The 144,179-nt window shown below is 37.5% G+C and overlaps 3 protein-coding genes across 4 annotated transcripts in view; 1 reads left to right on the top strand and 2 right to left on the bottom strand.

Annotated features, from left to right (window-relative positions):
* The window catches only part of LOC106872413 (pancreatic triacylglycerol lipase), a 75,770-nt gene extending 71,965 nt beyond the window's left edge, over positions 1-3,805 (bottom strand). The window contains exon 1 of the mRNA XM_014919409.3: positions 3,596-3,805. Within this exon, the coding sequence (XP_014774895.2) occupies positions 3,596-3,680 (85 nt within the window). The 5' untranslated portion in view covers positions 3,681-3,805. The remainder of the gene's footprint in view (positions 1-3,595) is intronic.
* Positions 3,806-38,241: 34,436 nt separating this feature from the next.
* Positions 38,242-100,947, bottom strand: LOC106872411 (coiled-coil and C2 domain-containing protein 1-like). The gene is made up of 29 exons (XM_014919407.3): positions 100,382-100,947; positions 94,276-94,423; positions 93,477-93,577; positions 89,609-89,839; positions 86,980-87,136; positions 85,937-86,218; positions 82,653-82,768; positions 80,740-80,824; positions 79,464-79,595; positions 78,636-78,784; positions 78,461-78,533; positions 75,814-75,993; positions 74,970-75,112; positions 72,532-72,588; positions 71,890-72,024; positions 70,292-70,350; positions 69,215-69,331; positions 67,776-67,849; positions 66,975-67,030; positions 65,389-65,440; positions 64,209-64,308; positions 63,256-63,346; positions 57,418-57,546; positions 56,336-56,362; positions 53,326-53,348; positions 50,263-50,320; positions 44,286-44,415; positions 40,249-40,373; positions 38,242-38,326 (listed from the first exon to the last, which is right to left on the bottom strand). Exons 1-29 carry the CDS (start codon positions 100,439-100,441, stop codon positions 38,291-38,293), a joined length of 3,126 nt encoding a protein of 1,041 aa, XP_014774893.1. The 5' UTR covers positions 100,442-100,947; the 3' UTR covers positions 38,242-38,290.
* Positions 100,948-110,526: 9,579 nt separating this feature from the next.
* LOC106872398 (uncharacterized) lies at positions 110,527-144,114 on the top strand. Of its 2 annotated transcripts, none has more exons than XM_089356755.1 (10): positions 110,527-110,687; positions 121,085-121,217; positions 123,653-123,724; positions 124,864-124,977; positions 130,756-130,851; positions 133,849-134,290; positions 135,596-135,657; positions 137,829-138,110; positions 140,963-141,106; positions 143,041-144,114. In XM_089356755.1, the coding sequence occupies exons 2-10, from the start codon at positions 121,092-121,094 to the stop codon at positions 143,146-143,148; spliced, it is 1,446 nt and encodes a 481-aa protein (XP_089212881.1). In that variant the 5' UTR covers positions 110,527-110,687; positions 121,085-121,091; the 3' UTR covers positions 143,149-144,114. The 2 variants fall into 2 exon arrangements, with proteins under 2 accessions (XP_089212881.1, XP_089212882.1); XM_089356756.1 differs by lacking the exon at positions 110,527-110,687 and adding an exon at positions 110,928-111,003.
* Positions 144,115-144,179: the final 65 nt, after the last annotated feature.

The raw sequence follows: 144,179 nt of genomic DNA, 5'->3' as shown, positions 1-144,179 counted from the left end.
CTGCACTGTATAACACATTAATTAAAACATATTAAAAGAAAATACGTAGTGTACCATAGATGAGTAAACAAAGAATCACACATACTGTATGGAAAACAAAACTCTGGAGGTGAATGTGTGGTGCGTGGTGCTGCTTTGCATTTGTGAATAAAATTGTGAATTTATTTCAAGCCCTACAATGTCACCCAAATGTTCTGCACCTTATAAGGCTTCTGGCAGTGAACCCAAGTGCCAGAGGAAGACACTTACCATAACAAAGAAGGTGAGACTCCTCGACATGCTTAAGGAAGGGAGAAGGATGTAGGCCGCCATTATTGCATCATTGAATCTACTGTTTGCTACATCAAGAAAGACAAAAAGATAAAGGAGACAGCAAAAGTAACGTTTATCAAGACAGCAAAAAGGGTGGTAACTTCCTGCAATAAGGCCATCGTAAGGATGGAGTCTGCATTAACCCTTTGGATCAGTGACTGCGGGAAGAACATTGCACTGGATATTAACACCATCCATGAGAAGGCCAGGCAGCTGTACAAGTTTACCGATGGTGATGACGACAACCTAGATGACCCTGAACCAGGACCATCTATGGTATCTCCTACCAAACCAACTGAATTTAATGCCAGCAGGGGCTGGTTTGATAAATTTCAAAGGAGGTTCAGCCTTAAGAGAACCTGCATGGAGAACCTGCCTCTGCTGACAAACCCGTCACTGAGGAGTACATGAATGAGACGTTCAAGACCATCGTTGAGGAAGGGTGATATTCACATAAACAAGTTTTCAATATGGATGAGACTGGCCTCTTTAGGAAACAGATACCATCACAGACTTTCATTACAAAGGAGGAGGCCAGAGACCCTAAATTTAAGGCGTACAAAGATCGCATCACAATTCTAATATGTGGAAATGCTGCGGGTTTTATGATAAAGCCAGGGCTTATCTATAAGTTCCAAAACCCAAGGGCCCTCAAAAACAAAAATAAGAACCTGCTGCCAGTGCATTAGATGCACATTCATAAGGCATGGATAACAAAACCACTGACATCTGATTGGTTGCACCAGCGCTTCATCTCCGAAGTCAAGCTTTATCTTGTCAAAAAAGGACTAGAATTCAATGTGCTTCTCCTAATGGACAATGCTAGAGGTCACGCGCTTGACTTGTAGTATGAGGGCATGCAAATCGAATTCTTACTGCAGAACATCACATCATTGATCCAGCCCATGGACCAAGGCATTGTTTGTGCTTTTAAGGCGCTCTATATGTGAAACTCCCTGCAACACCTGGTCGAGGCTATGGACCCATATGATAACTTCTTGCTGAAGGAGTACTGGCATGGGTACACCATTGCAATGTGTCTCCAAAATATTCAGAAGCCCATAAAGGAGATGAAGAATGAAACTTTGAATGCCAGCTGGAAGAAATTGTGGCCAGAAGTAGTCCATGGCTACAAAGGATTCTCTCCTGGTGAAATGCACCACTCTGCAGTAGATAAGGTGATAGTTGAGGGATTACTGAATATGTATTTTATGTATGTATATATATATATATATATATATATATATATATATATATATTTATATATATATATATATATATATATATATACACACACATATATATATATACATATATATATACATATATATATATATATATACATATATATATATATATATATATATATATATATATATATATATATATATATATATATGCGAGTAAAAATAAATACAAAAAAGGTGGGTTTTTTTGTATGATTGTGTATAGAGGAATATATTATTTTGCTTAAAAGAGTTCCAACACTGTCTGTTTTTTATGTTTTATTTATATTCCTGCAGAACTAATGTGGGGTATAGAATATGGAATATACAATATATAATATGATATACAATATACAATATAAAATAAAATAAAATAAAAATGGATGGCACCATGAAAGAAAGTATTGAATGTAGATGAAATATTGAGTGTTCAATAGAAAGGATCAAATATATAAATATATAAATATAAATATATATATATAAAGGCGACTCGAGTTTCAGGGCTATTTCCCTTCGTCATGGCCGGTATGACAGACTTTAACAGACTGTCATATATATATATATATATACATGAAGAGCGTAGCTCGAAACGTTAAAGGCTTTCCGTATTCCCGAGCGTCATACTAATACATCCTTTTGTTGTTTACACCACCTGTCCTTGTCTGTTGTTGTTTTTTTCGTACATTCTCCCATATATATATATATATATATATATATATATATATATATATATATATATATATATATATATATATATATATATATATGTGTGTGTGCATATATAAGTATATGTATTTATGCGCTCACACACACACACATGCATTCATGTTTGTGTGTATGTTTTTATACTGACTATAATGACTCTTACAGGAGATTATTATAGATATTATTATCTTCTGAATGTGATCTGTTGCCATTGTTAGAATTACTTGTATTTGGGAAAAAATGAATGGTAACATTCATAACTTATAATTATTTTATTTCTGGTGATTCATGGTTGAGAAGATATCACTAGAAAGAGGCAATCAGCTGTAATAATTATTAAGCTGGAACCTGAACATGATCAAAAAAGCTGTTAGAAATAGCAACCAGGATTCATGCCTTGAAAATGAGAAGGATAAATTAAATAATAGAGTCTAAGACATTCCCCCAAGTGTTGCAATCATTGTAGGTTAAATACTGCTGATCATAGGTCTGCTTGATCAGTTTTACCAAGGGCTAAATAACAATTGCTTACAAGGGAGCCTCTACATTTTGCTGGGTCTGCTAGAAATAACAGCCAAATAACCCTCAAATCATACTTTTCCATTTTTAAAAGAACATTGTGTAAGATGCACTATGCTTAAAAATAAAAAAAAATATGGGGTGGTCATTCATGGAATGTTTTTGACCAAAGACCTGACCCATTAGAACTAACTTGGAGTTAAACAACAAGAATAACAATTGCATTAACCCTTTTGGTACCATATTTTTGTTAAAATGACCAACCTTTGTTTCAATTAATTTTGAAATTAATAAAGAATTTAGTAAAATAATTGCATTGTTATTAAGCAGGTATAGGCAGCAAAGTGGCAGAATTGTTCACACATAAGACAAAGTATTTTGTAGCATTTTTCCATCTTTATGTTTTGAGTTCAAATTCTGTCAAGTTTGACTTTGCTTTTCATCCTATTGGGATTGATGAAATAAATATCAGCTGAGCGCTGGGTTTGATGTAATTGACTATCACCTTCCCACAAAGTTTCAGGCCTTGTGCCTACAGTGTAAAGGATTATTAAGCAGGTGTTTGGGACATAAATAAACCTGAAATTTTGAAGGCAGGCTTTAACTGAAATCACTTTAAAATAGAAAATTTATATCATAAACCCAGATGTGGTGTTGGGTGTATAGGTCTCAAAAGGGTTAACAATGTACTGAAAAAAGCAAAAATCTCTGTGAAAAAGTTTCAATCCATTCTGATCCAGTCAATTTAATCCCAATTTATGCAAAAATGGAATAGAAAAAAAAAATAAATATAAAGAATTGAAAAAAATTGACAGTTGGAAAAGCTTACTTACGTTTTGAAATAATTGTTGCTGAAGCCAATATGCCAAAGAGCAAAATTATTGCAATAAATTTAAACATTTCCTTTAGAAATTGCATTTGGAATGATAAACAAAAGGGAAAGGAAATTCTCTATATATGTATGTGTGTATATATAAGTATATATATAACGCGTAGAAGAATAAAGATAACTAAAGTCGATGTATACTTATAGTTGCTCTGATAAAATTGCAGTTGATGGTAGTTATTTATATAAGTTATGAACTACTTAGCCAGTACTTAAAGTTATAAGCTGATATCTGGTGTATAAATGAAAGACATTTCAGAGGGCGTGACAATTCTTATGTAATAACAGATGTTGTTATTGTTTCCCCGAATGACAGTAACAACAGCAACAATTGAATATTACCATCCCCTCAACACCCACCCACTCTTTGCATTGATGTCTGTGCCTGTGTGATGATAAGGACCTTCACTTGATCAGCCATGCATAATATCACAGCCACAGCTCCCACCACCACCACCACCACCAGCACAAACACCACTGCTGTTGCCGCCACCATCACTGTAGCTGCCACCACAACCACCACCATCACCACCATATATATATATATATAAATATATATATTATTGTGTCTGGAGAGAGTCATTCTCTTTTAGTGCCTTATTACTTAACACTACGGTTCGATTGCCACTCATTTACTTATTTATTTTTTCTAAAATTTCTGCTGCAACTTGCAACCTCTTCAATAGTTGTTGACTCTGTCCATTATCAGAGCTGCGTTCTTTCAGTTTGTTTGTTTGCTTGTTTGTGTGTATGTGTGTACGTTAGTGTGCATGTGTATACACATGTATGTATGTATGTATGTATGTATGTATGTGTGTATGCATGTATGTGTGTGTGTATGTTTGTACGTATGTATTCTGCATATTCATGTGTTTGTGTGTTCATGTTTGTGTGTTCATGTTTGTGTGTGTGTGTGTGTGTGTGTGTGTATTTGTGTGAGTACCTCTGTCTCCTTGTGTGTGCATGTTTGAGTGTGTTTATGTGTATGAGTTTGTGTGACTATGTAGGTGCATCTGTTATGTGTGGATATGTGTTTTCAAATGTGTCCTTGTGTGTGTGAAGTGTGTATATGGTCATGTGTTTAAGTCTTCATTTGTGTGTGTATGTGTGTGTATGTGCTTAACTGTCCATATTAATTAAGTACTTATGGATAGATATTATCCACCTGTTTACTTACATATCCACTTACCTACATATATATATATACAAGGGTTGGATAAAATAATGGAAACACCAAGCATCATAGCATCATAATTTTGAAATATCTATAAAACCCGTCAAAAGTTTGTTTATTTTTATGCTTTTTGATTTATTTTTAGTGTTGCTTAATATGTTTTGCTAAAATTGCTGTTTCTTTTCAGATATCATAAGGAAAAAGTAATTAAAATTCATTAAAATGACGGATCTATCGGACTTTCAAAGAGGTCAAATTGTTGGTGCTCGTATGGCAGGCATTAGCATAAAAAAAAACAGCCGAAATGTTTGGTGTATCAAGAAGTACTGTCTCAAAAGTAATGACAGCCTTTGAGAAAGTGGGAAAAACCTCTTTGTTGAAACAAAACTCTGGAAGAAAACACAAACTTTCAGATAGGGAACATCGGACTCTTACGTGAATTGTTAGAAAGGATCACAAAAGTACAGCTCCCAAAATTACTACAGAGCTTAATGACTACTGCGAGAACCCAGTTTCCACAAAAACTGCTTGCTGGGAGTTGCACAAAGCCAGATTTCAGGGGACGGCTGCAATCAGAAAACCACTACTTTCAAAAATAAATGTTGCAAAGCATTTAGAGTGGAGTAAAAACTTACAGATTTGGTCCCTAGAGTAGTGGAAGAATGTTATTTACTCAGATGAGTCATCCTTTATCTTATATCTGACCACTGGCCAAGTATACATGTGGAGACAGCCCAAAGAAGCATTTGACCCAGACTGCCTTCTTCCAACTGTTAAACATGGAGGAGGATCTATGATGAACTGGGGGGGCTATATCTTGGAAATCCGTGAGCCCAATGGTTTCCCGTCGTGGCAGAATGTAAGCATTTTATCTGATCAAATTCATCCTATGGTTGCAGAACTGTTTCCATAGGGAAACACAATCTTTCAGGATGATAATGCACCAACTCATACGGCTAAATGTGTGACTGAATGGCACGAGGAACATTCTAGTGCAGTTGAATATCTTATCTGGCCACCACAGTCCCCAGATCTCAATATTATTGAACATTTGTGGTACATTTTAGAAAAACAAGTAAGGAGTTGATATCCTCCACCATCATCACTACAAGAACTGGAGACTGTTTTAGCTGATGAATGGACAAAAATTCCTTTGGAAACAATTTAAACCTTGTATGAGTCCATACCTCATAGAATTCAAGCTTTAATTACTGCCAAAGGTGGTCCTACCCCATATTAAAATAAATTTGTTTGAAATTTTATGGTATTTCCATTATTTTGTCCAACCCCTGTATATATATATGTGTGTGTGTATATATATATATATATATATATATATATATATATATATATATATATATATATATATATATATATATATATATATATATATATATATATATATATATGTACGTCTACATAACACCCTACTAATGTATATATGTGGAGGCACATGGTCTAGAGTAGCAGACTTGTGGTCGAGGGATCGTGGGTTCAAATCTCACATCGGGTGATGTGTGTGTTTATGAGTGAAACATCTAAGTTCCATGCAGCTCCGGCAGAAGGTAATGACAAGCTTCTGCTGACTCTTTCACCACAATTTCCTCTCACTTTTTCCTCCTGCATCTAGCAGCTCACCAGTGATGGACTAGTGTCCTGTCCAGGTGGGGAAGCTATATGCCAATGAGACCAAGAAACCAGCCTTTATGAGCCAGGCATGACTCGAGAAGGAACAACAACAATGTATATATAAACAGACATTAAATAATGATGATGATTATTAAGGTGGTGAGCTGGCAAAATCATTAGCATACTGGGCAGAATAATTAGTGAGATTTTGTCTGTCATTATGTTCTGGGTTCAAATTCCACTGAGGTCAACTTTGCCTTTATTCCTTTCAGAGTTGATAAAATAAGCACCAGTCGATCACTGGGGTCGATTTAAATGATTTAGCCCTTCCCCCAAAATTACTGGCCTTGTGCCAAAATTTGAAACCATTATTGTTGTTGTTGCTTTTTGTATCACTAAGACAACCCTTCAAATTGCTCATAAGTTTTACTTGTTCTGTTTCAAAAATCTATCATTTAAAAATTCTTGTTCCGTGTTTTTAACAAGCTCACTGGCTAACTGTGACACCAGTGCCTGTTGTGGCACTGCTATCTCTAGTAGTTAAGTGTCCATCATTGATAAAACCATAATCAAAATCATGTGATCTAAGGGTCTCATTGCTGGAGGTGGCAGGGAATTTATTTCCTTGCTAGTGATATAAGCCGTTAGAGTGCGACACTTCTTCACATAGTTATCCTTGTCCATACATATCACATGACTATACCAGCACAGTCGTCTCTCTTACACACCACACCTGATGCCTCTTATGCTCAACTTTTTACACAAGATGCTTACACTCTGTCATGCATGCATACTAATAATAATAATTGTTTCTAATAAGGCACAAAGTCATTAATTTTTTTAGGGAAAGAGTCAGTTGATACCAAGAATCCCAGGACTTGACTGGCACCTTATTTCATGGACCCTGGAGGAGTGAAAAGCAAAGCTCCCCTTGGTAATATTTAAACTCAGAGGATCAAAGAAATATTGCCAGTAATTTTATCTGACTCTCCAACAACTCTGCCAATCAACCATTCATAATGATGATGATGATGATGATGATGATGATGATGATGATGATGATGATCATGATTATGATCATGATGATGACAATCATCAGCATATTTACCACCACCACCACCACCACCACCACCACTACTGCCACCACTGCCACCACTGCCATCTACTTACCATGCCAGTGTAGATTGGACAGGTTGATTTGGTTTAAGTTAGTTTTTATTGGTAGCCATTTCCCTCATAGACTAGCTCTGGCTAATGACTCATTATTCATATCTTTTACCAGGTAAATGTGAGCAATTCATGTCATTAGAGAGTCACTATTGTAGTATGAATCTTACCATGACACTGTCTGAAGTTAACCCCAGCATATACAGAAGACTGTGGAGGCGCAATGGCCCAGTGGTTAGGGCAGCGGACTCGCGGTCATAGGATCGCGGTTTCGATTCCCAGACCGGGCATTGTGAGTGTTTATTGAGCGAAAATACCTAAAGCTCCACGAGGCTCCAGCAGGGGATGGTAGCGAACCCTGCTGTACTCTTTCACCACAACTTTCTCTCACTCTTACTTCCTGTTTCTGTTGTGCCTGTAATTCAAAGGGCCAGCCTTGTCACACTGTGTCACGCTGAATATCTCCAAGAACTACGATAAGGGTACACGTGTCTGTGGAGAGCTCAGCCACTTGCACGTTAATTTCACGAGCAGGCTGTTCCGTTGATCGGATCAACTGGAACCCTCAACGTCGTAAGTGACGGAGTGCCAACAATACAGAAGACTGTATGCTACGCTCTTCAGTGACAGTATGCATGCAATGGACAGCAAGACAGCGAGTAAGAGACAGCTGACAATCACTGTACTGCAAATAGAGAAAGAAGAGGAGAGAGATCTAACAAAGATCTCTGGTGTTTGGAGATCTATGATGCAAAGGGAGGAGGTAGGTGGTTGAAAGTAGAGGGGTGAGAGTGTGAGAGATAATGACAGAGAAAGAGGTAACAAGTGTATTGTATGGTTCAACAAACTGTACAGTACTGAGAGAGAAAGAAAAAGGAGGGAATGGAAACTAAAACAAGGTAGAGTAATAAGAGTTGACTCTCCTCCTTCTCCTCTACCTCTGACTTACAACAGTTAAGGTTATTGACTGAAGATGTCTGCATTTGTTTATTTATTTAGGCTGTGTTAATAAACATATTGTGCCTGTTATGGCAGTTTATCTTTACAGTCTCGAGAAGGAAAGAGACAACGTTAACAGACACAGATTATCATTTACCTTGCAGGTGATTGACCACTCAGATTTTCTGACAATCAATCTTCTTCTAAGACAGCGAATGAGCCAATGAGGAAACATCTGCACAGCTTGCCTCTCCACCCCCACCTACTAGAAAATAACAACCAAATCTCCTTTGGATCACATTCTACAAAATGGCAACAAAGCCGAAAGACTGGATAATGACAGTGACACCCACCACAATTGCTACCCCCACCACTAGCACCACCACTATCACAGGTCCATTAATAATTGACTGATATGCTGGACATGATTGTCATATCCAATCTATGCTAACCTCTATATTTTTGGTCAGTTGCTGTATCTTTTGTTTTATTCAAGCCCCAGGTGACTGTGTTCCACATTTTAAAACATGCTACAATGTTTCATATTTAATGCAAGTCATACTGGCCACATACTGTTAGGTCAAAATTCTATTTTGTAATGTTTTAGGAATAATTATTCTCATACAATTTCCATGAAAATCTATAGACAATTTCCATCATGGTAAATCTTGAAAATTTCCATGATGTTCTTTGTTAATGTATTGTGTATAATGTATATGCTTTTAGTTAATGTACTGTGTCACACTTTTGTCATTATTCTCTTATATTTTTTTTGTCTTCAATATTTAGTTTTTCTGCCTATCCCTTTTTTAGTAGTAACCAGTATTCCATCAAGATGTTTAATTATTTGATGTATTTCAAATCCAGATAAGATATACTTTTCATGACTTGTGTCAAAATCATAACTAGGTTTGATTAGTAGTCTTGATAAGGCATCAGCCTTATTGTATTACTTCAAATCCTTATTTCATATTGTATGCTTGCAAGATGCCAATAACATAGTCCTGAACTGCAGTCATTGATACTTTAGCCTTTTAGCATTCAGATTAATCTGTCAAATATAATACTTATTTATTCACATTATTTTGAATTACTTCATTATCTCATAGCTTTGAGATTTCAATGATGTGACTGTTTATTTTTAGAATGATATTGTAGGATAAGTGTGAGAGGCTGGATCTGGTCAGTTTGAACATTAAATAGATAGACTATTTGAGATATTTATGGCTGGATTAAATGTTAAAATGGTATATTTTTATTTATTTAATGTGAGTATGTGTATTAGTGGCTTCTGATTGGTGAATAATTCAAAATGTCATCCATACAGGAATTAATTGAATATATGAAAACCAAATATGATTAATAATCTCTCTTTATCTATTTGCATGTATCACTACTGATAAACATTCAATGTTTTTGATGCATGAACCAACAGATGTTCTACTCTATTTTCATGATGTCATTGAATCATTCCAACACCAACTGGAGACACGTCTGCTGCCAAAATTAGTGACAAATTTTCATTGTAAAGAGTAAGTTCGGGGCCTCAATAACTTAACACAAATCAAGGAAATTTCATTGACAATCATTTGACCATTCAAATGCTACTCCATTTTTGGTTAAATTATACAAAGGTAACATGAGATTTGCCATATTTTTAATGAATATGCAATATCTGACTTTCAAAACAAATGCTAATAGCTCATTTACATTTTTGGGAATTGGGTATGTTTTTTTTAATAACGTTAGTATTCTTCCCAGAAAACCTTTTATAAGTTGCACAAATGATATTGCTAAGATATTTCTTTCACTGCTTTCACGGATTCCCATGACTTTCTGTCATCATCCAGTTCCATTATTATGAATTTGAATTTGGAACTTGAGTCATAGTTAATCTTTCATCAGCTGATTATACAACCACGCACACTACCTCTATGGATATATTACAGTTACTCTCTTAATAGAGCTTGGTGATCCTGGCCGTTGATCTTCTAGGATTCCACTGCTCAGCATCAATGTAAGAAGCACTAATGGCTCAGATGAACACTTCCACTACCTCTTCACAATCTGCCATGCTACAGTCCCATGACTTCACCATATCCTTGGCAGGGTGGCTGAATAGGGGCTGTGCCTGGCCAAAGGGCAGCCTGTAACTATGCTGGGCACATTTGTCACTCCATGAGGTATTTTCAAAATACTTGCATATCCATTGTTAAGACACTAATTAATATCAATTCCAGATAATTTGAATGTCCTTCAGCTGTTGTCCTGATGATTATATTGTTTATATATGCCAAAAATTGCTTTATTCCAGATAGCATCTGATCAAGAAGACACTGAAATAAAGCAGGTATATCAGAAATCCCAAACAACATTCATTTGTATTTGCATACAAATACAAAAGGCATATTTGTCATGAGTGATTCTTTTGTGATTCTTCTGTAAATTTGATTTGTAAATATGCATCTATTAAATCAGATATGCAAATATTGATCCCACCCTTCAATTTATAGAATATTTCATCATAGTTTCAAAATATTTGTTATGGTGACTTTAAAATTGCCACAGATTGAACTTTACAAGTTTCCAAATGGTAATAACAGGTGCAGCCCAGACTTTGTAATTGATTCATTCAAAGGATCCATTTGGTAGTTTATATTCTACTCCTTCTTTTACCAATTTAACCTCTGAAAACAGTAATGGTCTGGTCTTGTAAAAAATTGGGTTTGTACTGGTGTTTAACTAAACTGTGGTTTTCATTTTTGTGTAACTCCTCAACCAAGATGAAAATACTTCAGAATTCCTAGCATAGTCAGTATTATTATTATTCAACTCAGTTGATTGATGGACATTATTAACATCAGTGATTTTATTAAGCATAGGTGGTTAAGAAATTTGCTTCTTAACCCTATGTGTTTCAGCTCAATCCCTCTGTGAGGCAACTTAGGTATTTCCTATCACAGTTCTGGGATGACTAAAGCCTTGTGAGTGGCTTTGGTAGATGGTAACTGAAAGAAGCCTATCTAACACACACACACACACACACACACACACACACACACACACACACACACACACACACACAAACACACACACACATTCCCAGATTAATACTTATTGTTATTGGAGCAACAGGATAAATACCAACCCATCTGGAGCAAAGTATGGCGGAACCTGGGTTCTTGGAGAGAGAATGCAAATCCTTTATTCATAAGCTGCAAATGATCACAATATCGAGGACTATAAGAATCTGCAAGATTTTAAGATTCAAAGGATGATGAACAAACAAGATGCTTTCCATCACAACCTTGATACCAAGCTGATGACTGCTCAAAATTTATTCTAAAGGTGAAAGACGACAACATACATACATACATACGTACATACATACATACATACATACATACATACATACATGCATACATACATGCATACATACGTACGTACGTACGTACATACATACGTATGAAAACAAGGAGGAAGAGGCTTAACATCGATCCAAAATGCCTTTGAATGTCATATCATATCCCTTCGGCAACATCTTTTAACCACCAAGTGTCAAAGTGCATCCCTTGACCAAATTTGCATACATGAGGTTGATAACATCTTAAGACTTGGAAGGCAGCTCCTTGAGCAACACTCTTTGTCTGATAACCTAGAATATATGCCCAAAGAAGTTGCACAAATCTACTGCGATGTATCATCAGATGAAAAGATGACATTGTATGAGCAGAAGACTATGCATGGGTATGTTATTAGAAAGCTCTGTGATGATAGTTACATTGATCATCAAAGAGTTTATCATGGGCCAATAGCTGGATTACTACCTCCCACTTTGAAAGATATGTGTTTGCAATCCAGGAACAGGAAATATCAACCAAGTACCTGATGCACAAAAGGGATAGAGATGCAGGTAAAGACATAAAGTTTAAGCGTAAAGTGCAGACTTTGTCGAGTTCACACTGAAGATATCACCCACATCATAAACAGTTGTCTGAAAATGTCATCATGGTATTATCTACTGATGAGACATGATGTAGCTAGGACACTCTGTAATGAAATCTGTTGGAAGGATAATCCTGAGGACAAAGAAATAAGAACCCACAATATGGTAGAAGCCATAACCACTCATAATAAAAAGGAATATTGGTGGAATGTACCAGTGAAGACCTCAATAAAATGTAAGCACAACAGACCTGATATTATGATTTGGGATAGAAAAGAGGAACTGTGCACAGTTGTGGAAATTAGATGCCCAACGGATGTTAACATGAAGCTGAGGATTAGGGAAAAAGAGAACACCTATGCTGAACTATTGAGAAATTTGCAATTACTCTATCCAGATTACAAGTTCAGGTTTATACCTGTAATTATTGGGGCCTTGGGATATGTAACACACTGCCTAAATACCAATCTTCAGAGATTAGGCTTCTCAAAACCAGAAAAGAGAAAGCTAATTTGAAGACTACAGATCCAATCCATCACTGGAACTGTAAAAATCTTTAAAACTTTCCAGAAGTTTATCATTTAAATCTATATGAGCATGTCTAGGTATGCAACTATATGTATGAGAATACATACATAAAATGTACAAATCTGCACATACATATATACATACATACATACAAACAAAAATGCCGTTGTTGATGTTGAAATTCCAATGATGGAGCCTTGAATCTAGGTTAGAAACCGACTCTTTCTCTATTGGCAAGAAATCTTGAAATAAACTGAATAATGACATACATACATACATACATACATACATACATACATACATGCATGCATACATACATACATACATACATACATACATACATACATACATACATACATACATGCATATGTACTAAATACCTGATAAACAAGAGGGACAAAGATACCACCAAATCTTCACATTGTAATAAAAATTGTTGGTTCTGCTATACCAACAGCAGCTTCCCCAAAATGTCTTTGAGATACTTTCTGCTCCTGAGGCATGATATAGTTGGAAAGATGATTTACAATGTTATCTATAGGAAGGACTACCATGATGTATACATCAAAGGCATGTCAGAACCAGCAAGTATTTACACCTTTAAAAACAAGGAATACTGGTGGAATGCCCCAATAAAGACATCAGTTCAGTGCAAACATAACAGACCTGATGTTGTTCTGTGGGACACAGAACAAAAGTCATGCACTGTTGTAGAAGTCAGCTCCCCAGCGGACATGAATGTACAATTAAAAGTCCAGGAAAAAGAGAACATTTTATAGCAAATTAATGCAGAACTTACAGCTCTTGTACCCTGACTATGAATTCTTATTTGTGCTTATCATCATAGATGCATTAGGTTATGTACCAAGCAATTTGCACAAAAACCTGGAAATACTCAGTTTCGTGGAAAAAGAGCAAAAGAAACTGACACAGACTCTCCAAATCCAATCTATTAGTGGCATAATGAAGAGTTGTAAGACATTCCCAAAATTCTCCATCTGAGATATTAATAGGAATGCACTTGCTTGGGTGTTTGCATTGACAGTTCAACCATCACACCAACTCAGCCACATATTCACAAACACCAGGAATTTTCTTAACTCAATAAATCTTGTCGCTTTGTTAGTGACTGGCTTGAACTCTCTCAAGGAGAACTTAGATTAAACTCAAAGAAAAATCATATATACATACACACACACACACACATGTACACACACACATACATACATACATGCATGCATGCTTACAGGATGTATGGAGTATTTCAGCACATCTAACTATCAATGTATTACTCTCTTGAAACCAATTAAATGGTTTTATTATTTTCAAATCCTCCATGCCAGATAAAAAGCTAATACAAGAAATGAAAAGACATGTAGCTATTGTTGCTATATGTGTGAAACACAGCAATTTAGAAATTGCTAATTTTCTAAATGTTGCAAGATCTTTTGCACACAAAGCTTGGGTGAAAGTGGAAGCCTCTCGTGGAAATGTTTTGACTGTATCAAAGAAAAATAAGCATTCTAAACATTCAGACTCTTTAAGGACATCACAATTCATCCAATGGATTCACAACATAATTTATGATAATCCCAGTATATCAATGAAGGCCATCATCAAAGAACTCCAAGTGTCATAGGAAATTATCAGAACTGTGATACACATGGACTTTCAATACAAGTTGTATGTGCTGAGGAGAAACCATTCCATGCCTGCAGAGACACAGGAAAGCCATTTGATCTATACCAAGTAGTTATTTAACAAGGTTAGAAACCCTAAAGACTACAGGTTGCTTTGGTTCTTCTCTGAGTAGAAAAACTCTGACCGAGACCAAAAGTTTAACAGGAGAAATTACAGATGGTTATGTGCAGATCCCTCAGATGTTCCCAAAGTGATGCACACTAAAATTCCATTAATGATTATAGGAGTGATGAGTAATGAAGGTCACGTCATTCCATCCCACATCTTTCCACAGAATAAAGGCAACTGGATACATTGAGATGTTGGAGACAATTGTTAAGTCCTGGATGGATAAAGTACACAGAGAAAAGCTATACATGTTTCAAGAAGACTCATCACCTTCTCAAGAAGCCCACATGGTTCACAAATGGATATCAAACAACCTTTACAATCATGTAACATCCTCCAAGTCTGCTGGATTTAAATCCCAAGGATTACTATATTTAGTGCATTGTTGAAAGAGAGACTAATGGGCATCCTTGCATTACCACAACTTCCTTAAGGCCACCATCATTCAAGTGATGTCAAAAATTAATAAGAACCATTTAGTACAGGCATGTCATTAATTCCAGTCCTGCATTGCAGCAGTCATCAAAGCTGAAAGTTAATGAGAATATGTGCACAAATTTTTATCAAAATATATTTGGTTTATTAAATTATCAAATATGACTTCAAATACCTCTCACAATCTGTATGCTCTCTCTCTCTCTCTCTCTCTCTCTCTCTCTCTCTCTCTCTCTCTCTCTCTCTCTCCACCTCTCATACACACACAATATGTATAATATATAAACTATCATCTTTATTTTAATATATATATATATATATATATATATATATATATATATATATATATATATATCAGGTTGAGTAAAAAGTAAGCAACGTTTTGAACCATGAAGAATTTGTACAAGACTTTTGCAGAGTTCTGAAATATTTGAAACATTTTTTTAAAAATTGTCTGATAATACAGGCATAGACTTGCCCAAATGAATCAATAAATTAACATTGATATTTTTTTCACCATTGTCACAATCATTTGAAATGGAACAGTCAAAGTGCGCTATTTGAGCAATTTTGCTACTAAACTTCAAAAAAAGGATGTAAAGCAGCTGAAACTGCTTGTGATACCAACAAAACGTTTGGTGAGGAAATGACCAGTGAGTGATCAGCTTGAAAATGGTTTAAACGATTTTGCAGTGGAGACCTGAACCTTGAAGTTCGTGAGCATAGTGGAAGCCCATTTGTCATTGATGACAGTCAATTAAAGACTGTCATTGAGAAAGTTCATGTAAAACCCACTCAAGAACTGACAAAAGAACTTCAAGTTAGCTAGAAAACTGCCTGCAACCATTTGCATGTGATCGGAATATCAAAAATGCTCAGCAAATGGGTACTACACAATTTGAATGAAAATCAGAAAATGGGTAGATATGAAACTTGCTCATCACCTCTTCTCTGTAACCAGACCAATCCATTTCTCAACCACATTGTAACTTGCAATGAAAAGTAGGTTCTGTGCAACAATAAAAAACGTTCTTCACAGTGGTTGTACCAAAATGAAGCACTGAAAACCTTCCCTAAACCTAAGTTCTTCAAAAAAGAAGGTTATGGTGACTGTTGGACTGTGTACTACTGGACTCGTCCACTGTAACTTCTTAAAACCCGAAAGAACTATTACTGCAGGAACATATTACCAAAATGAACAAAAAACTGCTTCTCCTTCATCCCAGACTGGTCAACAGAAGAGGGTCAATCATTTTTCATGACAATTCTCAACCACACATTTCACTAATGATGCTCCAGAAGTTGAGGGAACTTGGCTACGAAGTTCTTCCCCATCCAACTTATTCCCCCAGAACTTTCTCCTACTGATTACCACTTTTTCAAGTACATTGATAGTTTCTTGCAAGAGAAGGAGTTAAAAAAATCAAACCGATGCTGAAAGTGCATTCAAAGAGTTCATCAGCTCCAGAACTCCAGATTTTTATGTTACCAGAATAAACAGACATGTAACTCATTGGCAAAAATGTGTTGATTGTAATGGTACTTACTTTGATGAATAAAATTTCGACATTCTTGAAATTTATTGTGATGAATTTTATGTTTCAAAACGTTGCTTAATTTTTAACTCAGCCTGATATACATATATATATATATTAATTACTGGTGAAGGCTGGTTTACAGGGTTACCCTGGTTTTCTTGCCATAAGGAGCACCTTTATGGCATACCTTCAGACCCTAAGACCTGATGGCCTATGGCCACTTTAAAATATGGAGGGGGGGAAATGATAGATATAAACAATGGCGATTATCTCCCTTTGGTGCTGGTCAGTGGTTTCTGGCTGTGTAGTCCTCCTTTAGTCACACCACCTGTCGACTATGAGGGTAAAAGGTAGGGGGTTATCCCCTACTCTCATCAGCAATCAATTTCCAGCTGTGGTGTAATTATCACTAATACCACTATTATCACTATTATGCAGTTCCCAAAATGCTAACAGAAGTCTCCTGAAATGCAAGCAGGGCCCGAAAATCTCCGTTCTGGAGTTCAGTATGGTCCCTGGTATGTGTGAATTGTTCAAGATTTCCATGCGTTCAACTATGCATAGCTTGCAGCGTTTCATTCCATTTATGTACAAACCTGAACGGTGGAGGATTTTTCATGATACCGCGTAGGGAATTCCATCTTCCTTCAATTGCCAAATATGGCCGCCCAGCGATGTTATATATCTCCTTTCGGGGACCCTGAAGGAGGATCTATGGTTGGAAAGTTGTTTAACGTCCGCTTTCCATGCTAGCATGGGTTGGACGATTTGACTGAGGACTGGTGAAACCGGATGGCAACACCAGGCTTCAATCTGATTTGGCAGAGTTTCTACAGCTGGATGCCCTTCCTAACGCCAACCACTCAGAGAGTGTAGTGGGTGCTTTTACGTGTCACCCTCACGAAGGCCAGTCAGGCGGTACTGGCAACGGCCATGCTCAAAATGGTGCATTTTATGTGCCACCTGCACAAGAGCCAATCCAGGGGCACTGGCAACAATCTCGCTCGAAAATCTTACGAAGTCCAAAATGGAGCTAAACACAGGTGTTATTCAAATCTTTATACTTCCAACATATGTTTCGAAGAAAACATTGGTATTCTTCCAGAAGGAATAAAATAATGTAAAACAATGCAATCATCTCATCAGGGAAAAAAAGAGGGAGTTCCTGCACATCTAATGTATTTCCTTGGATGTGTGGAGTCAGTGTTGTGCCTACTATTGCTGTTGTTGGTACTGCTGATGGTGTTGATTCTGGTGGTGTTGGAGCTGGGGCTGTTGGTGGTGGTTGCATTGATAGTGTTACTAGTGGTGTGTTGCCAGTGGTGTTGCCAGTGGTGCATGTGTTAGTGTTATTAAACTAGCCAATGTTGATGTTGCTGCTGTTGTTGCTGCTGCTGATGTCGCTGCTGCTGTTGCCACTGTTGACAATGTTGCTGCTGCTGTGGTTGTTGTTACTGGTGCTGTCGATGATGATGCTGCTGGGGGTCGATGGATCTGCTGCTGCTGTTGTTCTTGCTGGTGTTGTCATAGACAATGATGTTGCTGGAGCTGTTGGCGTTGGTGTTGGTGAAGGTGGGGGTGGGGGTGGCATTGGTAATGTTATTGCCAGATGTGGAGGGAGCACTGTCGATGTTACTACTGTAGCCAAAGGTGTTACAATATGTTATTATTGCTATTATTGTTATCTTCCCCGGTGGTGGGGATCCCCTACCTTTTACCCTCATAGCTGACAGGTGGCATGACCGAAGGAGGATGACTCAGCTGGAAACCGATGACCAGCACCAAAGGGAAATAGTCCCCATTGCTTATATCTGTATCATTTCCCCCTCCATATTTTAAAGAGGCCATAGGCCATCAGGTCTTAGGGTCTGAATATAAGCCATAAAGGCATAGAGATGCAAGTAAAGACATAAAGTTTAAGCGTAAAGTGCAGACTTTGTCGAGTTCACACTGAAGATATCACCCACATCATAAGCAGTTGTCTGAAAATGTCATCATGGTATTATCTACTGATGAGACATGATGTAGCTAGGACACTCTGTAATGAAATCTGTTCTGAAATATTTTATGGTGAGAAACCCAGGGTAACCGTATAAACCAACCTTCACCAGTAATTAATATAGACTGCTTTACTTCTTAGAACGTGCTTCTTCTCCAGATTTTCTTAAAATACGATATATATATATATATATATAAACCATCATCCTCACTGTAATGTCCATTTTTGAATGAGTGCATAGATTGAATGGAATTTAGTGAAACAGATCTTCTATGGCCAGTCACCAACACTTACTAGTTTTCAAGAAGCAAGGTCATATTTCCCTATGGCCACAAATGTTTTCACAGAATATTAGAAATGAACGACATTGCTTTTTATTTACAACTATCACAATGTATCCAGACAAAGACACATACATACCTTTACACACACATGCACAAAGTGCGCACACACACACACACACACACACACACACACACACACACACACACACACACACACATACACACAAATACAAGTGGTTGACATTAGGAAGAGCATCCAGCCTTAGCAATCATGCCAAAATAGACAGTTGAGCTTGGCACAATCTTCTGACTTTCCAGCTCCTCTCAAACTGTCCAACCCATGAGATTAAATAATGATGATGATGATGATGATGATGATGATTATGGTGATAATGATGATAACGATGGGCTTCTTTCAATTTCCATCAACCAAATCCACTCACAAGGTTTTGGCTGGCACAGGGCTTTAATGGAAGACAAGTGTCACACATGGTTGGGAAGCAGACTTCTTAACCACACAGCCATATCTGCACCTATATGCACACACACACACGCACATGTGTGTATGTGTGTGTGTGTGCATGCGTGCATGTGTGTGCGTTTGCTTGTCCCCTTGTCTTGACATTACATGATAGTTGTAAACAAGTGTCACCATCATACACGTGGTGTATTTCATTTCCAATTTTTCTTGGGAAAATGTCTAGCTAAGGGGAAATATTATCTTGCTTGGAAACATGTAGTGAAAGTTGGCAGCAGGAAGGTATATGGACATAGAAAACCTACCTCACCGAATTCTGTCTTACTCAAATAAAAGGATGTTAAAATGATGATGATAGTGATGTTAATAATAGTAGAAATGTTAATGATGATGATAATGTTGATAACAGTGCCAGCAATGGCATCAACAAAATGAATATGGTAACAATGATAATATAATGATAACATAAAATGCCTAACCCAATTCATTGAAACTAGATTTAACCCCTTTCAGAATTGATTTCAATAGCTTTAAACTTTGTGTTTTCGTATCCATTTCAATACCCTGTGGGAATTAGTTATCAACATTGTTGAATTTTCTCAGCTATGTGAAATTGAAGCTGCTAAAAGAGATATTTTTGGAATGATAAATGTGGGAATATATACGAGATAAATGTGGGAATATATACGAGATAAATGTGGGAATATATACGAGATGCATTCAAAAAGCATCTGACTTTATTTTTTCCTGTCAAAACTAATGCTGAATGGACAAAATTCTTGTGAAAATCTTCATGGCAGTAGGCCGCATCAGTTCAGAGTTCTTATATCTAGAGTACAGGTATGTAGTGCATGCTATATATATATATATATATATATATACATATATATATATATATAGAAGGTTGAAAAGTAACACATGAGTTGATATGTATTTTCCTTATATATATATATATATATATATATATATATATATATATATATATATCATCATCATCACCATCATCATCATTTAACGTCCACTTTCCATGCTGGTTGGACGGTTTGACTGAGGACTTGCGACTGAGGACTGAGGATGGCTGCACCAGGCTCCAATCTGATCTGGCAGAGTTTCTACAGCTGGATGCCCTTCCTAACGCCAACCACTCCGAGAGTGTAGTGGGTGTTTTTACATGCCACCAGCACGAGGGCTAGTCAGGCGGTACTGGCAACGGGCATGCTCAAATGGTGTTTTTTACATGCTACCTGCACAGGATCCAGTCCAGCGGCACTGCCAACGACCTCACTCAAATGTTGTTTTTCATGTGCCACCAGCACAAGTGGCAGTAAGGTAATGCTGGTAAGGATCACACTTAAATGGTGCTTTTTACGTGCCACTGGCACGGGAGCCAGTCAGTGGCCCTGGCAACGATCATACTCAGATGGTGCTCTTAACGTTCCACTAGCACAGATGCCAGTCAGGCGGTGCTGTCATCGGCCACGCCAGCAAATTTGATTTCGATTTTACTTCCCTCAACAGGTTTTTCCAAGCAGAGTTTAGTGTCCAATGAAGGGAAGGTATGCATAAGTGGGCTGGTTACACCACTGGCATAGGTCACAGGTTATGATCTCATTTGGCTTGCTGGGTCTTCTCAAGCACAGCATATTTCCAAAGGTCTTGGTCACTAGTCATTGCCTCAGTGAGGCCTAATGTTCAAAGAGTGTGCTTCACCACCTCATCCCAGGTCTTCCTGGGTCTACCTCTTGCACAGGTTCCCTCAACTGCTAGGGTGTGACACTATATATATATATATATATATATATATATATATATATATATATCAAGGACTCACCATTTCAGAGACTTTCGGAGCTAACACTCATACATAACTACAAACACATTTATATAGTAGATATACATATATAATTAAACACATTAAAAAAAAAAAAATTAAAAAATAAAAAAAAATTTAAAAAAACACACACACACACACACACACATGAACATATAAATAAATAAAAACTAATACAAACAAACACGTATTAACAGAGAATATAGGTGATACAGACACTCTCCATACACACGTGCACTTACAAAAGACACAGACACATTGAAGGACACGCATGCGTAGACACATACAATAGGAATACAAAATACAAAATGGCTGATAGTTAGCAAGGTGAGACACACATAAGAAAGAAGGAAACAAAGGACCACTGATGAGGTCACAGAAGTGTGATGAAAGAACTCTGGCCGAAATAAGATTAAGATTAAGATTAATGTAATATAAAGCTGAAAAAAAAAAAAAAAAAAAAAAAAAAATTAACACCAAATATACAGTACGTGTGTTTTTATTGGCTAAACTGGCAATATTACCATCCCCAAGTACAACAATATATATATATATATATAGTTTTTGTATAGATATTTCACTGTGAACCAATTAAACATTGATGTATAAAACAAGGCCAAAATCCTTTTCTATTTCTTTTTTTTTTTATCAGAGTGAAAACTTACAGCTGTTCATGTGTAGAGGACAATCTTCACTAATATTCAAATATATTTTTTGATAAGATTAAAGACAAAATCAATAGTAGCTAAGCAGAGCTTCTACATATTGTGTGAAATTATCTAGTTAAATTGTTATTAATTATAGACAGTGAAGGAAATATTTTTTCTTTTGTGTTGGTAAATCATCTGCGGGCAGGAGGTGGTGACTACTGGAAGATGAAGTTCTTGGCATGACTGGGCTAAAAGAACCTTTTATCTTCATTTTTCCTCTACTTGCTAACCAATCACTCTAGGAAGTGCAGTAGAGGAGGAAGCCTTTTCTTGTAGTGCTAGCGCAGAGTGGGCAAAGTTATTTCATGAGCATAGAGAGTAGTACAACCCTAAATACGTATTTTTTACAGAGGGTAGTCTTACAAAAGAGAGATATAAGAGGCAGAAGAATGAAAGAAGAAAGGCTTGAATGGGTTGTTAAAAGGAGTTGAAGAGTATGGCTGTAGATATGGAGTAACTGGGGTGAAGATAGTGGTAGAGTGACAAGCGACAGCAGAGGTGGATAAGGGCAAGGGTAAGTGAACTAAGGTGTGTTATTTTTTACTGCCCACAAGGGGCTACACACAGAGGGGACAAACAAGGACAGACAAACGGATTAAGTCGATTATATCGACCCCAGTACATAACTGGTACTTATTTAATCGACCCCGAAAGGATGAAAGGCAAAATCGACCTTGGCGGAATTTGAACTCAGAACGTAGCGGCAGACGAAATACTGCTAAGCATTTCGCCCGGTGTGCTAACGTTTCTGCCAGCTCGCCACCTTAAGTGAACTAAGGTGTGCAAGAGCATGTATGTATGTGAGAACGGTGTGTGTGAGTGTGTATGTGTGAATGGGGGCAAGTGTGTGAGTACATATGTGTGGGCGAGTGTGTGTGCTTATAGAATGTGTACATGTGTATGGATGTGTGTATATGTGTGAGGCTAATGTGTGTGTGTGTAGCAGTTGTGTGCTTGTTCAGGTGGTGTGTGCACGTGTGTATGTGTGTGTTTGTGACCAAATAGTGTGCATGTGTATAGTGTATGTTTGTGGGTGAAAGTTATCTGTGTTTATGCATGTATGTGTGTGTGTTGTGTGTAGCAGTTGTTGTGTGCTTGTTTGGGTGGTGTGTACACGTGTGTATGTGTGTGTTTGTGACCAAATAGTGTGCATGTGTATAGTGTATGTTTGTGGGTGAAAGCTATTTGTGTCTCTGCGTGTTGCATGTGTTTATGCGTGTTGCATATGCATGTATATATTGTCTGTATTCAGGTATTATGTGCTTGTGTGGGTGTGGGAATGTGTATGATGGTGTGTGGTGTGTGTACTGAGTTAAGCAGTGTGTGGAGCTGCTCATATAATGGTATGTGTGGTGATGCTATTGAATATTGTGTGTAGGTGTGTGGATAATGGTGTGTGTTGTGGGTGCTGAGAAATATTTCGTGCTAGTATGTGTGGAGTGGGAAGGTGTTTGTGAGTGTGTGTGTGTGTAATAGTGTGTGAAATGAGCAATGAGTTGAACAGTGTGTATGGATGTTTGTATAGTGGTGTGTGTGTGGTGACGGTACCAAGGTAGGCAATATGCAGGTGTGTAGGTGGAGGCGGGGCAGTTGAATGTGGGAGGTGTGTGGAATCCATGTGGGGTTGGTGTCAGATGAAGAGAGGTAGTGAGTTGAGCCCATATGGCACAAAGGAACGAAGAGAGAAAATTAATTCCTGTTCATGGTAAAGGCAAGAGTCCAGGTGGCCCCTGTGCAGAGACAGTCTGAACACAGACAGATGTTGTAGCAAATGACCGGTAGAATAGAAGCGGTGTGAGACCAGGGTGTCATTGCCTAGTGTGATGTCTCAGAGGTGCTCCGCGAACCAGTCAGCCAAGCAGTGTTCTGTTTGACTGATCTATATATCATCATCATCATCATCATCATCGTTTAACGTCCGCTTTCCATGCTAGCATGGGTTGGACGATTTGACTGAGGACTGATGCAACCGGATGGCTACACCAGGCTCCAATCTAATTTGGCAGAGTTTCTACAGCTGGATGCCCTTCCTAACGCCAACCACTCAGAGAGTGTAGTGGGTGCTTTTACGTGTCACCCGCACGAAAACGGCTACGCTCGAAATGGTGTCTTTTATGTGCCACCCGCACAAGAGCCAGTCCAGGGGCACTGGCAACGATCTCGCTCGAAAACCCTACAAGGCCAGTCAGGCGGTACTGGCAACGGTCACGCTCAGGATGGTACATCTTATGTGCCACCCGCACAAGAGCCAGTCCAGGGGCACTGGCAACGATCTCACTTGGCTTGCCGGGTCTTCTCACGCACAGCACATTTCCAAAGGTATATGTAAATATATAAAAACAAAAAGATAAAGAGAGCAAAGGTAAGGTTGAAGAAGTATTTTATGGATAGAGTCTTACAGCTGTTTCTGGGAAGATCCAGTACTTCCCTTCATCGGAGACAGAAAAAATAAAGTAATCTATTATTATATCCATAGGCGGATATTTTTAGTATGAAGTGGTAAAGAGTGTGATGTGCTGAAAAAAGAGAGAACAGTACTTGAAGTGTAGTTTCATTCCTCCTCAACATTATATATATATATATATACATACACACATATATTACCAGGCTTTGCAAAAGTCCTGTTACACTTGGTTTTGATCTTTTGAGAGGTTTATGTGTGTGATAAAAAAAAGTGCCAGCAAACATACTTAAAATTCTACTTTTCCAGCACATGTCATTAAAACGTCTTTTCCATTGTGTGCAAGTGTATCAAGATGGAAGCAAAAAGAATCGAGGTCTCTGCTCTCTTGTGCATGGGTCACAAGTCCAACATTGCCAAGTGGATAACTGTCAACAGAGTCATGGAGAGACACAAGAATGGGAAAAACCTCAAAGATCAACCACAATCAGGCAGACTTTAAGTTGTCAGTCATTTGGCAGTGAGAAAGGCCTTCGAAAGTGAGAAAGATCACGATGAAGGTGGACTACATCTCTCAGCTGGACAGTACCCCAGCCCACATAGCTAAGGCCATGCAAGAGTGGTTGGGGTTGGACATAAACTGGGTGAAGGACTTTCGGCCACTGCAATCTGCCAGCCTCAACCCCATTGACTACAGCATATGAATGCATGTCGAGGGCAAGGCCTGCAAGGTCTGCCACACCAACGTCAACAAACTATAGTTCTTAATCAACCGCATCTGGGCTAGCATAAGGAAGGACTTCATCTGCAACGTGTGCACAGCCTTCAGGTCTCACCTGGAGTACATACTCATCACCGAGAGCAGCCACATTGATTGATATTAATACTGAACACATATTTATATGTTAAAGCAATAAAAACATATCTAACTGCATCAAAACTATCATTGTGTCCTTTGTTGGGAGTGTTGTAACAAGTGTAACAGAACTTTTGCAAAGCCCAGTGTATATGTTTGTGTGTATATATATATAAAAACAAAATTTAAAAGGGGGTGGTATACTCAGATTACATATACTCCATCTCCACCCATACTTATTCATTTTCTAAGCTTCCTAAATTCATGCCACTTATATATTCTATTCACCTAGGTTTCATTGCTCTTTTAAAAATTACGATTTATGTATTGTTGTCTCTCAAATATTTAAAATCTACGATTAAGAGGCCTATCTCCTGGCTGATGGTACACACGCCCTCCCACCCCCTCCACCGGAAGTGCGTTCCTCTGTCATCCTGTCATGCTGTCATCCTGTTATCCTCGGCTGTCTCCCGGAACCCATCTAGTGGCCTTGGCCATCCTCTCCCCTACCTTTGGGTAGCTCATTAAGTTTGAGTAATGTTTGCAGGTTGTAGGTACTGTTTTGCTTATGAATTCTTCCAATTGCAAGTTTTCTTTTCAAGTACATGACACTGCTTTCCCCCTTCCCAGGTTACAGGCCCACACCTCCAACACCCATACTGTTAGGATTGGCACTCTCAACGTCGGCACGCTGAAAGGTAGATCTGGTGAAATTGTTGAGATGCTTGAACGGAGACGCATAGATATGTGCTGCATCTAGAAAGTAAGATGGAGAGGAGGTTCTGCGAGGTTCCTTACAGGCAAAGAACACAGGTACAAGATTTTCTGGGCAGGGAACACTGACGGGGTCGGGGGCGTAGGAATACTTCTAGCGGAGAAATGGGTGGATAAGGTAATCGAGGTCGTTAGAGTAAGTGACAGAGTACTTAAGATTAGACTAGTGCTTCATCATAGATTAGCTACTGTCATCTCAGCCTATGCACCTCAACCGGGGCTACCAGATGGTCTGAAAGACCAATTCTACGACACCCTCTTGCAAACTACCTCATCGACGAGTGACAGGGACCTTCTCTTTGTGGCTGGAGACTTCAACGGTCATGTCGGACGTCGTGCTGGAGGCTTCCATGGCATACATGGAGGCTATGGCTTCGGTTCCCGCAACGAGGAGGGAACCAGACTGCTGGAGTTCTGTGATGCAACCGATCTTATGGTCTGCAATACCAACTTCAGGAAACCTGCCAGTCACCTAGTCACCTACCGCTCCGGCAGACACTCTAGCCAAATCGACTACATCCTCGCCAGAAATAGGGAAAGAGGGCGGCTTATAAATGCCAAAACCTACCCTGGCGAAGAATGTACCCCACAACATAGATTAGTAGTTAGCGACTTTGGGATCAAGGCAAAATGGGTGCCCAGAATTAGACCGGCTTGGAGGAGAAGGGTGTGGAAGCTTAAAGACCCTGCAAATGGACAGAGACTTAGAGACAAGTTACTTGAAGCATTTAACGAAATAGAAGGGGATATAGCATCATACAACATGAAAGACAATTGGAGATTTCTGCGGGACAACCTGTTGAAAGCCACCGACCAGATTTGTGGGTGGTGTAAGGTCCCCTCCCGACCCAGAGTAACGTGGTGGTGGAACAAGGAGCTAGACAGGGCTATTAGACAAAAGAAACAGGCTTGGAAGGACTGGAAGAACGGTGGTAGCAGGGAAGGGCATCCAGCTGTAGAGAATGAATGAGAAGAAGAGAGCCTGCTGTATGTCGACCCAATAGAGGGACCAGCTATCCGAGTTGATAGTACCAGGGTAGATAAAGCAATTAAGAGTATGAAGACCGGGAAAGCCCCTGGCCCATCAGGAATCACTGCAGAGATGCTCAAAATATCTGGCAGTGTTGGCTATAGCCTAGTCACCCGTATTACGAACCAGGTGATACACGAAGGAGTCATACCCAATGACTGGTGTAGCAGCATCATAGTCAACTGCTACAAAGGTAAAGGTGACGCTTTAGATACAAATAATTACAGAGGCATCAAGCTGTTAGATCAGGTTATGAAAGTTACAGAGAGGGTCATAGCCCAACTAATTAGGGAGCGAATCAATTTAGATGAGATGCAGTTTGGGTTCGTGCCAGGTAAAAGCACTACTGATGCCTTATTTCTAGTGAGACAGCTGCAGGAGAAATACCTAGCTAAGGATAAACCTCTGTACCTGGCTTTCGTTGACATGGAGAAAGCCTTTGACAGGGTCCCCCGATCCCTTATCTGGTGGTCAATGAGGAAACTTGGGATAGAAGAATGGTTAGTGAGAGCTGTGCGAGCCATGTACAGAGATGCTGCCAGTAAGGTGAGGGTTGGAAATGAGTACAGCAATGAATTCCGGGTAGAGGTAGGGGTCCACCAAGGTTCCGTCCTCAGCCCCCTCTTATTTATCATAGTCCTCCAGGCAATCACAGAGGAGTTCAAGACAGGTTGCCCCTGGGAGCTCCTCTATGCTGATGACCTTGCCCTAATTGCGGAGTCACTATCAGAACTAGAGGAGAAGTTTCAGGTGTGGAAGCAAGGTCTAGAATTGAAGGGCCTTAGAGTCAACCTAGCTAAAACCAAAATTCTAATAAGTAGGAAGGTAGATAAAACACAAACCCCTTCAGGTAGATGGCCCTGCTCAGTATGTAGAAAAGGAGTAGGTAGTAACTCTATAAGATGTACCCGGTGCAAGCTATGGACACATAAGAGGTGCAGCAACATCAAAGGCAGGTTAACTAGCAAGTTAGTTTTTGTTTGTGGCAGATGTTCAGGTGCAATAAAGACTGTAAACAAACAGGAAACAACTTCTATCTCATTCCAGGGTGAAAAACTAGAGGTAGTCGATAGCTTCCGCTATCTGGGCGACCAAGTTAGTAGTGGGGGTGGGTGCGCTGAAAGTGTAGCTGCTAGAATAAGAATAGCCTGGGCAAAGTTTAGAGAGCTCTTACCCCTGCTGGCGACAAAGGGACTCTCACTCAGAGTAAAAGGCAGACTGTATGATGCATGCGTATGAACAGCCATGCTACATGGCAGTGAAACATGGGCTGTAACTGCTGAGGACATACGTAAGCTCGCAAGGAATGAAGCCAGTATGCTCCGTTGGATGTGTAATGTCAATGTGAATACCCATCAGAGTGTAAGTATCTTGAGAGAAAAGCTGAACATTAGAAGCATCAGTTGTGGTGTGCAAGAGAGACGATTGCGCTGGTATGGACATGTGGTGAGAATGGATGAGGATAGCTGCGTGAAAAAGTGCCACACCCTAACAGTTGAGGGAACCCGTGGAAGAGGTAGGCCCAGGAAGACCTGGGCTGAGGTGGTGAGGCAAGACCTTCGTACATTGGGCCTCACCGAGGCGATGACTACTGACCGAGACCTTTGGAAATGTGCTGTGCGTGAGAAGACCCGGCAAGCCAAGTAAGATCGTTGCCAGTGCCCCTGGACTGACTCTTGTGCGGGTGGCACATGAGAAGCATCATTTTGAGCGTGGCTGTTGCCAGTACCGCCTGACTGGCTCCCGTAGGATTTTCGAGCGAGATCGTTGCCAGTGCATCCAGCTGTAGAAACTCTGCCAAATTAGATTGGAGCCTGGTGTTGCCATCCGGTTTCACCAGTCCTCAGTCAAATCGTCCAACCCATGCTAGCATGGAAAGCGGACGTTAAACGATGATGATGATGATGATGATGATGATATATATATATATATATATATATATATATACATATATATACATATATATATATATGGGAGAATATACAAATAATAACAACAGACGAGGACAGGTGGTGTAAATAACAAAAGTATATATTAGTATGACGCTCGGGAATACGGAAAGTCTTTGACGTTTCGAGCTACGCTCTTCAACAGAAAGAATACGGAGACATATATATATATATATATACATATATATATATATACATATATATATATACATATATATATATATATATATATATATATATATAAGGTGTTCCATAAAGAGTGCTGAATTTGAATTGGGCAACACTTTTGTGTTTTGAAGTTTGAAGGCATGCTTTTATCATGTTTGCTATCTCTCTTCACTCCGATTAATAGTGTTTTGTTTGTTTTTCAGAATAGTGTGCAGTGTGTCATGGAGTAGTTTACAACTGAGAATGCGTTCAAATCATGAAGACAAAACAGAGAAAGTACGACACAAACAGCTTGAGCACTTTGTACCATTTTGGGGAGAAATGAAGCACCCAATGAGTCTATGGTATGCAAACTAATGACAAAGTTTAAAATAACTAGGTCAGTTGCACCAGCCAAATCACCTGGGCAGAATTGTTCTCATCAGACAGAGCAACAAATTGCTGTTGTACAAGAGTGTCATTCTGTTTTTGGGAAAATCAATTTGCCGACATTTTGTTGCAGTTGGGCATCCTGAATACTTCATTACATCGAATTCTGCATTAAGATCTCCATATGCATGTGTACAAAATTCAACTTACACACCATCTTTAGCCACCTGACCACAGGAGGCAGAGGAAATTTGCTGACTAGGTTGTGGAGACTTGCAGCTGATGAAAATTTTGCAAAAAAAAAAAAATCATCTTCAGTGACAAGGCCCAACTAGTGTAGCTAGAGTGTGTGCTGCCCGGAGTGGCTCTTACGCTTGCCACCCCAGACACCACAAAAAACACATATTACCTACAGCAGACCCAAAAGTAGTGCCCCTTTAAAAGTGCCACCCAGGGCAGACCACCCCGACCTGACCCCTAGCTATGTTAGTGTGAGGCCCACTTCCACTTGAGTGAATTTGCCAATAAACAGAACTGCTGGATTTAGGGAAATGAAAATCCTCAAATAATGCAAGAGCATGAAATGCATCCACTGAAAGTGACTGTGTGGATTGTTTTTGGGCAGGTGGAGTGCTTGGACTGTTCTTCTTTGAAAATGATGAGGGGAATGCAGTTACCATTAATGGAGAACATTATCGAGACATGATATCCACTCAGCCGCAGCTGAACTTGGAAGATATGGGGATTAACAACCTCTGGTTGGAGCGACCTGTCACACTTCGTGCCAAACACTTGCATCATTCCACAAAAAGTTTCCACAATGAATGATGTCCTTGCAAGGTGACCAGCAATGGCCATCAAGATCCTGCGATCTTACCCCTTGTGATTTCTTCTAATGGAGATATGTGAAGCCACAGGTATACGTCAAGAAACTACACACAATTCCTGAACTCAAAGCTGAAATCAGGCTTGTGAGTGGAGGCATTGGGCCACACATCTGTGAGAGAGTTATCGGAAATTTCGAGGAGTGCATAAATGTATGCAGACTCAGTGCAGGTGGACATATGACCGACATTGTGTTCCATACCTAAACAGGAGACATAACTCATTAGAAATATGCAGAATATATCCATGTTTATAAGAATTTATTTTAACTATTCACCTTTCAACTTCAGCACCCTTTACAGAACACCGTGTATATATATATATATATATATATATATATATATATATATATATATATATATGCTTTTTTTATTTTCTCTCTGTTTATTTCTTCATGTTCCTTTCTGTTGAAGAGCAGAGGCTCGAAACATAAAAAACTTTCTCTCCTTTCTGAGCATTAAACTAATACACCTGTTTGTTGTTTATACACTTGTCTTTGTCTTTTGTTTTTTTGTAAATTCCAACTACACATATATACATATATATATATATATATATACACACACACACCAAATCCACTCACAAGGTTTTAGTTGGCCTGGGGCTATAGTAGAAAACACTTGCTCAAGGTGCCATGCAGTGAGACTGAACCCAGAACCATACCTATATATATGAATATATAGGTATATATTTTGAAGGTCAACTTGAATGGAACTTCAAAATTTGACTCTACTCTCAGTATAAAGTCACACTTGCAGTAAATGCTCAGTTGCAACTTTTGAAAGTGCTTTGAAATAATAGTATTATTTTAACATTCAAGTTTGTATGTGTGCATACATACACAATCCTGTATTTTAGCTTTTATAACTCTATCTACTCTTCCAACTCTACTTCATCTTCCATCTGCTGAAACCTTGGCCCCAGCAATATGTTATCGTGTATGTCATAAGTCAATTTCCCCTGTATGTCATAAGTCTTTATAACCCTCCCACTTATAACCATCAACTTGAACCTCTCTTAACCTATGACTGACCAAGAGTATCTATTTTTTGTTTTAGTCTTCCTTTTCCAGATTGTCTTTTGCCTTTGATTCTATCTGGCTTTTACTCTGAAGTCACTAATCACTTACCTATGTTAGGTAGTACATTCCTTACCAAGGAAAAAACTTAGCATTCACAACCGTCTCTCTATCATATCTCCTGGTAAGAATAAAGAGTATCTGGCTTGTGTGTTCACCTGACAGATGACAAGGGCATGAGGTGATGGGTGACAGGAAAGAGTGATGGCTGGCAGTACAGTAAAGGTGAAGTTAGACTGAACTAGGTCCAAATGGCTTGGTACACTCTCTTATACATAGATGTAGCAATGAGTGAAAAAAATTAGTGTGATGAGGATGGTCCATTACAGTCTATGTATGCAGCCCAGTGATGGACAAGAGATGCAGAAGATGAGTAACAAATAAATGGAGGTGGAGAGAGGAGATCAAAGAATGCAAAAAAATGTAGGCTTGGTAGGATATATTTATTCATATAAAGAGGACAGCTTATAAAAGCAGTCCTCTTCCTTTGTCAGCCCTATTTGTGGTATATATATGAAGATAATTGTCAATGTTGTTTTGTCTATGATTGGCCCAATCTTAACTTATTCAAGTAACTAAGGTTGAATATACATTCAACCCCAGTTACTTTAACAATCCCACTCTCTAATAACACATGAACTCCATTCATCCCAACACTGCTAGCCATCTAGAATTTATATCTTTGTTCTTTGCTTGTGAGGAGTTTGGATGAAGCTCCCCTCCATTTTACTCATCAGTACAGCACACAGCCACTTACCTTCAGTTCAGCAATCTCTCCTAACCTACCTTTGACTGCGCTGATATCTATGGTGGCAGTCCTAACATTATGAACCTGAAAGGAAGAAAGGGCTATCATGCAACTTTGTCCTTTGTACAAAAATATCATACACTTTGCCATTCACTTGCAGAGAAAATCACTTTGTTGCTTATAGAGGTGACAACTCCATCTCATTCTTATTCTGGACACTATGCTTTCAGCACACCCTCCTCCACTAGTAATTTGGTTCACTTAGGAAACAGAAGCTGTTATTTCTATGAGCCTCTTGAGTAGTTGATGTATATTTTACAGGTACTCTTATTGCAAACTGCTCTGTTTGTTTCTAGATATTTATGTATGGAGTGGTAGCTGTGCATGTTATCATTGAGTATTGTTTGTGTTTAGATATGTAGTTGTAGTGGTGGCTCTGTGTTGGTGTTGTTTATCAGGGATAATATAAGGACAGAAAGTACTCAGCAGAGAACTATGATGATAATGTCTTGATGTTTTGACTGGGCAGATGATTGGAACAGTAGTGGTGGTTATTTGTGTTGCTTGCAATTCCACCATCCCAAGTTTTGGTAGTCTTTCATCTTAAATATTTTGGTTAACCCTACATTTGGAAAATGTGTGTTTGTGTGACTTAGAGAGAGTGAGTATCTGTTCAGTGAGACTTGAACTCATATCCTTGGGGAATAAAACTAAAGATTATAATGATTTTCTGGACAATTAACATAATCTTTAGAGATAAAAATATTTTCAATATTTATTTTGAAACCAGGTATGGAAGTGTTTGCTCTCTGAATGAAACAGCATATATATAAATACCGAAAAGGCTTTCATATCAAAATATGAAGTTAATTAATAGCTATTATAATTATAGGCTACTTAATATCTCATCTCAGACATTTAAATATTTAACCAAAATTTGTGACACATTTAAACATTTTGATAAATTCCTGTTTTTGTTTCCTTGCCACAAAACAAAATTAAAATTAAATTTATTTCTCATTAGTAGCCATTTATGTTTTTGTTTCAATAAAGTTTTAGATCCCAAATATGGAATGTCAATGTTTGTCTTGTTCAACATTGAATAACTGGCAGTTTCTATCCTTAGATTAAACATTAGATGCTGGCAAATGGTCAAAGACAACAGTGATGAAGCAGCAAAGTTTGAATACTTTACACAATGAAAATCTTTAGAAGAATCTACTGCAAGTGAACATTGAATAAAATCCTACTCACTCCCACCACCACATACATATGTTAAAGTTTTGCAATATTTTGGTGACTTACTTGCTTTATTTGTTAAGTTACAACAAAAGCAGCCTAATATACAAAGTACAGCATCGGCATGGGATCAAAGAACTGGCAGAAAGATGGCTTCAGACGGTGCAACATAATGACCTCTACTTTGAATGCTAGCTCTTTTTTTGTTGTACACGACAAATAAAGCAAATAATTACCAAAATATAGCAAAAAGTTTCACTCAACATAATATATACATACATGAGTGTGTGTGTCTGTATGTGTATGTATATATATATATATATATATATATATATACACACATACACATGTGTATGTATATGTGCGTGTGTGTGTATATACATATATATATACATACGCACACATGACAGGCTTCTTTCAGTTAAACTCACCCACAAGGCTTTGGTTGGACTGGGGCTGTAGTAAAAGACACTTTCCCAAGGTGCCATGCAGTGAAATTGAACCCAAAACCACATAGTTGAGAAACAAACTCCTTAACCACACAACCATGCCTATACCTATGTTTCATTTGTTTACTGTGATCAAAACTGAACATGAACACTGGCAACATTGATCCATGTGATTTTTTTTTTAAATGACTAAAAAGGTTAAGAAGTATCCTGATGTGGATTAAAACTGGATTATTAAAAAACATTAATGCAGACAGACCAACACAGACAGACAAATTAGACAAATTAAAACAGATTAAGCAACAAATTATCTTTTAATCACAATTAACAAGCTCAGTGAAATTATTACAATCTTGTGTTTTCTTTCAAGTTAAAAAAGTATTTTTTTACTTTGCATTAGCATTTTAAGATTATGTTAATTAAAATCTTTGACTTTAGCACAAGGCCACAAACTTTAGAAAACGGAAGTTGGCTAAATTGACGCACAACCTTGACTTGTTTTGGACTCAAAGTATAAAGGAACATAACTAAATATAATAAGGCATTTAGTCCTACTCTCTACCATTTCTGCCAATTCACAGCTACCTTGGTTTCTGAAGGCAGAAGGACCAAGAACAGTTGAGAGAATCAACACCATGTGATAGTTACTTATTTTATTGATTCCTCAGAAAGATAAATGGTGAAGTCAACCTCAGCATGAGAATAAATGCTGAATGTAAAATAAATACAAGGCAATCCCAGTTGTTGCTCTACTCAATCCTGCACCTACTGTCTTTGTTAACTGGAAGGATGAAAGGTAAAGTGGTACCCCATCCCAGCAAGATTTGAATTCAAAATGTAAAAGAGATGCAACTAAATGCTGTGAAAGACAATTTATTGAATGCTCTACTGAGTTTACCATTCTCCACAATAATAAAATAATAAAAATAATTATCATAATAATAGTTTCAAGTTTTGACACAAAGGCCAGCAATTTTAATCAGTGGGGTTAATCAGTTACATCGACCTTAGTATTTGACTAATGCTTAATTTTATCAACCCCAAAGGGATGGAAAGCAAAGTTGACCTCAGTGGAATTTGAACTCAGAACATTAATTAGCCTGAAAAAATACAAGGCATTTCATACAACACTCTGATAATTCTGTCAATCCATCACCTTAATAATGATAATAATAATAGTTTCTTGTACAGGCACAAAACTAGAAATTTTGTATGACTATATTGTATACAGTACCTAACTGATAATTACAGACTCCAAAAGGATGAAAAGTGAAGTTGGCCATAGCAGGATTTGAACTCAAAACAAAGAGCTGGATAAAATATCACCTGGCATTATTCTGCATCTACTGCACTAACAATGATAATTTTTAATTTAGGCATAAGATTTGTAATTAAGGAAATACCATTGATGACAGGTGGTGCTTTATTTTGTTGACCCCAGGGGAATGAAAAGAAGAACTTAGATGGGGTTTGAGCTCATAAAATGAGCCAAGAACACTGATATAATAATTCTTTCCACTATAGGCACAAGGCCTGATATTTTAGTGGGAAGGGGGCTAGTTTATTAAATCGCCCCCAATACTCAACTGGTACTTTTTTTATTAACCCCAGAAAGAAGAAAGACAAAGTTGACCTTGGCAGAATTTGAACTTAAACCATGAAGACAGACAAATAATGCTGCCAAGCATTTTGCCTGGCTCGTTAGCGATTCTACCCATTTCTCCACCTTCTTAATAATAATAATAATAATAATAATAATAATAATAATAATTTTGGCAACTTTAAAGGAAGAGTAGAGGGTTAGTTGAATACATCAACCCCAGCACTTAACTAGTACTTTATTTTAGTGACTCTGTGAAAAAAAAAATTAATAATAATAATAATAATAATAATAATAATAATAACTCTTTCTAATTTTGGCACAAAGTCAGTCATTTTAAAAGTAGGGAGAAGTCAATTACATTGAACACTCCACCACCACCTAACTGGTATTTATTTTATTGACCCTGAAAATAATAATAGTTTCTGATATAGGCATCAAGGCTAGCAGTTTTTAAGAAAGTGCTTAATCAATGCCATTGACCCCAGGAGCTAGTACTTGACTGACACTTTATTTTAACAATCTCAAAAAGTTAAAAGGTTAAATTGACCATGGTGCAATTTGAAACCAGTATGTCTAAGATCTGGAAGAAATACTATATGGCATTTTGTCCAAGGCTGTAATGATTCTTCCAAAGCAGTATGGAAGGAGGCAACTCAAGCATCTGAAAGTAATTCATAACTTACTTTCTCTTGCCATGAGACAAGCAATTGTGCAGAAAAAAACAAAAGAAAGAAATTAATAATAATAATGATTTCAAATTTTGGTAAATGGTCAACAATTCTGGGAGAGGGGATAAATTGATTACATAGACTCCGTACTCAACTAGTACTTATTTTATCGACCCCGAAAGGATGAAAGGTAAAGTCAACCTTAGCGGAATTAGAACTCAGAACATAATGACAGATGAAATGCCGCTAAGCATTTTGCCCACCATGCTAACAATTCTGCTTTCTTGCCACCTTGTTATTAATAATAATAATGATAATAAAACAATAATAAAAATTATAATAATAATGGTTTTACTATTTGGCACAAGGCCAACAATTTTAGTGGGAGGTGGACAATTGATATCAGTGACCCAGTACTTGACGGGTGCTCTATTTTATCAACCCTGAAAGGATTTAAGGCAAAGTTGACACCAGCATGATTTAACTCAGAATGTAAAGAGTCAGAAGAAATGTTGCTAAGCATTTTCTCTGACACACTAATGATTCTGTGAGCTAGCTACCTTAATAATATTAATATTGGCTTCAATTTTTGGAACAAGGCCAGCAGCTTTGTGGAGGAGCTAAGTCAATTAAATTGACCCCAGTGTTCAACTGGTACTTATTTTATCAAACCCGGCAGAATTTGAACTCAGAGTGTGAAGATGGATGAACTGCAATAGGTTAAGTCTGACATGCTAATGAGTCTGCCACCTTGCCATCTTAATAATAATAGTAATAATAATCCTTTCTACTATAGGCATAAAGCTTGAAGTTTTGGGTGGGAGACGGGGTTGTTGATTTCATGAACCTCATGTTCAACTGGTACTTATTTTACTGACCTTGAAAAGATGAAAGGCAAAGTTGACCTCAGAGGTTATTTGAACTCAGAACATAAAGCCAGAATAAATGCCACTAAGCATTTTGTTCAGTATGCTAACGATTCTGCCAGTCTTAATAATAATAATAATAATAATAATAATAATAATAATAATAATAATGGTTTCAAATTTTGGCACAAGGTCAACAATTTCATGGGAGGGTGAAAGTTGATTACATCGACTTCAGTGCTCAACTGGTACTTATTTTACCAACCTCAAAAGGATGAAAGGTAAAGTCAACCTTGGCAGAATTTGAACTCACGATGTAAAGACAGATGAAACGCCACGAAGTATTTTCCCCAGCATATTAATGATTTTGTCAGCTTGCCACCTTTATTATAATAATAATAATAATAATCATAATAATAAAAACAACAATAATGCAAATTAAAAAGAAAACCAAAGCAACCTATTAAATAGCTCTTAAGATGTCTTCATTCGAAAATATCAAAAAATAGTTCTCTGTCAAAAGAAGGTGCAAAGGTGTGATATTGAGTTCTTTGTGTGATTTTTTCCCCTTCGTTTTAAGAGAAATTCGTTTAATGGAGTTAATGTTAGTATATTTTATTAGTTATTAAACCCACACCATTACCACCACCACCACCTCACTTTATCATGGGTGGATGGGTGATAGAGTGAGTGAGGGTTTAACATAAAAACCAACATAACTGAAGTTAAAATAATAATAATAAAAATAATTCAACTAAAAACAACAACAGGAAACTAAGAAAATATATAATATTAAATTAGATATTTATGTGAGATACACAGGTAAGATATATATATATATATATATATATATATATATATATATATATATATATATATATATCATATATATATCTTATATATATATTATACATACATGCACACTTGCATGCATGTGTGTGTGTGTGTGTGTGTGTGTGTGTGTGTGTGTGTGTGTGTGTGTGTGTGTGTGTGAGTATCAGTAGCTAGCTCCAGAAGCTGATATATAAAGTGCAAGTCATCAATTAATGTAGTTATCACTGTTTATATAACAACAGTTGTTTGAAATCACAGCTAAACATCAGGGATACGACTTTTTAGAGCAGCAATCTGAAAAAGAGAAAAATTATACCATTATTATTATTATTATTATCATCATCATTACAATTATTAGTATTGTTATTATTCAATATTTGATAGTTTCAGGCAAATTCTACCACACCACCTGCTACATCTCTGTGTTGCTGAGGTGTGTGAAGCTGTGAGTGTTCTTGTCTTTGTTGGTGTTGAAGGAGTGCAGACTCTTCCCAACACTGTATTGCATCAGTTTGTTTTGTTATGGGGCTTGGCTTGGGTCTTTTGTTGCATTAGCGTTTGTATTGTAAGCTGTGTGTGTAATGGAAGTTGTGGGAGTTATTTATTTTATTGAATATTTACTGTATAGAATGTGTCTTATGTTTGTGGATTGTTTTATTTGGGTTGTGCTATTGAATTGATAGTGTCTTGCACAGGATGTTCCTAGGAGGGCTATTTTGGGGACAGTGTGTAGTACTGAGGGTCCAGGTATGGCTTCTACATTTTTGTTCTTACATTTTTTTTATCATACACACAACTGCACTTATTACTGGTATTGTTTTTATCTTCATGGCCCACATCTTGAATACTTCAATTTCAAGATCTTTGTACTTTGCAGCCCCTTCTGACCAAAATACTGCCCAAAAAGAAGTGGATAAACTGTCAATATCTATTAGTAAGCAGATGTTTATTTTTACAATCCTTGATTATTATGTCTGGGAAATTAGCTTTGATTTCTTTGTCAATTTGAACATGCATATCTAAGACAATTGTGGCCTGATCACTGCCATGTACCTTGCTTGGCACATGTTTAAGGTGGTGGATAAGAGAATTAGGAACAAAATGTTTTGTACTACTGTTTAATTATATTCCTTAATGTTTACAGTTCAAATCATGTTGGAGTCAACTTTGACTTTCATCTTTCTGGAGTTGAAAAAAATTAATTCCACTCAAGTATTGAAGTGTGGTCAATTCAGTCAACTACACTTCCCATCCAAAATCCATGGCATTCTTCTAAAGTTAGAAATTACTGTCATTATCTTTTGCTTCTTTTTTTTATATGCAAGATCAAATTGCACAGCAGGCTAACTGCAATATAGTTATTTTAATTGGCCCTATTATATTACTGGTGTTGATTAGCTCACAATAAAAACAAAATAGTGATTCAACATCAATAGGATTTGAACTCATAACCTGAGGTCAAGGAACATTTAGTCTATCTACTTTATTTGTTCACCTGATTTGTAAGTAACTAGATGGCAAACCAATTTACTGCAATTTGTGTTTAAAATGATTACATCATTTGCATCACAGAACTCCAAAGACTGATATTTCCACATTCCATTCACCATATCCATAAGCCACCCTGTATAATGAAGTAGTCATTATAGTGTTACCTTACATACCTATTAAGGTCATCAACCATAATAACAAGGTCACTGTCATCTGTTACCAAGCTAGTTTGAAAAAAGGGTCTTACAGAAATGGTCCATTCGCTTCTCAGTCAGTCATGATTGTTGTTCAAATACAGAGACAATTAATGTTGCTATGCTGCCCATGACTAGTCTAAGCTTAATTATACTGTCACATATTCTGACAACCTCGTTAATTTATCTCTCCATTTCTCTACTAACAAAATGTCCACTCCATGCACCCCAGCTGTTACTCAAAAGAATCTGCAGCTGTGTTCTTTGCCCATGAGGAGTCTACTTGAGGTTCCTTTCCATCCTATCTCTTGCACACAGCATATATCTACTTGCCTCTGTTCAAACACCTCTATGATCTCCTCAGGTCTACTTTGCATCACAACATTGATAGTGACAGTCCTAAGAGAGTATTTCCAGTGGTAAATGGTGGTGGAATGAAAATCAGAAGAGTACACACAAACCATCCGGACATGTTCTGTAGCTGGTGTAAAAATAAATATAATTCACAGTTAAAAACATATCTAAACTTACCTCTTTCTCAACAAGTTTCTTCTTTGTCATCATAACATGTGCCTTCTGTATGTCTCCTTTCTTGGCTAAAACTTGAGCTTCAACAGCATAAGATTTCATGTCATTCTCTATGTGTGCAATATAGGCTGTAACATAACATAATATAGATTTATGTGTGTATATGTTAAATATATATATATATATATATATATATATATATATATATATATATATATATAAATGGAGCTAAACACAGGTGTTATTCAAATCTTTATACTTCCAACATATGTTTCGAAGAAAACATTGGTATTCTTCCAGAAAGAATAAAATAATGTAAAACCAGAAAGAATAAAATAATGTAAAACAATGCAATCTTCTCATCAGGGAAAAAAAGAGAAACAAAATGCATCAACGGAAGTATAAAGATTTGAATAACACCTGCATTTAACTCCATTTATCTATCTATGTGATACAAAAACATTTCGCTAAACCCTGGAATTTCTACCTTTATACGTAAGCTGTTATATCCTTGGTACTTATGTGAGTTTTTGCTATTCTGGTAACTGTTTGTTTATTTTTTCCGTGTTATTTGTAAACATAGAAAAAATACACATACATTTATCTATAAATGTGTGTATGTATATGTGTGTATGTATATATATATATATATATATATAGAAAAAAATTAAGGTACTCAGAAATCTGGATGTTTGTACATTTACAGATTTTTATTAATATATATATCTCTCCACCCCTACACACTCAATAAAACTATATAAAGAGACCCTCCGCAAGGTCTTCTTAAAACAATTTGAAAATCCTACACGATTAGGTGAAAAGCGCTTTATTTAATATGTGACATTAATAAAAATCTGTAAATGTACAAACATCCAGATTTCTGAGTACCTTAATTTTTTTCTATATAATTTCTGTACATCACCTCCAAACCTTCCAAAATATATATATATATATATATATATATATATATATATATATATATATAAGTAACAAAGATGTACAAGTGTCAATTCATTACGGCTGTTTCAAGTGGTTCCATTTAATTGATTAATGTAAACATGACATCAATTTGAAAGAAACCATGCTTGTCAGGTGACCGCATAGACTTCAAACATAAAGGATAGACCGTTTCTTAACAAATTTACATCAATAATGGAAACCAAAATACTTATATTGTTTCCTTTTGTTATATCTGTGGCAGAGTGAGTTTAGAAAATAATGCATACCTAGGGAGTCTAGTAGATTGTCTGACATTAATTGAGTTATCCCTATTAACTAGAATACAGTTGACAACTCACAATGGATTTAATTCTAAATGGTTGAAGACTACATACTAGAAAAAAGTCTTCTAAATATATATATATAACTTGTCACCAATCCTTCTATCATGACCCCCCACTATTTCCTCTGTTACTCTCTAAATTATAGTAGACTGAACAAAGTATGCCTTATTTTCTAAACTCAGTCTGCCACAGATATAAAAAGGAAACAATGTAAATATTTTTGTTTCCATTACTGATGTAAATTTGTTAAAAAATGGTTTATCCTTTATGTTTGATATCTATGCAGTCACCTGATGAGAATGGTTTCTTTCAAAATGTAATGTTTACAATAATTAAATGTATCCGCTTTAAATGGCCATAATGAATTGACACATGCATATATTTGCTACTTATTTATATTCTGTTCATCTAACTTGGAATCTGCACTTTGGAAATACTATAGAAAGCACCTTTAAAAAAAGTACGTCTGAATTACCAAGAGCATATATCTTCACTTAGCTGGGTTGCATTGTCTACACATGACAGGAATATTGGGTACAAATATCCCTACACATTGTCTTGATATTCAATATATAAATAATATTCTTAGGGTGTGCAGATTATACCGAACTAGCAAGGTGCCCAATTTAAGTACCTAATTCTACTGAATCTTAATTATATATATATATATATATATATATATATATATATATATATATATATATATATATATATACATACGTGTACACACACACACATACGTATGTGTGTGTGTGTATATATATATATATATATATATATATATATATATATATACAGACATATACACGCACACACACACACACATACATATATATATGAATATATATTAGTTCCATATATATATATATATATTAGCTATATATATATACATATAAATATATTAGTTATATATATATATATATATATATATATATTAGTTATATATATAGATACATGCTAGTTATTTATATATAAATATATATTATCTATATAAATACATAAGAGGAATCCACTCATGGGATTCCTTATGCTAGAAAGAACAGCTAGGTTCCAGAACCACAAAAATTAGGAATAAAATTCCGAAGGAAACGAAATGAAAAAATAAAAACTTTTTACCATCTGTTCGCCTGGACCAATTGGTTTCTGACTTTATTTTAGCATAATTTGCTTCATTTCATTCCCTTCGGAATTTTATCCCCAATTTTTGTGATTCTGGAACTTAGCTGTTCTTTCTAGCGTAAGGAATCCCATGAGTGGATTCCTCTTATGTATTTAAATATACACTGTACCTTATGAGTAATTCATAGTCTTCGGACTAAACTTTTATACGCTAGGCCACTTGGAGGTGAAAATTTTTATTAATTTCCATTTCCCTTTGATATGATTAAGTATTATTTATATATTGGTTAAAATTTCTTAATTATCCTGATTACATATCCTTTAATTGTCTCTAAAATATTTTAATTTAAAATCAATATAATGATTTGATGGGATTAGTCACATTGAGTGAATTATTTAGATTCTAAAAAAATTTATATTATTTTGCTAGATTTATCTCTCTTTGACCATAAATTTTTTTTATGTTAACTTTATTTCTGTTATGATCTATTACAGATAAGTTTTTCCCTTTTTTTTTTAATTGAGTTGGCTTTTTTCTCAAGTATCTAATGAATTATTTGATATAATGGCGTCATATTCATCTACCTGCTTTACAGGTCATGAAAATTACAGAGAGAGTTATATCTTAACTAGTTAGGGATAAAATTAAACTAGATGAGATGCAGTTTGGTTTTGTTCCAGTGAAAAGTACCACAAATGCCATCTTCAAAGTGAGACAGTTGCAAGAAAAGTATTTGGCAAGAAGTAAGCCATTGTACTTTGCCTTTGTTGACCTGGAGAAAGCTTTCGACAGGGTTCCCCACTCTCTTACTTGGTGGTCTATAAGGAATATAGAAGTAGAGGAGTAGCTTGTTAGAGCTGTTCAAGCCATGTACAGCGGTGCTGATGGTAAGGTGAGAGTTGGCCTTGAGTACAGTGATGAATTTAACTTACAAGTTGGAGTACACCAAGGATCAGTCCTTAGTCCACTCTTATTCATCAAAGTTCTCCAGGCCATAACAGATGAATTCAAAATTGGATGCCCATAGGAACAGCTATATGCTGATGTTCTTGCTCTTATTACAGTATCTGAAGCAGAATTGGAGAAGTTCCAGGTTTAGAAGCAAAACCTGGAATCAAAGGGCCTTAAAGTTAACTTAGCTAAAACTAAATTTGTTGTTAGCGAGAAAGGAGATAAGACTCTCATTCTGGCTGGTAAATGGAAGGGAGTGGAACGTAATTCCATTTGCGGCACCAAGTGTGAGCTATGGATGCATAAGAGATGCAGTGGAATGATGGGTAGGTTATCAGATAAGGTCGCTTTGATGTGTGGCAATGCGCAGGAACAATAAGTACTAAGAGCACGCAGGACTTAAACTCTCTCAAATGCCCAGGTAGCTCTCTTGAGGAGTGTTAGACTTTATGTCTGTACACAGAGCCAACAGGTAGTGACACACATTAAAGGTAGAAGTATACATATACAGAACAGCTGCACTTGTGTATGTGTGTGTGTGTGTGTGTGTGTGTGTGTGTGTGTGTGTGTGTGTGTGTATACAAAACAAACAACAAAACATAACAATAATGAGAATGATGAGAACAACAACAATGACAAACAATATTCAACAATGACAATACGTTAAGAAGAAGGTGAGGAGTTACCCTTCCAGTAGTCTGGTCCTTTAGTTTTCAGATTTTCCTGTTCTCTCAGTAATTTCTCTTGTAACAGTTTACTTTTGTTGGTGAGGGCTTGTAACTGGGACTGGTTCAAATTATCTTTTAGATGAGAGATCTGTAACAAATAAACATGGTGAATATATATATATATATATATATATATATATATATATATATATATATATATATATATACACACACACACACATACACTATAGCCGAGTAGCCTAGACAATTTTCACGAGGGTTCCAGTTGATCCGATCAACGGAACAGCCTGCTTGTGAAATTAACGGGCAAGTAGAAGAGCACTTCACAGACACATGTACCCTTAACGTAGTTCTTGGGGAGATTCAACGTGACACAGAGTGTGACAAGGCTGGCCCTTTGAAATACAGGTACAACAGAAACAGGAAGAAAGAGTGAGAGAAAATTGTGGTGAAAGAGTACAGCAGGGTTCACCACCATCCCCTGCCAGAGCCTTGTGAAGCTTTTAGATGTTTTCGCTCAATAAACACTCACAACGCCCGGTCTGGGAATCGAAACCACAATCCTACGACCGCGAATCCGCTGCCCTAACCACTGGGCCATTGCACCTCCACACACACACACATATATGTATATATATATATATATATATATATATACACACACATATATATATATATATATATATATATATATACATACATATATATACATATATATACATACATATATATACATACATATATATATATATACATACATACACACACACATATATATATATATACATACATACATATACATATATATATATATATATATATATATATATATATACACACACACACACACACACACACACACACACACGCACACGCACATATTGGTTTGGGAACTAAGTAACCACCGTTTGCTTTAAATTCTGGAATCTGTTGTTTTTGAGAATTTCTATTTTTGAATCATTTTGGAATCTACTGTTTTTTTTTTCAAGTTAATTTTAGTTAATTTTTGCTTATTCAGATCATTAAAATAGAATGTCAAGTTAAGAAAAACGAGCATGTTCGACACCTTCTTCTTGTTGCTTTTAACCAAGGTTCTAAGGCCACAAAAGCTGCTCGTGACATTTGCGCTGTGTATGGAGAGGGTGCCATAGCTGGAAGAACCGCTCATGATTGGCATGCCAAGTTCAAAAATGGAAATTTTGACCTCAAACGCGCACCTCGTTCTGGCCATCCAATTGAATTCGATGAAGAGTGATTAAACCAACTTTTACACGAAAATTCTCGTCAAACGACAAAGGAACTGGCAAAGAAAATGGAATGCTCCCACACTGCCATAGAGAAGCATCTTCACTCGATGGGAAAGGTTCAGAAGTATGGGGCATGGGTTCTGCATGCTTTAAGTGACAACAACAAAAATCAACGAGCCACAATCTCTGCTGTTTTGCTTGCTCGTCACCGCTTAATTCATGGACACAAGCAACGATTTCTTTACCAAACTATTACTGGCAATGTAAAATGGTGCCTGTACATCAATATGAAGCAGCATAAGGAATGGCTTAGCCTTGGTCAACAAGTGACCCCGCACGTAAAATAAGATTTTCATCTGCGTAAAACAATGTTGTCTGTATGGTGGGACTGGGAAGGGATTATCCATTACAAATTGCTTGAATGCAACCAAACGGTCAACACGGAACTCTATGTTCAACAGATGGAACAACTCAACACGGCTATTCAAGAGAAAAGGCCTAATCGGCAGCATGGAGTTCTGCTGCGCGACAACGCCCGCCCTCATATCGCCAATATGACCAAGGAAACCATTCAAACGCGTGGCTGGGATGTGCGACCACACCTGCCGTACTCTCCTGATTTGGCGCCAACAGATTTCCACCTCTTTCGATCTCTTTCAAATGCTATGCGCGGAGTTTCGTTCAATACTGATGCAGAATTGAGAGCTTGGTTGGATCAATTTTTCGAGTCGAAATCAGGTGATTTCTACCAACGAGGTATTGAAAATCTTGTTGAACGTTGGGAAGAAGTTGTAAACAACAAGGGTGAATACATTATTAATTAATTCGTCGTTATTTTTTATTAAACCTTTTAAAAGATTTAAATTTTAAACAATGGCGGGAACTTAGTTGCCAACCCAATACACACACACACACACACACACACATATATATATAAACATATATATATATATACATATATATATATATATAAACATATATATATATATATAAACATATATATATATACATACATATATATATATACATACATATATATATATATATATATATATATATATATATATATATATATATATATACACATATATATATATATATACACATATAAATATATACACACACATACATATATATATATATTCTTTATTATTATTATTATTTTTTTTTTTCCTGCTGTACCTTATTTTTATTTTTATTTATATTTTGATTTCAATTTTATTTTTTATTTTTATTTCTATCTTATTTTTGCTGTTGTTTTTCTTCTGGTCTCTACCACACCTCTGTTTTTACCTCTTGCTCTACATTTGTATGTAACCCTTTGTGAATCTCTGAAGAGGCCTAGAGGTTCGGGCATGTAACCCCATTTCAAAATGTCATCCGATAATCACTCCGGAAAGGAATATTTGGATAGAATGGGGCTTGCTAAAACTAGGCCGAAACAGCTGTAAGATTAAACTTCTGTTCATCCTCTAATTCCTTATGTACTTTGTACTTCTATATGTAAACCATGTTGGCAAAATAACACAGTCTGCCATGGACACCTGTGCTTTGGTTTTTTCTTTCTTTTTCTTTTCTTCCTTTTTTTGTCACTTTTGCTATGAATTAAATTAATGAATTCAACGGGATACACCGTCTGCAAGTAGTTGGGTTCAGCATATTATCCTCCATTTTCTAATTGTTACACAAATTTTGGGTAAAACCTCCACTTTTACCCGCTCCCATTGATTGCACCTAGTATAGCACTAGTGTAGCAATAATTGGGTACCCTCCCAGCAGTATACTGGATAGATACTATCCCTTAGTGGGTGGAACCCCCAACCCCTAACTCTCTCACGTTATATATATATATATACACATACATACATATATAGTTGGAATTTACATAAAAACAAAAAAAAACGAAGACAGGTGTATAAACAATAAACAGCTTCATTTGTTTCATGCTCGAGAAGGTGAGAAAGTCTTTTAAGGTTTGAGCCTATGCTCTTCAACAGAAAGGAACACGAAAAAATAAACAGAGAGCAAATAAAAAAGCTTTAGTGGCTAGTGGTCGATCACGGCGGCTAGCTGCACGGAGGTGGTCAGACAGGAGAGCTAGGATGAAGGGGAGATAATAAAGTAGTGATGATCCCAAAACGAAGGTGCGCATATGTATATGAGAGTGTGTGTGTGTACATGTGAATTGGGGCTGGTGACCTTGACGTGTGGATGTGGGCATGTGTAGTTGTGTAGATCATGGTGTGGGTGCTGGGGAGTGGTTAATGCGATGTGGTGTGGTGGTGTGGTGATGTGTGGTGTGTTGTGTTGTGGTGTAATGGTGTGGTGTGGTGGTGTGTAGCATGATGTGGTGTGGTGGTGTGTGGCATGATGTGGTGTGGTGGTGGTGTAGTGTTGGGATGTGGAAGATGCAAGGTTGGGGTGTGGGTTGGGGGGCATGTGGGAGGGGAGTTGGGAATGTGTTGGGATGTTGGAGTTAATATGTGTAGGGGTGAGGTGTGGATGGAGGAGGTAACGATGAAGGGAGGTGGGTAGGAGTGAAGAGAGGAAATAGATGTGAGATGAAGAGAGAAGAGAGAAGGGGAGTCAGATGAAGAGAGAAGATTAATTCCTGTTCATGGCAAAGGCGGGAGTCTGGATGGCCCCTGTCAATCCAAACACAAACAGGTGTTGAAATGAATGACGGGTAGAGCGGAAATGGTGCGAGACCGGAGTGTTGTTGCCGAGTTTGTCTCGGAGGTGCCCCGCAAACCAGTCAGCCAAGTGGTGTCCTGTTTGACTGATGTACAGAGAAGGACAGAAAGAGCAGGAGATGCAGCAAATGATGTTGCTAGAAGTGTATGTGAAGGAGTCAGTGATATTATAAGAGCGATGATGGGTGCCAGTGAGGATGGTGGTGTTGGAGAAGTAGGGGCAAGTGAGAGGTGGATGCTCCAAGAGCATAGCTGTGAGAATAAGATTAGGCTGGGCAAAGTTCAAAGAGCCCCTACCCCTGCTGGCAACAAAGGCCCTATCTCTCAGAGTGAAAGGCAGATTGTATGATGCCTGTGTGTATATAGCTATGCTACACAGCAGTGAAATATGGGCTGTGACAGCCAAAGACATGTGTAGGCTTGAAAGAAATGAGGCTAGTATGGTTTGCTGTGTGTACAATGTAAGTGTGCATGTTCAACAGAGCATAAGCATCTTGAGAGAAAAATTAGGCATAAGATGTGGTGTGCAAGAGAGAGAGAGAGACAACTGTGCTGGTGTGGTCATGTGATGTGTATGGATGAGGACAGCTATGTAAAGAAGTGTCTCTCTGTAACTGTGGAAGAGGTAGACCCAGGAAGACATGGGATGTGGTGGTGAAGCATGATCTTTGAACTTTGAGCCTCACAGAGGCAATGACCAGTGACTGAGTCTTTTGGCAATATGCTGTGCTTGAGAAGACCCATCAAGCCAAGTGAAGTTGTAGTCGTAACTGATGCTGGTGTCATGTAACTGGCACCAGCACCAGTGGCACATAAACAGCACCTTTCGAGCATTGGGCCTCACAGAGGCAAAGTGGCTGAGTTCCTTTCAAGTGTTGGGTCTCACGGAGGCAAAATGGCTGAGTTCCTTTCAAGTGTTGGGTCTCACGGAGGCAATGACTTGAGACTTTTGGCATTATGTCATGCTTGAGAAGAAAACACATCAAGTCAAGCAAAATCATAGTCATGGCAGATACCAGTGTCATGCAAATGTCACCCATTTCAGTGGCACATAAAAGCACACTCTTGGAGTGGTTGGCATTAGGAAGGGTATCCAGCTGTAGAAACCATGCCAAATCAGACTGGAGCCTGGTGCAGCCTTCCAGCTTGCCAGCCCTGGTCAAACCGTCCAACCCTTGCCAGCATGGACAACAAACGTTAAATGATGATGATGATGATGATGATGATGATGATGATGATGATTCATGCATCTATGTTTCATCATCATTATAATTTTATAACAATTTTTCATGGTGGCATAGGTTGGATGAGACTAAACCAATTCTTATTTGGAGTTACAGGTCAGAGGACTACACTATTTGTACAAATCAATTTAGGCTTAGTTTTTACAGCTAGATCCCCTTCCTGTTCCCATTCCCTTTATAGACAGTACTGGGTGCCTGTATGCCACCAGCACTAGTGAGGTTGACCTGTTCCAATAAGGCTATATAACCCTCACTTCTTCATATATATAGATAGGCTCACAGACAGAGATTCTCTTTACTTCATTTGCTTTATGTCTGTTTTTCAATGCTTGTAAGAGTAGAATGAATATGTTACTTGAGGCATGGTTTTACAGGGAGATGACTTTCCTGACACTAAGCCTTACCTGTTTTTCAAGTAAGGGATCACTTATTTCATATGGCTTTGGAGACATGAAGTGCCAAAATGATTTCTGAATAGGGAAAAAGAAAATGACATCATCACCTGCTGCACTTTTGCACAAGCAATTGCAGATGTAAACAAACATTCACAAGGCTCTGGTCAGCTTAGGGCCTATGCAGTGGGACAGAACCCCAAAACACATAGATGGAAAACAAACTTCTCAACCACATAACTAGAAGCTGGACATTCCCCTTCAGTTTGCAATTAATTATGAGAAGTGATCAACCTAAATATATCAGCTTTTATCAAGGACCCTAGAGCAAAGCTTTCATCAGTGACATGTGGTATATAATATATACTTTTAAAATGCAAAACATTGAGGAAACATACCTGTTTATCGAGTTGTTGCTTTTCAAACCTAAGAACCTCCATGGATACTGTACCCCTTCTGGAAAATAATGGGAAGAAAAAAAAAGAGATGAGAACAAATGGAGAATATTTTCCTTAACAACAACAACAATAGTAATGTAATGACATCAATGACAATGATGACACTTCCTCCTACCCTACCCACCCCTGCAACATTATTAATAACTACTGTGAACACCAACAAATACAACTGGTATCACCAATACTAAACATTTCTCATTGACACCACCTCTACCATCCCCAATAGAAGCTGTGACCTTGACCTATATCACTACCACCACAGTTACCACAATCATCAACCATGAACACCATCACCACCAATAAGAATTTCTAACACTGGGACAGAGCTACACACAGCAAGGAGCTGTGTAACTGATTAGATTAACCCCCCACTACTTGACTAGTACTTAGCTTTACTGACCTCTTCCACCCACATCTTCTACGCCTCCTCTAGGATAAGACAAACTTTCACTGTGTAAGATTGGAACTGAATCACAAGATACTTGTCCTGCATTCCACTAATGTCTCTTATATAAAATGTCAGCTGAAACCATGAGCAACTTGAAGAAGCTACTCCTATTTTTGAAGGCTGCCCCTAGACAGGGTACCAGTCTGCTAGATTAACCCCTAATACACATTTTTAGCTGAAAGGACATGAGTACCATGAACAACCCAATCCATGAATCGAACACACAACTTTATGCGAGTGTGTTCAATATGCTAACAGCTGAAAAGCAGCAAGCTGACAGAAATGTTAGCACAACGGGCAAAATGCTCAGTGGTATTTCATCTGTCTTTATGTTCTGAGTTCAAATTCTGCCGAGGTCGACTTTGCCTTTCATCCTTTCGGAGTCGATAAATTAAGTACCAGTTGTGTATTGGGATCAATCTAATCGACTGGCCCCTTCCCCAAAAAATTTTGGGCCTTGTGCCTAGAGTAGACAAGAATAACAGCTAGACCACACAGCTTAAAAAACACATCCTACTCTAATACATTAAACCCTTTCACATTGTTCTCACACCATTTCAAAACTATTTTATATTTTTGAAGAAATATTTTGTTAAAAATTATTAACTAAGTTTAAAAAATCATAGCAATACTTTTTGAAGATTCATGCCATTCTGTTTTTGTAGCAAGCAAGCGAGTGAGTGAGTGTGTGTGTAGTGATGCAAACAGGAAAAATAGAACTCAATATATGAGTATATGCATGTTTTTATTAATCAGCCCATGTGTCACTCTGTTGCTTCTGTTAAATATTAATATATATATATATATATATATATATATATATACATTTATATATATATATATATATATATATATATATATATATATATATATATATATATATATTACATTTCATATAACTGTTCATATAACTGTTTATGTACTACATTTATACATGTGTATATAGTTGTTCACAATTGTTCATACACATATTTATATACCTATTTATAAAATATTTGTACACATTTTTTAACAACTTATAATCTCATTACATACTCAGCATTATAGCAGAAAACACTTGTCCAAGATGCCTAGTGAGACTGAACCACATGATTGGGGGGGGGGGGGGCAAACTTCTTAATCACACAGCCATGCCAACATCTAAAGTACGAGAGAGACAAAAATTTGACGCACTTTGTTTTTTTCAATGTATTTGCACAAAAGCAGGGGATAAACAAGTATGTCACTTTCTATAGTCTCCTTCCTTTTCGATGCACTTGGTCCAGCAGTCCACAAGCTTACGTATTCCCTCCAAGAAGGTTTTCAGTTGGTCGTGCAACCATTTACGCACCACTTCCTTCAAATCTTCATCCGTAGGAAATCGACGACCTCATAAACCTTCTTTGAGTAGTCCAAAGATATAATAGTTGAAAGGGCTGAGATCTGAGCTGTAGGCAAGGTGTTCCAGCACCTCAAAACCCAATTGGTTAATGGTTTCAATGGTCTGGGCAGCCACGTGTGGGCATGCATTGTCATGCAACAACAAAACTTTCTTCGACAATAAGCTTTGACATTTGGTGCGAATTGCTGGCTTAGGTTTGTTGGCCAGCAAAGAGCTGTATCTTGCACTGTTGATCGTACACTCCTTACAAAAGGGTCTTCCACTATAGACCCTTTTGAGTCCCAAAAAAGGGTTAGCATCAACTTTCCCATGCAAGACTGAGTCTTGAATTTCTTTGTCACTGACAAACCAGGATGTTTCCACTCCACACACTGTCCTTTGGATTCTGTCTCATAATGATGGACGCACGTTTCTTCTCCTGTGACTAGGATTTCAATGTATTTACACAAAAGCAGGGGATAAACAAGTATGTCACTTTCTATAGTCTCAAGAATTCCTCACCCTCATTGTTGTAGTGATCAAGTAAACATTGGCAGACCTCAAGATGTTTGCGCTTGTACTCTGCAGTAAGCTCTTTTGGCACCCATCTTGCACAGACTTTATGGGAGCCAAGCTCATCGTGGATGATTTGATAGGCAGAGCCATGACCAATCTGCAGAGAACGAGCTACCTCATCAATGATAACTCATTGGTTCACCATTACCATCTCTTGAGCTTGCTGAATCTTCTTGTCATTCGTGGAGGTTGACAGACATCCCCAAATTGTGCTAAAAGCCTCCAATGAATTTCAGCACTTGACACACCTTCTGACCAGAAAAATCGGATCACTACTCTTTGTTCTTCTTTGGTCCACATTACTAATGGAGTGGCCATGCTTACACTGAAAAATGGCATGATCAGGTTCAAACTTCGATCATGTGACCACAATAGTACCAACTATAAGCATGCATGCGCAGAAGGCAGTGTGACTAATAAAGACATGTTATGGCGAAAGTGTGGATAATTTTTGACTTCCCACCATATATCTACCATTTTAAAAATATCAATAACGAGTTTATTGTATACAGTACTCAGGTGCACAACAAATGTAATAATTAACTGTACTTCCAGTTGGAATTTATACTGAAAGGGAAAAAAAAAAAAAAAAGACAGAAGAAAAATTAAATTAACTTACTTCTGATTCACAGTAGCGATTGCCTGGAATGAAATGAAAAAGAAACTTTGATTGAAGACTAAATTGTGATTTGACAGATGTTTCTAGTATGCTAGGCATGCTCTGCAGGGAGGAAGCTACAAGATTTGATGAAACTAAAATGTCATGTCTAAGATCTAATTATAATTTTCTAGAAGTCAAGGAAGATGTAACAAATATTATTGACTGTTATGGAATGTGGCATGAACAAACCCCTAAGTCACGTTTGAGTGATGTGAGAGTGTTAATAATAATACTAATGCTGCCAATAATAATAATAAATGCCCTGACCCAATACCAGGCACTGGCTCTCATGGCTTCTGATCTTAACTGATTGGAAGTGTTATCATGTACATGTCTTGTCTATTCTGCTTAACAAATATTCTGCTCAATACTAGATTTGCTTGTCAGTTGCTTGACCCTTGTTGAGCATGTTTGATCAGTTGAGCATATCCCTTGGTGGCTGATGATATGTGCATCTCTGATCATGAGCAGAAGTAGTGGGGAGCGTCATAGTCATGTGTTGAGAGGAATTCTTTGGGGTTTAAGTAATTCACCTCTGGGAACATAGGTGTTTTGTTCAACATCCTTAAAGAACCCTTATTTAGGGACCTTTTCAGTGAGCTGCTTTCTTAGTCTGAAGAAAATTCTAACTGGGACCCCACTTGCAAAGTCATGTGCTGTTTACCTTGATATGACATCACCATGTTGCACACATATGGTTGTGATGCATGTTCCCAGTGTACCCTTATCAGATGGGTAGTCATGATGGGTAAATCAAGCTTCATATATTTGTACCCGTGTCACTTTGATGGCATGCGCTGCTCTCTCACTCAACAAAAATAATAATAATGGATATGATCAGATGGGTAAATCGAGCTTCATATATTTGTACCCCAGTGTCACTTTGATGGCATGCGCTGCTCTCTCACTCAACAAAAATAATAATAATGGATATGATCAGATGGTTAAATCGAGCTTCATATATTTGTACCCCAGTGTCACTTTGATGGCATGCGCTGCTCTCTCACTCAACAAAAATAATAATAATGGATATGATCAGATGGGTAAATCGAGCTTCATATATTTGTACCCCAGTGTCACTTTGATGGCATGCGCTGCTCTCTCACTCAACAAAAATAATAATAATGGATATGATCAGATGGGTAAATCGAGCTTCATATATTTGTACCCCAGTGTCACTTTGATGGCATGCGCTGCTCTCTCACTCAACAAAAATAATAATAATGGATATGATCCCAATAGTAACTGGCATGCTTGAAAGTATCAACACTCAATTACCAACACAGCTTGAAAAGATTGGTACAAATGTCAAGATAGAACACCTACAAAATTCATCATTATTTGGAACTGCAAGAGTTCTCCACAGGGTTTTTGAAGAATGATCAGTAAGCAAGTGTCACCTTCGTCTGCTGGCTGTAGACAGCTGACACTTTCCATCATATCCAGCAAAATAATAATAATAATCCTTCCTACTATAAGCACAAGGCCTGAAATTTGGGGGGAAGGGGATAATCAATTACATTGACCTGCGCTTGACTTGTACTGATTTTATGGACCCCAAAAGGACAAAAAGGAGTCAACCTCAGTGATATTTGAAGTCTGAATGTAATGCTGCTAAGCATTTTTTTGTCAGCTGTGCTAACAATTCTGCCAGTTCACCACAATAATAATAATAATAATGGTTTCAAATTTTGGAACAAGGCCAATAATTTCAGGAGAGGGGGACAAGCCAATTACATCAGCCTCAGTGCTCAACAGGTACTTATTTTATCAATCCTGAAAGATGAAAAGCAAAGTTGACCTCAGTTGCATTTGAACTCAGAATATCAAAATGCAGAAGAAATGCTGCTAAGCATTTTGTCAAGCACAGTAATGAATCTGCCAGCTGACTGCCTTAATAATAATAATAATAATAATAATAATAATAATAATAATTGTTTAAAATTTTGGCACAAGGCTACCAATTCAAAATAGTCATCACCACCACCACGACCACCATCATCATCATCATCATCATCATCATTTAGTGTCCATTTTCTATGCTGGCATGATTAAGATGGTTTGACAGGAACTGGCAAGTCAGAAGACTACACCAAGATCCGCTGTCTGTTTTGGTGTGGTCTCTATGAATAGATGCCCTTCCTAATGCCAGACACTTTACAGAGTGTACTGGGTGGTTTCTTACATGGAACCAGCACCAGTGAGTTCACCAAGTAATTTTCAGGACAAGACTGCTCAACTGGGGAGGGGGTTAATATTGAGGGACAGAAAAAGTGTCTTATATTAGAACAGAAAGACATGACTACTTCAGATGGAGAGAGAAAGAGAGAGGAGAAATGGTGAAAATGTGACAAAGAGGGGGCAAGGGTCTGCACTTTATTTCATTGACCTCAAAGGACGAAAGGCTGTTTTATGCTAGAAATCAAAGTTTCATAAAAAAATTCCAGTTAATAGAATTATGGGAGGTAATGGGTTAATGTGACATCAAAATAATAATGATGATGATGATGTCTAAGTGCAAGACTAGACATTTGAGAGAAGAGGTGTATACTTAATGAAATCGACTGGCAATTGACCAGTTATTTTAACGACAAAAGGATAAAAAGTTAAGGTTGACTTCAGTAGGATTTGAAACCAGAAACTAAATACCACACTCAAAGTATTTTATTTGACGGTCCACTAATTCTGCCAACCTTAACCCTTTAGCATTCAGATTACTCTGTCAAATGTAATGCATATTTATTCCCATTATTTAGAATTTATCTTGCATTAACTTGTAGCCTTGAAATTTCGATGTGATATTTTTAGAATGGCATTATGAGAGGTCATAAAAGAAGTAGAAGGTTTTGGCCAAATATGACTGGTTTAAATGCTAAAGGATTAATATAAATTTTACATATTTATACTGCTAGCTTGTTTTCCAAGAACACAACAAAACTAGTTAATGTGAATGAATAAAGTTACTCACATTTGAGGATGTATTCTCATCAGTTTTCTGAAAAAGACAAGACAAAAAAAAATGATAATACTTCTAATTGTGATACAAGGTCAGCAATATTGAGGGGAGAGGGTCAGTTGATTTCATCAACCCCAGGACTACATTGGTACTTTACGGATGTCAAAACAATGAAAGGTAATGTTTACCTCAGCAAGAATTCAACTCAGAGCTTAAAGACCCAGAAGAAATGCTGCTTAGCCTTTTGTCCAAGACAAAAAATTCTACCAGCTTGCTATCTTAATAATCTTTTCTACTAAAGGCACAAGGCCTGAAATTTTGTGGAGAAAGGACTAGTTGATTACATTGACCCTAGTGTTTCACTGGTACTTAATTCATCGACCCCAAAAGGATGAAAGCAAAGTCAACCTCGGTGGCATTTGAACTCAGAACCTGAAGACAGACAAAATACCACTAAGCATTTCACCCAGCATGCTAACAGTTCTGCCAACTCGCTGCCTTCTTGCTACCTTAATAATAATAATATTAATAATAATACAGAGGAACCTCAGTTTACAAATTTAATTTGTTCCTGAAGGCCATTCACCACCTGAAGTGTTCATAAACCAAAGTTATTTTTCCCATGGCAAATTTGAGGAAGGATGGACACTAAACAAAAGCTGAACAGCAACTGACACTCCCCCATCGATACTCCCAGCTTGTCACCAACCATTGTTGCTGGCTTGCATGTTTATTACTGGAGACACTGGATTCACATCAAAAGTCCACTCCAGAACAGCTGCTTCGCCTGTACATATTGGTTGATGCATTTCTCATCTCTCAGATAAATTTTGAATTTAAATAAACTGCAAGTTTATCACCTACCTGCACCAAGTCAAATGGAAATTTTAACATGAGAGGTTGCTAACCTGTTCCTGCAGAAAAAATCTATCTTACATGTACTTCACATTATGAAATTGCTCTCAAAAATCTCCCAGGGCTCAGATGATATTTTACACTTACATTTGACCATAATAAGGGCAAAGGACAGGAAAACTGGATGTGGCGTGAAAGCTAGGACCTGTATAAAGGTATGAAAATAAAAATATACTTACTTTCCTCAAGAACTGGTCAATAATCAATATTTTCTCCTTCATTTCTTCAACCTGTTTATTCTTTAAGGGGTCACGTAGCCTCAGTTTCACTTCTAGTTTACCACCAACTGACTTACGGCCATCCATTAACTGAAAAATATGAGAAACAGGGACAATCTTGTTAATCATCATCATCATCATCATTTAACGTCTGTTGTCCATGGGTTGGACATGGATTGGATAAGTTTGACCAGGGCTGGTAAGCTGGAAGGCGGCACCAGGCTCAAGTCTGATTTGCCATGGTTTCTAGGTTGGATGCCCTTCCTAATGCCAACTACTCTGAGAGTGTAACAGGGTCTTTTACGTGTCACTGTCATGGGTGTATTTGCATGACACTAGTATCTGTTACGACTGCAATTTTACTTGGTGTGATGGGTCTTCTCAAGCATAATGCCAAATGTCTTGGTCATTTATCATTGCTTCCCTGAAGCCCAACACTTGAAAGGTGCTTTTCACGTGCCACCAGCATTGCCCTCCCCGACCCTACTCCCCTCCCCAACACCCCACTCCCACATGCTGTAGCCACTATACCATCCAACCTTCCATTTTCTGCTGCCAAATGTTCACTACTCAGCAAGGGTCTCTACTTCACACCTCTCACTGTGACGAATTTGGGACTTGCACTGATGTCAGCCAGTTCCTGCACCACATCAAACTACATGTGTTTTTCCACATGTCCACACAGCATCACAACAATCGGGATTGCTTCTCAGAGCTAGGGTGCCACCCATCAAGCCTGGACTTCTTTGTGCATGGCTGCAATGTGCTGGTTGACTGATTCAATTTCAAAATAAGATCCCACCGAACAAACATCATCTGGGCTGAATCAATTGCCCTTCAAAACCTCCGTCGCCGCAACAACATCGTTATCAAGCCAGCAGACAAAAGTGGAGCAGTGGTGGTGTGACATGCAGACCTATACAGGGAGGAAGCACTCAGTCAGCTTCAAACCTCCCCTCTTCTATCATCACCTTCTACCAGCAGCGTGTGTCCTCCACCATCCATGACCTCATCTCTTCTTCTGCCCTCCCCACTCCTAAACCCAACAACTATGGCTGCCCCATTCTTTCCACCTGCAATTGCCCCACAGATCTCATCTCAAAATATCTCAACCTCATCCTGTCCCCTTTAGATGCTGCCCTCCCAGCCCATATACATGACACCAACCACGCCCTTGACCTCTTCAATTCCTTCTTCCCTCCTCTTCACCTTGGACATCAAATCCCTATGCACAGTGATCCCCCACAACAACAGTCTCATAGCCCTCCAATACTTCCTCGACCATCACTCTGACCCCACACCAAGCACCTCCACTCTTCCCCATCTAGCAGAACTCATCCTCACCCTCAACTGCTTTACGTTCACAGGGGAGATTTACCAACATAGGTCTGGTGTGACTATCGGAACAAGAATGGGCCCCAATTTCACCAACTTATTTGTTGGTTACATTGAGACCCAAATATTCTCACAATTCTCCAGACTGACACCAGAGCTATACGGCTACTACATAGACAACTATATAGGTGCCACTGCCCTCTCCTGTGAAGAACTTTCCTTCATTTCTAACTTTCACCCTTCTCTCCAATTTACCTCTACCATCTCTGACACCTCTGTAAACTTCCTGGATATCTCTCTCACCATTGACCTCCCTTCCCACTCTCTCACCCTCTTACCACCTCTACCTTCTTCAAACCCACAGATTCCTACCTCTATCTCAACTTTTCCTCTGCCCATCCCTCCCACATCAAACGGGCCATCCCCTACTCCCAGTTCCTCTACCTCTGATGCTTGTGCAGCTGGGACCAGGATTTCGAGACCCAGTCCCAGTACCTGGCCTACCTGTTTATGCATCGTGGAAACCCATCCACCCTTGTCCAAACTGCCCTTGCTCATGCTCATCTAATTGATCACATCACCCTTTCTCCTTTCCCACACCGATCTCCCAACCGCTTCCCCTTCCCCCCTTTTCTGCCCCTCAACCCTACCGCTTCGTTGGAGGATCCTACGAGCTCTCCATCAAGATCCCACCACCCACCCTAGCCCTCCTTTAAATGCACCCATAGCCTACACTATCTACTGGCCCATAGCACCTTCCCCGCTCCATTCCAACACAACCCAGATCCTTCCCTTATTCTAGATCCCGTTGCCACATCTGTCCTTTCATCACTAACACCACCTCCCACATTAGTAACTCCTTCTCCTGCACTTCTTCCAGCTTTATCTATTGGATCAGATGTTATCTCTGCAACAAACTATGTTGGTTAGACGGGCCACCAGCTTGCCAACCGGTTCACCAAACACCTACAAGATGTTCGTCTATGTACGAACACCTCAGCACCCATCATTTTCGCTTGGCCAACCACTCCACCTCAAATATCACCGTCTTCAGCTTTGCACTACACCAAGAATCCACCAACTCTCGACTCCGCCTGGAACAGTGTTACATTTTCACTCTACAAACACAAACTCCTTTCAGACTCAATACAACCCACTCCTTTCAATGACTGACCTTACACCCTCCTTAAAAAAATAACTTTTTATCCTATCTTATATTCACTCACTTTTTTATAACTTTCGTTTATGATAGATTTTTTATCGCTTTCTCCGTTGTATTTGTTTATTTCAATCCTTTTACACTTTTAAGTCTTAGTCTAGAATTGCATTTCGTGAATGTAACGAAGTAAATATCAATAAAATAACAAAGGAAAAACTCAAGGTAATAAATTTAAAATGTCTTATTGTTTTAATTATAATCCACTGATGAGTACATAAAGACATTACATGATAACAATATACATTATTTTTTTGATGATATCATGGTCTTTTTGACAGAAACAGATGTCTGAGATAATTGAATAAATGAATAATCCATCATTAACAACAAAATCTGCTTCATTTCTTTTTATTTGATGACATTTATTGAACTCTCTTTAGTGAATTAATTCTTATAACGATCATTTGTTTACATATATTCATATGGATATGATAAGAAATTCATAAATGATGTATGATAAAGAGACATTGGAAACCTAGGGAATAATTCGCTTAGTGGAGGAAGTAAATTTTTCCAAAGATTCCACTCCACCCCCACCCCATTTTCTGGACAAAAAAAAAGGATTTTGTGGCATATTAAGAAACGAGCAAGGCAAAATATTTAAGATTAAATCAAATTTCACCTGTGCCTCGGAAAACCTAATCTATATAGGACAAACAGGAATTTCACTCGGTTGAAGAACCACTCTTCACAAAGAACAAACCTGCCACCCACAATACAGACAGATACAGGTCAGTGAACAAATAGGTGTGCTAGGAACCTTAATCCTAACTTCCTAATTTTCCCCCTCTATCAATGTTCACAGAACACAGTACAGCAAAAAATGAATAAAGAGGCAACTTTCATCAATAAATTCCATCCACAACTTAACATGGACACATAACATAATACAGAACACTACTAACCTTACCAATAATACCACTAACTGCCATACATCCCATATACCAGCCATATTACAGTATTATATCTACCCTAATTGCACCATGTCCAGAATCACTTACCTCCATTACACATAATCTTTTTACTCAGGGATTAGTAGACCCAACACTGTTTGGTAATCAGTGCACATTCAAAGCCAGTGAACAGCAATTGACGATACCGGTATAACTTTGAATCTCTTTAACAATTCATAATAATGACTTTTATTCTACCTCAGTTCATCTAATTCTATATATTTATCATTACTTTGCATTAAAAAAAAGCCATTATTTTTTTGATAGCCAATGCACATTTTCACTTTTCTTCTTCGCCAGATCAGATTGGAGCCTGGTGCAGCTTTCTGGCGTGCCAGTCCTCAGTCAAATTGTCCAACCTATGCTAGCATGGAAAGCGGACGTTAAACGATGATGATGTGTGTGTGTGTATATATATGTGTGTGTCTGTGTGTGTATATATACATATACATGTATATATATATATATATATATATATATATATATCATCATCATCATGATACATACATACATACATACAGACAGACAGACAGACAGACAGACAGACAGAGTAAGGTGGCCAGATGTTAGGGGTGATGTGGTCGCAGAAAATGTCTGACAGCCATGACTGGATTCTCCTGTTTGTGTGGCATGGTGCAGAGACTTGTTGCCAGTTATAACGTCTTCCTACAGCTACCTTCATGACCAGGGACATCACTACCTCCTTCAAGCACTTGATGTAGGCCTCTGTGTTGAGTCTGAGTCCATGTGGGAAAATGAATGGAGGTACAATGTCATCATCACTAGTCATCACTCCAAACACCATGATGTTGACTGGATGTTTTGTTTTTATCACTCTTGGTACATGTCCTCGAATTGCACTGTCCTCAGATTGATACTCAAACACTCTGAAATGTTCATATTTGTGTTTCCCGCATGAATACCAAGCAGTACAGCATGTCATTTCCAAATTTCTGGCAGAGTTAATTGCATGATGGTGCTGTTTTCCTCACAGATGATGTCCAACTGACTCTACTATGCTGCACAGTCGACAAGGCATGGCAATGCGGTTGAGAAGTTTCCTTCCTAACCATGTATTTTGGGTTCAGTCGCATTGTGTGACACTCTGGGCATCACCTGCTATAGCCCTGGGTGGACCAAAGCCTCATGAGTGGATTTTGACGAAGTCTGATGTGTATGTATATGTGTATATATACATACATATATCTCCCATCTTAAACATGGATGTTCTGTTAGAACAAACTATACCGTGGTAGTTACCATGAACGAGAAAAACTCTCATATTGGGTTTTGTTGCAAAATGTACCCTTGTTTATATTGCTAGTGGGGAGATATATATCTGTGTGTGTGTGTGTGTGTGTGTGTGTGTGTGTGTGTGTGTGTTTATCTACACACAGACACACATGTATGTGTGTATGTGTGTTACCCTTGTGTTCACTGGTTTGTAAACAACTGCTTTCTGATATGCTTTGACATGTTACATGATCTTTGTAAACAAAAAGGCTTTTGCATTTCCTGCTCCTCACATAAAACATGTCCAGGTTGTTAGTTGCTGAACAAACTGGGAGAAAATATAACTCGCTTGGAAACAAGTGAGTTGTGGTGACAAGAGGGGCATCAGGCTGTAGAAAGACTGCCTCAATATACTCAATTGACTCCGTGCAAAAATGGAAAAGAGGTTAAAACGATGATACCCATGCCAGCATGGAACATGGATACTAAATGATGATGATGATGATGTACTGGTGAGTAAAACATAGTAAAGATGACAAGAAGTGGTAAAAAGGGGTGAATGCAGTAAATTTGGGTGCTGATTAAGGGCAGATACTGTCGTAGTAATAATAAAATAGAAAGAAAAAAGGATGCAGTATCTTGGTGTTAGTAATTGTAATATGCAAAGATTTGTTAATTTTTTTTTGGTAACAATCTACCTGTGAGATACCCTTGGTTTTTTGATACAACCCCATTTTAAAGCAATCATATCTAAGATATAACTTTTCATCATAATTTTATTGAAGAATCTTTTGTTGTGTTAATAAACAGCAGCATAATAATGTACAAGTTAATTATCTTATTAAACTTGTTCAAATTCTGAAATAATTACAAAATTAATTGATACACATAGTCTAAGTGTTCTCTAATACATGCACTAGATGGCCTTTTTTTCATAGTATGTAGGGAGTATAGAACAAGTGACTCTGTAAAACATGGTAGGTAGGTAGGTAGGTGGGTGGGTATTGGACAGGATGTGTATGTATGAGTATGAGTGAATGGTTTAAGTGGTTAACTTACATCATAGGAATCATGGACTGTGCATTTGTTTTCTAAAGACTGCAGTTTGATGTTCACTGTACCCAACACTTTATCACTTTTAAGGAAGCCTCTGGATAAAAAAAAAACAAATAAATAGCCTGAAATGGTTGTAAAGGACATACTGATTGCAGTTAAGGGCTTTTGAGACACACACACCTTATATATTCTAATTAGTTCTGTAATTACCAGTTGTCCCTCAATTTACAGAGTACTCAGTTTACATGGAATCACTTTAACTCAGTTTTGGTTACTTTTATTTTTTAGTTTATGTTTATCATTAAAAAATAGCACATATATACTATGAGCTTCTTTTAGTTACCAACTACCTGAACCATTGACAAAGTTTTATTCATCAAGGAGCTCTAGCAGAAGGCACTTGCCTAAGGAGCCAGGCAGTGGGACTGAACCCAAAACCATATAGTTGAGAAGCTTCTTAACCACACAGTTATGCCTGTGCCAAAGAAAGAGTAAGAATTTGGTGATGCTCTCGGTTAGTAATTTAATTATTGTTATCTATTTATTAATAATTTAATTAGGAAACTGATGTCTAAGAATCAATATATTGTAAACATACATGAAAACACAGTTAATTAACTTTATTCAAACCACCTTGGCAGGTGAAAGTGACGTAACAGGAAGTACACATTAAAAAAACAAGTATAAACCACATTTGTAATGAACATCTCTGATCACTATATCATATCAGCAAATTTTGACCAAATTAATACAATGGTTACGTTTTTAGAATTGCATTTCATCCAAATCCTAACTTTTTATCAGGATTGAGAGACCAATATATTGAGAAAGCATTATTAAATAAGTAATCCACAATTTTATTTTTCCAACATCTCTATGCAATTTCTATTGTAAAGAAACACAAGTCTCAAAGACAAAAAGACAGTGATGAGATCCTATAAAAATTGTCAACAAACCTACGATAAAAGACTTCAAATTTCAAAGACTTTTTCTCAAAAATTCGCAACATGGCTCTCGATTTCCGGTTGATTTGTAATTTAATAGATTCATTATATTCTGGGAAAAGAAAAACAAAATAAAAAATTAAATTGTTTGAGGAGGAAAACTCTAGGATTGAACAAAGAATGCAATTTTTAAAATTAAATTTAGATATAAATAGATTAGATAGAACCCCAAAAAGGAATGATTTTGATACAGATTTTCTGTTCCCTTTGAGTCTATGTGTAGGTATGTATGTGTGCATGCATGTGTGTATATATATATATATATATGTGTGTGTGTGTGTGTGTGTATCTACATCAAGTTATGTATAAAAACAATTTAACATTAAAAGGAAGGATTAATCAATACTTTTAGTGGAGTACATGTCATTAACTTTTACAGGGAAAAGTTTGACAGAGACTTTGAAGTTTCAGGTTGCTCAGCTTCATCAGACTGTCTCATAAAAGTGAGCAAACCAAAACTTCGAAGTCACCATCAACATTTTTCCTTGTAAAGGTGTGTGTGTGTCTGTGTATGTGTACATGTGTCTGTATGAGTGTACATGTCACATATGTACAAGCATATATAAGTCAATATGAACATAATGAACAGATGCAACAGATTATTACCCACAAAACTGAAATTTGCAGCCCAATGCCTTATTTTACTGGTCATATCACTCTTACACACACACAAGCACTTTCCAACATCATCATTTTTAGTGTCCACTTTTCTATACTTGTCAGGTGAAATTTGTTGAGGCAGATTTTCTATGACCAAATGCTCTTCCTGTCACCAACCCTCACCTGTTCCTAAGCAAGGTTATATTTTTCCATGCTCTGACTTGTTTTCATAGAAGAATGGAAATGAAATACATTGCTTATATTAAGATGTATTACGACTTTCACATGGTGTCAAGACAAAGAGAGACAGAAATACACACACATGTACACACATATATGAGCTTTTTTCACTCTCTGTCTACCAAATCCACTCTTAAGGCTTTGGTTGGCTCAAGGCTATAGTAGAAAACACTTGTCCAAGGCGCCAGACAGTGGAACTAAACCAAAAACCACATGGTTGGGAAATGAACTCCTTAACCACTCAGCCATGCCAGTGCCTATACATAAACATGCATAAATATAAAAGACTTACCTGGAGAATCTGTATCTTTGACTGTTTCAATGGTGTGTACTTGAGGATCATCCTTAAAAATAACAACATAAATATCATTGTCACTGCATAGGACCCTTACTACAACTTCCTCACTCTATCAATCCCATTATACACACTGATAGGACTATGAAAGTACCAGTACTCCACCACCACCACCACCAAATCTAGCTCTTCTCCACCACCTTGTTTTGCCTGAATATGTTTACATTCATATTTTATCAGTAAAAGAGAGGAAGGGTGATTGTCTTTTTTTTTTTTTTCATAGTAAATCAAAGGAGGAAGGCCAGTGCACATGACGTTTATAGATCCATCCTTACTGGTGACACTGGTATGGTTGATTCAGAATGCGAACATCCACAGGTCATTGTCAGGAGATAGAAAAGTAGAAAAGTCTGGTCTGAACACTTGCAACATAGTGAACACTGCTAAAGGCTTTCAAGGACTGAGTTTGTATTAAATTGGCGATTCTCAGTTTCCTACTTTTAGGAAGGAAACTGAGAATCTCATTCAAATGCTTAAAAAAGAATGAACTTCACTAAAAAGATTCAAAGACCAGGTGGTGGTGTTAACCCTTTAGCATTCAGATTACTCTTTTAAATGTAACGCTTATTTATTCACATTGCTTTGAATAAATCATGCATTAGCTCGTACCTTCAAGAAGTTGATATAATTACTTATTTTTAGACTGACATTGAAGGGTAGGTGTGAAAATCTAGATCTGGTTATCATCTGGAAGAAATGACCAATTTAAACACAAAGGGATTAAACTGAGTGGCAAGAGGGATAAGCAGCTAAGTGGTTAGCATTTTGTATCCTCTCACTGAATACAAAATGCTACGATGACATACAGAATGATATCCATGGGTTTCAATTTCAAATTTTGATTTAGAAAAATTAAAAAGAAGCAATAATGTACCAGAGTGGATGTATAGACTGTTCTCTCCCCAAGATATGTATTTTTGTGCTAATATTACAAATCAATACTTAGATTCTGTCTGGTCTGACTGACAGACATTTTAAAGAGAGAAGAAATCTTGAGGTGAACGTACAATGCCTTGAATCATAGTTGATCACAGTTTTGTGGGAAGAGATACTCTTTTACTCTTTTACTTGTTTCAGTCATTTGACTGCAGCCATGCTGGAGCACCGCCTTTAGTCGAGCAAATCGACCCCAGGACTTATTCTTTGTAAGGCTAGTACTTATTCTATCGGTCTCTTTTGCCGAACCGCTAAGTTACGGGGACGTAAACACACCAGCACACATACATATATATACATATATACGATGGGCTTCTTTCAGTTTCCATCTACCAAATCTACTCACAAGGCTTTGGTCAGCCCGAGGCTATAGTAGAAGACACTTGCCCAAGTCATTTGACTGCAGCCATGCTGGAGCACCGCCTTTAGTCGAGTGGGAATGAACCTGGAACCATGTGGTTGGTAAGCAAGCTTCTTACCACACAGCCACTCCTGCGCCTATGAATGTTGAATCTCCTAAAAAAAATACGATGAGGAACAAGAACCACCAGTATAGAAGAAATGGAATTTCCTGATATATTACTTACTGCCGGAAATGGAAATTCAAATTTGACATAGGTGTCCAAATCCTTAGGAGAGTATGCTGAAAGATAAAAGAAAAATTAAGAAAAAAATGATATGGAAGTATTGTTAAAAAGTTCAATACACAACTGTGTACTACTAGGCTTTTATTCCACTGTGTGGCACCTTGGACAAGTGTCCTCTACAGGTTTGGATTGATTGATATCTTGAATTTGGTAGATGTAAACTGTGTGTGCATAAACTCATGGGTGTTTCTCATTATTTCACAACCACAATCTCTCTCAACTACAACAGTCTTTCCTACTTCACAGACAATTATTCTCACTTTCACTTTCACTTTTAACTCCTCTCTACTTCATTGTCAGTCTTTCTCTCTTTTAACTCCATTGCTAGCCTCTTTCTTTCTTTCTTTCTCTCTCTCATTTCATGTCTATCTTGCTCTCTTTACTTCATTGCCTGTATCTCTCCCTCTTTGTCTCTCTCCTTCAGTGCCAATTTATCTTTCTCTCGCTCTCTTCTTCATTATTGGTCTCTATCTCTCCTTCTCTCTACTTCACTGTCAGTCTCTCTTCCTCTCTCACTACAAGTTTATCTCTCTCCTCCTCTCTACTTCACTGTCAGTCTCTCTTCCTCTCTCACTACAAGTCTATCTCTCTTCTTTTCTACTTCAGTCAGTTCATCTTTTTACCCTCTCTCTCTCTCTCACTGACAGGTTCTCTCTCTCTCTCTCTCTCACCCTCCCAGTCTATACCTTTCTCTCTGCTTCAATCAATCTATGGTGTTATAAAATATTAAGAGTTACTTACAGCTTGGTGGGTTGTATTTGATCCCTCTAACAACTGTCAGCTCAAAATCATTATCACCAAGATCAGTGTTACACCTAAGAGAGCAAAAAACAAAAATTAATATTTCAAATATCTTTTTTTAATCACACAGGATGCTTTATATAAGCATAGCACCCATGTTGTGCAATATTTTTAAAATAAGATACGAATTTTCACATTACCCTGTGTAGTTGAAATTTTAATCTATCAAATTTAAGGATTCACTCCATTAAACACAACTGAAACACTATGGGATTATTGGGATTAATGCTTTTCATTTCCAATAATGTTCCTGCCTGAAATGTCAGAATATGTCTCTTCTAATGACACACAGACATCTTATTTTATAAACCTATTGTCTACAGACACAGGCATGACTGTGGTAAGAAGTTTGCTTCCTAACCACATGGTCCTGGGTTCAATCCAACTGCATGGCACCTTGGGCAAGTGTTTTCTGCTATAGCTTCAAAGTGACCAAGGCCTTGTGAGTAGACTTGGTAGGCAGAACCTGAAAGAAACCCATCATGTGTGCACATGCCCGCTTACGTTTTGGTATCACGCTATATTTCATGTTGAGAACAATTTAGGTCTTTTTAGACACACGATGTGATCTATTTCTAGCACATTAAATGTCCACGTTAGTGGTCAACGTCATATATAAAAATATATATATATATAGATATATATATGATGATAATATATATACACACATGTGTTTATGGCTTTGATTGTTCCCCACCACCACTTGACAACTGGTGTTGGTGTGTTTACATCCCCATAACATTAACAGTTCGGCAAAAGACACAGATAGAATAAATATCAGGCTTTACAAAAAATAAATACTTAGGATGATTCATTTGACTAAAAATTCTTCAATGTGGTGCCCCAGCATGGCTGCAGTCTAATGATTGAAACAAGTAAAAGATGGAAGATATATTTTATTTATTCATTATTAATGCAGACTATCACAGTTTCCTAGGATGCCACAGAAGAGAAGAGGGATTTACTCAGTCAAACCAACTGGAGTGAGCCAAGTTATACACCTCACTCAATACAGGGCACAACATACTGAATACAGCAGCAAGCTTTGAAATTAAGTGGTAATTAAGTCTACAACTATAGTGATTGTATATTGTAAGGAATCTAGTATTGTGCTCTACACTGGAATATGTGTAGTATTAATTATAAATACTTCAGAAACAGCATGAATATATTAGCATCTTATTGCTAAGCTGGTGTATAACAGATGATGTGAGACACCGCAGTTTTAGACACACACATTAACAACATAGATACATATACACACAGACAGGCAACAGAGACATACACACAAACACTGACAACACATACACACCCATACATTGTCAAAACAGACATACTCACAGACATAGAGACAGAGAGAGAATTAAGATCAAACATACTTGACCATGCTGAAAGTTGTAGTTTCGTAGTGAAACCTCGGGACAGGGTCACCATGGTGTAAAGCATTTTTGAGAGAATCCAAATCTTTGATACAACTTTGTTCTAAAGTCTGAAACCTAAAGAGAAACAATTCATTATCATTATCATCATAAACAATGCAATAAATGCAAGAGACATCATCCTTAACAACATTATCATTATCAACATTTCTATCATATCTAACAAAACAATAAAAATTATAGATAGACCAATCCACTAAGAAAAGTTGTACGTGAATGTTCGAATTGGAAAATACAGGCCATGGAAGGAATAGAAATAAAAACCAGGCATGAAATACCAATAAGTTTATAACAACTCATTTTGAAGGTTACAGCCATGAGATCAACAAATGTAGAGACATCTCTTTTATTTTCTTGGGGATGATCTTAAGCTGTGTGGGCTAATTATTAATTTTAATGATTCCTAACATAGGCAGAAAGCCAAATATTTTAGAGAGAGCATAAATTGATTATACTGAGCCCAGTACTTGACTGGTTTTTATTTTACCAACGCTAAAAGGCAAAGTCAGCCTTGGTGATATTTAAACTTACAACTACTAGCATGGTTTGTGATTAAGAAGCTTGCTTCTCAACCATGTGATGTAGAGTTCAGTGCCAGTGCAACACCTTAGACGAGTGTCTTCTACAACAGCTGAGGGCTAACCAAAGCCTTGTGATTTAAAAGATGGAAACTGAAAGGTGTGTGTATGTGTTTGTGTTTTTTGTCCTTGTCTTGATGTGATGTGCTAGCTGTAAATGAGTATCGCCTTCATACAAGCAATGTTGTTTGTCTCCGGTCTTCTGTGAAAAACATGTTTGAATATGAGAAAACAAAACCTTGCATGGAAGATAAAGGTTGGTGGCAAGAAGGGCATTTAGCTATAGAAAATCTACCTCACAAATTCCATTTGACCCACTCAAGCATGGAAAACAACATTAAAGATGATGTTGACTGATGATGATTGTAAGGTAACTGAATATCAATAATCTGTAGATGTTGAACTGAAAACATTTAAGGGAAACAAATGAATAACTTACCTTGATGCTGACAAGACATCTCCTAGTTTTGTGAAATGTTTGTTGTTCGTAGAACACATCTGAAAATATAACAATAAGCTTTTCATTTACATTTCCTTTATTTCTTTTATTCTTAAACAATGGATTAACTGAAATGGGATTTAGAAAATGTTCACAAACTATTGAAATCAAACTTTAAGACCTGGTTAAGGTTGGCTGGCTCACATTGAGATCGACAAGATATCATTTTTTTCAATCATTTTTATTTGTTTCAGTGATTCGACTGCAACCATGCTGGGGCACCATCTTGAGGAATTTCAGTCAACTAATCAACTCCAATACTTATTTTCTTTTTAAGTCTGGTACTTAGCTATGTTACAGAGATGTAAACACACTGACACTAGTAGTCAAGTGCCAGTGTGGAGGACAAACACAAAGATACACACACATTCTCATGCCAGTGCCACATTAAAAGCATTCAGCATACACTGTAAAGTGGTAGACATTAGGAAGGACATCCTGCCAAAGAAACTAAGCCAAATCAGACTGGAACCTGGCTTGCCAGCTCTGATGAAACCGTCCAACCCATGCCAACATAGAAAATGGATGTTGAAGGATGATGATGATAACATACATGATGGGCTTCTTTCAGTTTCCATCTGTCAAATCTACTCATAAGGCTTTGGTCAACCTAAGGCCATAGTAGAAGATACTTGCCCAAGGTGTGGTTGAGAAGCAAACTTCTTACCACACAGCAACACCTATGTTGGGTCTTTTTTATATATGAACTATAAACTCTTTATGTAGTCACATTACAGCAGCTCTTTTGGCACTAGGTCTCTGTTGAAATACACTGCTTTTCTTTTAATCAATTTTGAAAATGATATAGGTTTTAGTAAAATAAATATCGTTCTGAGTTCAGTCTCACTGCATGGCACATTGGGCAAGTTCCTCTGATATAATTCCAAGCCAACCAAAAGCCTTGTAAATGGATTTGGTAGATGGAATCAGAAAGAAGCCTGTCATTCATACATGCACATCTCCTTGTCTTGACATCACATGAGAGTTGTAAAATGATTGTCACTATCATAAAAGCAGTGTCATTCATTTCCAATGTTATGTGAAAACCAATCCGACAATGACAAAATATCACCTTGCTCAGAAACAAGTAAGGGTTGGTGACAGGAAGGGCATCTAGTCATGGAAAAACTGTCTCAATAAACTCCATCCAACCCATACAAGCATGGAAAAGTGGATGTTAAAATGATGATGATGAAGTTTGTCATTATTAAGCTGTTGTTTGGAACGTAAAACTAACATAAAATTTTGAAGGAAGATTTTTATTTAGATCATTTTAAAACAGGAAGTTTGTATCAGCAAACCAGAAGGGGTCACAGGCAGTTTGGAATCAAAAGGGTTAAAGGACAGCAGTATATTAAGTGATGCTACTGTCAAGAAGATAGGCACAAGAAAATCTACAAGAGGCCTCTCCTTTATAAAGGATCAGCAAATGTTCTGACTTGGAGGTAGGAGCATATATTTTCTTAAATGCCGTCCTGAAACTACTTAAGGAATACAAAAAAAAAAATTCTGGGAAATGGGAAAAGAAAAAAACTCACTTGAATTTGGGAAACAAGACTATCTTTTAATTTCTTAAAAACTTCCTCACGATCTCCAGACAAAGTACAATCTTCAGGATTTACAAACACAAATTTTTCCTCCCTGTCTTCATCTGAAATTAATGGAGGTGGTACCTACAAGAAAATATACAATATATTCACACACATAAATTTGAATATCAACAATAATAATCAAGACTACAAGAACAATAATTGTTTCTAATTTAGGCACAAGGCCAAAACGTTTGAAGGGAAACGGTTAGTTGATACCCTTAACCCCACAACTTGACAGGTGATTTGATTTTATCAATATCAGAAGGATAAAAGACAAAGCCAACTTTGATATGATTTGAACTCAGAATGTAAAGGGCTGAAAGAGATACCACAAGGCAGTTTCCCAAGACTCTAATGAGAAACAATAGAGAACAGCCAGAAGAAAAAAAGGTAAACCATTTAATTATGTCCCTTCACGAAATTGCTGCAGTCAACCTAATCTTTCATCATTGCAGGCTTAATAAAATGTGCAGTAGTCAAGTACATGAGTATTTTGAATTAATTATACTCTCTCTTGCCTTACATTAGAAATTAATATTTTTTAACCCTTATATTTGAGATGTCCAATTGTAAGATGGGAACACTTACCTTTGAAAGGTCAACTGGTAACCCTCCTTCAGCAGCTTCGATCATTGGCTCAAATCCCTAAAGAAAATTTGAAAATTTAATTAATCTTCTTGTGCCTGTATTTATGATGAAACACATTCCATATGTTTTAATTAATCTATATAATAAAGCTCAACGTCTGTGTGTCTGTACATTTATAGGACGAAAGGGAATAGAAGATACATAAAAACAAAGTATGTGTTCACATGTAAAATTTTACGAGAAAGACGATGAGCTATATAAAATTTACTTTCCAATGCAATTAGGGGGCTTAATGGGGGGCAACCACCCCCTGTAAAATTTCAAATACCTCTGATTTCAATGAAAATAACAACATAACCACTAGGTAAATAAAAACGATTTCCAAAATTTCACCAACTTACAATATTATGGGTTGGCAACTCAGTACCTGCCGTTTTTTTAAATTTTGGAATTTATTTTTTTTGAGAATTCTATTTTTGAATCATTTTGGAATCTATTTTGTTTTTTTTTTTCTAGTTAATTTTAGTTAATTTTCTGAGCATTAAAATGGAATGTCACGTTAAGAAAAACGAGCATTTTCGACACCTCTTTCGTTTTGCTTTTAACCAAGGTTCTAAGGCCACAAAAACTGCTCGTGACATTTGTGCTGTGTATGGAGAGGGTGCCATAGTTGAAAGAACCACTCGTGATTGGTATGCCAAGTTCAAAAATGGAAATTTTGAACTCAAACACGCACCTTGTTCTGGCCATCCAGTTGAGTTCGATGAAGAGCGATTAAACCAACTTTTGCACGAAAATTCTCATCAAACAACAAGGGAACTGGCAGAGAAAATGGAATGCTCCCACAGTGCTATAAAGAAGCATCTTCACTCGATGGGAAAGGTTCAGAAGTATGGGGCATGGGTTCCGCATGCTTTAAGTGACAACAACAAAAATCAACGAGCCACAATCTCCACTAGTTTGCTTGCTCATCACCACTCAACTCATGGACACAAGCAACAATTTCTTTACCAAATCGTTACTGGCAACAAAACATGGTGCCTGTACATCAATATAAAGCAGCGTAAGGAATGGCTTAGCCCGGTAAACAAGTGACACTGCGCATGAAACAAGATCTTCATCCATGTAAAACGATGTTGTGCGTATAGTGGGACTGGGATGGGATTATCCATTACGAATTGCTTGAACAGAACCAAATGGTTAAAGCAGAACTCTATGTCCAACAGAACAACTCAACACGGCTATTCAAGAGCAAAGACCTAATCGGCAGCATGGAGTTCTTCTGCTGCACAACAACTCCAGCCTTCATATCACCAATATGACCAAGGAAGCCATTCAAACGCGTGGCTGGGAAGTGCTGCCACACCCACCGTACTTTCCTGATTTGGCACCAATGGATATCCACCTCTTTCGACCTCTTTCAAATGCTATGCACGGAGTTTTGCTATGCACGGAGTTTCGTTCAGTACTGATGCAGAAATGAGAGCTTGGTTGGATCAATTTTTCGAGTCGAAATCAGGTGATTTCTACCAACGAGGTATTGAAAATTTTGTTGAACGTTGGGAAGAAGTTGTAAACAACAAGGGTGAATACATTATTGATTAGTTATTTTTTATCAAACCTTTTTAAAAATCTAAATTTAAAAAAACGCTATAAGGGACACTACTAAAGTCAAACTACTATAATAAACACACTTTTACCGTATATATGCATATATATATTATATATATATATATATATATATATATATATATATATATACATACACACATATATATACACACATATATATACATATACCTGTATGTATATATACATATATACATACATATATGTATATACATATATATACATATGTATATGTATATATATATATATATATATATATATATATATACATATATATATACATATATATCTATATAAACATATGTATATATATATATATATATATATATATATATATATATATATATATATATATATATTAAATCTCTGAACGAGGTATAAACAGTAACTGCACGACAACGTGAAGTATATTTGCCACTTAAATGCGGCTAAACCCTAAGGGTGAATGTTACTGTTGCTTTTAGCCCCAGGAGAACATCTCCTCCAGCTGGCTATTGACACACATCTGTGCCCTGTCGGTATTTGCATTGCCAGTTTCCTGGTTTCTGTGATGTATATATATTTCCCACTGGACAGAATGCTGGTCTGGTACAGGATTGCTTATTTTTGCCAGCTGAGTGAACTGCAGCAACATGAAATGAAGTATCTTGTTCAAGAACACAACACATCACCCAGTCCAGGAATCAAAACCACAACCATACAATCATGAGTGCAACACTCTAACCACTAAGCCATGCACCTCCACTATATGATGACAAAGTAAACTTCATAACCACATAACCACACCTACTCCTGTAAACAGTATTTACCTTCACTTGACGGAGATAAGCTTTAGCAAGTTCCATATTTTGATTCTTTCGAGCTTGAATTGCTGCCTGGCGGTACTCAGCCATGCGTTCCTTCAAAAAGGCAATGTGCTGTTCTTGTCGAGAAGAAATACTTCTTCGAGCAACTGAAATTAGAAGAGATATGTTTTAAAGCTGGAGACTAACTAATATTTAGCTAGAGACTGACTAAATGATCAACTTTAGGATTATTAGTAACTATGGTATCTTCTTTCCTGTATATTATTTTACCAGTAGCTTCATCTATGTTATAGATGATAGGAGGAAGTTTAAAGGAGATTTAACTGCTGTTATTATTGAGTAACTACACACAGGTTCCTTCACATGATCATATATGGTGTTTTTTTTTATTTTTTGGAAGAACACAAATATTATTCTTCATTACAGTTTACATTACTGTTGAAAACAGCAGGAATCAGAACCTCTGAGGTAGTCGCCTACAAACCCTTTGCTATCCTTTCGGTGGGGAAGAGTCCAGAATCAGAAGTAAAACAGAGTTTACATACTTTATACTCAAGATTTAGATCTTTAGTAAAAGTAGACTTTATTCCATGTGGACAGTTACTGGATTTCCAACTAATAGATTGTGAGTTCAAATATACTTCATTGATTGGTCTATAATGAATGGCTGTTCTAAGTTTAAGTATTGAGAAGCAAAAAACAAAACCTTTGGGAAATTTTCTACAGTAGGCTAGTGTTTTATTCAAGGAAAGATAAAAGCCAGAGGAGCTAAACATTGTTCATGGAAAATTTTCAGATTATTGCAGATATTTACATTATATTGAAATAACAAAGATATCATACTTACAAGCCCGTTTGCGAATTTCTTGTTCAGAAAGCTCTTGCTGGGCTGCTGGCTGTTGTTTTGCCACTGGAGGATGGGTAGGTGGTTTCATAGGAGCCTGCTTCATATCTGAAGAGGTGACAGACGAACTACTAGTTGATGATGATGGCGGTTTTGAATCATTCACAGGAATTGGTGGAAAGCCTATGGGAAAAGAAAATTTACATTAAAAAAAGGGAAAGCAACATATTCTATCATCATTATCATCATTTTAATGTCTACTTTTCCAATACTTGCATGGGACAGATGGAGTTTTTTAAGGGAGATTATCTACAACCAGATGCTCTTCCTGTTGCCAACCCTGCCATATTCAGAAGCAAGACATTTCTCCATGGCTAGACATGTTTATGCTGAACATTGAAAATTAATGACACAGCTTGTATGACGGTGACACTCACAACTATCATGAAATTTGAAGACAAGGAGACACAAACATACACACATTCACAGATACATACACATATATGACAGGCTTCTTTCAGTTTGTCTACTAAATCCAGTCACAAGGCTTTGGTTGGCCTAGCACTAGTAGAGGACACTTATGCAAGGTGCCATGCAATGGGAGTGAACCCAAAACCATGTGGTTGGGAAGCAAACTTCTCAACCACACAGCTACATCTGCACTTTTCTAATTTATTATAAGTTTCATCATTGTCATCATCATTATTGTAAACAACATTAAATGTGCATTTGTATATTTTTCCATGCTGACATTATTTGAGTGAACCTGTATCAAAATCTGTATTATCAAACATTCCAGACCTTCATCATATTTTGTAAGGTCCAAGATCCTGGGATATGACCTCCGTATTTCTTAACACGACTATCTTTTCTACTGGTACTTCCACCAACAGCACATAATGTATTTTTCACATCCAGACTTCATTATCTCACATATGTCTGAACCAATACAAACCCCTTCATCCTAATCAAACTGAAGTCTTTGCTGTCCAGCCACACTCACAGCTCACTTAGACTTCATCTTTAATGCAACATATCATTAGACAGCCAACAGATCAAACTAATATCATTTCTATTTGGCCTCCACATAGCTGTGTCAGTTGCCAAGATACAAGTTTAGGGTAGTGGGTTGGCAGAAATGATAGCACAACAAGCTTACAGTATTTAGCTTTGTCACTCTAAAGAAGGATAAAGCTCAAGTCCTACTGAAGTTGACTTCACCGTGTATACAAACAGGGTCAATCAAACAACAAATATCCCATCTTATACACCTTTTAATGATTAGTGGCAGGAAAGAGCATTTGTTATTCCATCAAATAATCTGATGCTGAAAATATCAGGAAGGCATAACAATGCAAGACTTATTTACCCTAGTTTACAGTTTGTAAGGCGAAATACTTGATGAATATGAAGTAAAAGATTTAAGTTTCTTTCTTCTAAATTACCAGTTTTGAAATTTCAAGTTGATGAAAACTGAAAAGTGCCCATAAATACTTCATCAAGCTATATTTAACCCTTTTGATACCAACTCACCTGATACTGCCCTTGGTTCAATGATACAAACTTGCTTTTTTAAAGTATTCTAAATTAAAGCCTTCTACCAAAATTTCATGATAATTTACGTGTCACACACTAGCTTAATAATGAAACAGTTAGTTTTGTAAATTCTTCATTATTTTCAAAATTAATTGAAACAAATGCAGTGTATTTCAATAGAAATATGGAAACAAAATGGTTAAAGGGAGGAATTGCTCCAAAACAAATTTTCCTAAGCAAAAAGTTTCAACCCCAAAAAATCAAAATTTTATAAACTAACACATTATTGTCAATAAATGTGTGTATATAGTATAATTTGTTGAGTACATGATATATAACAAGTTTTACATAAACTGCATTTATCTTATTACATATACATATTTAGTATCAACATATTTTAGTTTTAGATCTAACATAGTATTAAACTGTTATTACATGGTAATATTAGTTTTATGTAGACTACATTTATCTAATTATATACATAAATACATACATATATATATATATATATATATATATATATATATATATATATATATATATATATACACCTTGTGTCAACATTTTAAATCTAACATAGTAAATATCCTGTTGATATATAACAAGTTTTATATAGACCACATTAATGTAACAATACATAAACATCTCACACATGGGTTCAACAGGTTTCACATCTAATATAGTATATACTCTGTTAATATAGCAAGTTTGATATATACTACATTTACCTAATTATACATACATACCTTGTGCCAACACATATTTTAGATTTAACATACTAAACTCTGCTCTGCATTGTATGGAAAATTTTATATAGAGTACATTTATCTAAATATACATATACACCTTGAGTCAACACATGTTGTACTCTGTTGAATGCATGACATATAACAATAGACAATATCAAAATTATAAACATACACATTCAAAATCTATTAAGATATTACAGTTTCTATTCAGGACCTTCCATAGTTACAAGTCATTTGTGTATTAAGGAATCTCATTCTTAATCATAAAAAACATTTTTATTTGTAAAAATTTATTAATTGAAAAAAAAAAAGATGAAATTGGAACTTTTAATTAAGTATTTCTGATAAAGTGAAACAAGAAGTACCTGGAGGTGTTGGTAACTCCTCAAAATTCACAGGTTTTCCAGCTTTATACATTTTGATAGCATTTTCATATTCCTGTAATTAACAAGAGAAGAAAAGTAACATAAATTAAACATACACACATGCCAAACAATACATTAACAATACATATAACAGGTATACAATATAAAACAATACCTTTGCAATACGCCCCATTCGCCGAGCTTTACCACCATTGCCACTTTTTTTTGCTTCTTCTTCAACTGTTTTATATTTATTCAATCTGTGTCGAAGAGCTTCCTCCACTGAAGACGGAGCATCTGGAGTTTTGTACAACTTCTTTAAAGCTGAAATAATATGAAATCATTTTAAGTAATTTGTTATAGTGCTAAATCATGGCAAAATTAAAAACTTAATAAGAAATGTGACTTTCTATATTTTAATGAAGTTTATCTGTTTTATAAATTAGAAATTTAAAACAAAACTAAGGAAAAAGAAAAGAGATGAATAAATAAAATTAAATCCCAACTCCACATTTCTGGATTGTTCCTCACTAGAATTGTTAATACTATTTAAAATGCAGTAGGATGAGAGAAATGGCACAGCACCAAGCTATCTGCATTGCAGTATTTTGATGCATTGCTCTGTGATCATCCTCTTCATTTGGTGTCCATGTTCCGTGCTGGCATAGGTTAAACAGTTTAACAGGAACCAATAGCTCCAAAGTGTGCATCATGCTCTAATGTCTGCTTGGGCACGGTTCCTATGGCTGGATACCTTTTCAGACACCAACCACTTTAATGTATATTGGGTGCTTTTTTATAGCACCAACACTATTGAGATCACCATGCAGTTTGCAAGACTAAAATTCCCTTCAAATCTTCTTTCTCTGTCTCACACATACTTCACTTTTGTCTTCCTCATTTTCTGCAGACTACCCATCCTAAGGTCCCACAACATTAATTAACTATCCTAGGATATAATAATTATAACAATAACAGTAAAGAGTAACAAACAGATTCTTACCACTTGGTGAAAGATTTGGAATTTCCTCACTTGTTGAAGATGGATTAACTTCTTTGACAGAACTACCTTGACTGACATGGCCAGATTGGGAGCTGATGTTATTATTAGTGGGAGTTTGGAATTGTGTCTTAGCTGAAAACAAGAGAATAGAAAATAAGATGAAAACACAAAATATCTCATTTCAAGAAACAAGACTGAAGATTTCATCATATATACATGGTGGTGTGAGAATGAGAGAAAACAGGGGGGGGGGGGGGTATTGATTTATTTACTCACAGCTGAACTTCAACATGATGCTATTACAAGATTCTCACTGGGAAGGTCATAAATTTATCATCTATGCATGCATGCGAACGGGCAGGCAGGCAGAGAGAGAGAGAGAGATGTACATACATACAACACAAAAACACACATACATGCATGCATACATGCATGCATACATATGTATGTACATACAATTGCTGCATTAACAGTCACACTGTCAGGGAGAGCTACAATGTCAATGTTGTTGGTATCCTCTAGCCTGCCTTGGACATGTGACAGATACATCACATCTCGCCTAGAAAAGTATGCCTTCAATTAATAAGAGAGGTAAGGATGCCTCTAAATCTCCATGGTATGATAGAATATGTGCCATACCAGTGTGTCACCCACATCATCATCAGCTATCCAAAAATATCTGCATAGGTGCTACCTTTCTATGAGACATGACATTGTTGTCAAAACTATTTACAAAGCTTTTCACAGGAAAGACTGTCCTGATAGTCCTACAAAAAGCACAGTAAGACCAGAATGTATTCACACCCTTGACAATAAGGAATACCAGTGGTACATTCTGATAACAACAACAATCTGGTGCAAACACAACAGATCTGATAGTATTCTCTGGAACAGGAAACAAAAATGAATAAAACACAAAGAAAACAAACACACATATATTTGTGAGTCACAAACTTACATGCAAGTTGTGATCTCATGTTAAGAGGACAGCACAGTCTTGTGTTGCCTGATTTACAACTAGATCCTTGTGCCTCAGCATGAAATTTAAAACTGGCATCATTGTGGATCCATATAGGACATAACATACTTATAATTACAAGTGACTGTACCTCCACTTCTTACCTCTCTATTTACAGCCAAATGGACTGTACAATGACAATTTACAGAAGAGATAACCTGCTCCTCCTCACAGTACTTATTCACAGCCAAGTGTCAAGTGATCTAAAGACCAGAGCAGGGGAGAGAGAGAGAGAGAGAGAACAAATGTCTTACAAACCTTTGTAACCTGGAGGTGGAGGTGGCATTTTTGAGAGGTCAATAGGCTTGTTCTCCACAAGGGCTTTGATAACATTTTCAAATTGCTGGAATATAAGAAGAAACAATTAATACATAGTGCATATGTATGTGTATCTGTATGCAATATGAATCTGTAGAACTAGTCTCTTACCTTGTTTCCTTTACATGTAGGATTCCTTTGACACATTTCTAGAAACCTGCACATAGGTCAGAAGCTCTCGACATACTTTCAGAAAAACTCATTATTCATGTCTATTTTCCTACATAACTATTTTTTGCATGTAGTTGGAAGTAGCATTTCTCCTGACGGAGAGCAGGACCTACACTCCTTGGAGAGGGGTTAAACGGAATGGGCAAATTGTCACATTTGATACAAATTAAGTGGTTTTAAACTGTTTAACCCTTTAGCATTCAGATTACTCTGTCAAATGTAATGCTTATTTATTCACATTGTTTTGAATTAATCATGCCTTATCTTGTACCTTTGAGATTCTCATGATGTGATTTTTATATTTTTAGAATGATATTGTAGGGTAAGGGTGAGAGGCCAGATCTGGCTGGTCTGAACATAAAACAGCTGGAATATCTGGGCTAGATATGGCCAGTTTAAATGCTAATTGGTTAAACATGTCTATAACTATGGTGAAAAAAGAATTACACAGATGTAAACTGTATTTTGTCTTCACATTAATATAGACACAAAGGAGGTTAAAACTTTCATTGATATCATTTTCTTTTCTCAAGAGCCTGATGTTTGTTCATAAACCACTATTGTAGTACCATTTTATCTTGTCAAGGACTTTATTACATGCATCTGCTTTGAGAAATTGTGTCTCATGAATATACTTTTAACTCATATCTCATCATTATCATCATCGTCTTAATGTCTACTTTCCCATGCTTACTTGAGTGGGACAGAATTTATTGAGATAGATTTTCTAAGGTCTGATGGATTTCCTGTTGTCAGCCTTCATCTACTTCCAAGCGAGGTAATATCTCTCCATGGCCAGACATGTTCTCACAGAATATTGGAAATGAATGACACTACTTGTATGTTAATGACACTCATTTACAACTTACACATGATATCAAGACAAAGAGACACAAATATATACACATTCTCTCTCACACACACACACACACACACACACACACATGCATGCATGCGCGCACGCACACACCCCTTGATAGTCTTTTGAGTCCAAGAAAGGTGATTCTGCAATTTCTAGCTGAACAACCTGCACAGATGATTTGCTGATAGTGAGCAACTGCTTGTGCTTTACAGGAGCTCATTGCCTCCATTAAATCTACACTGCCTGTATAGGTGCACAATGTGCCAAACATTGAAGTGATCAAAGAGTATCATGAAATAAAGTGTTTTGCTCAAGAACACAACTCACTACCCTGTTTGAAAATCAGAACCATGATTTCATAATAGTAAGTGCAACACTCTAATCTCTATGTATGCGCCCACATGTGTGTTTGTGTGTGTGTGTGTGTGTGTGTGTGTATACAAAAAAAAAGAGCAGCCAGCTGTCATTCACAAACAAGTATGACTTAGTAATGTGTACTCTGCTTTTACTAATTGATTTAGGTGCCTGTGTAGCCATGAGTAAACATAGACAAACCCTCACCCTTGAGTGAGAGGAACATCCAAGATGTGACAGCTGCACAGAGAGAGGGTGTGGCTTTACCAGCACCCGCTGGCTCTCATTTTCATTTAGAAGACTGGCATAACATGAAATGAAGTGCTGTTCCAGTATACAATGAACCACTTAACCTGGGAATTGAACACATAACCATATGATCAAGCCAAATACCTTAACCACCAGACCACATGCCTTCACTATATATGTATGTGTATGCATATGCACACAGAAGTAATTTAATTACCTTCGCTACATGCGCATATTTCGTAGCAGTTGATATATCACCAGACTTCTTGGCAACCATAGCAGCAGATTTATATTGATCTCGTCGCTCACACAGCATACTGTGAGTGCTATTTGCTGAAATTAAATATAAACATCAGGTATAATGATAATAATAACAATAATAATAATAATAATAATCCTTTCTACTATAAGCACAAAGCCTGAAATTTGGGAAGAAGGGACTAGTTGATTACATCAACCCCAGTGTTTTACTGGTACTTAATTTATCGACCCCGAAAGGATGAAGGGTAAAGTTGACCTCAGTACAATCTGAACTTAGAACGTAAGGACAGACAAAATGCCACTAAGCATTTTGCCCGGCATGATAATGATTCTGCCAACTTGCTGCTGCTGATGATGATGATGATGATGATGATGATGATAATAATAATAATAATAATAATAATAGTAATGATGATAATTTCAAATCTTAACACAAGGCAGCAATTTTGGCGGGAGTAAGTCGATTTCATTGCTCCCAGTGCTCAACTGGTATTTATTCTATTGACTCGAAAAGGATGAAAGGAGGTAAAGTGGACCTCAGTGGAATTTGAACTCAGAACGTAAAGATGGACAAAATGCCACTAAGCATTTTGCCTGGTATGCTGATGATTTCGCCAGCTCACCACCTTAATAATAATAATAATAACAACAATAATGATAATGTGATTTGGTAACTAGACATATTAATAAACATACAAGCAATCTAATAACAAAAGGAAGTCGGAATCATAAGAACTGTTGTTGTTTAGCCCTGGGTCAACTCTGATCATGAAGACTTATGATCAAAAATGTTCTTGTTGTAACCATCATGTCTTCTACTTTATCCAATATGTTCTTAGTTTTGTTTAAAGACAACTTATACATAGGTACAAATCCATAAATTTGGAAAAGATGTGTTGCCATTTATAATGACCCCAGTATTAGACTGGTATATATTTCAGTTCTATATTTAAGAGAAGAGGAATTATGTACATTATTTACATTTGACGGATATTTGTCCTCATCTTGTCTGTTGTTAACACAACGTTTCAGCTGATATACCCTCCAGCTTTCATCAGGTGTCTTGGGGAAATTTCAAACCTGGGTTCTCATTCCTAAGGTAGATGTCTAAACTGAACAAACTTATCAATGTCACCAGTCTTGAAAGGCCTGTAAGGGCCGCAGGCACTTCCTTCTAACTAAACTGCAAATGCCCACTCGTGTATATATTCCCTTTATCTTTTTATTGGTTTCAGTCATTGGGTTTTGGCCATGCTGATTATTTAAAACTTGGCCAATTATTTAAAACTTCTTAGCATAAGGAGGCATAACTCAATGCACTATATATATATATATATAAAAACACATATATATATGTATTTCATTTTGCTGTTCAAATACATACCATTGAATATTCTGAGTTGTTTCTCTCACTAATTTTCATATCATTTATGCAAAACTAATCCTTTTCATAGAAGAATCTTGGGATCTATTTTAAAACGGGGGCCACATTTTTCATTAATGTTTTACGTAGTGTTTTTGGTACCGAAAGACTTTCAAACTTTGTATACTTATCTATTTTGTGTTATAGAACACAAAAATATTTTTGTATTCGAATTTATTTCATGTAAAAAATTGTCTTATTTCGATAATTTCAACCAATCACTGACAAGTATTCAGTTGTTTATATTTACTCCTTTGGCTGATTAAGCAATGTAAAGCGTATTTAATCTCCATACCTTCGTTTTATTTGCTTTTTTCATTTTAAATTTGCTTTAACCCTAACCCTAACCCTACGGTTAGGGTTAGGGTTAATTGTTTCAGAATCCTTTGTTTATGTAATCGGCACTTAATGTATATCGGCTGAATGGACGTCAGTGATTGGTTGAAATTACAGAAATACGACAACTTTAACATGGAATAAGTTATGGATTTCTTTTTTTTTTAAGAAGACTAAGAGAAAAAGATGTTTTATATGACACATTCTACCAGTGTTCCAAGTTTCAAAGTGTTTCGTTAATGAAAAATGTGGCCCCCGTTTTAAAAAAGATCCGAATTTTGTCCTGCTACAGACAAGATAAGGCAACTGCTGAATTGATGATGCCTATGGATGCAGAAATGTGAACAAAGCTGTCCTCTTGTCACTAGGCAATCAGTCTTTTCCTAATAACATGTCAATTTTGGACAATTCTTGAGATTATTCTCTTTCCACATTTGGGGTTGGTTTAAATCGCCACCAAGCAATTGGATGCAAAGATAATTTCAATAAAGCAAGAATTCATCTAACCAGTAATCACATGAATCTGCAGGCTTTATGTTAGATTGTCTTTCTCCTAGCAGGATGTTGTGACGACAGTTAGGGGTCTCTCACTACCAGTGGTTTTAAATGTATGGCTGTTGACTCTGAGTTCATCCGCCCTTTGATGGGCCTAGTTTTTCATCCTATAGGGTGTCCAAAAACCACCCTACTCACCAAGCAGGCTTGGTGGTTTTGTCATTTAGTCACCAACAATCTGACCGTGCAACAGATTGTACTGGGATACATGCTATCAGTAGTGCTCAAGAGCATCCTGGTACTACACATATACATATATGTATACATACATATATATCATCGTCATCATCAACATCATTTGGCATCTGTATTCAAAGGAGGCATGGGTTGGACAGTTTGATGGGATATAACAGATCAGAGGACTGTGTCGAGCTCCAATTTCTGTTTTGGCATGGTTTCTACTACTGGATGTCCTTCCTAATGCCAACCACTTTACAGAGTGTACTCGGTGCTTTTTACATGTCACCAAGTAGCTCACAAGACATCATCATTATCAATTAGTTAATGTCTGTTTTCCATGCACAACATCCCATAAATCAGAAGAAATGTAGTAAATTTAAACATTAGAAAGCCTCACTGTGTGTGTAGTAAGAATGTAAACACATTCTTTCTATACTTATGATAGGCAAAAATAAATGAGAGAAGTTTCTTGAATCTTTTCATGGTTTGTTGATTACTCCTCGGAGAAGATATAGCTTCCTTCTCCCATCAATAAAAATAGGTTAGTTGTTAAATAAAGCAATAATAAATTAGGTTAGCACATTAGAGGATAGCCTAATTTGTATATTCGTACTTAAACATACATACAAGTAACTGATGAAAAATTAAAGGCAGAAAAAAAATGAAGAAATGATGATGCATATTTTTAAAAAGCCCACCAAAATGACAACAGACGTATAAAAAAAAAACAAAGAAAAGAAACAGACCTCCAGAAGATTCTGGTATTGGATGCTTCATCTGATCAACTCTCACAAGTTTTGGCTGCTGTGGAGGTTGGGGTCTGTGAGTGCCGGGCATTGAAGAAGACGATGAGGACGGGGATTGTGCTGGACTGCGTGCAGTATCATGGGAGGACTTTGGAGGCAGTGGTGGAAGTACTGAGACAGCTCCAACAGGTGGTTGACCAGGAGGCTTCTCAACTATATTCCTTGGTGGAAGGGCAGGAGCAGCAGATCTAATTGGAGATTCTTCTTGCCTTGGTACATTATCTAGAAAGTTTAAAGTATTATTAATTAACAAATACCATTATACATTCTTTTATTCTTTCACAGGTCAGTCATTTTAGTATAGCAATGCAGGGCACTGCCTTCAAGGATTCAGTTTATCATATCAACCTCAATATTTATTTCAATCTGGTACTTAGCTCATTCAGCTCTAGTTGTCAAAATGTCAATACACAGGCACTCATAAATGACTGCACAAAACACACACACACTCATATGTGATGAGAAGAAAATGCACAATTCTCTTGATATTGTAATTCATCAAATTATTCCAAAGTAGATTATTACATACCAGTTTCACTCTGCATAGAAGATAATCATTATAATGTACATGTGTAAAGGATGGTTTTTAGCCCACAATTACAATGACTATCTCTTGTCAGAAGAGAAACGAGTATGTAATGTTGTACTTTGGAATAATTTGATTAATTACAATACAAAAGGGATTGTGCATTTCCAACTTTTTATGTTGTTGATATCTCAAAGCTTGCATGGAATATTTTCAACATTTTGTCTGTGTGTGTCTGCATGTGAGGGCTTCTGCAGAAGTTACCATCAAATAAGTCTCCACCCATATGATACAAGTATATAAGTAGTGTAAATATACAGTCCACCATGAGAATGTAATGTCAATCTAGCTGTAAATATGTAAATAGACATCAAGAATAAGTACTTAGCAATAAATGATAAATAATTTCTTTTGTTTAAAACAATTAGAAGACCAAAATACAGGAATACAAACACACTTCTTTCAGGTAGAGGTGGCTGAACTTGTACAGGAATTGGTTGGTCTTGAGTCATAACTGAAGACGGTTCTTTTCTTCGAACAGAAACTGGAGGTGGGATAGAATCCTCTGGTATTTTACGGCCTGCTTTTGCATCTTTCAGCAACTCTTCTAAATTCTATAAAACAAAACAAACATTTATTATCAACATAATCATCAGTTTCATACTATCAGTGGAAACTGTATAATAGGATGTGGTTTACAATTTGAATTACAGGGTCATTACAGAAGTAACTTATAGTTTCACACCACTATAATCTTTAATGCCAATATCACCCCTAAAACTTGCAGAATTAGCTCAAATTCTTCTACATTTACTTTTCCTTGGCACCCTCATCTTTATCAGTCAACCTCTGTTGTACATGAAACACAGTTTCTCTTGGTGTATTTGGCACTGTTCCAAAACAATGTAAACATACATACATACATACACATACATAATATATATACAACAGGTAAGTACAGACACATATACATACAAACATATATTCTTTTCTTAAAAGAAGGCAATTCCAGAGAGCTGCCATTACACTGGGGGAAGGTTAGTAGAAGTGTTTAGTTAGGGATCTAGGAGGTGAGACATAAAAATTACAAAAATAACACAAGCAAATATAAATTAACTCTTGTATTTTATACTAATTCCAAATTACCACGAGTGGTTGAGTAGATTTATTTGTTACAGCAATTGTTTTAATAGAAGCTCCTTCCCAAAAGAGAATTGCTCTATTGTAAAGTGAAAGCAGAATATAGTTTTCAGTTGGGCAGATTGAGGCAAAGAATTTATGTGCCTTATTAGCCAGGGGATATAATGCAATCAGACAATATAGAATGAAATGTTTGCAGTTGAAGCAATGACACCAACAACAAAGAACTAAGAGAATCAACACAGACGTATTAACCTACTAGAAATAGCAGCAAAACTTCTTTCAAATCACACGCCAGTCTATTGTCTTTAAAAGGAAATGATACGTGAGAATACATAGTCCTACAAAGAGCCTAATAAAGACAGGAAAGTTATGGCTGAAATATGTTTTGATTACATGTCTGTCAAATGAGGCCTAACCAGGAGCTAAACAACAACAAATGTCAAATACAACCAACCATCACTCTCCATATCACATAACATTATTATTTAAAGTCCATTTTCCATGCTGGCAAGGCTTGGACTACATAAATTCATACAATGATGGAATTACAGAGAACACCTCTACAACATTCACACCAAACACACAACCAACACAAAGAACAGCAATGAGCTAACTAGAGAGCCTTTATGTGGCTGCTCAATATGCTAGAAATAGCAGCCAAATCTCTCCATTTACCCAGTACCAACAATAAAAAGACATCATTGTTTTAAAGTCCACTTTCCATGCATGCCTGTATGGGTTGGAAGGAATTTGTTGCCAGCTCTTACCTCTTTCCAGACATGTCTTCACAGAAGATAAGAAACAAATGACACAGTTTGTATGACAATGGCCATCACCACTATCACACAAAGTCAAGATAAGGACACAACACACACACACATGTATGTACAAAGTACTTTTTTCAGCCTGTACACAAATCCACCCACAAGACTTAAGTTGGACCAAGGCTACAGTAAAAGACACCTGTCCAAGGTACCACGAAAAAAAATGAAAAGAAATAACACATTATATAATGTAGTCTTAGGCACACTACATCTGAAAATATGATGAAGATGGGGCAGTCATGGCTGGGATGAAGTCAATCACAGTTCTATTCAATGAGGAATGACTTGGGGATATAGAACAACAATAATAATAGTGTATAAACCACATTATTTCCAACATGGATTACGCTAGTACTAAACGGTTACTCAATCTCACCATAACAAACTATAATTAGATATAAAAACCCCACAAAGTATAACATTTCACATCATTACAAGTTCTACACAGAGGTCATAGCCATAGACCACCACCTACACTCAAAATACATATTAAAAATGAAACACCACATGGACATATGAAAGCATAGTTGGTTATATGTGCAATCACACCCAAACTTCCAATCACATGCACGTCTTAAAACATCTTCCCAATTAATCAAGGTGGATCTACAATACTCATCCTAAAACCACTATCATTCTGACTCAGGCAAGATACATCTACAACACCAGATCACTATGGAAGCTCCTTTATGTTGGCACAACCTGCTAGAAATAGCAGCCAAATCTCCCTTAAATCAACATCCTGAATAATGGAGGGCTAAATGGAGGGCTAAATCTGGGGATAACACCTAGTTGTTTGACCCACTACACATGTGCCATATTTCTACATGATAAAGGCTCTCTCTCTCTCTCTCTCTCTCTCTAACAAGACAAACTAACAAGGAAGCATTTATGCAGTAATTTGGCCTCCCAGAAATAGCAATTAAATTAACCTTAAATCATATCCTATTTTCTTTAATAAAAAGAATACTGGCCAATGTAGTCTCTAATATATGAGATAGACTGGTCTAGGCAGGAATGCTGAGAATCATAAACCTGTTAGAACAAGAAAACAACATGGGGTTAAGCAACAATAACAACAAAAAATGGAGATGTTTTCTCAAATGTATTGCTCCTTACTTTAATTCCTCTGGTCAACCTTCTTTTCTTACTTGGTTCATCTGTGTTGGACAGAGCACTGGTGTACATGGAAATGCGATCTTTTAATAAGGTAACAGAGTCTGGAGATGGACTGGATGGTTGTTGGTGGACATCTGGTCTTGAAACTGGGAGTTGATTAGAGGTAGAAACTGGTATTGAAGGAGCAAGAGTTGGAATAGACGTATCACTCATTAACTCATTGAGTTCTTTCTGAAACAGATATGGTAGCACATGTAAAAGAACCAGTTCACAGAGATATAAAGATGTGTGCGTGTGTGTGTGAGAGAGAGAGAGAGAGAGAGAGAGAGAGAGAGAGAGAGAGAGAGAGAGAGAGAGAGAGAGAGAGAGAGAGAGAGAGAGAGAGAGAGAGAGAGAGAGAGAGAGAGAGAGAGAGAGAGAGAGAGAGAGAGAGAGAGAGAGAGAGAGAGAGAGAGAGAGAGAGAGAGTAGGCAAAATGGGCTGGATGACTAAAAGCATGATGAATTTGTAACCGAGAATTAAAATCTGACATGAGAATAGCAGCATAACCCACCAGAAAACAAAATCTGCCACACCTCTGGTGAGAGAGAAAAGGACTGATTCATTCAATTTCGAAGAAAGGAAAAGAATAAAAGTGGATTTTGATGGGGATTGAAGATATTTAATTAGGGAGAAGGGGTAGGGTCTTGGTTCTCAGCACTAACTTCCAGAGTGATGACATTGATATCAGTGCTGTTTAGGTTGGATACCAGTTGGATTCATACACACTGTAAAACTGGAAAAAGGTGGGTGAGGAGTGAATTGTAGAGGGGTAAAATCTTGAGAGAGAAATATATGACTGAACAAAATGTTTAGGGATGATTTTGACTGAAGAAAAGAAGGGTGGAAAAAGGAAAAGAGGTACTGCATTGCCAATGAAAAATGCTATACAGTTAACTAATTCAGTGGAACAGAGGCTGTTGTAGATAGAGCTACAGTGGCTGTAGCATTCAGTTAGATGAATCTTTGCCAACCAATCAAATTACCCTCCTTTGGGAAGTGGTGTAGGATATCTTATAACAGTAACACCAAATATATATGAGCAGTATTCCAATGTAGGTCTTATGTTTTTTAAATCCTTTTGTCACCATAATGCTGTTAAATCCCTGCTTTTGCTTCAATTAATTTTGAAAGTAAGGAAATATTTAATAAAATGATTTTGCCATTATTAAGATGGTGTTTGAAGCATACATTATATGATCAAAAGTATCCAGACACCCTGCAAAATGTGTGCTTATCATAGAGGGTGACACAGTACTACCATTCGCCATGTGGAGCACATGGTCAGTGATCTTAGTAGCCAGCAGACAATGCTAGGCAGCAGAATGTGACACTCTGCGCAACTAACAGAGTTTCGACAGGGTCTGGTGATCAGGTGTCATTTGTCTAATAAGCCTTTAGGCAAGATTTCCACCCTCCTGAACATATCTAGGTCCACTGTTTCCAATGTAATAGTGAAGTGGAAACGTAAAGGGATGTGTACAACCCAAAAGTGTTTGGGCCAACCTCCCAGGTTAACTCCTAGAGACCATCAAGTGTTGAAGAGGATGGTACAACATAACTGTCTATCACCCCTCACCACCATCACTCAGGAATTCCAACCTGCAGCAAGATCTACTCCAAGCACAATGACTGTTCAGCACGAAGTGCAGAAAATTGGTTTCCATGGAAGAACAGCTGCCCATAAGCCACACATCATACAGACAAATCCCTAACACCATCTCACATGGTGTAAAGAGCATCGAAACTAGACTATAGAACAGTGGAAAACTGTTGTATGGAGTGATGAATCACAGTACACAATGTTGCGATTTGATGGTAGAGTGTGGGTATGATGAATGCCTGGTGAATGATATGCACCAGCCTGTATAGTGCCAACAGTGAAATTTGACAGTGATGGGATCATGTTGCGGTCGTGTTTCGCCTGAAGGGGATCTTGTCCCCCTTGTTGCTTTACGTGGCACTGTCATGGCACAAGTTACACTGACATTTTAACTACTTTCACATTGCCTACTGTCGAAGACCAGTTTGGGGATGACCCTTGCGTATTTCAACATGACTAAGCACCTATCCATACTGCAGGGGTCAATGCAGAATGGGCTGCCATTCCCCAGGGAACCTTCTTCCTCCTCATTGAAAGTATGCTTATGAGAGTGGAGATTGTCATCAAGGCTAAGGGTAGGCCAACACTGTATTGACTGCCAGAGTTCCTGATGGAGAGTGGCTCAAACTTCATTATCAGGTGGGTTTCTGGATACTTTTGATCACATAGTGTAAATTAACATGAAAATGTTAATAGAAAGCTTTAATTTAGATCACTTTAAACAGGAAGTTTGTATTATGAACCAAGGGCTATCTCAGGTGGGTTGATATCAAAAGGGTTAAAGGGTCAGTAACCAATCAAAGGAAAATTATTTTCTGGCTAAAACAAGAAATTTAGTCATTGTAATGCGGTTCAGCAAATGTTTATAGAATAACTGAAGTCTCTATAAAAGATCATTAGAAAATGTGAGGCCTTGCATTTGACTTTGAGGGGATTTTTGTCTTCGGGTTTTAAGCATAAGAAGGAAGTGATACTACCACTACCAGAACCAGTTAGTTTAAAGCCATGCTGGAGCACTATGTTGTAGATTTAATTTTAATGTTTACAGAATTAAAAGAATATCTATTTATTTCTTTATTTCCCACAGGGGCTAAACACAGAGGGGACAAACAAGGACAGACAAAGGGATTAAGTCGATTACATCGACCCCAGTAGTAAATGGTACTTATTTAATCAACCCCAAAAGGATGAAAAGCAAAGTTGACCTCAGCGGATTTTGAACTCAGAACGTAATGGTAGACGAAATACCGCTAAGCATTTCACCCAGCATGCTAATAGTATCTATTACTACCACTAATACCCAACTGCCAAAACAAAAGATAAATTTATTCAATTCAGGTATATGGCTGTATGGCTAAAAAATTTACTTCACAAATACATGGTTACAGGTTCAATCCCACTGTATGGAATCTTAGGCCAATATTAATTCTACCATAAACTGAGGTTGAACAAGGTCTTGGGCATGAAATTTAGAAGATGGAAGCGGCAAAAGGCCATTATATATATATTATATATATTGTGTGTGTGAGTATATACATGTGTGTGTGAGTATATACATGTGTGTGTGAGTATATGCATGTGTGTATGAGTGCATTCTGAAATATGCTCCTATTTGTGAAAAGTAGACGTAACCATTAGATAAATGGAAAGTGACAAAATAAGTACCAGACTAAAGTACTGTAGGATCAATTTAATCAAGTAAAACTCTTAGAGTTTTACTTTGTCACAGCATGGTCACAGTCCAAAGACTGAAACCAATAACAGAAGAATAAAAGAAAAGTTGACAGCATGGCTGTGTGGTAAGAAGCTTGCTTCTCAACCATGTCGTCCTAAGTTTAGTTTCATTGTGTGGCATCTTGGGCAAGTGTCTTTTGCTATAACTCCGGGCTGACCAAAGCTTTGTGAATAGATTTGGTAGACAGAAACAGAAAGAAGACTGTCATATGTGTTTGTGTGTGTGTGTGTGTGTGTGTGTGTGTGTGTTTGTGTGAATGTGTGCATGCGTGTGTGTATTTATGTGCCTGTGTACCCCCACCATCGCCTGACAACCGATGTTGGTGTGTTTATGTCCCTGTAACTTAGCAGTAAAAAAGACCAATAGCATAAATACTAGGCTTACAAAAAATAAGTCCTGAGGTTGATTTCTTCAACTAGAAACCCTTTAACGTGGTGCTCCAGCATGGCCACAGTCAACTAACTGAAACAAGTAAAAGAATAAAAGAATACCAAAAGTTCAGGATCTTCATTTTCAGACATATCCTCATCACTTGGGATGTCTTGCATACTTTCTGCTGCCATCTTGTTGATGTCTGATAAAGTGACAATACCTAGAAAAAAAAAATATATATATATGTGTGTGTGTGTGTGTGTATATATATATATATATATATATATATATATATATATACTAGCAGCTAAACCAGGTTTCATCTGGTCTGTTTGGGTGATGTGGTTGTGATTGTTTTCGGTTAGGCATAATCTATAACAGTGTTTCTCAACCTGATCATTTCGTGTCCTGTTTCGATTGGAACCTCCAGCTGTATGAAGATTTCACCCCCTCCTGTCAGAAAATGGCTTCAAGAGTTGTGAAGAAAGAATTTGTACGTAGTCTATTTGTGAGAACTATTCTATTGGACGTCTGTCTAATCATTAAAAGATTTATTTAATTATGAACATAGGAAGAAATTATACATTAATTGCAATTTTTGTAACTAAATACTAATTACTTTGTCTACCCGGCTATTAAATCTATCAATCTATCTGACATCAATGAAATAATCCTTTCTACTATAGGCACAAGACCTGGAACGTTGTCAATTACATCAACACAAGTGCACAACTGGTACTTTATTTCATCAATCTTGAAAGGATGAAAGGCAAAGTCAACCTTGGTGGAATCTGAACTCAGAATGTAAAGATGGACAAAATGCTGTTAAGCATTTTTTCTTGCATGCTAACAACTCTGCCAGCTTACCATTTTAAACCTCAGTTAAATAATAAAAGCAAATACTTAATCATTTCTCACCTTTATTTCTAGTAACTTTTGGAGGAGATACGTCACCATCCAAGGCTGCCAACTCTGCAAGAATGTCTGCATCATCATCATCATCATCATCATCAAGGTTACCTTGCAACATCGATTCAAATTCTTTTGTGTTTATACCAAGTCCAAACTACAAGAGCAAAATAATGACACAAATATACAAAACATTAAACAGCTAACCAACATCACCACAACCATCATCAAATCATTTTTAACATAGCTATCTTTCAATCTTGATGTTCGTCACCTTCATCAATACCACTATTGTTCTATCTATTTTTCTACTCCCAGTTTTTACTGACACTTCCTTTCATCTCACCACCTGGATCATCCATACCACAAGCATTAAATCAATGCCACTATATAAAGCACACACATACACACAAATGTCAATCAGTTGTTAAGTTGTACTTAATACTGTAAACTTTAAAACAGAAAAATCAATACAATTGTAGAGATAGGATATATTGTGTGGAACTGGAAAGTTCAAATTCTGACAATGACCAGTGATTTCAACTGAGTCAAAGAAATCTTCAGACTGACCAAAGGTTACTAAAGACTCCTATGCCTGAGATAAATTCACTGGTGAGTTGTCATGTTGGAGCCAGTTTTTATCCTGAGTTACTGCCTTCTTAGATGGGTTAGCAGACCACATCTCAATTATATTTCCCAATTTTAGCATAGTTTCTTATTTCTTTACTACCCACAATGGGCTACACACAGAGGGGACAAACAAGGACAAACAAACAGATTAAGTCGATTATATCAACGCCAGTGCATAACTGGTACTTATTTAATCGACCCCGAAAGGATGAAAGGCAAAGTTGACCTCGGTGGAATTTGAACTCAGAACGTAGCGGCAGACAAATACACTAAGCATTTTGCCTGGCATGCTAACGTTTTTGCCAGCTCGCTGCCTTTTAGCATAGCCTTTTAGCATAGTTTCTATGGCTGCATATCCTTCCTATTACTAATTACTTATAGAGTGTGCCCAGTACTGATCTAGATCTAAAGCCGACAGAGACAAAAATAATGAGTGTACAGAAAGCAGCTGGAACCAGGAGAGGTTTTGCATGAAACCAAAGCAGTAGTAAAACTAGTACTAGCAAAAAAAAAAAAACTGATGCAGGGGAACAGTTGGAGACCCAGATTACTGCTAAAGGAACTGAAAGAGACCAAACAAAACAACCAAGCATTTGCAACATATGTGAGGAAGAAGTGGAGGATAAACAGAGGTCGGTTGGCTGTGAGCTGTGCCATGCTTGGTACCACGCAAAATGTGTAGGTTTTGGCAAATCACTGTTCAAGGTAATCAGAGCAGAAGCAAACCAAAGGGAACAGGAATCTAGCCTCCATTGGTATTGTCCCAAACCGTGCAATAAGCTAGCCAAGAAGTTCCTCCTTAGATTTGGCATGATGGAGGATAGAATGGACTCTCTTGAGAATGAAATGAAGGAAACGAAGAACAGACTTCAAAAGATTGAAGCAGGAGAATTCCCACCCAAGATGGCAGAAGCAGTGAAGACATTGTTAGCAGTAGGAGTTGCAGCAAACCAAACGTTGGGAGCAGAAATTAGTAAAAATGACATTGAGAAATTGATGGAGGAGAAAGCTAGAGAGCAAAGAGAGGAGTCGGAAGACAGCACAGAGGAGCTAAAATTTGGTCATATTTGAACTGGATGAATCAACTATGGAAGATAAAGAGAAAAGAAGACAGGAAGATGCTGTATATATGTTGAATAGCCCTAGTTCAGTTACCTGTCTATATACAAATGCTGACAGTCTTTTAAATAAAAGGACTGAATTAGAGGCCATGATAAAGATACATAAGCCTGTAGTGATGGGGGTTGTGGAGATTAAACCAAAGAACTTGAGATTTGACATCCAAGAGACTGAAATCACCATTCTGGGATATGAACCATTTCACAACCTTGAGAAAAGAAGATGAGGAATATGCTTATATGTCAAGAGTGAGATGAGACCATCCTTGAATGGTGATTTAGAGACGGATTTCGAAGAGTGTGTATTCATAGATTGTAAACTACGAGAAGAAACTATAACAGTTGGATTGTTCTACAGGAGCCCAAATACAAGCTCAGAGGAAAATAATGAGAGTCTAAACAGATTGCTATAAAATGTGGCAGACAAAAAAACCTCAATATTTACTGCTAATCGGCGACTTCAACTACCTCGATATAAATTGGGAACAAGACAGGAGTCTGAAAGGTGAGAACCATGCAGCAAGCAAATTCTTCAAGGTGACAAAGGAAGAATTCCTGATACAGCACCAGAGAGAACCAACAAGAATCAGGGAAGGACAGTATCCAACTCTAGACGACCTTGTGATGACAAAGAGGGAAGACATGATCAATGATATCATTGTAGCACCATACCTTGGGAAGAGTGACCATGTAGTATTGATCATCAGCTTGTCCTATGCATACCAAGAAACAGGAAAGAAAGAATATTTCAACTTTACAAAGGCAAACATAGAAGAGATGAGGAAAGACCTGGAAAATATCAGATGGGTGGATGAGCTGAAATGTCTATCAGGTAAAGAGGCATGGGAAAAGCTGCGCAAGGAATTGGACAGAGTAACAGAGAAATATGTACCAAAGATGGGAGGCTCAAGAGCAAGAAGGAATAAGTGGTTCCATAGAGATACACTTAGAACAGTGTGGCAGAAGCACAAACTGTATAGACGTTGGTTGCAGACCAAAAATGAGCAAAATTATCAAGCCTACATCAGGAACAGAAATAAAACGACAAAAGCATGCCGTAAAGCAAAGAAGAAATTAGAGGAAATGGTAGCAACACAAGCCAAGACAAACCCAAAGTCATTTTGGTCATACATGAAGTCAAAGATGAAATCAAAGACTGGTATTGCAGACTTGAAAAGAAGTGATGGTTCTTAGACAACCACAGACAAAGAGAAAGCTAATCTGCTGAACACTTTCTTTCAGAGTGTCTTCACTGTAGAGAAGGAAGACAATCTACCAGACATGCCAGAGTACACGTATGACACAGAGCTGTCCAACTTAAACATTTCTGTGGCAAAAGTTCACAAGCAGCTGACAAGCCTAAAGATTGCCAAGGCCCCAGGACCGGATGGAATCAGCCCACGCATACTTTCTAAGCCATTGGATGTACTCACTCTGCCAATCACAATTGTCTACAGAAAAGCAATGGAGACAAACAAAATCCCAGACGAGTAGAGAACTGCTAACGTCACCCCCATATTCAGGAAAGAGAGCTGTTTTGCGGTCAACAACTACAGGCCAATAAGCTTGACTTGTATACTGTGTAAGGTGATGGAGGTGCTTGTTCGTGAGCACATCATTGAACACCAGTGGTGAAACGACCTCATCAACCAAGAACAACATGGGTTCACAAAGGGGAGATCATGTGTGATGCAACTGCTTGATGTTTTTGACATCTGGACGGAGGCCTTGGAAGCAGGGGGATGAGTCGATGCAATCTAAATGGGTTATATGAAAGCATTCAACAGCGTCCCACATCATAGGCTTGTAGCCAAAGTAGAAGCTCATGGTATCAAAGGAAATGTCCTTCAGTGGATTTGAGACTTCTTGAGCCACTGGTCACAACACGCCTGTGTCAACGGCATGAAGTCAGAGAGGGGAGAGGTGACAAGTGGCATCCCACAAGGCAGTCTCATTGGCCCAGTACTGTTTCTCATGTATATAAATGATCTGCCTCGGCATGTCCACAGTCACATCACATTATTTGCTGACGACACAAAGATCTTCGCAAAGAATGACGTTGATGTGACCATGGCAACGCTGCAAGACGACCTGGATCACCTTCACGGGTGGTTGACGAACTGGCAAATGCAGTTCCATCCTGAGAAGTGTTCCATCTTGAGAGTGGGGAACCCGAAGACAGACAGGAAATACTACATGAGAGGCCAGGATGCACAGGAGGAATGGACTGTGGTGGAGCTAGCAGAAAGTGAGGTGGAGGGGGATCTTAGCGTCTTGACAAAGGGCTGACCTTCAGGAACCACATAAACCAAGCAACTGCAAAAGCAAATCGAATCCTTGGAGTCATCTGACGATCATTTCACTTCATCACCCCTGTTGTCTTCGTCCGGCTGTACAAGTCTCTAGTTCGCCCGATTCTTGAATATGGACATACAGTTTGGCAACCCCGGCGCATAAGGCAACGTGTTACGAGTTGGATTTTCAGAAGCGTGCCACCAAATTCATTGCATCCTTCAAAGAAAAGCCATACCCAGAGCGCTAGGCTGCACTAAACCTACCTCGTCTCGAACATCGCCGCCTCAGGGGAGATATGATCAACATGTATAAGAATACGCACGGCCTGTACCTGACCAACCGCCCCCAATTCAACTACTTCCCAGGCAGAAATACGAGAGGACACAGCCTGAAATTGGAAAGATCACACTGCAGGCTCAACATTAGAAGCTGCGTTTTCGTACAGCGTGTGACCACCACCTGGAACAGTCTGCCAAACAGTGTGGTCGCAGCTCCATCAGTCAATGCCTTCAAGAACAGACTTGACGCACACTGGAGGGAGCTTCGGGCAAAATTTGACCCTGTCTGTTATTATTAGCTACAACTGTCGAAGTGTTGTACCACACATGACAAATTAATTGTACTAGTGGAAAAGGACCTGTGAACAAGCTCCTAGGAGCTTCAACACGGAAACCATCCAGTATCCAGTACACTCTATACAGTGTACTATGTATATTTTATTATGGAACCAACGCTAGAGAGGTTGTTGTGCCTTTGTTCACACTTAGGGCTGCTTTTCATTCAAAACAGCACGACCAGAAGGGAATGAACAGAAGAAGGAGCAATACTGGAAGAATCGGGATCAATAGACGAGAGTAGTAAAGCTATGATGGCAGAACATTTGGTGTAGGTAAAGAGTGGAATCGTGGAAGACAGTAATGCCCGGGAGTAATTGAAGAGAGACACTAACGGTAGTTATATGTTTGCAGGAGTAGACAGAGATTGAGGGAGGGGAAAGGGTAGGAAAGACTGTCAATGGTAGGAGTGTGTGATGAATGTCAAAAATGAATGGTTAAAGAGCTAGTGAGCTATGAATGGCAACACAGAAAAGGTGATCGTAGAGTAAGTCGGATAGAAATAAATTTGATGCTATGTCCCATACATATGCAGGGGTGTGTATACAGAAACACATATAGACACGTTTATATATTGATAAATTCTTGTAAAAGAATTCGTCCTATTATTGAAATTTATATATATATATATATATATATATATATATATATATATATATATAACAATTGCAGCGTGGAAGGTGTTTATAAGCCATTTAAAATAACACACAAAAGCCGTCAGATTCACTTCAACATTTAAATCTAATTTGTCAAAATATTTTCGTCGCTTTGAGACCGCAACCTGTTCACTGACAAAATTCTGTGCTATATATATATAAACACACATTTACTTAGATGTAAACTTAATGCACACACATACATATGCGCTTACGCGTGTGTGAATATATGCATATATATGATATATACACCTACACATAAACAAATACATACTGACACACCTATTTATGTTGAACTATAAATTGTTTTTCTTGTTCACACCACACAGTGTGTGCGCACACGAGTATATATATATATATATATATATATATATATATATATATATATATATATATATATATATATATATATATATAATGAGCGTGTGTTTACAGCATACGCATCGCATATATACATAATCAAGGAATTATTCCATTAACGTTGTTTACAAGCAACTAAATTTGTGTCATTTATTGCTTGTTTAAATGGTGATATATTGCATAATTAATAACCTCTTACTGATTATCATTTAAATCATCATCATTGAAAAAATATTACTAATGACAATCTTTCGATATTGGTCTACAGAGTGTGGGTATGAGAAGACTACGTCGTTCACCCTTTTTTTCAGCCTAGCGATTATTATTATTATTATTATTATTATTTGTAGTACCTTGGGAAAGTTACTGAGTCGCAACTTTTGAGTAAGTCTATATGGTATTTCGGAGAAGCGGAAGACAAAAAGAAAATCAATGACAATACCTGGTCCATAAGGTGTGCCCCTTTGCGGGGACCATCCGTTTGTTTCTTTTTGGTCGGCATCTCTCCCGTCACATCGGAGTCTTAGCAACCAAAATATGATATATAGATGTAAATATGTACTTCCTTGTTGCTTTTACTTCTCAGTCCCTTGATAAGAACACTCGACCACAAGATATACTACACGAAACCGTTAGACACGGGTATGTAGTCCTGTTTACCATATACATGACATGTGTATTTGTGTGTATATATACATATATATTTCTATATATAAATGTATGTGTATGTATATAAATATATGTATAAAACTATATTTGTATATATAACTATATATATATATACACACACACACCAGTTGTACTGATGAGGACAAAAAACAATTTCTTTAAAAAAAGCCTACTGCACGGGACCAATGTAAATATTATTAATCTGTTTTAACACATTAATAATTTAGAAAAAAATGGAAATCCGAAATCTCGCCAGATTATTGTTTCACTGTAAACGTGACGTTTAACGAAACATTACGAGATTTGAGAAACGAGAGATAAGGTAGCCATTTTGAAAATAATAGGAAAGATGTAGGAAGGGGGAGAACAGACAGGCGAAAGTTTTTACTATGGATGACCAAAGCGGTCGAAATCTTTACACCGGAGACTTTTTTGGTGTTAATTCAGCCTCCCAACAACTTAACCCCGATTGAATATACTTATGGTTAAAAACATTTCTAGCTATGACGATCTCGTCTTTTCTATCTAGTTATTCAATGTATCCAATCGTGTTTTTAAACAGTAGGGTATAGTTTGATGACGATTTAGCTGCTATTTCTAGCAGATCAAAGGACCAGATAGAAGTTCTCTCGCTGGTGGGGTTGTGGTTATTCTTCGTGACATTACTGTTAATGTGGTTGTTGTGGTGATATAACCGCCTTTATTACACCTCTTGGAAAGACCTCTTCCTGACTACGAGGATTTCCGTTACGGCCTGATGAATTTCCTCGTGAAAAATTACATCTTTTATACAAGGTTCTACCTTGTATAGCAGTGAACCATACCTCCTCATAGCTTTTTTTTTCAGGGACCTGGAAGTCTTTGTATTGTCACTGATCCCTTAATAGGATTTAGGTTGTAGCTGTTTGTGATTTTGCAGGTTAGAAAGAATCAGGTGTAGGCAATTAAATTGTCAAGATTAGGCGAATTATTTCCTTCTGATACTCATGCAGAAGTTAACATCTTAAGACTGATGTGGACAATATCTAAACTCCTCTAATATTATAGATGTCTTATTATTGTGAAATGTAAAATCTTTTTATCAGATTACTTAATTAGATTGATATATCTAAATTCTTCTCTCCTCGAGCTAAAGAAGGAGTTTCTAGGAGGTTGCTGAATCTGCTAGGAATAGCAGCCAAATCTCTCTAAAACTATATCCCACTGTCTTGAAAAAATGGAACACAGTTGGATAATATAGTCTGCAAGAACACTTTTGAGAGCGTTTGGCCAGACATCTACTCAATCAGGGCTAAACAACAACTTCCCTTTCCTATTATGCTGTTTTTATAACGGTTAGTAAGAAAGTAAAGAGTTGATTGGTTACATGCCTTTAGCTGCAGTCAAGACACTGTTCATTGGATGTATATCCATATCACTTTGTAGTTTTAATTTTATTGAAGTTCCTATTTCTACTTTGACAAAGAACTGCAATCTTACTTTGTAGCAGTGTGTTTTCTTATTTTTTAAGCCATTTTCATAAATGTATATTTTGCCTTTGTCACCTCTTTAATATCTGACATAACTGTTGAAAATGAACAAGTAATGTTTTTCTTTTTTGTTGTCCATTAGTGTTACAAATGTTAGAGAGGTAACCCTTTAATAGTAATAATTTCACTTCAATTCAGCCCATAATTACTTGATATTACAATTGAAGTTGTAATAACAAAAAATTTGAAAACAATTGTGCAGGCACAGGTGTAGTTTTGTGGCTAAATTTGTTTCCCAAAAACATTGATTTCAGATACAGTCCACTGTGTGATGCTTTGGGCAAGTGTCTTCAGCTAAAGCTCTAAGCTGACCGTTACCTTGTGAATGGATGAGATACATAGAAACTGAAGTGGTCTGTATTAGTAAAAGTCATTTGATAAGATTCACAAATTTAGATAAGCTTGTTCAATCTTGGAAAGACAAGAGTACATTAAGCAAAGCCATTTTTTTAATGTTTATCTTCTATGCTACTATTAACCTTTTAAGGTATTTATTTTACTGACTTTACTTGAACTATCAAGTTTCTTATCTTCCCACAGTATTCAAACATATCCAAATTTCTGAATTTTAGAAAATGATTATTGCAGATACAGACCATCTGCTTTTTATTTAGAGTTCCTGTTTGTCTAAATGATGAAAAAGTTCCTTATTATATGTACTCTTGACTCCGTATGGCATACAACCTATACTGGGAAATCTTACTAGGAAAGCAGTTGGTTAACTGTAATATCATTAAGTTCAAAATCAAATAAATTCAACCTACCCAGATAAAAATAGATATAAATCATTGAAAAAAAAATACAAGATAATAATTTTGCTTCTACTATCCTCCAAATTCCTCAAATTACCAACAACTCTTTGACCATGTGTCCTCCTGAATTGAGGACATATCTCACTTCATCCCTTTATGAATTCATCATCCTCAATGACTTCTTGGCCCTCATTCAACACTGATGCCACCGAACTTTTTGCTATCCTCAACTTTCATCATCAACTCATTTCATCCATTTCACATATCCCAAACTGACAGACACACTCTGAACATTGTTGATCTCTTTCTCAACTCCAAATTCAACCTCCACAGATGTTGAATGAAGAAAGTTATTATATTTTATGTATCCTGAGCTAGCAGAATTGTTAGCAATCTGGACAAAATGTTTAGCAGCATTTCATCCATCTTTACATTCTGAGTTCAAATTCTGCCGAGGTTAATTTTACCTTTCATCCTTTCAGGGTTAATAAAACAAGTACCAGTTGAGTGATAGGATCTATGTAATCAACTTGCCCACAACCCTGAAATAGCTACCCTTATGCCAAAATTAGAAACTATTATTTTATGTTGTGAGGATAGTGGACTGTCAGAATGTCTGACAAAATACCATGTTGTATTCTACAAGACCATAAACTGTCTTTGCACCTATTGGATCATCTGATTTCTGCTTTATTGTGACTACCCAACATACATCCACACTGCACAATACATTCCTCCAACCCCACTGGACCCCATAGCACTTTAGCCCTTTAGAATTCACATTATTCTATCAAAAGTATTGCTTATTTAATCACATTGTTTTGAATTAATCATACATTATCTTGTAGTTTTGAGATTTTGATGAGGTAACTGTTAATTTTTAAAATAATATTGTAGGATTGGTGTGAGAGGCCACATCTGACCAGTTTGAACATAAAGCAGGTAGAATATTATGGCCAGATATTTTTCGTTTACCAAATCTACTCACAAGGCTTTGATCAGCTTGTGGCTTCAGTAGAAGACACCCAAGGTGCCATGCAGTAGGACTGAACCTAAAAACACGTGGTTGATGAGTAAACTTCTTAACCACACACCCATACCTGTACCAATATGAACAATATACAAACAAAAACTTATAATTACATGTCTCATGATTGGTTCACTCATTGCTGTCTTACAGCAGTTCAAGTATTCACTTAAAAAAAATTTTTTTCATCAAACAAACAAGTCCTACAATTCCTAGAAAAAATATTGCTCACTCCCACAAAATACGCTTTCTTAACACAGTACCATAATTCTTGCAAGACCAAACTACAAAATATGTCTTCATACATTGCACAATCCTCAAGTCCTGTTGCCTCCCAAAATATGGCCAATCTTTCTGATCTCTGCTAAAAGGATCTCCTTCAATGGAATCATCCTTCTACTTCTCAACCATGATGGTTCTGTGAGCAATCCTCCCATGGAGAAACCTCTTGCTTTTACTGCCTGTTTTGCATCCAACAGCATATTGCACTGGGGTTGTGCCAATCACGTTGCCTTCAAAGGCAGAAAATGTAAACACTGCATGCATAAGAATCTATCATTGCATACACACCCTTTCCCTTGAACACAACAAGCAACTAGAGTCCTTTTGATGATTCCATTTCCTTGGGTTCACTATGGCTGTGATGTCTTTCATGGTGGACACACCAAGTTGGCTCTCAACAAGTAGATATTAGACTAATGCCAATCCACCTATAATCATCCTGTCTTTCATTTTGATATCATATGTCTAAGGTTGTTAAATCCCAGATCAGTCTTGATCAAAGTTGCTCAGTTTTTGAGGTTTAAAGAAATTTTCTTTTAGATGTAGTCTGTCTCACATTTCATTATCCAATGTGTCCTTTTTAAGATGGTGGGATGTGATTTAACCTTTATGTGATCGTATTTCTGTTGAAATACATTGCCTTTATTATTATTATTATTATTATTATGGCCAGGTTCCGACCCAGGCTGCAGCAACAAAGTCCACCTGCCATATTTTTTAGTCCATCATCACTATCTCAAGGTCCTGAATACACTCCAGGCCAATGTCTACAATCAAGTTGTTGATGTAAGTGTGATGACATTTTCCTCTTCTTACATCACCATGAAGTGGCTTTCACAAGACTAATTTGGATGCTTCCAGTTCAGGGTGGTGCATGCAGTGACCAGATAGTCACAGCTGTCTTTACCCGATCCTCTCACTAACTTTCAGCGGGTCTCCATAAAGGCATTTATTTGTCATATGTTGCTGCCACTTTGTTGTTATTAAGCTAGTATTTGGAACATATGTTAATATGAAATTTTGATGGCAGGTTTTAATTTAGATTACTTTAAAACAGTGAGTTTGTATTATAGAACCAAGAATGGTCTCAGGCAGGTTAGTATCAAAAGGACGAAGAAAGATTTGGTCATCTAGAAATATCTGTATTGGTTAGTTGTATAAATTCATGCAATGAATGTGCAGGATGAGATAATGTTTGAATTATAACAGACAGAAGAGGGGAGAGAAGCCTTAACTAGTTATCCTCTGACTTCCAACTCAATAAGGCAGGTTGTCTTATTACACTTGTGCCATGTAAAGGTAATATTTTAATCTTTTCACATGGTTACACAGCTGAATACTGCAATCCTGTATTGATGTGACTGTTGTTTGTGTGTACAGACAACTATTTGTTCTTTGATACACCCAAGCCTTCAGCATGTATACCCATCATACTAAATAAACTATATATAGAAGAGAACTTGAGGATTATGCAATGTATGAAGACATATTTTGTAGTTTGGATAATGGTCTTACAGGAATCATGGTACTGAGTTAAGAATGCGCATTTTGTGGGAGTGAGTAATATTTCATCTAGGAACTGTAGGACTTGTTTGTTTGAGCAATTAAGAATATGAAGACAGGGAAAGCACCTGGTCCATCAGGAATCACTGCAGAGATGCTCAAAATATCTGGCAGTGTCGGCTATAGCCTAGTCACCCGTATTGCTAACCAGGTGATACACGAAGGAGTCATACCCAATGACTGGTGTAGCAGCACCATAGTCAACTGCTAAAAAGGTAAAGGTGACGCTCTAGATACAAATAATTACAGAGGTATCAAGTTGTTGGATCAGGTAATGAAAGTCATGGAGAGGGTCATAGCCCAACTAATTAGGGAGAGAGTCAGCTTAGATGAGATGCAGTTTGGGTTTGTGTCAGGGAAAAGCACCACTGATGCTATATTTCTGGTAAGACAGCTGCAAGAGAAATACCTAGCCAAAGATAAACCTCTGTACCTAGCTTTTGTTGACATGGAGAAAGCCTTTGACAGGGTCCACTGATCCCTTATCTGGTGGTCAATGAGGAAACTAGGGATAGATGAATGGTTAGTGAGAACTGTGCAAGCCATGTACAGAGATGTTGTCAGTAAGGTGATTGTTAGCAACAAATACAGTGAAAAATTCCAGGTAGGAGTAGGGGTCCACCAAGGATCAGTCCTCAACCCCCTCTTATTCGAGACAGGATGCCCCTGGGAGCTCCTCTATGCTGATGACCTTGCGCTAATTGCTGAGTCACTATCGGAACTAGCGGAGAAGTTTCAGGTGTGGAAGGAAGGACTAGAATTGAAGGGCCTTAGAGTCAACCTAGCTAAAACCAAAGTCCTAATAAGTAGGAAGGTAGCTCCTATCTCTGCTGGTGACAAAGGGCCTCTCACTCAGAGTAAAAGGCAGACTGTATGACGCATGTGTACAAACAGCCATGCTACAAGGCAGTGAAACTGGGCCATGACTGCTGAGGACATGCGTAAGCTCGCAAGGAATGAAGCCAGTATGGTCCGCTGGATGTGTAATGTCAGTGTGCATACTCAATGGAGTGTAAGTACCTTGAGAGAAAAGTTGAACCTAAGAAGCATAAGTTGTGGTGTGCAAGAGAGACAATTGCACTAGTATGGTCATGTGGTGAGAATGGATGATGATAGCTGTGTGAAAAAGTGCCACACCCTAGCAGTTGAGGGAACCTGTGAAAGAGGAAGACCTGGGATGAGGTGGTGAGGCACGACCTTCAAACATTAGGCTTCATGAAGGCAATGACTTCTGACCGAGACCTTTGGAAATATGCTGTGTGTGAGAAGACCCGGCAAGCCATGTGAGACCATAATCCGAGGTGTCTGCCAGGGGTGTAGCTAGCCCACTTATGTGTACCTTTCCTTCATTGGACACTAAACTCCGCTTGTGAAGACCTGTTGAGGCAAGTGAAATCAAAATCAAACCAAATTCGACGGCTGGCTCCCATGCCAACCTCTCCTTCATTGGACACTAAACTCGTCTTGCAATGACCTGTTGGGGCAAGTGAAAGCAAAATCATGATGGCACCTGTACCAGTGGAGCGCTAACAGCACCGTCCGAGCGTGATCATTGCCAGATCAGCTGTCTGGCTTCTGTGCTGGTGGCACATAAATAGCACCATTTGAGCGTGATCATTACCAGCGTCGCCTTACTGGCACTTGTGCTGGCGGCACATGAAAAGACATCTGAGCGAGGTCGTTGCCAGTGCCGCTGGACTGGCTCCTGTGCAGGTGGCACGTAAAATACACCATTTTGCGTGTGGCCGTTGCCAGTACTGCCTGACTGGCCTTCACGCCGATGGCACGTAAAAGCACCCACTACACTCTCTGGGTGGTTGGCGTTAGGAAGGGTATCCAGCTGTAGAAACTCTGCCAAATCAGATTGGAGCCTGGTGTAGCCATCTGGTTCGCCAGTCCTCAGTCAAAACGTCCAACCCATGCTAGCATGGAAGGCAGACGTTAAACGATGATGATGATGATGATGAGCATTAAACACTAATTATCTAAATTATGGAAATTTCAGAAGATATATGTATACTTCCCCCCACCCCCAGCCCATCGGAAATCACTGCTGAGATGTCGATAAAGCAATTAAGGATATGAAGACAGGAAAATCCTCCAGCACATCAGGAATCACCACTGAGATGCTTAAAATATTTGGATGAGTGGGATATGGCCTAGTCTCCTGCATAGATAATCAGGTATTCCACAAGGAAGTCACACCCTATGAATGTATTATAGTCAACTGCTACAAAGGTAAAGGTGACACCTTTTAGACAGAAATAATTACAGAGATATCAAATTGCGGGACCAGGTGGTGAAGTTACAGAAAGGGTCATAGCTCAATTAATTAAGAAGAGTTAGTCTAAGTGAGATACAGTTTGGTTTTGTGCCAGGAAGGGGCACTACTAATGCTATCTTCCTGGTGAGGCAACTGTAGAAGTATTTAGCTAAAAATAAGTCTCTATATTTGGCTCTTGTTGATATGGAGAAGCCTTTGACAGAATTCCCCACTTCCTTATCTGAATGGCAATATGGAAGCCAGGGATAGATGAGTAGTTGGTGAGAGCTGTACAAACCATGTACAGGGATGCTGTCAGTAAGGTGAAAGTTGGCAATGAGTATAGCAAGGAATTTAGTGTACAGGTAGGAATTCACCAAGGATCAGTTCTCAGCCCCCTCTTGTTTATCATAGTCCTCCAGGCCACAACAGAGGAATTGAAGACTGTCTGCTCTTGTCAGCTCTTCTGTGCTAATGATCTTGTTCTTATTGCTGAATCTCTATCAGAACTAAAGAAGAGATTTCAGGTGTGGAAGCAAGGTTTGGAACCAAAGGACCTTAGAGTTAATTTAACAAAGAGCAAAGTTCTAAGAAACAAGAAAACAGACAAAACACTGATCCATTGTTATCTGCCAGTGGCATGTAAAAGTGCCCATGCAGGTGCCGCATAAAAAACCTTTGCCAATGCCATGTAAAAGCTCCCAGTACACATTGTAAAGCAATTGGCATTAGGAAGGGCATGCGGCCATAAAAACTATGCCAGGACAGACAAAATGCAGGATGGGCAGCTCTCCAGCTGGCCATCACCTCTCAATCTGTCCAACACACGCCGGCATGGAGAACAAATGTTAAATGATGATGATCATGATTATATATATATGTGTGTATGTATGTATGTATGTGTATATATATATATATATAGACAATATTGTAAATTTGCTGGTGTGGCAAAAATGTTCAGAGGATAATTTATTCATAGACACCATCCACATAAAAAGAAACAAAAGTTAAGTTAGTACTAAACATATTTAATGTATAAAACATTAAAAAAGCTAACTAAAAATGATCATATCTTGAAAAAAAAAAAAAATTTTGTGAATGATTAATATTATTCACATTTTTCTGCTAAATATGGAAAACAACTTTAAACTTGTTTCAGCTTTATCATGACCTCATCAATGAAGCAGTGAAGGCTACCTTCCCCCCCACAGTGATAGATTCATATAACCAGTATCTGACTGAATCTAATGTTAAGGAAGGTGGGGACACAGACAACTATTGAACTAGTGATCCAGTAAACCATTGAACAATGACAATGATGGTGGTAGTGGCAGAGACAGTGGTGGTAGCAGCAGTGGTGGTAATGGTGGTGGTGAATGGTGAGGATGTTGCTTGTGGTGATGATGATAACTCTGATGATGAAGAGGTGGAATGGGGGGAAGGAGAGCAAATCATGTCTTGATAAGCAAATAAATATTCAGAAGGAAGATCAGTGAGTTGTGTGCTTAAGATATTTGCTTCCCAAACACATGGTTTCAGGTTCAGTCCCACTGCACTGCAAGTGTCTTCTACTGTAGTCCTTAGCCAAGCAATGCTTTGTGCATAAATTTTGCTGATGGAAACCTGTTCTGTATATATATATATATATAAATAGCAGTAAGAAAATGGAGGAGAATATGCGGTATCCATCAACTTGCAGACAGTGTATTCCATTGAATTAATTAATTTATTTTGTAACTAAAATGACAAAAACCACAATATACAGATGCTTATGTGTGGTTTTTGTCATTTTAGTTACAAAATAAATAAATTAATTCAATGGAATACACTGTCTGCAAGTCGATGGATACCGCATATTCTCCTCCATTTTCTTATTGCTATATAAATTTAGAGTAAAATAACCCCCCTTTTACTCGCACCCACTTATTACACTTGGTATAACACTAGTGTAACAATAATTGGGTACCCTTCCAGCAGTATATTGGATAGATACTATCCCTTAGTGGGTTGAATCCTCAACCCCTAACTCTCTTGCATTATATATATATATATATATATATATATATATATATATATATATACACACACGTGCGTATATAATTAGATATAAATATAGGCATATCTTTTTGTTTCCCACACACATACTCTCACACTTAACAACCAGTGTTGGTTTGATTACATCCCCATATCCTAGCAGTTTGGCAAAAGAGACCGATACCTTATATACCTGACTTAAAATATGTACTTCAAAGCATTGCTCCAGCATGGCTGCAATCCAATGACTGATAGAAGTAAAAGCATAAAATAGAGCGCAAGCTATTGTTTGTTTAGCTGAAATATCTACTGATTGAACTTGGACAGGAGGTACTGAGAGGAAAAAATGCAATAATTCTAAAGGATGAGAGCAAATGAGAATAAACCAAGTGGTGAATAGCGAAAATCGGTTTTGCTATTGTTGAATTTTAGCAATTTTGTGCCACCGTAGTCCTAAAATAGTCTCCCATCGTTATCTGCCAGCGATATATTTATATCCCGTCTATTATAGTCTGTTCCACCACCAATCACGAAAACATTCAGTAAATTTAACCAATCAAAATCTCAACATCTTAACTTAGCAAGGGTTGACATTCCTATAATCAATTTATTATATAGTATCTACAAAGGTAAGATTCATACTTTTATTTTATTTTTCCAAAATAAAAACCGATAACAGCCCCATTACATTGTATAAGTCACCAGAGTAATTCGGTCTGGAAGTAATAATGTCGAAAACAAGAGAGCGAGAGAGAGAATGACGACGGAAAAGCGACAATATGGAATAAAAGATTTAGTTTGTATTCCGTGTTGCCGTTTGTTTTCTTTGTTTTCATTGGTGGGGTCGGTCAGTTGAGTTTGATTGGGTGCAGGTTTTTCTGACCAATTTATTGGTCCAAAGTTTACGATTTGCTCAGTTGCTAATGTTTGGCATGCTGTTTTAATGTAGTTACTGCTAATTATACTTTTATCTCATTAATGTTTCTCTTTCTCTTATCTTTATACATTCGATTCATTTAGTTTGTCGCCATCAGGTTTATTTCCCTCTGTGTGTCTTGTCTTCGTTGGCCAACATCTTTGTGTTGTGTTGCTAATTCTTTTTTCTTGTCTCTCTCTCTCTCTGTTTATTTTTATTAATCAATTTAATTAACTTCTTTTTAACGTGTGTATTTTGTTACGTACTGTATTATTTTGCATTATGTTGGTGATTAATTTTACTCGTTTGTATCCCTTTCATGTTTTTATAATTCGTGTAACTGAATTTTTTTTTGTGTCGTGTGGTATGTGTTCTTATTTAACCGGGATCGATCCTCTCTGTAGTCAAACACATTCCAGCCACGACCATCCTGTTTTTTTTAAGTGTATGTTAAGACTACGTTATCTAATGTGCCCTAGCCTTTTAAAGATCGTTACGTATAATTTCAGGTGGATTTGACAATTATTTCTAGCTGATGTGTTTGTGCTATTCTCTCAGGTCTTCCTGTATATATTTTCACACGTTCAGTTCGTTCAAGTTTTTGTGAAATTGTATCGTTTGGTCGTTTTGTGCGTTGCTAATTATTTTATATACATCTTGTGTGTGTGTATATATATATATATAATGTGTGTGTATAACGTTCATTTCGTTTAGTCGTCAAAATTTTATGTGACGTGTAGTGTTTACTGTGTTTGCAATTATCTGTTGGACCATCTCTCTATATTTTTTTTCCATTTGGCATTAAGGTTTTTTTTTATTTAGTCGCAATTCTTTCTGTATCTTTATACACTTTATAGACAAGTTTTCTGAGGAAGTAGTATGGTGCTTGCTGCCTTAATAATTATTTTCTCTCGTGTCTCCTTTGTGTATTTTCATGCACTCATTTAATCAAGTGCTTTGTACGTTGTGTTGATGTTTAGACCTAGATTGAAGGCATATCGTGACTACCCTGTTTTTAAAAAATTGGCTATGGCAATTTCTAACAGGTCGGCCTACGGTTTGTTGTTGTGTGATGCCTTTTCTAGTTTTTTTTTTTTTCCGAAGCATCCTTAGATAACAAGGGCTTGTGAAAAAAAAAAACAACCACTGAACAATAGCATACAATTAACTCATCTAGTTTTACTTGTACACTCACTCAAAGTATGATCACTTCTGGACGAAGCCTTTTCATTATCGATAACCAGTCTATAACATTAAGCAAGTAAACAATTGCTCGTTAACTGTTCTAAGCAGTTTGGACACCGTGGGTGATATCCATGTTTAACTGTAGGTGTATTCATGATATTATCTCAATCTCTCCTGGAGGCTCTTAGGTCATGCAGCATTTGAACTCAGAAGACAAAAAGCCAGAATAAATATTGGAAGGCAATCTTAAGATTCTGTCCATTGTTGTAGGGACTTTAGTTTATTGACCCCTGAAGGATGAAAAGCAAAGTTGAATTCAGGATTTGAACTCAGAATGCAGTAAGCTGGAATAAATATTGCAAAATATTTCATCTGACACTTTAATGCTACTAACAATTAGCAGTCACCCAAAAAGTTTGCAATCATCTAATTTTGATAACAATGGCTGGTGGACAACGTCATTCATGAATTTTTACAAGGTGGGGTTGATCTCATTGTATGACATCTTGAGCTGTCTTTTATCATGGCATCGGATCAACCCAAGCCTTGTGAGTGAAATTGGGTCAATGGAAACTGTTTGGAAGCTTGTCAGATGGATTGTAGCTGTAATTCAAAGGCCCAGCTTTGTTGCACTCTCATGCTAATTCTACTTGAGAATTTTGTTAAGGGTATACATATGTCTGTGGAATACTCAACCACTTTACATGATAATTCAGTGAGTTCAGTTTATCGAACAAAACTCGGTTTGTGATGACCCATTCAACTCATGCCAATATGGAAAGCAGATATTAAATGATATGCTGATATATGTGTGTGTGTGTATACAAATAATCATGTCTTCTCTTAGACGACGGGTGAATGTTCTATTTCTTGCTGAACATCCTGCACAAATGATTTGTTTATAGTGATCAAATGTTTGTGCTGTACCATAGCTTATCTCCTTCAAACTGGCTTTGCCTATAGTCCAACCCCATACCAGCATGGAAAACTTTATGGTACAAGTCAAATGTTGAAGTGACAGCTGAGCAACGAAATGAAGTGTTTTGCACCAGAATACAATGCAGTGTGTAGTCTGGGAGTTTGGGAATCAAAACCACAACATGCAATCTGAGTGCAACACCCTAACTACAAGGCCATGCACCCTCATACTGTGTTCCCTCCACACCCTGTCTCACTCTATCATTGCTATCTGCTAGCCCCCGACCTATGTGTCCCACCCACACATAACAAAACTTTTCACACACCCTACCCCAACAAACCAATCTACATATTTTCCTCACCTCTCCTCCTTCATACACTATGCCTAGCTCTCACTCCCCAACCCTGCCCTCATGGCCCTGTTTTTCTGTATCATTGCTATCCAGTAGTCCCCCCCCCCCACCCGACTATACATACCCAGGTTTTCACCACTCACCCCCCTGCTTGGCACTCTTTAATCCTACTTCTTTTGCAATATCCTGCCACTTATATTATAACCTTTGAACCTCAAGGGTATGCCCTGGCACTTGCCACCATCTATATCCTTCTCTTCCTTTACTCAACCATCCCATTTATATTCTGATCCCCATCCCTTGTGAGTATGCCTAACATTTTGTCACCATCTCTACCCTGCTGTCTCCCACTTTCTCTCTCCTGCACTTCCCCCAGGTTTGGTAACTATCTATTTCCTTTGCAGCAGTGCACCTGTTTCTGTCTTCATTCCTGATCTCTCTCTCTCTCTCTCTCTCTCCCCCTCTGGCCGGGTAGCCTTGTACCTCCTCTACAAGACACCTGTATCTCTTTCTGTGCCTTGCTATAACTTTTCATCATCTGATACATGATCACCTCCTCCAATGCCCCATCCCCTCTCAAAAGAGTTTTTTTTTTGTCTTGCAAGTACTTGGTGACCATGTCAGTGCAGTTGCCACTTAAAAGCACCCAGTCCAGATGTAATGTGGTTGGTGTTTAGAAGGGCATTCAGCTGTAATACCTTGCCAAAACTGACCTCACCTGTGCTTGTGTCACATAAAAAGCACTAAGTCCATTCTGCTGAGTGGTTGGTGTTAGGAAGAGCATCCAGCTGTAAAAATCCTGCTAAAACAGTTACAGAAGTCTGGTGCAGGCTTCTGCCTGGCCAGCTCTTATCAAACTGTCCCACCCATGCCAGCATGGAAGGTGGATGTTAAGCGATGATTAAAGAGTGCAAGATTAAAGAGCGCAGGATTAAAGAACACAGGATTAAAGAAGCAGGATTAAAGGGTGAGAAGCAGGGGGTGAGTGGTGAAAACCTGGGTATATATAGTCGGGGGAACTACTGGATAGCAATGATACAGAAAAACAGGGCCATGAGGGCAGGGTTGGGGAGTGAGAGCTAGGCATAGTATATGAAGGAGGAGAGGTGAGGAAGATGATGATGATATGTGTGTGTGTGTGTATAAACAAGAAAACTTTCTCTTTCTCCATCCCTTTGAGTTCAAATGCTACTGAGGTCATCTTTATCTTTTATTCTTTTGGTGTCAATAAAAACGAAAGTACTAGTTCTGGGCAGTGGATTGGTGAGTTGTAAGAACATTAAACTGGATGCCTTTTGGTATTTCTTCTGATTCATTGAATTTTGTGTTTGAATCCTGCTATGGTCTACTCTCTCAGTAGACTGAATACATTTCCCAGTTTACACCACCACCTGACACTTTGCAACCAATCAGGTTTATGTCTGGTTTGAGGATACCCTCTTCCCTCACATGAGTCTCAAAGGTCTTATAAAGAGTAATGAGCACTGCCTTTCCTATTGAATAAAAGATAAAAAAATATGGAGACAAGTGCAGTCATGGCTGCACTTGTGTGGCGAAGATGCTTGCTTCTTAACCATTTTGTTCTGGATTCAATGTTAATGCATGGCACCTTGAACAAGTCTTCAGCTATAGCCCTGGCCTACCAAAGCCTTGTGAGTGGATTTGGTAAGCAGAAGCTGAAAGAAGCCCATTGTATATGTGTATGTAAGTTGGTGTCTCCTAGTCTTGACATTGTGTAATTGTTGCAAATGAGTGTCACTATTATAAGCAGTGTCCATTTCCAATCTTCCATGAAAATATCCAGCCATGGAAAAATATCTTATCCGGAAACGGGTGAAGTTTGGCAACAAGAATGACATCTGGCTGTAGAAAATTTACTTCAACAAATTCTTTCCAACCTGTGTGAGCATGGAAAAAAGGATGTGTAAACAGTGATGATGATGATGATCATCATCATCATTTAATGTCCACTTTCCATGCTGGTGTGGGTTGGACAGTTTGACTGAAGACTGACAAGCCAGGAGGCTGCACCAGGCTCTGTTCTGGCAGGGTTTCTACAGCTGGATGCTCTTCCTAATGCTAACCACTCCAAGAGTGTAGGGCGTGCTTTTTATGTGCCACCAGCACAGATGCTGGTCAGGCAGCACTAGTATTGGCCATGACAATGATTTCACTTGACTCAACAAGTTTTCTCAAGCACAGTATATTGCCCAACAATTGAAGGGTACTTTTAAACAGGCTGGTTATGCAACACTGGCACTGGCCATGACTAAGATCTCACTTGGCTTGCCGGGTCTTCTCAAGCACAACATATCTCCAAAGGTCTCAGTCGTTTGTCATTGCCTCTGTGAGGTTCAACATTCGAAGTTTGTGTTTCACCACCTCATCCCAGGTCTTCCTGAGTCTACCTCTTCCACAAGTTCCCTTTATTGCTAGAGTGTGGCATTTTTTCACACAGCTGTCCTCATCCATATGCAATACATGACCATACCAGTGCAGTCATCTCTCTTGCACACCACATTTGTTGCTTCTTATGTCCAACTTTTCTCTCGGGGCACTTATTCTGTAGAGCATACTAGCTTCATTTCTTTCAAGCCTACGCATGTCTTCAGCAGACACAGCTCATGTTTCACTGCTGTGGCATCATACAGGCTGCCTTGCACTCTGAGCAAGAGGCCCTTTGTCACCAGCAGAGGTAAGAGCTCTCTAAACTTTGCTTATTCTAGCAGCTACACTCTCAGAGCATCCACCCCACCCCCACTATTGACTTGGTCACCTAGGTAACAGAAGCTATCAACTACTTTTAGTTTTTCCCCCGGCATGTGATGAAATCTGTTTTCTGTACATCTTTGGTGTTTATTGCCCCTGTGCATCTTCCACACACAAAAACTATCTTCCCATTTAACCTTCCTTTGATATTTTTTCTACTCTAGGAACAAGGCTTGAAATTTTGGGGGAAGGGGCCAGTCGATTAGATTGACCCCAGTACGCAACTGGTATTCAATTTATTGACACCAGTATGCAACTGGTACTTAATTTATCAATCCCCAGCACACAACTGGTACTTAATTTATTGACCCCAAAAGGATGAAAGACAAAGTTGACCTTGGTGGAATTTGAACTCAGAACGTAAGGACAGGCAAAATACCGCTAAGCATTTTACGCGGCATGCTGTTTCTGCCAGCTCACCACCTTTAACCATCCTTCCTTTGTATTGCTGCACCTCTTATATTGTCCATAGCTTACACTGGGTACATCTTATGGAGCTTTTACCTACACCTTTTCTACAGATCGAGCAGGCTACCTACCTGAAGGGATTTGTGATTTGTCTGCCTTCCTACTTACTAAGAGTTTGGTTTTTGCTAGGTTAACTCTAAGGCCCTTCGATTCTAGACCTTGCTTCCACACCTGAAACTTCTTAGTTCAAGTAGTCACTCAGTTATTAGAGCAAGTCATCAGCATAATCAGCATAGAGGAACTCCCAGGAGCAGCCTGTCTTGAATTCCTCTGTTATTGCCTGGAGGACTATGATGAATAAAAGGGGACTGAGGGCTGATCCTTGGTGAACCCCTACTTCTACTGAATTCTGCACTATACTTATTGCCAACCCTCACCTTACTGACAGCATCCCTGTACATGGCTTGTACAGCTCTCACCAACCACTCATCTATTCTTAGTTTCCACATTGACCACCAGATTAGGGATTGGGGGATCCTGTCAAATGCTTTCTCCATGTCAACGAAAGCCAAGTACAGAGGTTTAACTTTGGCTAGGAATTTCTCCTGCAGCTGTCTTACCAGAAATATAGCATCAGTGGTACTTCTCTCTGACACAAACCCAAACTGCATCTCATCTAAATTAACTCTCTCCCTAATTAGCTGGGCTATGACTCTCCCTGTGACTTTCATCACCTGGTCCAACAATTTGATACCTCTGTAATTATTCCTATCTAATGCATCACCTTTACCTTTGTAGCAGTTGACTATGGTGCTGCTACACCAGTCAATGGGTATGACTCCTTCATGTATCACCTAGTTGACTATATGGGTGACTAAACTATAGCATACACTGCTGGATATTTTAAGCATCTCTACAGTGATTCCTGATAGGCCAGGGGCTTTCCCTGTCTTCATACCCTTAATTGCTTTATCTACCAAGGTACTGTCAATTCAGATAGCTGGTCCCTCTGTTGGGACAACATTCAGCAGACTCTCTTTCTCCCATTCATTCTCTTCATTTAGCAACCTTTCATAATAGCATCTACAAGTCTCTCTCCTTGCAGCATCATTAAATGCAAGTGAGCCATCATCTATGCGGACACATTTCTCTCCTGGCTGAGTAAACCTGTTTCCTAGCTTCCCTTCTGGCAATGATATCATTCCTTGCTACCACCGCACTTAGTCTTTCCATGCCTGTTTCTTTTCCTTAATGGCACTGTCAACTACATTGTTTCACCACCACATTACCTTAGGTCAAGAGGGGACTTTGCACTAGCCACAGATCTGGTCAGTGGACCTCAACAGGTTGTCCTGTAGGAACCTCCAGTTGTCCTCCACATTATGTGATGCTATATATCCTCTTTTTCGTCAAAAGCTTCAAGTAATGTCTCTGACCCTTCTTTTCCATGCTGGTCATCTAGGCAGCCATTTAGCCCTGCTCCTGAAGTCACTAACTACTAACCTATGTTGTGGGGTGCATTCTTCACCTGGGAAAGTTTTGGCATTTATAAGTAGCCATCTTACCCGTTTCCTGGCAAGAATGTAGTCAATCTGACTAGTGTGCTCAACAGACTGGTAGGTGAACAGGTGACTAGCAGGTTTCCTGAAGTTAATATTACAGATCATAAGATCATTTGCATCACAGAACTCCAGCAGCCAGGTTCCCTCCTCATTGCAGGAACCAAATCCGTATCCACCGTGTACACCATGGAAGCTCCTTGGATGCTGTCCAACATGCCTGTTGAAGTTGCCAGCCACAAAGAGAAGGTCCCTGTCATTCGTCGCTGAAGTAGTCTGCAAGAAGGTGTCATAAAAATCAGTCTTTCTATTCATCAGGTAGCCCTGGCTAAGGAGCATAAGCCAAGATAATGGTTGCTAATCCATGCTGCAGCACTAGTCTAAGCTTAAGTATTAAGTATTCTGACCACCTTGATTACCTTATCAACCCATTTCTCAGCAAGGGGTATACCCATGCCCCCAACCCCAACAGTGTTCCATCATCATCATCATCGTTTAACATCCGCCTTCCATGCTAGCATGGGTGGGACAGTTTCACAAGAGCCATCCAGGCAGAAGCCTGCACCAGACTTCTGTGACTGTTTTGGCAGGATTTTTACAGCTGGATGCCCTTCCTAACACCAACCACTCAACAAAATGGGCTTAGTGCTTTTTACATGGCACAAGCAAGTACTTGCAAGACAAAAAAAAAACTTTTAAGTGGGGAGGAGGCATTGGAGGAGGTGATCTTGTGTTGTATGATGAAAAGGTTATAGTAAGACAAATACAGGTGTCTTGCTGTAGAGGAAGTACAAGGTTACCTGCAGAAACAGGTGTGCTACCACAAAGGAAATACATGGTTACCCAACCTGAGGGAAGTGCAGGAGGAGAGAGAGTGGGAGATAGCAGGATAGAAATGACGGCAAAATGCTGGGCATACTCACAAGAGACAGATCAGAATATAAATGGGGTGGTTGAGTAAAGGAAGAGAGAGATATTGATGGTGGCAAGTGCCAGGGCATACCTTGAGGTTTGAACGCCATAATATAAGTGGCAGGATATTGCAAAGGAAGTGAGGTTAAAAAGTGCAAGTGTGGCAAAAGACAGAGAAAAACAGTATACCCTGGTCAAATGCCATAATACAAGTAGCAGGATATTGCGAAAGAAGTGATTAAAGAGTGCAAGTGTGGCAAAAGACCTGAGTATATGTGGAGTTGGAAGGGACTACCAGATAACAATGATACAGAGGAACAGGACCGTGAAGACAGGATTGGGGAATGAGAGCTAGGCATAGCCTATGAAGGAGGAATACAATAAAGGGATGTGGAGATGTAGATTGGTTTCTTGGGGTAGGATGAAGGAAAAGTTTTGTTATGTGTAGATGGAACGTAGTCTTCTCTCTTGCATGCTACATTTGATTCCTCTTATGCCCAACTTTTCTCTAAATACATCTGCACTTTGCCATACATGTGCACTGATGTTGCACATCCAATGGAGCATACTACCTTCATTTTTTTCCAGTCTACATATGACTTCTGCATTCAGAGCCCATGTCTCACTACCATGGAGTATAGCCGTTCACACACAAGCATCATATAGTCTAACTTTCACTCCTTTTATTGCCAGCAGAGGTAATAGCTCTCTGAACTTCCTCCACCCAATTATTCTAGAAACAATACTTTCAGAGCATTTTCCACCATTGCTAATTTGGTCACCTAGGTAACAGAAACTATTTACAACCTCAAGAAAGCCTCCTCGCATTTGAGAAAATCTTATTCCCATGTGCTCTTAGTGCTTATTGTTCCTGCACATCTGCCATATAAAAAAAAACTACTTTATTTATTAATCTACCTGGGATTCCACTGCACCTCTTACGTGTTCATAGTTTACACTGGGTGCAGCATTCTTTGTTTGTGAGGAACCTCATAGAACTTCCTCTCCACCTTGGATGCAGCACAACACGTCTCCCTTCAAGCATCTCAACAATCTCACCAGACCTACCTTTCAATGTGCCAACTCTGAGGGTGTGGAAGGTGTGGGCCAGCAAGACCCTGGGAGGGTGACAGCAGCATTATGCATCAGAAAAGAAGGCTCACATTTGGCAGATCTCGTAAACATACAATCGCCTTCAACCTGCATACACTACACCATCATTTTATTTGCTACATAATCACTACATTCAACAGGAGATAGACACTAGGTAGGGATGGAGGGGGAAGCATTCCGTATAGTAAACCGTTAGCAGTTCTCAGGGGAAAGACTTCCGGTATAGGTGGTGGGAGGGCAAACAGCAGAGCACTGAGGCTGCCCTCTTCTGATTATATTAATGAATAAGGTTAATATTTATAATGAATTTGCCATTTTCGATGGGTTATGCAGCACACACAGAATATAGTCTCCTGGAGTATTGTCTATGGAAATATAGAAGTATCTTTGTATATACCACATCAATTTTACATTGTTGTAGGATTGGGTTTAATTGTTTCAAGGTATGCAAGTTGTGTTATTTAGTAGAGTGGTGTTTCTATAGAGTCAGTCTGTGGTGTGTGATCGGTGTTATATATTTCAGGTGTAGCAGATGGTGATTGTGTGGAGTCTGAATATGTCAATTGCATTATATTAATGGGTAGCAGCTGTGTAAAATGTGTGAATTGTTGTAGTGTCAGATATTGGTCATGTAGGAGTATATGTTGTGATATTTTATTGTATTGTGATTGTTTGGAGCATGCTTTGCTTACAGAGAGTGTACTGTTTGAGGTAGGATGTTAATAGAAAGTGTCTTGCTTAAGAAGAGGGTTGTGGCTAGTAGAGCCAGACATGATGTGGTCAATTGTCTTAACTGTCTAATATTTTTTTATTATGAATGACACAGATTTTGTATGTTTATTTATTTATTTATTATTTTTATTATTATTATTATTATTATTATTATTATTCAGGTAAATCATGTCAGGAAATGATCCTGTCTACCAACCTACGGGAAGTGCAACTTCAGGAATTTCAAATGAAGCCACAACAATGTTACAGACATTTTGGCCCCATAGTTTAGAAGGAATCAAAAAGATGACACAGGTGATGGGCATGTGTTTTTTGACATTGTTGTAGTTTTTCTTTTTTTTTCTTTTTTTTAAAACTTATATTTGTGATAATATACTTGTGTATCTGATACATTGTGATAAATACTGATTAATTAGTGAATATTGATAACTTTTATGGTTATTAATCCTCCGTCATGGTCGGATAATATCCTTGGTCTCAGTTGGTCATGCTTGGGACTCCAGCCAGAATGATGTTGCTTCTGGTAGGACCCTACGGAGGAAGTGCTGAGGATTCTACCTCCATGACCCCTCTTAGGAATAGTAGGTAGGAAAGATGGATGGAATTGTCTGTCATTCTTAAACAGTATTTTGCTATGATAAATTGTGTGTGCATGAACACATTTGTGTGTGTGTGTATGTGTGTGTGTGTGTGTGTGTTTTTATTAAATGTAAAGTTGAACTCAGAATCACATGGCTGCCAAGTGAACTTCTTAACTACATAGCCATTCTCTGCCTATGTTTACATACATAGAAATAAATTGTTGAAAGGAAGTGTTATTATATCAATTCAGTAGAAAGATAGGTTGAATCTTTAGGGCATTGGACAAAATGCTTTGTGTATGTGTTCTGATTATTTTTGTTCTTAGACCAGAACCTTCCAAGGTCAATTTAGGACTTTCATCTCTCTGGTGGAGATAAAAAAAGTACCAGTCTCTTACTTGGGTCATTGGTATTGACAACCCACCTCCCTCAAAACTCTGGTCTTATGCCTAAATGAGAAACCATTATAAGGCTGAAGGCAGCATGCTGGCTGAATAAGTCCCAGGGGTCATGTAATTGAATACTCTTCCACCAAAACTACTGGCCTAGTGCCTATAGTAGAAAGAATATTTATTTTAATGCTGGTGGATTAGCAGAATCATAAGAGTGTTGGTAAAAATGCTTTGCAGTATCTGTTCCAACTCTTCACATTCTGAGTTCAGATCCTACTGAGGTCGGTGCCACTTTTCATCCCTCCGTGTTCAATAAAATAAAATACTAGTCGAATACTGGGGTCAATGATATCAAGTAGACCCCCTCCTTCAAAACTTTTGATCTCATGCGTGAATATCACACTTCTTTTTAATGACATCCTATTACAGTTGGGTAAAATTTTGTGTACATGTGCATCATCATCAACTTTCAACCTTTTTGATACCAATCTGCCTGAGACTACCTCTGGTTCTGTTTTAAAGTGTATGTTAATTTATATTCCGAACAATAGTTTAATAGCAACAAAGTTATTTTGATAAATTCTTCATTATTGTCAAAATCAACTGACACAAAAGTGTATTTTAATGGAAATATGATAACAAAGGGGTTATATGGTCTTCTGTACTGTGTATTACCTTTGCCAGGATGTTATCTCTAGCCTCTGCACATCTACACTCAGTACCATGCAGCACCAAACCAAATATACAAGTATATATGTTATTGTTTGACTTTCCAGAAATAACAATTAAGTCTCCCTCAAATCATACTCCATTGTCTTATCCCTGTGAAACCACAAGTATGCTTTAACCCTTTCGTTACCATAATTACTTTGAGATGCTCTATATTTCTTTCAGTTATTTTAAATATAGCAAAATATTTAGTAAAATAACTTAGTTATCATTAAGCTAGTGTTAAGAACATAAATTGTGACTAAGGTTTGGTGGGAGATTTTAATTCAAAACTTACGAAAACAAAACATTTGTACTACAGAGCCAGAGCCGGTTTCAGCCGGGTTGGTAACGAAAAGGTTAATGGTTATAAATTCATTTGACTATACTCACTGGAATAGACAACACATGGGTTTATGTTTCTGGCTCACTAATTACCAAAAGCATCATTGTTTTCAGCTGTAAATACAAAACAATGTGGTCACTCACTTTTGCATCTTCCAAGGATGTAGTCAAATGAAATTGGGCCTGTTAAAATATATTCTTGGGTTCCAAGGGTTAAAGAAGGAAACCACATATTAATGCATACACTAGTGAAAAAAAGATAGGATGAGCACTGCTAGAACATCTTTAATTATAGGTTTATTTAATTACTGTTGGTCAAGAGCTTAACAGCAACAACAACATATTTGAGTGGGAGACTTAGTGTGCTTAAGATTCGAGGCAAATTTTGCTGCTATTTCAGATACAGCAGTTGTAGTGGTGATGGTAGTGATAGTGTTCTTGTGTAGTCTAAGGCCTACTATGGAAGCACAACAAGGGATTTTCAGTTATTGTCTGGCCAAACATGTGTGTTGAGTCTCTGGGATTTAGCTGTAGGTGAATAAGACAACCTGCATGAGAGAGTTAAGGGAAAACTTTAAGGGATTAAACAATTCTAGATTTTAGTTTGTTTGAATGCTAGTGTTTAAATTCATTTTTTTATGGAGTGAAGCATTTTCTTTTAACCCCTATCTTTCTTTCTAATGATTTTGTTTTTCTTTCCTAGAATGAATTCAAGAGTCAAGAACTTCCTCTGGCAAGGATAAAGAAAATCATGAAACTTGATGAAGATGTTAAAGTTAGTTCAACATAATCATAATCTTTTTTATTGTCAGTCATAGTCACAGTTATTGTTTTCCAAGAAAAAATTATTATTATTTCGCTGTGTATGAAAAACTTTGTAGAGTATTATTAGACACATTTTCTAGTGGTATGAGTTCAAATCTGGATGAGTGATATTTGTATTTTATCATTTTGTGGTTGATAAACTAAAAGTATCAATGTTGTATGAACATTAGATAGCCAGTGGTATGTGTGCTTGCTTCATGTTTTTCTAACCTTTACACATCTACAGCCAGTATTCGTGATTTGCTACCATAAAATATTGCACTTCACTTGGACTGAGAATTCCTTTGTTGCAGAAGTAATAGCTCCCTGGACATTTTGACTCAGTTCTTTTTCTGTTTCTATGCTTTCAGAACACCCTATTCAACTGCTAATAATGTTATCTAGATGACAGAAGCTATCAGTTATTTTTAGGAAAACTCTTCATGCATTCAAATTATTATTTTTTGTTTTCTTCCTGATAATTATTCTTGAGTATCCGTGGTATATAAAGTTTTCTGTGTCAGCTTGCCCGTGATTCCACTACAAATCTTGTGAACTAATGGTTTCCATTGTGTACACTGTATCAAATTCCTATTTCCTTAATGTCAATAACTGTACTTGGATCAGCATCTCACTAACAAGAGAAAGAGAGAGAGAGAAAAAGAGTAACAATTTGTAGTATTTAAGGCTTTAAATGCAAAAATAAAATTGATTTTTACTTTCTTCCAAAATGTGTGGCCTTGTGGATAGAAATCATTATTGATATTATATTAATAAAGGTAATAGGTTGCAAATAAAATATTTTGTGACATTCATTTACATCTCTTTATGTTCTAAGTTCAAATCCTGCTAAAGTCAGCTTTACCTGTTGTCTTTTTGGAGTTCAGTAAAATAAATTTGACATCAATTAATGGTTTTTATTAAGTCAACTTTGCGCATATAGCTAAATCTTAGGTCATGTACCTTATTAAGAAATCTTTATTAGCTAAAAATTGGTGTCAATACTAAAGAAATGTAGAAACATATTTATCACTGCATTTGTTGGTTTTTTTGGGTTTTTTTTTCATTTATGTTTCCATTGCTTATTTGTGCTGCTGGCTTTATTCTCAGATGATCAGTGCTGAAGCACCCGTCCTCTTTGCTAAGGCTGCAGAAATATTCATTAGTGAACTTTCTTTGAGAGCATGGATACACACAGAAGATAACAAACGGAGAACATTACAAGTAAGTTACAAGCACACACACGTATTTACAATAGAGTATGTGCATTTGTGTGTGTGTGTGTATATATACATCTATATGCATATGTACATGTGTGTGTATGCATATATATAATAATGATAATAATAATAATAATAGTAATAATAACAATAATATTAGGGATAAAAATCCAAATTTTCAGGTAAAAACTCAATTAAATTCAATTTATCAAAAATTAAAATTAAATTAAGTTTCACAGTATATAATGGATTTTCATGGATGAGTTCATGAATTTTAGTTCTTTTCTCTAAATTATATATATATATATATATATTAATAAAATACAGGGTAGTAAAAGAATTTTAGAAATTTTATTTACCACCAGTGGCCTAGCAAGGGTAAAAAACAGTCAATAGACTATGTGTTATTCATTTAAAATACAGAGATGCCTGTAATAGGACATCTAACCCGCTAGAAATAGCAGCAAGACTACATACCACAAAAAGTAGGGATAATTTCGAAAGGGGATGAAAAATAAATATTTTTTTTCTTTTACTTGTTTCAGTCTTTTTGACTGTGGCCATGCTGGAGCACCGCCTTTAGTCGAGCAAATCGACCCCAGAACTTATTCTTTGGATGCCTAGTACTTATTCTATCGGTCTCTTTTGTTGAACCGCTAAGTTACGGGGACATAAACACACCAGCATCGGTTGTCAAGCGATGTTGGCGGGACAAACACAGACATACAAACGCATACACACATACATATATATATATATATATATATACATATATACGACGGGCTTCTTTCAGTTTCCGTCTACCAAATCCACTCACAAGGCTTTGGTCGGCCTGAAGCTATAGTAGAAGACACTTGACCAAGATGCCACGCAGTGGGACTGAACCCGGGACCATGTGGTTGGTAAGCAAGCTACTTACCACACAGCCACTCCTGCGACTATAGGCAGAAAAGTATAAGCTTCACAGATACTTCCTAATTTAATTACTTTCAACTGTTATTTCATTAAGTCCATAATTGCATGATTATAATTATGGAATTAATGATGTTTATTCCTAATGAAACAACTGTTGAAAATAATTAAATTAGGAACTACCAGCTCTTGTTTAGCTCACCAGCAATGTCATGCAAAATGCAAGCACATTTCCTTTATAATGGTGGAGACAGGCTGGAGATCTCCATACAGCTGTTTCTTGGTAGGACAATTATTATTGCCAGTATTCTATGGCTATTCCTGTCACTAATCCTTGTCTTTTAAGTAAGATATTTTTATTCCACTAGTCTTTACATAGCAAAACCGCCAAGCTGCAAGTCATATTGCTTAACCCTTATGATGGTAATCCACCCAAGACCATCCCCAGTTGTATGATATAAGGTGCCTGTTTTAAAGTGATCTAAATTAAAGCCTTCCACCATAATTTCATGTTAATTTATGCTTCAACCACCGGCTTAATAAGGAAAAAAGTAATTAATTAAATTCTTCATTATTTTCAAATAAACTGAAACAAGAGCAATGTTCTTGTCACCATACTTCCAACAGAAGTATGGTAATGAAAGGGTTAAATGAGATGTAAACAAATAGTTTACATTATTGCTCAAATAGTGTCAGTATGTAAACATATGACAACAAACACAGACATATACATACACATATATACATGTACACACTCATGCACACATCTCTAACATGTCATTGGCTGGCCCAAGGCTATAGTAGAATTCACTTGTCCAGGATGATGATGATGATCATCATCATCATTGTCGTTTAACGTCCACTTACCATGCTGGCATGGGTTGGACAGTTTGACTATGGGCTGGCAAGCCAGAAGGCTATACCAGGCTCCAATCTGATCTGGCAAAGTTTCTACAGCTGGATGCTCTTCCTAACGCCAACCACTCTAAGAGTGTAGTGGGTGCTTTTTATGTGCCACCAGCATGACAGCCAGTCAGGTGGTACTGGCATCGACCATGTTTGAATGGTGCTTTTTACATGCCAGCGGCACGGGAGCAAGTCAGGCGGCATTGGCAATGATCATGCTCGAATGGTGCTTTTGATGTGCCACTGGCACAAGTATCAATGACACTTGCCTCGACGGGTCTTCGAAATTGCAGTTTATTGCCCAATGATTGAAGTATACTCTTAAATGAACTGGTTATGCTGCACTGGCATAGGCCATGGTTATGGTCTCACTTGGCTTGCCGGGTCTTCTCAAGCACAGCATATCTCCAAAGAGCTCAGTCACTTGTGATTGCCTCGGTGAGGCCCAATGTTCAAAGGTTGTGCTTCACCACCTCATCCCATGTCTTCCTGGTCTACCTCTTCCACAGGTTCCCTCTACTGCTAGGGTGTGACACTTTTTCACACAGCTGTCCTCTTCCATTCGCAGCACATGACCGTATCAGCGCAGTGTCTCTCTTGCACACCACATCTGATGTTTCTTAAGTCCAACTTTTCACTCAGGGCACTTACACTCTGTCATGTATGCACACTGACATTACACATCCAGCAGAGCATACTCGCTTCATTCCTTGCGAGCTTACGCATGTCCTCAGTAGTCACAGCCCATGTTTCACTGCTGTGTAGCATGGCTGTTCGCACACATGCATCATACAGTCTACCTTTTACTCTGAGCGAGAGTCCCTTTGTCACCAGCAGAGGTAGGAGTTCACTGAACTTTGTCCAGGCTATTCTTATTCTAGCAGCTACACTTTCAGAGCATCCACCTCCACTACTGACTTGGTCACCTAGGTAATGAAAGCTATCAACTACTTGTAGTTTTTTCCCCTGCTCCTGAGCATTTGCCACATCCTTGAGGTTGTAGATAGTTTCCATTACCTGGGTGACCAAATTAGCAATGGTGGAGGATGCTCTGAAAGTATTGTTTCTAGAATAAGAATTGGGTGGAGGAAGTTCAGAGAGCTATTACCTATGTTGGCAACACAAGGACTCTCTCTCTCTCAGAGTGAAAGGCAGACTATATGATGCATTTGTGCAAAAGGTTATACTCCATGGTAGTGAGACATGGGCTCTGAATGGAGAAGACATGTGTAGATTGGAGAGAAATGAAGGTAGTATGCTCTGTTGGTGGTGCAACATCAGTGCACATGTATGGCAAAGTGCAAATGTATTTAGAGAAAAATTGGGCATAAGAGGTATCAAATGTAGGATGTAAGAGAGAAGAATACGTTGGTTTGGACATGTGATGCGTATGAATGAGGACAGCTGCATAAAGAAGTGCTGGTCACTGAAAGTGGATGGTACCTGTGAAAGAGGGAGACCCAGGAAGATGTGGGATGAAGTGATAAGGACTGATCTCAGGATGTTGGGCCTCATGGAGGAAATGACACTGGACCAAGATGTCTAGCAATATGAAGTTCTAGAGAAGACCTGCCTACATCAGCGAAACTGAGTTCTAGAAATGCTATGTGTCTCACCCACACTTAACAAGAAAACTTCTCACTCACTCTACTCCAACGAACCAATCTACATCTCCACATCTCTTCTCTCCCTCACATTTCCTCCTTCATACTCTATGCCTAGCTCTCACTCCCCAATCCTGTCCTCACAACCCTGTTCCTCTGTATCATTGCTATCCAGTAGCCCCACCAACTCTATATATACCTAGGTTTTCGCCACTCACTCCCCTTCCTCTGCACTCTTTAATCACACTTCCTTCACACTATCCTGGAACTTGCCACCATCTATATCTTTCTCTTCCTTTACTCAATCATCCCATTTATATTCTGATCTCCGCCCCTTGTGAGTATGCCCGGCATTTTGCTGCCATCTCTATCCAGCTGTCTCCCACTCTCTCTCCTTCTCCTGCACTTCCCTCGGGTTGGTAACCATGTATTTCCTTTGCGGTAGCGCACCTGTTTCTGTCTTCATTCCTGATTTATCTCTCTCTCTCCCCTCCTCCCTGGCCAGGTAACCTTGTACTTCCTCTACAGCAAGACACCAGTTTCTGTCCCACTATGACCTTTCATCATCCAACACAAGATCACCTCCTCCAATGCCCCCTCCCTGCTTGAAAGTTTTTTTTTTCTTTTGCCTTGCAAGTATTTGGTGACCCCCGTCAGTGCTGGTGCCATGTAAAAAGCACCCAGTCCACACTGTAAGGTGGTTGGTGTTTGGAATGGCATCCAGCTGGAAAAAACTTGCCAAAACTGACCTTGCCTGTGCTTGTGCCACATAAAAAGCACTAAATCCACTTTACTGAGTGGTTGGTGTTAAGAAGAGCATCCAGCAATAAAAATCCTGCCAAACAGACACAGAAGTCTGGTGCAGGCTTCTGTCTGCCCAGCTCATTTGAAACCATCCCACCCATGCTATCATGGTAGGCGGGCGTTAAACGATGATGATAATGATATATATATATATATATATATATATATATATATATATATTACAATTAAAAGGGTAAAGGTTTATCAATTTATTAATTTATTAATAAATCAACAATTAATAATTTTTACCAAGCCCTTCGGTATGTAAACACCATTATCTGTGGAGAACTTATTTAAAAGTTCTTATACATTTATAAACATAATTAAGGGATCAGCAAACATTTGCTTCACCACATACCGAAGTTCAGAAATAGCAGCTAAAAAAGCATGCACAGTTTTGTTAGCATAGTCAAATTTACTACTAGAATATCATACCGATGAAGGAAATTGAGTATTATCGCTCATAATCCAGAAACGCGTCTATGCTTAACTTCGAATGGTTAGTTTTCATTGTTTTTTCTTCTTGTTTTTGCCTTTGTGAGTTACAAGTAATGCTATCTGTTGGAGTCTCAGCTTTTTTAGCTGCTATTTCTGAACTTCGGTATGTGGTGAAGCAAATGTTTGCTGATCCCTTAATTATGTTTATAAATGTATAAGAACTTTTAAATAAGTTCTCCACCGATAATGGTGTTTACATACCGAAGGGCTTGGTAAAAATTATTAATTGTTGATTTATTAATAAATTAATAAATTGATAAACCTTTACCCTTTTAATTGTAATAATTATTCACTCCCTGATAGTAAACCGTATATATATATATATATATATATATATATATATATATATATATATATAAATAATATATGAGTATATGCATATATATGTACATGTATGTACATACCTTCATCTACATGTATATATAGATGCATATCTGGGTACATGACGTTGCAAAAAAACATGGACAAAATGATAAACAGGGTACAGAAAACACACAGGCCACATAGAGAACATTTCCTTCATCAGCTGCCACCATTATAACACTGGTGTTTCGAAGAGTTAGGGCATATGTATATATATATATCATAACACCCAATTTTCAGTGCATGCACAGATCAGACATAATTTGTTGAGGCAGATTTTCTACAGCCAGATGCTTTTCCTGTTGCCAACCCTCACCTGTTTCCAAGCAAGGTAATATTTTTCCCATGCTTAGACATGTACCTTTCAGAAGGCTGGAAATGAACACCACCACTCATATGACAGTGACACTTTATTTACATCTATCACATAATATCAAGGCATGGGCACATGCATGCACACACACACACACACATACACATGTACACATACACACACACATAGATATACAATGAGCTTTTAGTTTCCCTCTACGAGTTGACCTGGGGCTATAGCAGTAGACATTTACCCAACTTGCCACACAGTGGGACTGAACCCAAAACAACATGGTTGGGAAACAAGCTTTTTAACCACATAGCTATGCCCATATATGGATAGTATATTGACATAGTTTTTGATTTTCTTTTATCATCCACAGCGAAATGATATTGCAATGGCTATTACCAAATTTGACCAGTTTGATTTCCTGATTGACATTGTTCCCCGAGATGAACTGAAACCACCAAAACGGCAGGTAAGCATTTCCTCTACTGATTTCTTTCATTTGTCTCACTACTACTGCTACTGCTGCTGCTTTATGTAATTTCTTCTAGGTCTTACACATGCCATATCTAAATCATGTCTGGAATGCCTTTGAGGATAGGTCAGCTCAGTGAAGATTAAACCTGGGACTAAACAACAAGCAACATAAGAAGTCAACAAAGTAGCTTCTTTGTGGTCATTTGATTTGCTACATATGGAAATGAAATTTCTCTCAAGACATACATTACCAACTTAAGAAGGATACAATAGATAATGTAGTTGAGTGGTTAGCAGTAGGCAAGGGCATCATCATCGTCATCATCATCATCACCGTCATCTTCATACATCATACCGTTGGTGACTCCTCCTCCTCTTCCTCATCATTATTATCACCTTCATCATTGTTTAACACCTGTTTTCTATGCTAATGTGGGTTGGACAGGTTGACAGGATCTAACAAACCAAAGGGCTGCGGCGATCTCTACATTGTCTTGTTTGGCATAGTTTCTACAGCTAGGGGTGCCTTTAAAAATAGTTGTTCCAGCAAAAAAAAAAGAAAAGAAAAGAAAATGACCCATCCCAGCTATTCCATTGTGGTTGGAACATAGATGAAAAGTAATATCTAAAAAAGAAAGCAAATTCAGTTATATTTACAAAGTATGCCAGTCCAGTGCATTGCAGTGGGTTGGCAGAACTGTTAGAAGATCAAGCAAGATACCTTGAAGTATCTATCCTGGCTCTTTGTGTTCTGACAGCAATAACTATGATGACACTTTTGACTCAAGTCAAAGCATCAGTGGTGTATACAGAAGAAACTTAAATGCATGGGTAAATGCTAGTCTTCCTCAAAAAATCTTGCTTAGTCCTATATATGTATGCACGGATGCATGGTCACCATTGCCTATTGAAGGCCCTACTATAAAGTTAGTAACTGAAATAATTTAGTTTCATGAATAAATTTGAATTGAAGGCAGTTTACCAGGTTGAGCCAAAAGATTTTTGTACATACGAAAAGCATTTATTCATCAAAATGCATCCGATCATATTCTATTGTCCATTGCAATCATTGTGCAAGAAATTCAATTCCATGCTTATACCATTTGGTTGATTTTGAGGCAAAAACTCCCTGCATCTGTTTTCAAACTTATTCATATTGTTGAACCTCCATCTGCACAGGAAATGAGCCATGGCTTGAAAAGGGTAATAAGGTCTTGACTGTAGGCAGCACTTAAAACCCCTCAAGTTCCTGTTCACATTGGCAGTGTGTGCTGGGGCATTGTTATGCTATAGGAGTGTGTGTCTTTGATTGATCCATACCTGGTAGCAGGCTTTCAAAGTATCATACGCTCACTGCAGTTATTGAACATAATGGTTAGCATTCACAGCATGACCATCTGGGACAAATTCAAAGTGTAGCTCCCCATCAAAATTCCACCAAACACATGACCTGTTCAAACTGCCCTTGTTTGACAACAGGTTCTGAAGCCTGGCTGGAACAAAGCCACTGATTTCTCTTATTAGGGTTATGAAAGTAGATCCATTTTTCATGTCCAGTTACAATTTTATGCCAAAAATGGGCATCTTAAAGATTTGCCAGCAGTTGTTTGCAAATGTACAACATAGGCACAAGTTTGACTGTGTAGTAAGAAGCTTGCTTCCCAACCACATGGTTTCAGGTTCAGACCCACTGCATGGCACCTTCAGCAAGTATCTTCTACTATAGCCCATTGTGTATATATATGTGTGTATACCTATGTGTGTGTGTGTGTCTTTGTGTCTGTGTTTGTTTCCCCATCATCACTTGACGACCGGTGTCAGTGTGTTTACATCCCCATAACTTAGTGGTTCTACAAAAGAGACCGATAGAATAAGTACTAGGTTTAAAAAATTAAGTCCTGGGGTCGATTTGTTTGACCTAAACCCTTCAAGGTGGTGCTCCAGCATGGCCACAGTCAAAAGGGCTGAAACAAATAAAAGAATAAAAGAATTGTTGAGCCAGTCATTGGACAATTCACGAGGAGCTTCTTGACAGTGTCTGTTCACAAGTCTAAGCTTATGGAGGTGCCAATTGATAGTGTTTTGTGAAGGACCAAAATCTGCTGACAATGTACAAGTGTTTGTACTTGGCAGTTGTCCACTCATTTCAAGCAAGGCCTTATCTTCCACAACAGAATGTTTCCTTAACCTTGGTTTGTCTTCGAGGCTGGTGTCACCTTCCTTGAAACATCTGAACCAGTTTTGTGTCACATGTTCGTTGACAGTTCCTGGATCTTCCACATGATTAATTTCTTTTGCTACTGTCCTTAAACTTTGTCCTTTTTACAAGTAGCTCTAATTGCAATTTTTTCGCCACTCATTATCAAAGCTGTAAAGTAAAGAATAAACAATTCAGCAACAACTGGACAACAAATTGTATCAAATTAATGATATAACATGGAGATCTAAGTTGCCGTAAATTATTAGTGAAAATCTAAAAAAACTTTATTCAACCTAGTGATGTGTGGATGTGGAGGCGCAATGGCCCAGTGGTTAGGGCAGCAGACTCGCGGTTATAGGATCATGGTTTCGATTCCCAGACCGGGCGTTGTGAGTGTTTATTGAGCGAAAACACCTAAAGCTCCACGAGGCTCCGGCAGGGGATGGTGGCGAACCCTGCTGTACTCTTCCACCACAACTTTCTCTCACTCTTACTTCCTGTTTCTGTTGTGCCTGTAATTCAAAGGGTCAGCCTTGTCACACTGTGTCACGCTGAATATCCCCGAGAACTACGTTAAGGGTACACGTGTCTGTGGAGTGCTCAGCCACTTGCACGTTAATTTCACGAGCAGGCTGTTCCGTTGATCGGATCAACTGGAACCCTCGACGTCGTAAGCGACGGAGTGCCAACAACGATGTGTGGATGTAGACATAATTGCTATTTAGGAGAGAGTATGATATCTGAGTGTCAAATATGAGTATTACTTGCTCACTTGTATGTTTCTTTTAACAGGAAGATGAAGCAGCCAGGAGTACTTCGATGTTACCAGATCAAATTCAGTATTACTTCCAACTGGCCCAACAAAACCAGCAGCAGCAACAACAACAACAGCAGCAGCAGCAACAGCAGCAACAACAACCACAACAAACAACCCAACAACAGCAGCAATCTCCACAAGTGCAGCAGCAACAATCCCAGTCACAACAAGCACAGCAGCAACAACAGCAACAGCAACAACAGCAGCAGCAGCAGCAACAACAACAACAACAGCAGCAGCAGCAGCAGCAGCAGCAACAACAGCAGCAGCAAGTGCAGCAACAAACACAGCAGTTGCAACCACAACCTGCTACCACACCTGCTCCACAAGTGCAGGTAGCTCAAGCACAACAGGCTGCTCAACAGACTGCCCAAATACAACTTTCAGGAGATGGTTTCCCAGTTGTGCTGAGTCAAGGTAATTTAGCCACGTCTATTACAAGCATGTGGTCTTGGGATTAGGGTGCTGACCTCAGCTTCATAAGGTCATGGGTTCAATTTCGGGACTAAGCAGTGCAACGCGTCATTGAGCAAGGTGCTTAATTTCATATCACTGCAGTTTACTCAGCTGAAGTGAGTTTCCAGCCAACTACTGGTGCAGCCCCTTCTCTAAAAGCCCTTAACTAAAACAAGTAAAAGATAAAAGATTCCAGTGACAATGTTAAATATCTATCAAAAATAGAACTGGTATTTTCTGCAAACCATGTTGTCCTTAATGAACTTGACATATCTTGACTGAAAATAGTTTCGAATATGACATTTTTCAAAAAAGATAGATTGCTGTATAAAACTGCTTCCCACTGTTAGGACTAATGAAATTTTGAGTGGATATATCTGATTTCGATGTGAAAAAGGTTAATGCTTGCAACTGAATGGATTCTGTTACCCACACCCAAGGTAGCCGGTGGTAGTGTTAACAGTAACTTTTACATCTGAATGAATGCCTTCTATTACTGCTAACCACTCAACTGTGGAGTAGCAAATGGGATTTGGTTTAGTGCAGTGTTTCCCAACTTATTTTTCCCCAGGCTCCACTACAACTTTCCAGAAAAATGTATGCCCCACTGGTGGTTAGAAAAAAATCATCTTTATTTTAAATATTTTATCACAATTATTCAATACATTAATAATTTTACTCAGCTGAAGTGAGTTACCAGCCAACTATTGGTGCAGTCACCTCTCTCCATACTCTCTCACTTCAGATATCACATTGTAAATGTTCTCCTGGGTCAAAGGGAGGCAGGGCCAAGAGGGTGCTTGTATCTACTCACAATTATAAAAGCACCTGAAACAGTTAGTGAAAGGTTTATACTCACTACCAAGTCATACTTGCTTGTGAGTGACAGCTCTGCCTTTTTTACTACATATTACTTAATATATTATATAGTAAAGTGGGTGCTCATTGGGTCATGAGTCAAATAATTAGTTGGAAGCAAGCATCGCCATCATACAAGTGGTTCTATTGATTTACTATCTTCCAGTAATTCTTTTATTAAGTACTGAGTACACAAAAAAAGGGCATTATTGACTAAGAAAAAAGTGAATCACTTTAATGAGAACCTTGTGCCTGGTGACTATGCCACCACACTGGACCACAATTTTCCCAGGCTCCACGTTGAGAATCACTGGTTTGTTTGTTTGTTTCAGGGCCACAACTTAATAGTAATGAGATTTGAACCAGTGATGCTTTGTCTAATCATATAAATTAATATTCTTTTTACAGGAGGACATATCATTCAGCCCCCTTTCCAAATACAAGTTGCTCAATCAGGTAACCTTGGAAATGTATGTACTCTACTTTCATTTTCCCTGTTTTTTTTTTAACCTTTTTATTTATGATATTATTATTAGAATGTTTCCTGTCAAATGATGAGTAATTTTGAAAATACACTTTTGCCATCATGGGTAACATCAAGAAATATGGTTTATTTATAAATATTATAATTTAAATTTTATTAAATTTCTTGGTGCTTGTACAAAATGATGATAGGAATACTAATTTTCAACAATAAAATATTTATTACCTTAAAATAATATTAAATAAGACAAATTTCTCATTTGTATATTAACAATATATATAGACGCAGGAGTGGCTGTGTGGTCAGTAGCTTGCTTACCAACCACATGGTCCCGGGTTCAGTCCCACTGTGTGGCATCTTGGGCAAGTGTCTTCTACTATAGCTTCGGGCCGACCAAAGCCTTGTGAGTGGATTTGGTAGACGGAAACTGAAAGAAGCCCATCGTATATATGTATATGTGTATATATGTGTGTGTTTGTGTCTGTGTTTGTCCCACCAACATCGCTTGACAACCGATGCTGGTGTGCTTACGTCCCCGTAACTTAGCGGTTCGGCGAAAGAGACCGATAGCATAAGTACTAGGCTTCCAAAGAATAAGTCCTGGGGTCGATTTGCTCGACTAAAGGCGGTGCTCCAGCATGGTCGCAGTCAAATGACTGAAACAAGTAAAAGAGGAAAAGAGAGATATGCTCTTATTTTCCTAAATGTAGTCAATATAATTACAATCTACTCCATTAAAAACCTTATCTCTGCAAAATTTGATTTCCTCCCATAACTACTTTGTTATTTCCTCCTCCCCTCAGTTTCTATGATTCTTTCTCTCTCACAGTGTGTGCATGGATGTGAGATTTTCTTTTACTCATTGCCTGCTAACAAACCAATATGTTTACTCATCCTTCATCTCATATATTAACTCTCTTGTACTCTATTCCTCCTCTCTCTATATTGTGTAAATCGTGACTGGAGAAATCAGCCAACCAACCAACCGGCCAGCCAGCCAATATTTTTTATCAACTACTACTATATAGAGATAACTAGTGTACTCTACAATATTGGTGTGTTATTTGTGGAGACTGACACCCTGAAAGCTAGTCTCGCCTCTTTTTTCCACTGTTATCCTTAGTCCTACTTTTGCCACAGTTACCTTCCACTGTTAATACATGTCACTTTTATATACATCTCATGTCCTTATCACTGTGACATCTCACATCTCCAACATAAATTAACTAGAGCGCCTGTATGTGGTTGCTAAACCTTTCAGAAATAACAGCAAAATCTCTCTCCAAATTCCACCTTACTAACTTAAAAAGTGAAAGACAAAAATGAGGACAATGTAACTCTAGATACACTATCTGAATAAAAGACAAGATGGTAATGGCTGGACTATATTTGCTTTTGTTCAGTCAAGGCTGACTTAGGGCTAAACAAAAATACCAATATCAAGTGGTAGATCCCTTTAAATCCCCATTAATTTCCCACCACAGTTGAAATCTTTTCATAGAGAATTTCTATATTATTACTGTTTTACATCTATTTACCCACTGCTAAGAAGGTTTTGGCAGTTTGGTGTGAGTAGGCAGTGGTTCTTACATCCAGATGATGTCTCCCCTAAATATTGGTTTCAAATTTTGGCACAAGGCCAGCAATTTCGGGGAAGGGTGTAAATCATTTACATGAATCCCAGTACTCAACAGATACTCATTTTATTGACCCTGAAAGGATGAAAGGCAAAGTCAACCTTGGTGGAATTTGAACTCAGAACACGACAGATGAATTGCTGCTAAACATTTTGCTTTGCATGCTAATAATTCTGCCAGCTCACTGCTTTGTGTCTCTCTTAATATTAAACTCACAGTAGCAAGGTATGGAGTGAAGCCTGTCATTTGTGCATTCAAATGAAAGAGAGCAAGCAGAGTTTATGTGTATGTTGCTCTTAGGGAAGAAACAACAGACAGTAGTAGTTTTAGTGACAGGAGGGGTACTCGGCCATAAAACAGTACCTCGATAATATATTCGTGTAAACCATGTTAGCATTGAAAAACAGATGTAAAAACAAACGAAATGAATATCAATTTGGAATGTCATCTACAAGTATAGATGAATTATCTGTAGATAATTATAGATAATTCAATTTTTATCTCTTTTGCTTCTTTCTAGAACAACACACATGGGTATGAATTCGTAGCGTTACCCAACTCCAGCATCATTCAAATTCCCACATCACCAGTTCAACAGACAGCGGTTGTCAGCCAACCTCCTCCTGCACCACCCACACCAACACCCACACAGACCACAGTTACACAAGCCATCACTCAGCAAGCTGTTTCCCATCAAGTGCAAGAGGTGACGCAACAGGCTCAACAGCAACAACAACAAATACAGACAGCTCAGGTGATACAGCAGGTCGTTACACCTTCAGGCGAGATTCAGAGTTTACCGGTAAGTTTTCACACCTAAAATATCTTTTATTTTGCTCATGGAGATATCATTAATTTCACTTCCAGTGTATTTATTGTACTCTAGCAGATTTACATTTTCTATACTTGCACCAGCTTAAAGAGATAGGTGATAGGTGGGTTAAATTAATAGTTGTTATTGCAAGGAATTTGGTGGTAATGAATCCTAAGATTTAGTTTCGGGATACAATAATGACTTCTGGTATTAGCACCGAGTCATGTATTTTGTGGAAGGCTGCAGTCAACTAAATCAATCTTAATATTTGATTGGAACTTATATAACTATCCCTGGAGAGATGGAAGCCAAAGTTGGCACTGCAAGGTTTCAATATTGTTGTTAATCAGTCTTTTGCCACTGTCTTTTGTTGTATCTGCCTTTTGTCAATTCATCCAAAGTTACTGAGCAATAACCATTTTCTTTTTGGATTATATTTTTCAATTGCTCTGTTACATTACAGGCCAATTCATGCTGTCGATCTGTATTAGTCCTTCTTGAAAGAGGCACCTCTTTATATTTGTTGACTTTATTGGGATCTATACATCCTACCACTTTATACATCCCTTTATGACAGTTCTGTATTTAAGAGATGAGGAATTATTTACATTTGACAGATATTTGTCCACATCTTGATTGTTGTTAACACAACGTTTCGGCTGATATACCCTCCAGCCTTCATCAGGTGTCTTGGGAAAATTTTGAACCTGGTTCTAATTCCTAAGGTATTTTTCGATGTTATTATTATTATTCAGGTCACTGCTTGGAATCGAACTCGGAATACTTGGGGTTAGTACTCCGTGCTCTTAACCACTACGCCATATGCCCGTGGGCAATTATGGAGTGAATTTTAGAGCTTATAAATCTAATATTTTCCTATCCTTCCTGAATATCAGTTCCCATGTACTACTCATATCTGCACTCGGTCTCCATTTTTCCATACATAACCCCCCCCCCCCAAAATGGAGACCACCTCCCCCCACCTGTGGGATGAAGTTAAAATAATAGACAGAGAACATCACTGGAAAATATGAAAACTAAAAGAAGCAGCACATATGCTAGGATACAACAACCTCCTAAGCAGACTGAGTGCAGATATGAGTAGCCCATGGGAACCAGTATTAAGGAAGGATAGGAAAATATTAGATTTATAAGCCCTAAAATTCACCCCATAATTGCCCACGGGCATATGGCATATTGGTTAAGAGCACAGGCTACTAACCCCAAGATTCCGAGTTTGATTCCAAGCAGTGACCTGAATAATAGTAATAATAACATTGAAAAATACTTTAGGAATGAGAACCAGGTTCGAAATATCCTCAAGACACCTAATGTTAACAACAAACAAGATGAGGACAAATATCCATCAAATGTAAATAATGTATCCCTTTACGAGTTCTGCATCACTGAATGGCTTATCTTTTTTTCCAAGCAAATATGCAACTTTATAGCTGGCTTCTGTCGTAGCATTCCCTTGATGCAACACACATTGGAAAAATTGTCTTTGCTTTTGTTTCCCATCTTTCAGTTTCTGCAATGCTATCTTTCAAGACCCACCCTCTAATATGGCATATTTATTGTCTTTATGAAGAACATAATGTTGCTGTGCATTGAATTTCTTAACCATTACAATTGCAGTCACAAAGCAAGCAAGACGTTTTGCGTCCACTATTTACTAAAAACATATTGCAATTCCTACTCTTCATTGAAGATCCTGTTTTCTTCTTTCAAAGTCAAGTCCGTTTTAATTATTTTGACATAATTATGGGTTAAAAAGAAATGTATTTATTCTGAAAAACCATAAAAAAATAAAAGTTTAATAATGAATTAGTAAAGCCAGCCGCACACTAACCCAAATAAAACAGTCTTAGACAAGACACAATAAACTTGCATCCAAAACTATGTTTTTGGTTTTAACTTTAGTAATTGTTACTACTATTCAAGAATGAATAACATCTAGATTAGCTATAATACCCTCAACCTTGCTGACGTTCTCAATCTTCTGTTGTTGACTGGTAACTGGTCTATTTATAATGGCTGGCTACTACCACTTTTTACCAGGAGGAGTGTACAGTTTCACTATACAACAAATCTAGAATGAAAATGGATGTAACTAAATACATTAGGAGCCAGTTATATACTTATTCTGGTATACACTTTTTATGTTGTACACTGATTCTGTTATGATTCTGGACTCAGTTGTGCAATTATTCTGTTATACATTGATTCTGCTATGTACTGATAAAAAAAAAATGAGCTTATTGTATACAGTGCTCAGATGCACTACAGCTCATTGGAAAAGTTAAAAGAGGGGACAGAAAGACAACAACGAAGAGTAGAAGTACATGCACAGTAAGTAGAATAAAGCATGAAAAGATGGAAAAGTGAACATTATGAGAGTTACAAAGAGGAAATGATGTAAAGGTTTGTCAGGAGTAATGTTGACAAATTTTGAGAAGCATGGCATTTTTCAAGGTGTGGTTGGTGTTAGGAAGGACATTCAGCTGTAAAAACCATGCCAAAACAGACACAGTAGCCTGGGGTAGTCTTCTACCTGGCCGGCTCCTGTCAAAACCAGTGCCAGACTGGAACACGGATGTTAAACGACGACAATGATGCAACAGCTGCATGCTGACAGCTAACAACTTACTTAAGCCGTTTATTCCATGCTTCAACTGTTCGGAACATGTAGAAATGTTTCTGAAAGTGATGGGTGCTGTTTCTTGATTCTGTTATATACTGATTCTCTTCTATATGGATTCTGGTATATTGTCTATATGAGAATTTTAAGGTTCAAAGCTGACCATTTTGTTGATGTTCTCTACTATATTTCCCTTCAGATCCAGTTAACTGCTGCACAGTTGCAGGCTTTTCAGATGCAGTTGCAAGGTAAACAACCAAATCAACCAATCATAATCCAGGCAGCTCAGCAGAATGAGCAGACAGTCATTGGAGCTGCACAACAGCAATTTACCACATCCCAGGTACTTTCACTACATGTATTCATTTATTGATATATGTTCATGTATATATATATATATATATATATATATATATATATATATATATATATATATATATATATATATATATTATATATATATATAGTTTTAGGGAAAATAACCAATTTTCAAGAACTCATCGATGAAAATCCACTATCACATATAGAAAAATTAATAATTGGTTATTTTCCCTAAAACTATATATTTTATATATACTTTATCTATAAGGCTCAATTTAATTTTAATTTTTTATAAATTGATTTTAATTGAGTTTTTTACCTGTAATTTTAGATTTTGTCCCTAATATTATTATATATATATATATATATATATTGAATGGTTTTGTTAAGCAGTGTCAGTTTTTATAATTCTGTAAATAATAATAATAGTATTTTATAAGCTTAAAGCTTATAGTGACCACTGCACAATGACTAAAGAAAATTGTCTAATAATGGGACATATAAGCCCTTGACAGAAAAAGTAGGCTTTCCGTACGCGTTGAACACGAACCCACATCCCTCTTTTTACGCAGCCGAGTGTCCTACCAATTACACTGGCAAACCTACCTGCTTTTTCTGTTGAGGTCTTATATGTCCCATTATTAGACTATTTTCTTTAATCATTGCACGGTGATCACTATAAGCTTTAAGCTTATAAAATACTATTATTATTATTTAGAGAATAGTAAAAATTGGCACTGCTTAACAAAACCATTTGCAGTAAAAAAGCACATGATAGTTTGTTTACAAAAACAACTACGAACTAATCATGGTTCTTAAATCTGACAGAAAAAGCAGGTAGGTTCGCTAGTGTAATCTGTGGCACACTTGGTTGCATAAACAGAGGAATGTAAGTTCGTGTCACACGCATACGAAAAACCTACATTTTCTGTCAAGGGCTTATATATCCCATTATTAGACTATTTTCTCTTGTCATTGAAAAGTGACTGCTATTAGCTTTAAGCTTATAAAATGCTATAAGATATATATAATATATACATACTTACGTATGCATACATACAAACATATATTGATATAGATATAGATAGATAGACAGAGATAGATACAGACAGACAGACATTGATATACAGATAAATGAATATAGATAGATATTGGTCTACAGATAAATGAATATAGACATTGATGTACAGATAAGTGAATATAGAAAGATAAATATTGATATACAGTTAAATAGATATAGATAGATAGATAGATAGATACTGATATACAAATAAATAAATATAGATAGATAGATATTGATATACAGGTAAATAAATATAGACAGAGAGATAGATAGATAATGTGTGTACAGTGAATGAAAATATTTTCTTTTATATGATGTATCAGAAATTAATTCTTTCTGGCTGTTCCTTCAGTGTGTAGACTTAGTGTGATAGTCCCAAACATTTCATAATTTACTTGAATATTTGTTGAGCATTTTTGATGAAAAATACCCCACTGAGATTAATTATGATTTATTGTCCCGAGCACATATGTGTCTTGTTATCAAGTCATATGCTTCTTTGAAGTTAAATTAATCCATGTTTAACCCTTGAGTTGGTTTTACCTTGGAAGACAGATTCATCTAGTCAGGTATAAAAGTGTTTATTTTACAGCAGATCTGTCTATTTCAGGCAGTTTCATATTCAAATCATGAATACTGGGTACAGAAGAATTATGTCATTTTATATGTTAGAGAATTGTCAGAGGGTTGGACAAAATACCTTTGGGTATCTAGTTATCACACTTTACATTCAGAATTCAAATCCTACCAAAATCAAATTTAATTTTGATGATTCAAGAAGCTCAATAAAATAAGTCTTGGGCAGATACTGGTTGGATATAATCAATTGTTTTCTCTTCACTAAATTTATGGTTACTACTACTACTATATTGTATGTTTCTTATCTTTTGCAGCCAATTTATCAAATTCAGCAAGTTCAGGTGGCACCATCAAACATCTTCATACAGCAGCAAGGCCATGTGTCAGCAGATGGAGAACAAGAGGCAGCAGAAGCTTCTTAGTGTCTCAAAATATATAGGTGTGCAGGTGTGTATGTGTATGTGTGAGTGTGTGTGATTATATGTATATAAATATTATACATACATATTACATTCATATAAGTACACACACATATATATTTATAAATATATATGAATGAATGTTTGTATATACATTTGTATGTGTGTGTTTGTGTGTGTGCATATATATATATATATATATATATATATATATAAACAAGCTCCTTAATTTTAGAAGAGCTTTCTATCCATATCCCTTTTCTTCTTGCACTTACGAGACTTTTGCATATATTTGGAATTTAAGCTCTTTCTCTAGCAGTATTTTTAAATGTGTGCACTTTGTGCATTACATATAATAATGTCTGAATTAATGTTTTTTTTTACTTGAGCCTTATGGGTCAAATAAAAAAACATTTGTGTGTTTCTGTGTGTGCATGTGTGCGTGCACATGTATATATATATATATATATATATATATATACACACACATTTGTATGTATGTTAAAGCATTGAAAAAAACGATTTAAGAAAAATGACTTCGAGGGGTTTGGCGAATGAATTTGGACAACAAGGACAATGAAACATGAATTAAAGGCCATGTACAAGATAAATTCTTCATCTGTTAAAATTATCTTCAGTTCAAGAAAACGGTCAAACAAGCATCTAACAATTGCTACCAACTGAATAAGAAAGGGAGATAATCTCAAGCGACTAACAATTCTCCGGAATTAACATGCCATTCAGAAAATGAGTTTTTTTTCTTTCTTTATTTTTTGTTTGTTTTTCTGGAGACATGAGGACAGCTGTGAACATGTGGTTCTGTCTCAATGACTGTCATTGCTCATAACTTACAGGATGTTTCATCCAAAACTCTGACGATTCTAAAAGCAACTTTACCTTTCTGTAGATGAAACAACTTGCAAGTTGTAAGTAAACATTGAAATATAAAAATCACACACTTTGCCTTCAGACGTGTTGGGTACTTTTTTGGTTTTCCAGACACCTTAATCTATGACTAAAAATACCTATACTAT

The sequence above is a fragment of the Octopus bimaculoides genome, chromosome 8 (genome assembly GCF_046866305.1).
Source record: "Octopus bimaculoides isolate indiv1 chromosome 8, ASM4686630v1, whole genome shotgun sequence".
Lineage (NCBI taxonomy): Eukaryota > Metazoa > Mollusca > Cephalopoda > Octopoda > Octopodidae > Octopus > Octopus bimaculoides.
The sequence above is the reverse complement of the archived record's forward strand: the minus strand, read 5'-3'. Positions and strand labels throughout refer to the sequence as shown.

What these genes read in the sequence shown, in the direction of transcription:
- LOC106872398 (XM_089356755.1), top strand. Translation starts at nt 121,092, where the DNA reads ATGTCAGGAAATGATCCTGTCTACCAACCTACGGGAAGTGCAACTTCA. An exon ending in CCCAGTTGTGCTGAGTCAAG is followed by an intron (nt 134,291 to 135,595) that starts GTAATTTAGCCA and finishes TTCTTTTTACAG; the next exon opens with GAGGACATATCATTCAGCCC. An exon ending in GCGAGATTCAGAGTTTACCG is followed by an intron (nt 138,111 to 140,962) that starts GTAAGTTTTCAC and finishes ATTTCCCTTCAG; the next exon opens with ATCCAGTTAACTGCTGCACA.
- LOC106872411 (XM_014919407.3), bottom strand. Translation starts at nt 100,441, where the DNA reads ATGCCGACCAAAAAGAAACAAACGGATGGTCCCCGCAAAGGGGCACAC. An exon ending in GGTTGACCAGAGGAATTAAA is followed by an intron (nt 87,137 to 89,608) that starts GTAAGGAGCAAT and finishes TTTGTTTTATAG; the next exon opens with AATTTAGAAGAGTTGCTGAA. An exon ending in GTCTTGTTTCCCAAATTCAA is followed by an intron (nt 70,351 to 71,889) that starts GTGAGTTTTTTT and finishes TTATATTTTCAG; the next exon opens with ATGTGTTCTACGAACAACAA.